The sequence below is a fragment of the Rhinopithecus roxellana genome, chromosome 10 (genome assembly GCF_007565055.1).
Source record: "Rhinopithecus roxellana isolate Shanxi Qingling chromosome 10, ASM756505v1, whole genome shotgun sequence".
Lineage (NCBI taxonomy): Eukaryota > Metazoa > Chordata > Mammalia > Primates > Cercopithecidae > Rhinopithecus > Rhinopithecus roxellana.
Window position 1 is genome coordinate 112,945,003 of NC_044558.1, and position 144,179 is coordinate 113,089,181.

Sequence of the window (144,179 nt, forward strand, 5' to 3'; positions counted from 1 at the left end):
AACATGAATATATATATATGTGTGTGTGTTTATACATATTTATATATATATATATATATATAATGTTGAATGAAAAGCAACCTGTGGGAGATGTGAAATATGAGACCATTGATTAATATTTCAAAATATATTGTACATGTGTATACGCATATGTACACACACAGGTAAAATATTAAAATCTGTTGGGAAATATTGCCCAAAACCCTGGGAGAGTAGGTACCTGTATGGAGAAAGTTGGGGGAATAGAATCAAGAAGACCACTAAGGGGGCTGAAAACTCTGTTGTTAAATAATTTTTCTTTAAAACAAAGGATTTGAGCTGGGTGTGGTGGCTCATGCCTGTAATCCCAGGACTTTGGAAAGCCAAAGTGGGCAGATCACTTGAGTTCAGGAGTTTGAGATAAGTCTAGCCAAGATTGTGAAACCCCATCTCTATTAAAAATACAAAAATTAGCTGAGCGTAGTAGCATGTGCTTGTAGTCACAGTTACTTAGCACGCTGAGGCAGAAGGAATCTCGTGAGCCCAGAAGGCAGAGATTGTAGTGAGTAGAGAGCGTGCCACTGCACTCCAGCCTGGGAGATGGGAGTGAAACCCTGTCTCAAAATAAAGTAACATAAAATAAAAATAAAAACAAAGGATGTGAGTTAACCCTATCAAGTTTGCTAAGTCTGAATGCCTATTTCATATATTTAAAATATGTCAAGATTTAAGAAATTAATCAGATAAATATCTGCAAAGCCTTCTCCAAAATGTGCAGGCAGTTATGCTTTAACCTCTGTAAAAACACTACACTATAATGTCCTTGTTTGCTGTTATAAAAACAGGTTAAGGTCTTAGAAGACCCAGGCCAGGTCTTATTCATCTTTGTACCATATCTAACTTAATTCTAGCACTAATTTGATAGCCAATGTAATTTGGATGATTGAATGATTAAATAAACAAATTTGAATACTTTAATGTACTAATGATAAAGTATCTTCACATTCAAGTGAATTAGAATTGTGATATATTGTCAATAATGTACTATGGTCTGACATACACATGCCAAACCCTATCTGCGTGTGTGGGGGGGCAATATATGCATTACATATAATATATATTACAGTACATAAATATTATATACATCACATGTACAAATACATACACATACACACATACATGCAAGGATTTATAATTAAATGTCTAAATAATCCAAAGAAGGAAGACAATTCTTATTTCTACTTTGGGGAACCATATTGAACAAGAAAGAACAACATTAATAAAAATAATTTTCTTATTTTCTATGTTTTGTAAGTTGAAGAAAACTATTATATGTCATTGTTCCCAGTCTTCTGATTATTAAGGAACTAGTACAAATTTTGACTGTATCATATGCCATGTATCTATATCAATTCCATCTGGCTCAATATTGTCTTTGGCTGAGGACAAATATTGTATTTTTATGATTATTTGTCTTTCCAGAAATAAGAAACTTTTGGAAAAAAATGACAAAGTAGTATGAAACTCAGCAATACGCATTCTTCTTTTTTTAAAAGGGTTAAGATCACTCAATAATAATTTCTTAGCATCTCCTAAAGATTTCCAATCTTGTTAAAAAATCAATTAACAAAGTTTAATGTTAATACAAATATGCAGAGGACAAATACCACTGATGGAAACAATAGTCATTTGTGTTTTGAATTCATAAGCATTTCTACTGAGAACTCTTAAACTTCATTTTTAATTGATATTGTATACTGATGGATCAGTTTACTATTTAATTAATGAAATGGTGTCTTTAGATACCATTGACTATTAATTGCCCAACTTGCGTATTCCACAATTCCTTTGTTTAGCTTTAAAAATTTCATGCTACATTAGTAAATCCAATTAGGCTATTAACTGCTTGAGGGCAGTATCTTACCTTTGGGAATGTCCACCACAGTGCCTGGTATGTGTGAATATTTTACAAAAGTTTTGTTACATGAATGTACGACTGCATAACAAATTGACTGTGTACCAATGTAGTTTAACACAAACTGCTTACAAAAATTAATAGAAATCCGTAATTTTTTTTAATCTTATAAAATTTTGCTTTGCATTTAATAAGGTAAAATTAACATTGTTAAATTACTCCAAAATAAGCCTTTAATATTAATTTTGAATATAAGATTATAAATAATAAATTAAGAAATACTGTAATAAATTATACAAAAATGAAAGTATTCTTACTCAATGTATTGATAAGTTTCTTTAATGTTTTCTATAATATTAAAAAGTTATATACCATAGTTTCTTTTTTGTATATATTCAGACATATGCAAATGTTTTGAATCCATATTTGAAGCTATCCCTAGACATGGGTCATTTGTTAAGTGGCTAAAAATTATTAAATTCAGTAGTTAATGGGAAATTTTTAACCCTAAGTTTTCAGTTTCTTTAGATAAAACTACCTGGATAAATTATTATTTCCTATTTACATAGCAGCACTCAATTTCAATATTGGATTATTGGTCCAATTTGGAAAATTATTTTAAATGTATATACTTTGCATTGATGGGTCTAGTTTTCATGAGGCGAACCCTCATTATATAATCATTGTTTACTGTATTTGGTCATTTAAGCTTATGTTACTATGTTTCATCTTAAATTAAGTGATTCTTATGTAGTTTATCTATTTCAGAATCCCATGAATCAAAATTCTTGTTTCACATGATATAGATAAAATTTACCAAACATAATCAACTTAAAAGACAAGTCGTTTGGTGAAATAGTACATTTCCAGTTTTATTCTAGAAAATATTTGGAATTATTATCTAAACCAATATTTATTTTAAAGAAAGAGAAAATAACATTTGTGCAAACATCATCACTGAAACATCTCCACAGATACAAAAATTGGAGTTTAATTAATAAACTTATGATAATATACAGTAGCATATATAAATAACTCTTAACTAGCATTTTATTAATAAATCTTTCAAAGTAATTGTATTTAACTACCTAATTTAATTCCCCAAATAATGTATGGGGATAGATGAGAAGAAAATTTTTAAAAGGAAAAGAAAAGCAAAGGTTCTGAATGGCCCTACAAGTGGCTTCTTCAGAAGTTGGAGCTAATGTTAAGTAAGGGTATTGGCAGGCTCCCGGCGTTACAAATGGCCTTCTAGAGACCATGAAGGATTTGTAATCGAGATAGCTGAAGTGTTGCTATTACTCTCCAGGATTCCATTCCTAACTGTGATGATTGTTGAATAATTTTTGCTTCTCACTGGGCCCACAGCAGTATGTGTTGGTCCATATCCAAGTCCTTAGGCTTAGGATACTAGAGAGAGGCATGAATTTATTCATACTTGGCATTTCACCATCTGTTCTCATGCTTCTTGGCTCTGTCTGTTCATAATGACAAACTTTTCAGTAAGTAATTATAGCATTTGCCAATGATTTCCTTGGTGGGCTTCTTAATCTTGGAATAATTTATAAGGACTAGATCCTGAACACAGTTCATGCTATTTCTACTGCAAAAGAGCATTACTGTTTTCATTTCCCCATTGCCTACAATATTCTTACTAAATATTTGTTCAATGAATTTTTTAAATAGTTGTATAAAGAACAACAGTTTTGTAGCAATCATTCTGAAGTTTACATACTGAAGAGGATCCAGATGAAACCTGAATATCAATCTGTTACCCAAATATTTTCAAAATTGTGTGGCTCTGCATCCAGAATATATAACTAAATCAAAATTTTAAACACTCGTTGATTTACCCTTTCGAATGCATTTATTCATTTATTCCACAGATATATGTTGAGTATCTCTATATACTAAGCTTGTGCTAGGACTAAAAAAAATTCTACATCAACATATTTCTAAATACAACTTACTATAATTGTACTATAAATATAAGCAAAACTCAGAGAGTTTGCAAAGGCTATTCAAGAATACAGTGCTTGCCACTACCATAAACTTTCTGACAGCTCCAAAATTCCTTGACTTTCTTTTTCAAATAATAGAGATTAAATGAACGCTCATTGATGCATTTTCTTAGAAGAAGTTTTCCCTTTAGGTAAAACAACATCTTGTAGCTTGGCCGCAGAAATCTTTCACTGTTTGTTCATGTTAGCATGTGCAAATAAGATCTCACCTTTAATTAAAGTTGCATTGATGTGCTTTTGTTCTGAATAAATTTAATCTTAGAAGCTGCTGCTCTTTTTGTTGACATTAAGTGATAAACAAGAATGGGTTTGGAAAATATAAGGTGAAAAGATTACATAAAACTGAATCCATTTTAGAAGTGGAATTTATTATTGATAGCATCTAATTCAAACTTCCTACCTGTTCTTCTTTTCCTTCTTTTCAAATATTAGGAAACTGAGATTTAGAAAATGAAGTAATATTCCAATCAGCAGTAGAATGCAGTGTAGGACTCAAGCATCCTCAAATTAAATATAGTGTTTAATTAGACAAACTTGCCTTCTATGTCTTATATCTGTCATATTTTTGCCTGGCCAAAACCCATCCCCTTCCCCCACTCCCAACTTCTCAGTTCCCAGATCTTTATTTATGGATGATTCTTCTTTGTGTGATCTTCTCAGTAGAACAATTTCAGCCACCTATTTTTCATTGCTTTCCATAATGAAAGCTTGAAAACTCGGGAGATCCCAGTGTACTTTTAACTACCCATGGATATTTTCAGAGAATAGAAGTATGATCAACTTTGTAAATCATATGTCAACTACAAGTGTTTGTAGTTTGAGTTCTGACACACAAAATAGAGGCAACTGTTGGTTATCAGATAAATGCACCATAATCAATTAAGATACTGCACAACACTAACAGTCAGCATTGAGCCAGATGGTTCCTCTGAAAGGACCCATGCATGTGAAAGATTAAAAGTATATAATTTATAATGCCAAACACTAGAACCTCTCTTGGTTTCTGTTCACATTCCAAGCATAGACAACCAGCCTCCTGTAGAATCTCTACACTCTCCTGCTGATTTCCTTCTATTCCTCTTTCTCTTTGAAGTGCCCTAGTAAAAAATGTGTTTTAAAATATATCTTCCATTAATGGTAAAATAAACACAAGCAAACAAGAAAAAAAAGAGTTTATGCTTAGCCAGAATCCCCTCAGCAGGAAGTCTCTGCACATTAGAAAAACAGGAATACTATTGACTCCAAGTAATATAACTAAATCCTTGCATTGAAATAATACATTCTTATTCTGATTTTATTGAACCTAAAGCATTATAAAAATAATCAGGCATCACAAACATTATATTATAAAAAAGACAACATTCTTTCATTATTTATGTTCAGTGTTTTTTAAATTTGTTCACAATATCGTCAGTGAACATTTGCTGAGTTCTGAGTGCATGTTGACATTGTTCTAGATCTGCAGAAGTAAACTCAGAAATTTCTAATGCAATTCCAAGTTTGCTTTGTTCCAATAATAAGTGTAATAAGAAAAATGACCTTGATGCCTAACAAGGATATTGTAATAAGATCCAATGTGACCCTTCTCAAGAAGAAAGATGTTCTTCAATGCCTAGAAACACATTAAATACAACTGCATTACTAGAATTTCAGCCTATCATCAAACAAAAACCTAAACCAAACCAAACCAAAACAACAACAACAAAAAACAAATGCATGATTAAAGGTAGCTCAATTGAATTGTATGGTATACATAGTGGATAAAACTCACTCTGTGAGGTCCCTGTCAATATATACAATTTAATTTTAAAAAGTATTTCAAAGTTCGTGGGGCTACATGCAGTATAGTAACTTATCAATGAGGATTTAGAATGATGGGAGAATAATTAGTAGGAAAGAGATAATTGCCCTTTTGCTTTTTTGCCTTATTAGTACACATGAAGGTCCTTTATGCTGTCTGGGCCCCATCTCTTCACCTTAATACCTAGGACAACCATCTCTTTATCTCTTTACCTACTTTACTGACAAGTGCACCATTTTTGTCTAATTTCATATCTTTGTTGTAAGAAAAAGGTAATAATGGTGCTAGTGTCCACAATGAAATGACTCTTTGGAATCTGTTTATACTGAAATAATATATTTTCTATATGTTAGTATTACCCTAATATGATTTATTTAGTGTCATTTTTTATGACTGCTTCATTTATTATGCTGCCAGTAAAAATGGATTTCAGTGACTCTCCAAGGTGGTAACTGTTCATTGATAGACAACTGATGATAACAAAAAATGCAAGTCTTATCCAGATTTTGCAGGAGAAAAAGTAAATTATAATTCATTTTAGTATTATGTTAAATTTGTTATTGGGGATTCTGTAGTGTAAACACAGTATAACACATCCTCCAACCATATCTTATTCTCTTGAACATTTTAGACTGCAATCCCTTCACCCCTGGAACGTAATCTCCAGTGGTGACTCCATCTTTTTACCACCATTAGCAGGTAGAATAAGAAAGAGGCCCAGAAGTTGAATCAAAAGAACAGCCCAATTTGCCAAAAGAATGTTTCTCACCCAGGAGAGCATGATGCTACCACATAGCAGAGAAGTAACAGATAAAATCTATTGGAAGCATCCACTGGCATTGTGAAGTGAATATCTTATAAACCATAGAGTCACAGCCACTCCAGAATAGTGCCTGGCACATGGTGTGGATCCTGTAAAGGAGATGGGAAGAAAATCCTGGTGTCAGTGTCTGGAGGCACACAGGTTGAAAAATTTCCACCTGTTGGTGCTATAGACCTAAGGTAACTTCAGAGGCACTAAGAGGCAAAAGACCAATTATTATTGGTTATCGGTGGCAACATATGGAAAGTAAGATTCATCTTTACTCATCCTGAGTCCAGTGAGAATGAGAGACCCTAAATCAAGTCATTGGCACCATTCTGAGAGTGAAAAAAAAAAAAAAAAAAAAAAAAAAAGGTTCCCTCTAGCTGGCATGATCCTCCCTAGGCTTGCTCCTGGAAAAGGGCTCAGCCTCAGGACCTGTGACATCTTTATGGGCACTAGACCTGGAGCTCCCCAGATGCCCTGAAGGGAAGAAATAGGTTCACACAGAACTCAGTGCAGTTCAAAGCATTCTATCCAGATGTCACAGATGAACCACAGAGTTTCCAAAAGTTAGCTGGGAAGTTAAATAATTTCTAGGTTAGCATTTTCATCAACCAGTAAGAATCCAGCACCCAGTAAGAATCAGGTTTGACCTTTAGGCACTCTTTTTAAGTGGTACTTGGGATCTGGTAGCCCGGATTAAAAATTTTTAAGAAGACATTCTGAATGAGGCAGAGAGGGCACAACTTTGCCTGGGCCTAAGATTAGTGCTGCTTGGTTTTTTTTTTTTTTTTTTTTTTTGAGACGGAGTCTCGCTCTGTCACCCAGGCTGGAGTGGAGTGCAGTGGCTAGACCTCAGCTCACTGCAAGCTCCGCCTCCCGGGTTTACGCTGTTCTCCTGCCTCAGCCTCCCGAGTGGCTGGGACTACAGGCGCCTGCCACCTCGCCCGGCTAGTTTTTTGCATTTCTTTAGTAGAGACGGGGTTTCACAGTGTTAGCCAGAATGGTCTCGATCTCCTGACCTCGTGATCCGCCCGTCTCGGCCTCCCAAAGTGCTGGAATTACAGGCTTGAGCCACCGTGCCTGGCCCAGTGCTGCTCTGTTAAATGCATTACAAATTTCCATTTTGGTATTTCAGAATACACATTTACACATTTTTGTTTTTTTTTTACCATACTTTTTTCTCATTTTGTTTCCCTTCCTTCCTTATTGTTTCCTTATTTTCTTATTTTTTTAATCTATATAGGACCTAAGATTCAACTAATCTAACTCCTATCAATATACAGATTAGGAGAATGAAAGATGGTGCCCACCTAAGCAAAACTCTAGGCAAACAGTTAGCCTAAGAGTTCTGAGAAAACAGATGCTATAGAAAAACTTAAATTGCATCTACAATGCCAAAATGAACAGGCAAAGCAAAAGACCAAGAAGCACTGACCCAGACAGGATAGAAGAAGGCAGATGCTAATTCATACCTAAAATAAGTAATTTGGCTCTGTAAGGATGCAGCAAAATGAACTATTTCACAGAGTTTTCACATGAAATATGTCACAGATGATTCCATGCTTCACTTAAAATTAGCACAAAAGAAGAAGAATGAATTGACAACCCAAAGGGGAGGGAAGAGCAGAAAGACAAAATAAGGCTGCCATTCAGAAATCAAAGTTGAACTGAATTACCTACCATTTGAGATTGATTATAGGTTGCAGGTTGTTTTAAAGATTAAATGTGTTTTCCTTTTTCAGAGAAATATATGAAAATGATTAGATGACAGTCGGTGACACTGTGAAACTAAAAAAGGAAGTGTTTTTCAGTGTCTATCTTCCAGGAAGAATAAATTTAAGATTACATGTATAAGGATATATATAACTTAAAAAAAGGTGGGAACTAATTATTTGAACATGGAAACTCTGCCCTCCAATTTCTATAAAAGGAAAATAAAACCAAATTTTATTAATACTTTTATCATTTCCTTATATTTGGGGAGGTTTCCACAGGCAGATAAGTGGGCTTTCAGCCAGTGTGTTCCAAGTAACTCTCAGTAATCAACACTCGAAAGAGAACACTCACCGCTTGATGCCACTGTAAGTGGGTTTTAATCTGCAAGCATTTAACTTCATACCATCTCAAAAGATTCAGGTCTGAACATAGAAATGTTTTGTTTTTCTAAGACCACCAGAGCGGGTACAAAAGAACCAGCGACTAGGCAAGGGTAGGAGCAAAACTGCAAGTTTATTTTGGTCACCTAGCTTCAAGGGAAGAAGGTGGGTAGGGAGAGGTCTGTTGGCCCCCCCCCCGACAAAAGGGGCCCCCAGAGTCACCCGTACAGCTCTCGGACGGAGTTCCAACAGTTCCGACCGCAGTGGGGAATCAACCGCAGTGGGGAAGCTGGGAAGTCCGCGCGTGGCGATCCTCCGGAGCGGCTTTTCTAGGAGTGGGAGGGCGGTAGGCGGGGCACGGGCGTGTCCGGGGGCGTTCCGCAGGTGCGACCAGGTAAATCTTGGTCTCTTCAGATTGACATCACCTGGCGCATGCCTAGTTGGTCTGCACCTTCCCGGGTCGCCGGCTGGATTTTCGCGCGCGCGGGAAAAGTTGGGGGGATGAAGAACCCGGAAGTGCGCCATCTTGCCTCCGTTCATCCAAACAGTCCAACCTTTTATTGTTAATAGTGATAAAGGGCGCCGTGGTCCGTGTGGCTACTTCCTGCTGTTAAGGGGCGCTGTTAAGGTCGGGGCCCATGGTTGGCATTTGGACGTACGGATGAAGAATAAAATAAAGCACAGTATTAGTATAGGAACGAGGTATGGAAGCATTTGAGGGTTTGAATGTTAGTGTCTGCTAGGCCTGACTTGCTAGCATAATAGCAGCACTCTAAGGAAGAGACAAGTGCCTCCTTTTTCAGCTGCAAACAAGCCTAGGGCTTGCCTGTTTTGGGCAGCTACTTAGGCTATTGAGGTAGTTCGGCGCTGCAGGGAGGCCAGGCTTTCAGCTGATTCCAATAACTAGAGGGAGGAAAAACAGCCCGTTTTGATGGGAGTGGCGTAGTGGCATGGAAAGTTGCTGGAAAAGCTCTGCTACTTCTGCCTGGCTGTATAGAGTTAGACTGGGGACCACGGACACAGGGACATAGAGGGATCAGTTAGTGGCTGTATGGTTAAGAGTTTTAGAGAGAGATCAGTTGCACGAGAAATAGCCTTCAATGGGGGCTGTTTTGGCCTCCATTGGGTGCCTGAGTATGATTACCTCAGGATGAATTTGGAGTTGAATAACAGAAAGGAAGGATTGGGCAGTTACACGAGAAATAGCCTTCAATGGGGGCCGTTTTGGCCTCCATTGGGTGCCTGAGTATGATTACCTCAGGATGAATTTGGAGTTGAATAACAGAAAGGAAGGATTGGGCAGTTGCACGAGAAATAGCCTTCAATGGGGGCCGTTTTGGCCTCCATTGGGTGCCTGAGTATAATTACCTCAGGATGAATTTGGAGTTGAATAACAGAAAGGAAGGATTGGGCAGTGGAGATGTTCGATGAAGGTTAGGAGACGGGAGAACCACTGCTCTGGACTATTGTCTGGAGGTAGATATGGGTCTGGGGTTATATATTGAAAGTCTGATAGGTTTATGTAGAGGAGGGTGAGAAAGCGAGCTAAGCGCCAGGGGTCAGGAAGCATGAACTAGTTAAGAAAGTTTTGTAAGTTTGAGGCGAGTGGGGGAAAGTTGAACTGATGTCCACTGATTGTTCCCAGTGGGGGCCCTTTTTAGCTGGGAAATATGAATCCAATGCGTGTGTCCTTGGAGTTTTGCTGCCGTATGTGTAGACAGGAGGACAATGTATGGGCCTTTCCACTTGGGCTGTAAGTCTTTGGCTTGGATATCTTTTATGTATACTTGGTCCCCAGGACTGAGGGAGAGATGTGGGTTGTAGGCATCTGTTGGAGGAGGGTGTGCTAACTCAGCGTGTTGTCTTAGGAGTTGTCTGAGAAGAGTGAGATATGGGAGGTAGTTCGCCAAAGGGGCTGGCAGGGAAGGTATTTGTTGGAGGGTTAGGGGCCGTCCGTAGACTAATTCGAACGGACTGAGGCCTGTTGGGCTTCGAGGTGCTGCCCGCAGCTGGGTCAGGGCTAAGGGAAGGAGAGTTACCCACGACTGCCGGGTTTCGATTGAGAGTTTGGTGAGCTGCTGTTTGATGAGTCCGTTAGCCTTTTCTACCTTACCAGAAGACTGAGGCCTATAAGGGATGTGGAGTTTCCAGGTGATGTGTAGGAGGGCTGCCACCTGTTGGACTACCTTAGAGATGAATGCTGGACCATTGTCAGATTGAAGAGTGACCGGGAGGCCAAACCTAGGAATAATATGTTCAGTGAGTATAGAGGCAACAATGTTAGCGGTTTCTCCTGTGGTAGGATAGGCCTCGATCCACCCGGAAAAGGTGTCCACAAGGGTTAAGAGGTATTTGAATTTTTTATGTCTTGGCATATGTGTGAAATCAATTTGCCAATCTTCACCTGGTTGGTGTCCTCTGAGTTGATGGCTGGGATGGGGATTACGCAATGCACCTTGAGGATTTGCCTTTAGACAGGTAGAGCACTGCTGGTTGATTGTAAGTAAGTGTTTTTGTAGTGTTGGACAGTGGAGGAGGGGATTTAGGAAATCATATAAGGCTTTGGGTCCTATATGTAAAGAATTATGTATGTCTGTTAGAATGGTATGGAGTTGTGTTTCAGGAATAACTAGTTTGTTATCAATATAGATCCAGTCACCTGTAGCTAGTTTGGCTGTTGGATTTTGTAATAGCTTAGCCTTTTCTTCCTGAGTGTAATTAGGGGCATACTGGGGGGAGAGAAAACAGGCAGAAGGAGGCTTAGGAGTGGAAAATCCGGCGGCTGACTTGGCAGTGACATCAGCGAAATTGTTGCCAGCTGCTACCAGGTTAGATGAAGTTTGGTGCCCTTTACAATGTATAATGGCTACCTTGGAAGGTGCCGACAGTGCATCTAGTAGTTTGAGTATTTGGTTTTTGTTAATAATAGGGGTACCGCTGGTGGTTAAAAACCCTCTCTCTTTCCAGATGACTGAATGAGTGTGTGCGATTAGAAAAGCATATTTAGAATCTGTGTATATGTTTACTGTTTTTCCTTTTGATAGTAGGAGTGCCTTGGTTAGCGCAGTGAGTTCTGCCTGCTGTGATGTGGTCCCTTGTGGTAGGGGTTTTGCCTCTAAAACTGTGGAAGAGGTAACTACTGCATATCCTGCCTGTCTGTTTCCTTGAGGGTTGATAAAGGAGCTGCCATCCACAAATAGGGTTAGTTGTGCATTCTGAAGGGGCTGGTCATGCAAGTGTAGGTGGCTGGGGGGCTGAGCCTCCAGAACCTCAGGACAAGAATGTTTAGTATGGGATGGTTTAAGAGAGCCTGGCAGTAAAGTGGCTGGATTTAGAGAGGAGCAAACTTCTAAAGTAACAGTGGGGTCTTCTATGAATAAGAGATGGAAAAGTTGGAGCCGGGATGGAGTTAAGTGGCTAATACTTTTATGAGAGATGAGATCCTGAAGACGGTGTGTGGAGAGGACTGTTAGATTACTACCTCTAATGAGCTTTTTTGCTTCCTGGGTCAGGCAGGCTGCTGCTGCTAGCGCACGCAGACAGGGTTGCCAGCCTTGTACAGTTGGGTCTAGCTGTTTGGATAGATAGGCCACAGGACGGTGGGTGTTACCGACAGGCTGGGCTAAGAGACCAACTGCCACTTTCTGCCTTTCATCTGTAAAGAGTTGGAAGGGACGCTGGAAATCAGGCAGTGAGAGAGTGGGTTGTGAGAGAAGGCAAGCTTTTAAGCGGGTGAAATGAGTCGAGATTAACTTGGGGTTGGACAAAGGCCCATGTGGGGTTTCTTTAACTGCGGCATATAAAGGTTTGGCTAGGATTCCAAAATTGGGGATCCAATGTCTGAAGAAACCTATTAGACCTAGGAAGGATTGAATTTCTTTTGCATCTTGAGGGGGAAGAAGGTTACGTATTAGGGCCATGCGGTCGGTAGTTAGTGACCGGGTTGTTGGGGTGATTTCAATTCCTAAGTATATGACGGTTTGGCACGAAATTTGGGCCTTGTGTTTAGATACTCTATAACCTAATGAGCCTAAATGGTTGAGGAGAGTTGCAGTGTCTAGAAGAGAGTCTTGTTTGGTAGGGCTACAGATTAAGAGATCATCTACATACTGCAGAACTTTGCTATTAGTGAGAGGGCAGGAGGCAAGGTCTTTTGCTAAGGCCTGACCAAAGAAATGGGGGCTGTCCCGGAACCCTTGTGGGAGGACTGTCCACGTCAGTTGAGTGGAGGTATGTGTGTCTGGGTCCTCCCATGTGAAAGCAAAAAGGAACTGGCAGTCTGTGTGTAGGGGTATGGTAAAGAAAGCATCCTTAAGGTCTAGCACAGTAAAATAAGTAGAATTGGTGGGGATATGGGACAGAAGGGTGTAAGGGTTGGGAACTACAGGGTGCGTGGGACGGGTGGCTTCATTGACTAGCCGAAGATCCTGTACTAACCTATACGTTCCATCTGCCTTTTTAACTGGAAGTATTGGAGTGTTACAGGGGGAATGTGTGCGGACAAGAATATGTTGGCTAAGTAGTCGCGTGATAATTGGCTTTAAACCTTGTAGATGTGTCGGAGAGAGAGAGAATTGGGGGCGGTTTGGGAAACGAGTGGGATCTTTGAGCTTGACGAGAACTGGTGGGTGGTGAGCAGCTATGACCGGGGTGGAAGTGTCCCACACTTGAGGGTGTACAGAAATAGGGAAGATGGGGGGTGGGGGCGACATAGGAGGAGCCTGTGCACTTGCACAAAGCATGAGCAACAGGTCATGAGGGGGTTGAAGGGGAGTGGATGAGTTGGTGGGAATGTATATGGAGGCCTTTAAGGTGCTCAGGATGTCTCGGCCTAGTAAGGGGGTAGGGCATGAGGGTATAATGAGGAACGAGTGCGCAAAGTAGTTGTTGGCCAGGCAGCAATTAAGGAGTGGAGTTTTTCGTGGGGTGGATGGCTTTCCGTCTACTCCTACTACAGAGATATCGGATGGAAGGCTAGGTCCAGAGAAGGATGGCAAAACAGAATAGGTAGGCCCGCTATCTATTAAAAAATTAATTGTCTTACCCGCTACCAGGAGAGTTACCCGCGGCTCGGCGAGGGTGATGGGGGTCCCCGAGTCTCGGCACCTTCTGTTGTCGTCATCGTCCAGATGTAGGAGCTGGAAGGAGCTCCCAGGATCCTGGGAAAGGGGGTCACGTGGAGACGCAGCACCTGTTCTCAGGGTGGGGCAATCAGACTTCCAGTGTCCTCCCTGCTGGCAAGCAGGGCAGGGGGTTGCTGGTGGACGAGGCTTAGGACATTCATTGGCCCAATGTCCTGACGCCTTGCACTTATAGCAAGGCTGCATTGGGACTCGGGGACCTTGCGGACACCTGCTGGCATAGTGTCCTGCCTTGCCGCACTTATAGCAGGCTCCTTTCGTAGCCTTGGAGTCTGCGGAGTATGTGCTCTCTGGTCTGGGGTTACAACTGGGCTGTAAAGCCGCTGCTAGGAGCTGGGCCTTCTGTTTGAGGCGTGCCTGTCGCACTGCCTCAGCCGTCTCCTCTCTGGAGTTATAGACCTTAAAGGCTAATTTAACCAGGTCTTGTATTGGTGCCTGAGGACCATCCTCTACCTTCTGAAGTTTCTTACGAATGTCAGGAGCTGATTGAGAAATGAAATAAGACGCCAAAATGGTGGCCCCTGTAGGGGAGGCCGGATCTAACCGGGTATATTGGGTTAGAACCTCAGTCAGCCTATTTAAGAATGCGGCTGGATTTTCTTCTGGATTTTGAATAATTTCTTTTAATTTGTTAAAATTTACAGTTTTGTTTGAGGCTGTTTGCATACCAACCAACAAACACTGAACCATTATGTCTCGCCTACGGCGCCCAGGCTGGTTTGCTTGATAGTTCCAGTCCGGGTCTGCCGAGGGGACTGCTTGCTCCCCTAGTGGGATGGTGGCGTCAGTTAAATGTAGTTGGTTGGCGTGCTGCCTGGCGGCCGCTAGGATGCGCTCTTGCTCCTCAGGGTTTAGGGTGGAGGTTAGGATAACCTGGAGGTCATGCCAAGTTAAGTCATAGGCCTGATAAAGGTATCTAAATTCCTTTATGTAGATGGTGGGATTAGCTGAGAAATCACCTAAACGCTTCTCAATTTTGGAAAGATCGGCCAATGAAAAAGGGACATGTACTCTGACTACCCCCTCCGCCCCAGCCACCTCTCGCAAAGGCGCTAACACTGTAGGAGGGTGTGGGGCAGCAGTGGAGACATCAGCAGGGCACTTAGAGCGGGTGTGTGCAGAGACAGGAGACTCAAGACAGCCAGTTGGGGGCCCCGAAGGAAGCATGGGACTGAGTGGATTACTAGTAGGTAAGGAGGAGGAAGGAGGAGTCTGGGCAGGAAGGGAGGGGGTGGAGAGAGCAGGGAGAGAAGGAGGAGTATAGGGACGAGAGCTTAAGGCCCAAAAGCCTTGTACGTAATTAATTTCAGACCACTTGCCTAGCGGCTGGCAGAAATTGCTGAGGTCGATCACGCCACAGTGGAAAGGAAAATTAACCGCTTCCTCCTAAGGTCTTGTTCAAGCTGTAAGGTTTTTAAATTGGCTAGGAGGCACCCTAAGGGGGTGCTCTTTGGAAATTTGGACTGGGGGTTTCCCATTTGTTTCCTCTTTACCGACACAATGGACCCAATGGACATGGGAATGGATCCCTGCCTGGCTTCAAAGCGTCCTTTGGAACCAGCAGAGACAGACGAGAGGCTCTTGAAGCCTAAGTGGAGATTACCTTCAGGCGGACGTCTCCGTCCTGAACGGGTCTCCCGAGCCACGTGGTGGCTCCCGAGCCACTTGGTGGCTCCAAATGGACCCCGGACCTGCGCAGGATTTCTGGCCGAGGGAGGTAAAGAGGAGACAAGGGCACTTACCCCAGAGAGGCCGTGGGAGTGAGGGAAGCGGGTCTCAGGTCCTGGTCCGTCTGCTGCGTGGGAGCAGGAGGAGGTTCCTCAACCCTTAGAGGCCTGAGGAGGGGTCTCCTCCCGGGTTTCGGCACCAACTGTTTTGTTTTTCTAAGACCACCAGAGCGGGTACAAAAGAACCAGCGACTAGGCAAGGGTAGGAGCAAAACTGCAAGTTTATTTTGGTCACCTAGCTTCAAGGGAAGAAGGTGGGTAGGGAGAGGTCTGTTGGCCCCCCCCCCCCGACAAAAGGGGCCCCCAGAGTCACCCGTACAGCTCTCGGACGGAGTTCCAACAGTTCCGACCACAGTGGGGAACTATGAAAACATCAAATTCCTTAGTGTGTATATGTGTATTGGAGTATTTACTAAAGAATAAAGAAGGTCATAACTAAAATTTTCTAAAGAACTTGAAAAACAGTTTTATATCAGTGTCATTAGATATTTCAAAAGAAAAGCAGGAGGGGAGTGGGGCAATACTGCTGAATAAAACAAACCAGCAATTGTGCCCTTCACAGTAACACCGAATGGAGCAACTATCCTTACAAAAAGTGCCTTTATGAGAAGAATAAGTCAGATGAGTGATCGCAGTGCCTAGTTTTAATATCATATTTAGAAAAGAGACACTGAAGTGGGTAGAAAAACAGTTTTGAATCACCTAACTACCTCTCTCCTCTTCTCCCTATCCCTGACAGCAGCCCTGTGGTTTGGAGAGAGAATCTGTATGCCTGGAGTTGGGATATTACAGTGATTGTGGGAATTTGCATACAAACTCAGTGCTGTCTTGTCACAGTAGAAAGGAATGTGGTAGCAGAACTCAGTCTCTGCCCATGGAGGCTACATTTAGACTAGCCCTAGCCAGAGGCAAATTGTTTGTTCCAGGGTTCAGAACCCAAATCCCAGCAAGCTCCACCACCACAAGCTAAAGGACTCTTGGGTCCTAAGTAAACTTGAAAGGCAGGCACAGGGACTGTAATTTCTGAGCAAGTCCTCATGTTGTGCTAGACTGAGAGCCACTGGACTTAGAGTGCATGTGGTCTAGTAACACACCATTCTCAGTGACTGAGGTAGTGCTTGTGTCACACCTCTTCCAACACTGGACAGCACAGCAACTTGGATACCAGCTCAGTCCCAGCAGAATAGGGCAGCAGGCACAGTTAGAGGCCCCCATTCCAGGTCCTAGCTCCCAGATGACATTTCTAGACACATCCTGGGCCAGAAGGGAACCCACTACCTTGAAGAGAAGGACCCAGTCCTGGCATGATTTATTGCCTCCTTACTTACTAAAGAGTTCTTGAGCCCTGACTAATGAACAGTCTTAGGCAGTACTCCCTGTAGGCCTTTATTGAGACTCAGAGTCTTGCTGGCTTCTGGTGTGACCCGGCATATTCCCACCTGTGGTAGCCACAGAGAGAGACTCCTACTTGAGGAAAGAAGAGGGAAGAAAAAAAAGGGGTATTTTTCTTACAGCTTGGGTACCAGCTCTGCCACAGTGGGGTAGAGCACCAAGCAGGCTCCTGAGGTCCCTGATTCCAAGCCTTGGACCCTGAGCCACAAGGAAGCCCACTGCCTTGAAGGGAGAAACCCAGGCCTGGCAACATTCATCAAAAGCTGACTGAAGAGCCTTTGGCCCTAGCTTTAATATTGGTGGTTGCCAGGCAGTAGTTCCCATGGGCCTGGGGCAGTATGACTATAGGGAGAGACTCCCTTGCTTCAGTAAAAGGGAGGGAAGAGTGGCAAGGACTTTTTTCTGTGGCTTGGGTACCAGCTCAGCCACATCTACCTGGTGCTCAGCATCTACCTGGTGCTCAGTAGAATAGAGCACCAGGTAGATTCCTAGGGTTCTCAACTCCAGGTCCTGGCTACTGGATAGCATCTGTAGACCAGCTGAGAGCTGGGGGCAATGTGCCGCCCTGTAGGGAAGGACATTCGCCTGGATGGATTTATCACCTGCTAATTATAGAGTCCTTGAGCTTTGAGTGAACATAGGCAGTAGCCAGACAGTGGTCACAATAGACCTTTGATGAGACCCAGTGCTGTGCTGGCTTTTGGTCTGACCCAGAATGGTCTCAGAGGTGATGGCCACAAAGGTTCTTATGTCAACTCGTCCTCAGTTCCATGCAGCTCAGTACAGAGGGAGAGAATCAATTTGTTTGAGGTATAATAAGAGAAGAGAACATGAGTTTCTGCCTGGGCATCCAAGGAATTTTTCTGGATCTTATGCAAGACTGTCAAGGTAGTAACTCTACAAGTCTGGAAAAGACACAGCATTAATGAATTTGGGGTTCTCCCTAATGCAGATATGGCTGCAGTGAGCAACAAATTAGATCACAACACTCAAGTCCCTTTCAATACTGGAAAGCCTTCCTGAGAAGAACAGGTGCAAACAAGCCCAGACTTCAAAGATTACAATAAATACCTAACTATTCAATTCCCAGACATCAATGAACAACAAGCAACAATACCATCTAGGAACATGTCCTCACCAAATTATTTAGTTTGTTTTTTTAACTTATTTAAGGCACCAGTGACCAAGCCACAAAACGACAGATGTATGTAAACTTTCAGGGAGATAACTCACAATCGCTGTCTTGAGGAAACTCATTAAAATTCAAGATAATACAGAGTAGAAATTCAGAATTCTATCAGATAAATTTAACCAATAACTTAAAATGATTAAAAAGAATCAAACAGATATCCTGGAGCTGAAAAATGCAATTGACATACTGAAGAATTCATCAGAGATGTAACAGCAGAATTGATCAAGCAGAAGAAAAAATAATGAGCTTGAAGATACGCTATTTGAAAATACACAGTCAGAGGAAACAAAAGAAAAAAGAATGAAGAACACATACAAGATCTAGAAAGTATCCTCAAAGGGACAAATCTAAGAGTTAGTGGCATTTATTAAAGAGGAGGTAGAGAGATATTGGGGCATAAAGCTTATTCAATGGGATAATAACAGCAAACCTAGAGTAAGATATCAATCAAACAAAGTAAGATTGTTCTAGAGCACCAAACAGATTTAACCCAGATAATACTACCTCAAGATGTATAATAATCAAATTCCCAACAATCAAAGATAACAAAAGGATCTTAACGTCAACAAGAGAAAAGAAACAAATAATATATAAAACAGCTCCAATGTGTCTGACAGCAGACTTCTCAGTGGAAAATTTACAGGCGAGGAGAGAATGACATGATATATTTAAAGTGCTGAAGAAAAAAATCCTTTAATCCTAGAATAGAATATCTAGCGAAAATATTCTTCAAACATGAATGAGAAATAGAGACTTTTCCATACAAACAAATGCTAAGGATTTCATCAACACCATGCCTGTCCTATGAAAAATGTTAAAGGGAGTTCTTCATTCTGAAAGAAAATGATGTTAATAGGCAATAAGAAATAATCTGAAGGTAGAAAACTCACTGGTAATAGTAAGTACACAGAAAAACACAAAATATTAAAGTGCTGTGGTTATGGTATGTAAACTACTCATCTTAAGTAGAAGAAATATATAATTAAACTATCAAAATAACAGCTTCAACAACTTTGTAAGACATAGTTCAATAAAACATAAATGAAAATGACAAAAAGTTAAAAAGTGGGGAGATGAAGTTAAAATGTAGAGTTTTTATTACTTTGTTGCTTCTTTGTTAGTTTGTTTATAAGTTTATGCAATCAGAGTTGTCATGTGTTTTAAGTAATGTATTATATTATTTGCAAGACCCATGGCAACCTCAAATCAAAAAACTACAACAGATGCGCAGAAAGGAATAAGTTAAAACATGCCACTAGAAAAGTCACTTTCACTAAAAGAGGGACAGGAAGTAAGCAAACACAGAAGAAATAACCAGAAAACAAATAACAAAATGACAAGAGTGAGTCCTTACTTTTCAATAATAGCATCACATGTAAACTCTCCAATCAAAAGACAGAATAGCTGAATAGAAAAGTAAATCACATCCAATGATCTTTTTCCTACAAGAAACACACTTCACCTACAAAGACAAATAGATTGAAAATAAAGGGATGGAAAAAGATATGCAATGCAACTATAAATAAAATAGAGGTAGCTATACTTTTTTCAGACACTATAAATTTCATAACAAAAACTATAAAAAGAGACAAAGATGGTCATCATATAATAATAAAGGTGTCAATTTAGCAAGAAGATGTAACAATTGTAAATATATATGCACCCAAGGTTGGACCACTTAGATATACAAAGCAAATATTATTGGAGATAAAGAGATATAGACAACAATTCAATTGTATATCAAGACTTTCAACCTCCTAGTTCCACCTCCGCGAGAGGTGACAGGTGACAACGTGCTAGTAGCCCTTGCTCACTCTCGGCACCTCCTTGGCCTCAGGGTCCACTCTGGCTATGCTTGAGGAGTCCTTCAGCCCGCTGCTGCACTGAGAGCGCCCCTCTCTGGGCTGGCCGAGGCTGGAGCTGGCTCCCCTCTGCTTGCAGGGAGGTGTGGAGAGAGAAGGGCCAGCGGAACCGGGGCTGAGCATGGCGCTCGTTGGCCGAGTTCCAGGTGGGCACCAGCTTGGCCGGCCCCACACTCAGAGCTGCTGGCCCGTGCTGCCGCCCCTGGCAGTGAGGGGCTTAGCACCCGGACTGGCAGCTGCGGAGGGTGCACTGGGTTCCCTGGCACTGCCAGTCCACCAGTGCCATGCTCAAATTCTCACCAGGCCTCAGCCCCCTCCCCATGAGGCAGGGCCCGGGACCTGCAGCCTGCCATACTCCCCATGGCACCCGGTCCCATCCACCACCCAAGGGTTGAGGAGTGCAGGCATGTGGCAGGGGACTGGCGGGCATCTCTGCCCATGGCCCCGGGATCCACTAGGCTAAGCCACCTGGGCTCCTGAGTCAGGTGGGGACTTTGAGAACTTTTATGTCTGGCTGGAGTATTATAAATGCACCAATCAGCACTTTGTATCTAGCTAAAGGATTGTAAATAGGCCAATCAGCACCCTGTGTCTAGCTCAAAGTTTGTAAATGCACCAATCAGTGCTCTGTGTCTAGCTAACCTAGTGGGGACTCGGAGAACTTTTGTGTCTAGTTAAAGGATTGTAAGTGCACCAATCAGTACTCTGTGTCTAGTTCAAGGTTTGTAAAAGCACCAAGCAGCACCCTGTCGAAATAGGCCTATCAACGCTCTGTAAAATGGGCCAATCAGTTCTCTGTAAAATGCACCAATCAGCAGGATGTGGGTGGGGTCAGATAAGGGACTAAAAGCAGGATGCTGAGCCGGCAGTGGCAGCTGCTAGGGTCCTCTTCCAGGCTGTGGAAGCTTACTTCTTTTGCTCCTAGCAATAAATCTTGCTGCTGCTCACTCTGGGTCCGCGCCCGCCTTTATGAGTTGTAACACTCACCGCAAAGGTCCGCAGCTTCACTCCTGAGGCCAGCAAGACCACACACCCACCTGGAGAGATGAACATCTCTGGATGGGAGGAACAAACGACCCCAGACACGCCGTCTTTAAGAGCTGTAACACTCACTGGGAAGGTCTGCAGCTTCACTCCTGAAGCCAGCGAGACCACAAACCCACCAGAAGGAAAAAACTCTGGATACATCTGAACATCTGAAGGAACAAACTCTGGACACACCATCTTTAAGAACTGTAAGACTCACCGCGAGGGTCTGTGGCTTCATTCTTGAAGTCAACGAGACCAAGAACCCACCAATTCTGGACACAGTTGGACAGATCATCAGACAGAAAGTCAACAAGGGAACATTGGACTTAATCTGCATTGTAGAACAGATGTATCTAACAGATATTTTAAAGAACATTTCATCCAATGTCTGTGGCATACGCATTCTTCTCAGCACATGGATGCTTTTCCAGGATAGACGGTAGGTTAGGTCACAAAATGCATCTTAAAAAATTTAAAAACCATTTAAATTATCTTCTCTGACTACAGTGGAATGAAACTAGAAATCAATAATGAGAGGAAATCTAAAAACTATGTAAACCCATGGAAATTAAACAATATCCTTCTGAATAACCAGTGGGTCAATGAAGCATTTAAAAAGGAAATTTTGGGCCGGGCGCGGTGGCTCAAGCCTGTAATCCCAGCACTTTGGGAGGCCGAGACGGGTGGATCACGAGGTCAGGAGATCGAGACCATCCCGGCTAACACCGTGAAACCCCGTCTTTACTAAAAAATACAAAAAACTAGCCAGGTGAGGTGGCGGGTGCCTGTAGTCCCAGCTACTCGGGAGGCTGAGGCAGGAGAATGGCGTAAACCCCGGAGGTGGAGCTTGCAGTGAGCTGAGATCCGGCCACTGCACTCCAGCCTGGGCGATAGAGTGAGACTCCATCTCAAAAAGAAAAAAAAAAAAAAAAAAAGGGAATTTTGAAATTTCTTAAAACAAATAAAAGTGGAAATACAACATGCATAAACCCATAGGATACAGCAAAAGCAATACTAAGAGGAAAGTTATACCAGTAGGCACCTACATCAAAAAATTAACAAAACTTCAAATATACAAGCTAAAATGTGTCTTAAAAACTACAAAAGCAGGAGCAAACCAAACCCATAATTAGTATAAGAAAAGAAATAATGAAGATAGGAGAAGAAATAAATAAAATTGAAATGAAAAGAATACTAAAGATCGATGAAATAAAAAGGTGGATTTTTGAAAAGATAAACAAAATTGTCAAGTTGTTAGCCAGACTAACTCTGAAAGAGAGAGAATAGACAAAAATAAAATCAGAGATAAAAAAATTAAACATTATAACAAATATCAAGTAAATGTAAAAGATTATTAGAGTCTACTATGAAGAGCTATATGCCAATAAATTGGAAAACCTAGAAGAAATGTACAAATTCCTATAAACATGCAACCTACCCAGATTGAACCATGAAGAAATTCAAAACATTAACAGATCAATAACAAATAGTGAGCTTGAAGCTGTAATGAACAAAAAACCTCCCAGAAAAGTCCATGACCTAATTTTTTCATTGCTGAATTTTAGCAAATATTAAAAGAAGAACTAATAGCAACCTACTCAAACTATTCCAATAAATAGAGGATTAGGAAATGCTTCTAAACTCATTTTATGAAGTCAGTATTACCCTGATACCAAAACAATACAAAGACACATCAAAAAAGAAAAACAAACAAACAAACAATAAAACTGCAAGCCAATGTCCCTGGTGAACACCAATGCAAAAACCCTCAAGAAAATACTAGCAAATCCAATTCAGCAATACATTAAAAAGATTATTCATCATGACCAAGTGAGATTTATCCCAGGGATGCAAGGATAGTTTAGCATACACAAATCAATCAATGTAATACATCATATCAGAATGAAAGCCAAAACCCTGTGATCATTTCAGTTGATGCTGAAAAGGCAGTTGATAAAATTCATTATTTCATTATGATTAAAAACCCAGAAAAACAGGATATAGAAGGAACATACTTCAACACAACAAAAGCTATACACAACAGACTCTCAGTTAATATATTGAACAGGAAAAAATAAATGAAAGCCTTTCCTCTAACATCTGGAACAAGACAAATATCCCCACTTCCACTACTCTTATTCAACATAGTACTGGAAGTCCTAGCTAGAACAGTCAGACAAGAGAATGAAATAAAGGGCATCCAAATTGGAAAGGAAAAAGTCAAATTATCCTTGTTTGCAAATGATATGATTCTTATATTTGGAAAAACCTAAAGACTTGACCAAAAATCTACTAGAACTGATAAACATATTCAGTAGATTTGACTGATACAAAATCAACATACAAATATTAGTAGCATTTTTGTATGTCAACAATGAACAATCTGGAAAAGAAATTAACAAAGTAATCCCAACTGCAATAGCTACAATTAAAATAAAATCCCAGAAATAAAGTTAATCAAAGAAGTGAAAGACCTTTACAATGAAAACTATAAAATGTTGATAAAATAAATTGAAGAGGACAGCAAAAAAGAAAATATATTTCATGTTCATGGATTAGAATAATCAATATTGTTTAAATGTCTGTACTACCAAAAGCAATCCACAAGTTCAATGCAAATCCCATGAAAATATCAATGATGCTATTCACATAATTAGAAAAAAAAAAATCCTAGAATTTATAAGGAACCACAAAAGACCCAGAATGTCCATAGCTATGCTGAGCAAAAAGAACACAAATGGAGGAATCATTTTACCAGACTTCAAATTATACTCCAAAGCTACAGTAATCCAAACAGTATAGTGCTTGTATAAAAATTGATATTTAGACCAATGGAATAGAATAGAGAACCCAGAAATAAATCCATATGTCTACAATGAACCCATTTTTGGCAGTGGTACCAAGAACATACATTGAAGAAAGGACAGTCTCTTCATTAAATGGTGCTGGGAAAACTACATATCCATATTCAGAAGAATAAAACTAGATCCCTATCTCTTGTCATATATAAAAATCATATAAAAATGAATTAAAGACTTAAATCTAAGACCTCAAATTATGAAATTATTACAAGAAAATATTAAGAAAACTCTCCAGGACATTAGGCTGGGCAAAGATTTCTTGAGTAATATCCCACATGTACAGGCAACCAAAGTAAACATGGACATATGGGATCACATCAAACTGAAAAGCTTCTGCACAGCAAAGGAAACAATCAACAAAGAGACAACCCACTGAATGGGAGAAAATATTTGAAAACTATCCTTCCAAAGGATTAATAATTGGAATACATAAAGTACTCAACAAACTCTACAGGAAAAAATAAAATAATTTGGTTGAAAAATGGACAAAACATCTGAATAGATGTTTCCTCAAAGAAGACAATGCAACTCACAAAAAGGTGTGTGAAAAGGTTCTCAACATCAATGACCATCAGAGAAATGCAAATCAAAACTATAATGAGATATCATCTCACCCCAGGCAAAATGGCTTTTATCCAAAAGACCAGCAATAACTAATGTTGACAAGGATGTGGAGAGGAGAGAACCCTCATGCATTGTTGGTGAGAATGTGAATTAGTACAGCCACTGTGGAGAACAGTTTGGAGGTTCCTAAAAGAACTAAAAATAGAACTATTATATAATACAGCAATCCCACTGAAATCCCAATGAAAGGCAACAAATATATCAGAGATATCTGCATTCTCATGTTTATTGAAGCACCATTCACAATAGTCAAGATTTGGAAGCAACCTACGTGTCCATCAACAGATGAATAGGTAAGGAAAATGTGGTACATATACACAATGGAGTACTATTTAGCCATAAAAATAAAATCCTATCATTTGCAACAGCATGATGGAACTGGAGAACATTATGTCAAGTGAAATAAGCTAGGCAAAGAAAGACAAACTTCACATGTTCTCACTTATTTCTGGAAGCTAAAAATTCAAACAATTGAACTTAGAGATAGAGTAGAATGACAGTTGTCAGAGACTGGGAAGGGTAGTGAGGATGCAGAAGTGAGCGAGGGAAAGTGGGGATGGTTAATGGGTATAAAAATATAGTTAGAATGAATAAGATCTACCATTTTAAAGCACAACAAGGTGACTACAGTCAACAATAATTTAGTATATACTTTAAAATAATCAAAAGTGTCTAATAGGATTGTTGTAACACAATGAAAGGATACATGCTTGAGGTGATGGATACCCCATTTATCCGGATATGATTATTGTGCCTTTTATGACTGTATCAAAATATCTCATATACTCCATAAATATATACACATACTATGTATCCACAAAATTAAAATTAAGAAAGAAAATCACTGAAGTTAATTTAATAAAGATTTTATTTTTCTCATCCAATTTATAGAAACAAACAATACTTTTCAAAGTCCAATATTTCAAAGGTAAAATTTTTGACATTAGGTCAATGTTCCAAATCCAATTGTATTGAAGATAGATTTATGCATTATTAACAAATATTTTGGTGGAGATTATTTTCATATAACTTTTTTCAACTAATTTAGATGAAAGTGGTTAAGAAATGTATTTGGAATTGCCCATGGGTTATATATAATCTATGACTGCAACAGTCGAACTTGGAATAGCCTATCAATCCAAATAGAAGCTAAAATTTTGAAAAATTTCTTTTTTTGTACATTTGACTTTTTTTCTTTATTTTTTTATTTATGTAAATGTAAAAGGCACAAGGTTAGTTTTGTTACCTGGATATGTTGCGTAGTTGTGAAACCTGGATTTTTTAAAAGTATAATTACAGAGTAATTAAACTAGAAAATTAAGTGTGAAAAATCTAACATTAAACTTTAAAAAAGAATGACATGACAAGTGCTTTCTTTATTTGCTACTTATCACTGAGAGGTTTTAGAAATGTTTCAGCCTTTGAAGAACTACTTTCTAAATCAGCAGTTCCATAACAATGGTACTAAATATTTAAAGAGTTCCCTAGGGTTGATTACATCTTATTTATAATCAGTTGGAAATGCTTAATCAAAGTAATCAATGAAAAGAAGCCTCAACACTTCAGATTTCAAATCTTTTATTAAATTGTAGTTATTTAAAACAAACTCTGCCAAGAAGTTACAGACATTTATTCTTTTTTTTTTTTTTTGAGACGGAGTCTTGCTCTGTCGCCCGGGCTGGAGTGCAGTGGCCGGATCTTAGCTCACTGTAAGCTCCGCCTCCCAGGTTTACGCCATTCTCCTGCCTCAGCCTCCCCAGTAGCTGGGACTACAGGGGCCCACCACCTCGCCCGGCTAGCTTTATTTTTTTTGTATTTTTTAGTAGAGACAGGGTTTCACCGTGTTAGCCAGGATGGTCTCGAGCTCCTGACCTCATGATCCGCCCGTCTCGGCCTCCCAAAGTGCTGGGATTACAGGCTTGAGCCACCGCGCCCGGCCGACATTTATTCTTTTAAAACAAGGATGAAACTGAACGAATTAATAATGAGAATGTATACAATGTATATGATTTAAATTCAAAGTCTGTAATTAAGTTTTAATATTTCAACCTACAGTAAGAAGGAACTCCTGTTTTTAATTGGATAAATTTGGAACAGGAACCTGATAGAAAAAAAAAAAAAAAAACTAATTTTACAGCATCTATATATTTTGTAGCATTTAAAAATCCTACTAATAGAAATAACATAAACCATTTTATTTGCAATAGATATTTTTTAAAACAATTATGCTGAAATATTGATCAAATTTAGTAACACATGATTAAAATATTTTCCATTTAGCTGAATTTCTTCAGCAACAGTAGAGAAAATGTTACCTCAAAATATTAGTCTTTCAAGAAAGATCAGTCGAAGGTGTTAGAAATTTCAAATTTTAAATCTATTAATCATAGAATAAACTTTTGAAAAGTGTTGCAGATATTTTTATCTGAAACAAAAATAATGTGCCCATATTTTTAAAAAATACCTTTTTTTTCAGAAAAATACCAGTGTTGTGGTGCTAGAGACAGATGTGACTAAGAAACTTATTAAGACTTGCATATGTCCCAGGTATAATTATTCTGCCTATGTTTAGGAAAACAATATAAAAACTTATTTTTTTATTTTGCCTTAATGTATACAGATAGGGGTTATTTTTATTTCTTTAGAAATAATTTAATTTTTCAAAGTGTTTTGAATGCTTTGAAAAGTAATGAATACTTCACATCTATAATTAATGACACTGTACTGTACACTTAAAAACGTGTTAAAAGAGTAGATATCATGTTTAGCGTTCTTACTACAATTTAAAAAATCAGTATAATGAAAGCAATATGCCAGTCTCTCACTCTTTCTCTCTTATACGTCTAGCATTTCAGTTTTTCTAACAAATAAATTCATATTCTAAACAAAATGCTTCACTCGAGTTACAAATAACTTTTCAGAGACTGAATATTTTTACTCCCAATCTTTAGTTTAAACCACTATTATAAAACAAACTGTAAGACTTCATGCCCTATAACAGGAACAAATACTTTAAGATCACGACATGGATCACTGGCCTGAGTACTCTACAACTTGGTAAGATGTATTGAGTCACAGAGAAGCTGAGTAAATTGATCCAAGATCATCACACAGCCAGTAAGCAGATAAGCCAGAAGGTGAACCAAGGCAATGAGCCTCCCTACTCCATCTGTATCCAGCTAACTACAGGATATTATCCTTCACATCAACTAGAGTCTCAGAGTTCTTCTCCTAATTGTTTCATAATTACTTCAAAATTTTATCTCAATTAACTTGATTTTAAGCTTCATAAATATATAATTCAGGCTTTGCAACTTTGATCATTTTCCATTTCCCATTCATTATGCAGTACCTGGTTATGTTTGTTTCCAATTATACTGTGGCAAAGCTCAAGTAAGCAGATAGTGAATATTTGCAGAATGATTGATTGATTTTCAAAACAGAAATATAAGTAGACTCATAAAAGTTACAATAGGAAGGTTTTTAGAAATTTAATTATTTTAAATTATCTTTTCTGGTCGGCATTCAAAGATCCAGTAGGAAATGGGGAAGAAATAATTTTTAAAAAATCTTTCAGCAATTCACAATTTAATGTTTATGGTAATTATTTCAACTATCTAAGCTGTTGAAATAATCAAATACTAGCTTTAGTTGAAACATTAGAGGTCACTGATCCTAATCTCATGCATGCAAGATTACTTATAAACTGGCTTTATTCATGTGCATATGTATTCATGGTATAATTTTTTAATGTTTTAAGTTTACAGAAGTACAAATTCTTCCTTGTTCATTAGTCTAATAACATTTCCTTTAAAAAATCTTCAGTGTCATATTGTTTTTTAAGGACTCTAAAGAAAGCTTATTATATAATTGTATTTTTTTTCTTTTTATCAGTCTTGTAGCATCAAAATTTATCCTTCTGTGTTTTTACAAAATTATTTTCCAGTTTCAGAATAGTAAGCTTAATAAAGCATTATCAAGCCTCTACTTCCTAATTTGTACACAAATTTTATTATCTTTCAATATATAAAGTGATTCTGGAATACTTCTAAGGTTGAGTGATTATATGTTAATGCAATGAAAGTTATTTGTAATATTATTTTTAAATACAGCTTTGGAATTAAGGCTGATTGTATCTGTTCTTTAAGCGCCTGAAACATCCTGTCAGTACACCTGCTTAGCTAAGTGAATAAGGGACAGTCTCAAATGCTGTTTCTGCATTAACTAAAAATGTATTGGTCGTAAACAAGAGACATCACATAATAAGAGGCATTAGAGTGAGCTCGGGCTCTGTCCAACTTATATTTGTTTCATCTATTAGAGAGAATAACCTGGCAATATGAAATACAGGTGTTGACTCCACACTGTCATTAAAATAATTGATTAGAGGTCATTTTACTGCCATTCAGGTAGATGTTTGCTGTGAGAAATATATTCAGAGTTTGGGGATTGTAGAGCAGAAAGCTTATTCATTAAATTACTGACAACATTAATTTGGGTGAGATTGGTGGCACCTTAGAGAATAGGATAAAATTTTAATAACCTGACAAGTTAAAGTGTAGGAGGATGTCAACAAGATAAGTTTTAGTGTTGAGGTCAAAGGAAACTAATTTACCTTAGAGGATAAACAAACTGCATAAATACCTGAATAAAAGATAATATTTGCAGAGATATGGCAAAAATATATATATATACATGTACAAATAATACTATGTAATGTTACTTAAAATGTTTTTACAAGTAAATAGAAACCTTTTAATAATTATTTTAATATCAATTATGGTTGATTTATTTCTATTTATTAGCCAGAAAATATTTAATGAGCCCTATTATTCTTCCTTTTGCAAGAGACCTGCAGTAAAAGAATAGGTAAACTCTAAACCATTCACTTTTCTAGCAGATATCCCACGTGACTTGGATTGTAAGAACAGATCAAACTGAAAATTCAGAATTCTTTTATTCATGTTGTGTCACTGAGTAAAACATCCCTTTGATTATGAACTAAATGTTTCTCACAAATTCATATGTTGAAGACCTACCCCTCAATGTGATGGTATTTGGAGGTGAGGTCTTTGGGAGATCATTAGGTTTAAATGTGGTCATGAGGGTAAGGCCTCTATGATGAGATTAACAACTGTGTAAGAGGAGAGACTAAAGCTGTATTTTTCTCCCCCTTCACCGTGTTGAGGATATAGTGAGAAGCCAGCTACCTCTGTGGTAGGAAGAAAGCCCTCACCAGAAGTCAGATTCACAGGTGCCTTGATCTTGGATTTCCCAGCCTCCAGAACTGTAAGAAATAAATATCTATTGCTTAAGCCACCTAGTCTGTGGTATTTTGTTATAGCAGCCCAAGCAAAGACATCTTCTACTAGTCTTTGTTTAAATGAATTAAACTCATCTATTATTTAGAACTCAATACCTTAACGCCTCAAAATATGCCAGGAGTTGAATTTTCTACTTTAAGAATAATGAAAGTCAGAAAGCTGACACTGAATTAAGGTAATATTATATAATAAACCATATCTTTACGATTTTACTTTCTTTTTAAGCATAAGTGAAATCTATCAGAAATATTTGTCTTTAAGAAACATAAGTGCTATTTTAGAATTTTAATATATGAATGAAATGATATTTATTGGTGATATACTAACAAAGCAAAAAGTATGTTAATTAAAATAAGATGCATGTTTTTATAATACCATACCATATTAAACAATAATTATCAGATCTTGAATTTATTAAGTGTTTTTTCCTCAATAATATGAAATTTTACATGTGAGACCTTAGCCTCATCATTAAATAAAATAAGAGATGGAAGAGACAGTAATAGATCTGCTGGAATGGGCACATAAATTTTTGAGTGCAGTGGTTGAAAACAGCTTTTGAAAGTGTTCATAAGAGGAGTAATAGTCTTAAACACATTCAAGTTTACAAACCATCAGGGAGGGGCCACACAACAGACATAACAACAGGACAGTAATCAGTTAAATAAGATCTTTCAAAATCTTCCACTTTGATTTCTTCCAGACAGTCCTAGTTCTCATCTCTAACTCCCTCCCACCCTCACTTAACTTAGTTTTGTCAGACACAAATTTTGCAACCTGGAAAAAAACGACTAGAAAAAATAGATGATGGAAAAAAAAAAAAAAAAAAAAAAAAAAGCCCATCATTCCCAGCTTCTGCCTAAGGCAAAACCAAGCTGAAGGGGAGGGATTTCAAAATGAAACCAAGACCTACCTCAAGACTGCTAAGAGAACTGGATATTTAGTAGTGCCTGGAGAAATGCTACCATGAATTGACCATACAGTAAGAGCATTTGCCTAAATATCAGCCAAAGTATGGTGAAGAACTAGTGTCAGAGAATAAACATCAAGGTGTAAGAGGAAGAAAACTGAAGTCCTTTTATGATTAAACAGTGCTGGTTAAGTAAGAATTAGAAGAACTCCTTTGTATCAAGTATCACCCAGATGTTTGAACCTGTGTGTATTTGCATGTTTACATGCACTCATCCTCATAACTTTTGTCTCATTTGATATTGATTGCCACTTTATTATAGATAAATCAGACTTAGAGATATTATGTAACTTGCCTAGGTCCAGGATTGCCAGATTTAGCAAATAAAAATATAAGATGTCTAGCTAAATTTGAATTTCAGATATTAATTTGTGTTTGTTTGTTTGAGACGGAGTCTCGCTCTGTTGCACAGCCTGGAGTGCAGTTACACGATCTCCGCTCACTGCAACCTCCGCCTCCCGGGTTCACACCATTCTCCTGCCTCAGCCTTCTGAGTAGCTGGGACTACAGGCGCCTGCCACCATGCCTGGCTAATTTTTTGTATTTTTAGTAGAGATAGGGTTTCACCGTGTTAGCCAGGATGGTCTCAATTTACTGACCTCGTGATCCGCCTGCCTTGGCCTCCCAAAGTGCTGGGATTACAGGCGTCAGCCACCGGGCCTGGCCCATTTTTTTTTAATATAAAAGTATTTGGGATATTCTTATATTAAATAAGCTTCCATTTGTTACTGGAAATTCAAACTGAACTGAGTGTCGTATGTTTTACCTACCACTCCTGTTTATATCACACAGCTGCTAAATGGTTGTCCCAGAATTTGAAATCAGTTCTGCAGGATCTGTACACACTTTTGTCCCTAAAGGTCTATGGTCTCTTTCAGAGGAGAAAAACTGGCAGCTTAGTTGTCTCTTAGTACTGTTGAATATCTGAATCTTCCCCTACAGCTTTTGGCCTGATTCATTTCCAGTGTCAAGTGCTGAAATCCACTGTTGCATCTCTCTATATGATTCTTATGGACCCAGCGGCATAACTCATCTCAAAGATACGAAGAACGTAGTCGTCTCAGTTTCTGTGGTTGTGTTTATTATTTCCCTGATGTTAAGGGCCTCCAAATAATTTTGACATTTGTCCTAAATCAACACTATGCTTCATTGTGCTTACCCAAATTGCATTTACAAGCCTCTTAGCTTCCCCTACCAATCAGATATTCTGGGCCAGTGGTTTTCTAAGCTGCTTTTGCAGACCAGAGCTTTTCTTGAAACATAAAATATTTTATTTGTAAAATTATAAAAATCTAGTCTGGATAAAACTGCATAAAATATATTTGATGCATTCTATTTAATCATATGCTTTAGAATTAAAAAACAGATGTGATACACTGTTTAGTTGTTCCGTTGGTATTAATCTTGTCTTTTGTGAGGTGTTGTTTTCTTACTGTTTATTATCAAGGTAAAATAAAAAATAAACAGGTATGAAAACAGAGTAAATTCAGAGTTTCAACAAACTAAAATAAGAAAATCAGATATTTTCTTTGGAAATGTTATAATTTTCCTAGGGAACTTAAATAAATATTATAACAGAGAACAAAATAAAGTCTAATGGGCTTATGAACAGGAAGTAGATTTATGAACAGCATAGGTTATTTAGCTTGCTAAAGAAAATGAAAAAATATACATTTAGAGAAAGTCAGAGAATTACTTAGAATCCTCTGGTGTACACAACATTAGACTATGTTTTTGGAAATGTTTTAGCTGAGAAACACTTGCCTCTAGGAGTTTTAATCAAAGGAGGAACCCAAAAACAGATTAAAATAATACATATACAAGTATAAAGGTATAAGCATATATCATAAAAGCATGTAACATACTTTCTATATACATGTGCCCCAAACAAAATTCTATTTTTATTACATGTTAATATAACAATGTGAAAAAGCTTTGAAAATAAACTAGTTGCACTGAGATTCAAAAGTGCTATGTATTTTAAAAGAATTTTTGAAAGGAGGAATGGAATTCCTGAAGTGACTTGGTAAGTGCAACAAACGTAGCTATTTGGAACAATTTCATGAAAGTAGTAAGCCTATAAATGAACTCTGAAAGTAGAGAAAGCCATGGATTAGAAAGGAATAATGGCAACTTGATATATCAGGAGAAAAGGCAAAGTGAAAACGGCACATATATTTACTTTGATTAGTGCAAAGGTATATGAGAGACAGTGTGTTATGTGAATTATGGAGGGAAACATTAGATATTTGGTAAAGAGAAAGTGCTGCAGATTACTAGAGTAGTGAGAAAAATATTTTTTTGCTCCTGAGAAATCAGTAAGGAGAATAAATTAATTTAAATGTAAATAGAAAAAATAGTTTGATTAGATAGTAGCAAGCAGTGCTGTGCTGAGCTGGCTTTTCAGTGCAAAAGAGTTAATCATTTAAATGTCAGGATTTTTAAATTTACGTGATGGAAATCAGTCAATGCTACAAGTCAAGGTTTCATTTGCTTTTGTAGGGAGTGAGTTTACCAGCATGCAATATAAATGATTGTTATAACTTGAAATCAGTTTCCAAATAACCTAATGGAAAATATGTTTGGGAATGTTTTGAGATAAAAATGCCATAACTATCTCCTTCTTAAATTATTTCTTATATTATCTAGTAGGTCAAAAGTCAGAACATAGTTTCCTCAGTAAAAATTATACTCATATACCTTTGCACTAACCAAAGTAAAAATTATACGTGTCCTAATTATTTCTGGAGGAAAATTTTTCTAATTTTTCTGGATTGACTTGTGACATATTCATAATGATATATTATGAATATAAATATATTAATCTATATGATAGGTCTTTTAAGATAACACTAAAAGATTTCAATGTTTCTTAAAGAATGAGAAATAAAGCTAATTTGTATTTAATAAAGAGAAAGCTTCATTAAATGAATAAAATAAAATGAATAAAAGTAAAAATGAATATATGTATAAGAGTAAGATGGAACAAATCTATGTCAAAAAATATATCTTCTAATTTTTAAAAAATGTATCACTTTCCTTTTGTTACATGTTTACATGTCAGTTTATGAAAAACTTAGAGGCTCAAAATTTATGTTTGTCTTGGTGCTTTGAATGTTAGTTATGTAATGATGTTTTATTAGATTAGGAAGAATTGGGCCACAAATAGTGCCAGGACTTTAAAATGTATTTGAAATTGTATCCCTCAAGGTTAGTAATAAATAAAAATATAGGGCATAAAATGGCTTGTCACAGATAAAGCATTTACACACTGCTGCTTCCTCAGCATTCACTTGCTTGAATAAATATCCCAAATAAATATACCATATAAAGCAAAATATTGCATTTGCTAAAATAAATACACATTCAAATGTGCACAGCTACAGATGGCTACAGCTCTTAGAGAAATAAATAGGGCTCAGTCTAGAATGAATGTAAGACATTGAAAGAGGCATAAAACAGTTTTACAGAACATGATAAAATGAATACTGCACCATTTAAAACTGATTGACAGCTAATGAACTATAAAATCTATATTGAAATGAAAATGACATAGAGAAAGAATAACACATGGTCTTATTCCTACAGTCTTAGGGTTGAAAAATGGGAAATTTTCTAAACCACCAGCTCGCAGAAATTAACCAAATTAAAAGCTGATGATAAATCTATGTGCTGTGATTGAATTAGCCAGTTCCTGAGAAAAAGAAGTGCAATGCAATTTATGAGGTATTAGAATTATATTCCTACTCATATCAGATTGAATTAGTAGTTGAAAATAAAATGTTTCCTGAATATACGTGTGTTTATGTATGCATCCTTATGTTTCTAAATAATTCTTCATTTACTAGAGGATTTAAACATATGTTAGAGAACTACAATTTGCATCTTAGCCTATCAGCATACCCATGCAGATCTTCTATTGCTAGTTTATAATTTGTTAGTCTAAATGTTGTATCCATAACTAGAAAACATTGAGTTTTCTTTCAAGTTTTGATATGATCATTCTACATTAAATTTTACCTGTAGTACTCACAAGAATGATGCCTTTATATCTACCTTTATTTCTTTTTTCCTTGCTTAAAGGATCTTACAGGAAAAAATTGTAGGGTTTTCATGGTTAGCAGAATGGAAGTCTGCACTAAAGTTTATATTGAAGCCTACCATTAAAAAATGAAACTAAAACTTATTTTATAAATGAAAAACAGTATGAAGTTACAATTATGTAAATATATTACAAGCCCATTTCAAGATACAAAAACACATGAATTAGCTATCATTTATTGATAACTTATTTGCCTGCATTATGGGCTGAATATTTGTGTCACCCCCAAATTTGTACGTTGAAATGCTACTTCTAGTGTGATGGTGTTAGGAGGTGGTGCCTTGGGAACTTATAGATTATAAGGGTGCATCTGTCATTAATGGGATTGGTGCGCTTATAATGGACTGAAGAGGTCAGAGTTCTACCCATTATGTGAAGACACAGCTAGAAGGCACCATTTTTGAACCAAAGAGCAAACCCTCATCAGGCATAAACTCTGCCTTAGTATTGGACTTTCCCCCAGGATGGTGAGAGATAAATTTCTGTTCATCGTAAGTCACCCCGTTCATGATATTTTGTTACAGCAGCCAAAATGGGTTAAGATAGCCCGGTTCTACTCTAGAAACTTTATGTAAGTTAAACTAATTTATTTTCATACTGGTCCCCTACATAATATGCAATGCTATCATTCCTGATTTACTAATGACAACCCTAGAGGTGTTAAGCAAATTTTCTAAATTTGCACAGGTAATAAGTGGACACAGCCAAGATTCAAACCTGGTAGCCTTACTCACAAATATGGGTTTTTGTAACCATAACACAATTAAATATTTTTTTGAACACCTATATATGCTAATGGTATATCTAAATACCTTAGATGGAAGTTTATTACTTGAGTTCTACTGAATATCTTTGACCCAAGGCCTAGATCAATAGATACATAATTAACACTGGATGCTATTTATTTAATATAAAGAAGGAATTAGTGCTAGAAACATTACTAAAGGGCATATTTCAAATAAACTTGTTGAAATAAGAGAATGTAATCTATAATGATTACACAGATTGGAGAATCATCTAATGTATCTTAATAAAGCTGAATTGATTTTTATCTTATTGCCACTTTACTTACAGTAGCTCATCAGTTTCTTTATTTATGTTCATTAAAGTGTAAACTTACTTCTGTTACCTATAGTCACTGGAAATGTTGAGGTCCACTTATAATGTAAAGACAAGACTAAAGTTTCTAAACACTTACCTTTAAATATATTGGTTTCAAGGGGGTCTATAAATCCTCTGAAAAATCTGCACATATATATGTGTATACGGGTTTCATCTACAGAGAAAACCTGTGGCTTTTTTTTAGACCACTGAGCCAATTTTTTGGAGTATATAACTCAATTTTTCTTCTAAATTCTTACAATTCTATAGTTGTCAAGAAGATGACAGATAGTGGAAAAAGAGAAAAAGAGAGAGGTTGCCAACCAAGATTGTGTAATGGTTGAAAGAACATGTTTCAGAGAGAGGCTATAGTTTTGAATCTTGACCATGGCAACTAACAATCTGTGTGAACTTGGACAATTATGTTAATTTCTCTGCTCCCTAGGTTTGTCATCAGAGAATTGGGGAAAAATAGTAGCACATTGGGGTGCTATATGAAATTAAACAATTTTACTATTCATAGATCTTATAAAGTTATAAAACCTCAGTTTGAGTCCTATGTCTTTACTTAGTTACTCTGTGACCTAGAAAAACTCAATTAATTTATGTTTGTAAAATTCAGGTCACTGGAGTTTAAATTGTTAAAATAATGACTCTTCTAAATATCTATGGCAATATAACAAACCACCTCAAACTTAGTAGCTTGAAACAATCAATATTAATTTTGCTATTTAGGCAGGGTTCAATGGAAACAGCTATTGTCTCTTTCACAGAGCATGAACTGCTGGCTGTGACTCACAGAGCATGAACTGCTGGCTGTGACTGAAAGCATGTGAAGGCTCCCTGCCTCTTGTATCTGGTAGTTGATGTTGACTGTCACATGGAATCTGAATTGGACTCTCAATAGAAATATCTACATGTAGCCTCTCCATGTGACTTCTCGACTGCCTCATGGCATGGTGGTTGGGATCCAAGAATGAGAATCCAAAGAAAACTAGGGAGACACTGTATTGTTTTTATGTCTAATCTCTGAAATCACATATCATATCTGCCATAATAATAAGCACATTCAAATTCAAGAGGAGGGAACATGGATCCCACTACATGAAAGAAATGTCAAAGTCACAGAGTAAGAAGAATATGTTGGGCGTACAATCAACCATGGCTATCTATCACATTGGGCTGTTGCCAGAATAAAATAAAATGATATATCTGAAAATGTGTTGTAATACTTTAATTTCAGTAATCAACTTAAGTCATAATTATACATGACTTACATTATATTTTTTTAACAAATAAAAAGCATTATAGCTATATGTTATTATTATCCAGAGTAAGGACAAAAATTATTATTTCAGCAACATTGATTAGTTTGAATACTTTGCTATAACTTTGAATTTCACTATAGCTTAGATATAAAACACAGCAAAATTGTAAAAGGAGGCACATGTGTGATGGATTTTAGAATATTAAAAACACTGCTGAGAATATGTAATTTATATATCCCCATACATATATCTGAGAATTAGGCTATTTTTAAAATTAGCTATTGTACACACTCTAGCTTGGTGCTTTTCATATTTTAAGAATCTTAGAAAAGTAGCACTGATAGAAGAATTTTCAACAATTGGTGGAAGCCCAGACGCAGAAGGAAAAATATTTCCTCATGCTGGGTGAAAATAACTTTATAATATATCAGCAAAATTTTCCCTTAAGAACAAAGACAAAATAAAGGCTAACAAAATTTGAGTCCTATCAAAAGGAATTTTTAAATGTATTAGGTTGTGTATATTTGAGATTTACAGCATAATGTTATGGTATACATATCAATCTTCTCACAGTTACCTTTTTGTGACAAAAGTAGCTAAAATTGAAAATCTACTTATCTATCAAAAATTTACAGTATAATAAAATTGCATTAACTGTAGTCTTTCTGTTGTTCATTAGATCTCTATACCCGTTCATCCTACATATCTGCAAACTCTTGTAAATGAAATTCTTATATCTGATACTTCATATCTTTAATATTTTTCTATGTCTGGCTTACTTTACTTACCATAATTCCCTCCAGGCCTATCTACATTGTAGCAAATGACAAATTTCCTTTTTTAAGGTTGAATATTATTCCATTCTAAATGTATAATACATTTTCTTTATCCATTCTTTCAGCAACAGACACTTATGTTATGTCCGTATCTTGGATATTATGAATAATGCTGAAATAAACATGGGAATGCAGGTATCTTTGTGTGGTGGTAGTTTTGCTTCCTTTGTGTATATACCCAGAAGAGGGATTGCTGGGTCACATGGTAGTTCTATTTTTAATTTCTTTAGGAACCTCTATACTGATTTCCATAATGACCATACCAATCTATATTTCCACCAGCAGTGTAGATAACTCATGTTCATGAACTCATGTTCATGAACCAAAATAATATTGTAATATATTATATATAATAGCAATATATATTATATATGTTATATATAATAGCAATATATATTTATATATAATACTACCCAAAGCAAAATACATATTTAATACAATCCTTATAAAAATTGCAATACTATTCATCATAGAAATAGAAAAAACAGTAATAAAATTTGCATAGAATCACAAATAAAAAAAATAAAATAGGCGAGGTGGGATGGCTTGTGCCTATAATTCTGGCATTTGTGATGCCGAAACAGGAGAGTTGCTTTAGGCCAGGACTGTTAGGATGGCTATTATCAAAAAGACAATAGATTAAAAATACTGGACAAAAGGAACTTTCTATAAGTTATACTTCAGGTAGAATGAAAAGTATCTAGAATGGAAAGCCTGGCCTGAAGCTTTAGAAGGAATGATAGCAAAGACAATAGAAAGCATGAGGGTATGTGTACATTTTTAAAAGCATAAACCAATAATACAACTATACATATTCTGTGGGTTAAAAACAAATACACGATTAAAATACTTGAATATAGTAATATAAAAGTTCTGAATTTGAAAAGGATAAGAAATTTTTATGTACTTTGAACAGGTATCAGCGCATTTTTTCCTTAAAGGCTTTGTAGTCTAAGAGGCAAAAGAAAGTATAGGTACCTATAAAAGAAAAGAAATAATGCACTTCTATAATTAATGTAGTTCAAAATATAATGATTGAAGACTTTTTCTGTGATACAGATCTAATGAGAAGAATGAACATTTGGGGACGAGGATGACAATTTAATTACAGTTCGAAGTTAGTATTCTCTGTCATCAAAATGGATTGCAAACATGCTTCTGTTAATGCTGATTTATAATGAGATTTTACATATTTTATGTTTGAAAATGTTCACACAAATATGTGGTGCCAAATAATGATATCAACAAGTGAGCCACTTGGAAACTTACTTTGTTTGCAGCCTCATTTTTTTATTCTGCCTTGATAAGACATTCGGTTTTAAATTTTTAGATATTTATGATTGTTGCTTTCTTGGGATTGATGATATTTTGATGGGTGCCTACTGTTACAATGTTGATGTATATATTACTGGTTTAGCACACCTATATTGTCATGTAATAATAAATACAATACACTGACTTCTGATATGATAAAAAAAATTCACTCTCTACTATGACTAAATGTTAAGACATTTGAACTTGACTTTTCCTGTTTAGACATGATGGTTATGTACTAGTATTAAAAAATAAAAGTAAAATGCCCCAGTACAGAAATACATGAGGTACTCAAAAACCTTTGGACTTATGACTTCATCAATAAAGTTTGAATTTTGTATTAGTTTCTCATGTCATGAACTTTATTTGACTTTGACTTTTTCTATTTACTTAGAAATGTAAAACTCATGAGTCTTAAGTAACAGTTTGTACATAAAAGACACGGCCAAAAAAGCAGAATAATAAAAAGCATAAAATCAGTGAGTAGAGGTAAATAAAACTACCTTGATAATCAAAATTAATGAAAATCAACTAACCCTCTAGTTAAAAAGCAAAGACATTTAGGTTGTATTTTAAAATATCTAATAAAATTTTATTTTTAGGAAAACCCCTAAAAATAATTAAAATATTTTGCAAACTATTTTAGAATAGAAAAGAGGGAACACTGTCCAAAATGTTTTATGAAATCTGTATAATTTGTACTCCAAAACCCCATGAGGACTATACAATGAATATCCCAAAACTTTAAATGCAAATTAAAACAAAAGTAAGATACCATAGCCTGACGTGGTGGCTCACGCCTGTAATCCCAGCACTTTGGGAGGCTGATGCCGGCAGATCACAAGATCAGGAGATGGAGACCATCCTGGCTAACACGGTGAAACCCTGTCTCTACTAAAAATACAAAAAATTAGCCGGGTGTGGTGGCGGGTGCCTGTAGTTCCAGCTACTCAGGAGACTGAGGCAGGAGAATGGCGTGAACTCGGGAGGCGGAGCTTGCAGTGAGCCGAGATCACGCTACTGCACTCCAGCCTGGGCGACAAAGCGAGACTCCAGCTAAATAAATAAATAAATACAAACAAACAAACAAACAAATAAATAAATAAAAAGAAACCACTACAGACTTAGTGCCTAACATCTAAAAACATATAATACCAAATACTGGCAAGGATATGTAATTACAGGAATACTTTCGTTCACTGATGGTAGAAATGAAAAATGGTATAGCCACTTTGGAAGGCAGTTTGGCAACTTCTTCCCAAACTAAACATACTCATACCAAGCTATCCAGGAATCACACTCTTTTGTATTTACCCAAATGAGCTGAAAACTGTGTCCACAAAACAAATCCTGTACATGAATGGTTATAGCAACATTATTAATAGTTGCCAAAACTTGGAAGCAACCAATATGCCCTATAGCGGATAAATAAACTGTTATTACATGTACCCTAAAATATTATTCATCACTAAAATTGAAAAATATTTACAGTCAAATATTATTCAACAGTATAAAAAAGAGCTATCAACTCATAAAAAGGCATGGAGAAACCTCAAATGCAAATTACAAAATGAAAGAAGTCAAACAGAAAAGACTACATAATGTGCGATTTCAACTACATGACATTCTGGAAATGGCAAAAATATGGAAACAATAAAATTATAGGTGGTTACCAGAGAATTCAGAGGAGGAGGAATGTCTAGGTAGAACACAGGAGATTTTTAGAGCAGTGAAACTATCCTATATGATGCTATAAATGTGAATACTTGTCACTATACATTTTTCAAAACTCCTAAAAGTACAAAACCAAGAATAAACCCTAATGTAAACCAAAAACTAGGGACTTTGGGTTCATCAGTTGTAACACATGTAGTACTCTGACGTGGGATGTTGATGGTAGGGGGGAGCTATTTGTGTAGGGAAGAAACATGTGGGAACTCTGTAATTTTGAGTCAAATTTTCTATGAACCTAAAACTGCTTTAAAAAATAAAATCTATAATTAAAAAAATAAAAATAAAGCTCAATAGTCATTGTGAGCACAATGAAAAATTTCTGAGCAAAACATAGTTACATTACATCAAGAAACAATAGTAATAATAAAGAAAATGTATTCTGATAAATAAAAATTTATCCCAGAAATATAACTGGTTTAACATTAGAAAATAAACAAATGTAATTTATAATGGTAAACAGATTGGTTACTGAGTTTTCCTCTTTTAATGAAAATCAATTCATTACCTAATAAATTCAGAGAATGGATGCTTGTAGAATTCAACGTTTAATTATGATAAAAGGGTGGATGGGCTGGGGGTTGAACATATGTTGGTTAAAGGATACAAAATTTCAGTTAGATACAGGAATAAGTTCAAGAGATCTGCTGTACAACATGATGACTATGGTTAATAATATTCTTGAGAAATGTTGGGAGAGCGGATGTAAACAATTCTCACCACAAAAATGATGACTATGTAAAGTGATTCTTATGTTGATTGCCAAGATTTGGTCACTTTCCAATAGTATATGTGCTTCAAAACGTCATGTTGTATGTGGTAAAAGCATACAATTTTGTCTGTCAACTAAAATAAACAAATGAAAATAAATAAAAATAAAAAACAAATACAATAATGATTATTATTATGGATAAAAGTGGAATAGATTATTTGAAGCAAAACTGTAATTAAGAATTTCTTTACCTCTTCCAAATAAGGAAGAGTTTCTAAAATTTCCTACTATTAGTTGTTGGCTGAATGCCAAACAATGGGACATTTTATAAACTCTTAGTAGGAAAATGCATTGGTTTATCACACTTTTCTTTTCTTCAAATTGGAGGCATTCATGTTTCTTATCTACTGTATCCAGTCCTAGACTCTTAGACATATATCTTGGAGGCATATAGGCCAGGAGAAATAGACAATAAAATCTTACAATATCTACTCTTTTTTTCTGCCTTTCTTTAATACTTACCTTGATAGTCTTTTATATTGTTGTATATACCAATAGTTTGTTCTTTGTAATTGCCAAATAGTATTTCATTTTATTATTATACCATGATTTGTAAAAAAAATTCTTTTAGGTGGCTCTTTTTCTTTTTGGCTATTATGAATTAAGCTGCTGCAAATATTTTAGAAGTGATTTTGTGGACATATGTTCTTATTTCTCTTAGGCATGTACTTAGGAGTGGAATTGCTGGGTTATAAGATGAGAATATGTTAAACTTTATGGACATTGGCAAACAGTTTCTCAAATTAATATATTATTTTAAATTCCCAGCAACAATATACGATGAGTATGTTTAGTTATGTTTAGTATTTTCATATGTGTCCCCTTCACTGGAACAAGTATCCTACTTCAGAAGTGGCCGAGGATGTTGTCAGGTCAGGCTCTTCCAGAGAACAAAGCAACCAATTGTTGAGAATAATGGAATGGGGAGTTATTCCAGAAAACTGGCTTAATCAGTCAACTCTCCCTCTCTCATGGTAGGTTGTAACATTTGCCCAGAGGAATTCCAGAATTGCTATGAACTAGTGACTTGTGGGTCTGGCATTGATAAGAGGCTTGCCCAAGGTTTTCTTTGGCTAATGGGAACTCTCTGTGCTTTTGGGTCATATCACACCATTAGCAGGTTCTTGTTGAATGTTCTTGTACAGTTTGGATTGCCTTTTACACTCTGGTAATACTCAAGAGAATAACGTAACCCAGATAGCCCCCTCTCTTTCAACCTTAATCGTCATACATATTTAAAAGAACTAAATCCAAAACACATCCAGAGCCTGGAGCACCAAATTAGTGCCTGCATTTACACTGCCCAGCTAAGATTGCCATAAACTAAAACACAACCAACCTACAACCCTGGGCAGGAGAATGAATGTTACTGAATTCTCCTGAGTTTAAGGATAGTTTTGTTTTTCGTTTGTTTTTAATGGAGTCTCATTCGGTAGCCAGGCTGGAGTGCAATGGCATGATCTTGCCTCACTGCAACAGCCATCTCCTGGGTTAAAGCAATTCTTCTGTTTCAACCTCCCAAGTAGCTGGGACTACAGGTGTGCACCACCACACCCAGTTAATTTTTGTATTTTTAGTAGAGATGGGGTTTCATCGTGTTGGCCAGGATTGTCTTGATCTCTTGACCTCGTGATCCACCCACCTCAGCCTCCCAAAGTCCTGGGATTACTGGCGTGAGCCACCACACCCGACTGGGGGATAGTTTTTTTGTTTTGTTTTGTTTTTCTTTTTTAAGTCTTACTGTGATAACAGCTAACCTTAAAGATCTGATAGTTAGATGAAGGGGAGACAGGAGTTAATGATATCAATAGCCCATCTATTCTATAATGGAGATATGTATGGAACACTGCAGGAATACAAAGAAGAGGAATTAAACAAAAATGGCACAACATAGGTATAAGAGCCAGAAAACGTGTTGTACAGGAGGTAAATCTTTATATCAGGCAGGAGATGTATCTAGTCTAATGTGTAGGAGTTGTTTTTGTTTGATTGATTGATTCTGCCAGAACAAGGGAACAGATCGAGTAAGTCATGAAGTAATAAAGGACATGTCACATTTGATGAGCTCTAAGCAGTTTAGTTCTGCAGGAATAAAAGGGTGTCTAAGGGAGAATGAGTGGAAATAAGATTAGACAGTAAAACAGTAAACAGATTATGAAGGGCATTACATGACATGAATACATTTTAACCTCAATCCATTTTAACAGTCTTGTTTTCCCTTTTGTGAGTTACCCATGAGAGGGCCAGCTCTAGAACTAAAAGTCTAATAGATCAGGTATGACACAGACAGATGATGAGTCACTCTTGATAAATAAGTGACTGGTATTTCAATAGCATCCTTGATAGAGTCAATGATGTATATTTTCAGATACAGATGATTCTTCAAGTTTTTCATCACTCTGGGAGGACCACAAGCTTTTTTCCTCCTTAAAATATAGCTTGCTTGGTTCTGGAGTAATAAATGTTGCTCTGGAAAGTTGCTTTTGGAAAGCAAGGACTTTAATTTTTCCACAATTGAACTATTATAATTTCAATTATAATTGTTGCTTAATATGTGTTTACTGACCTATTTAAAGTAACTTTCTAATTGGACAGCACTTCAGATAAATGTGAATTCAAATTCTTGCATTTCCACCTAAGTTTGCCTCTGCAACTAATTTCCCTTTTTGCCTTTGTTTCTTTACCTTTAAGAAAGAGGTATAATTCCTATTTCTAGGGGTGGTGAAAACATTTCATGAAATGATGCTATAAAATGCCTAGTACAGTAACTGGCATCTAGGAGGCATTTAATTAATGGTTGCCATTATTATCATTGTTGTACAAATTCTCCACTCCATTACTCTTGCTGATGCCCAAACTTGTGGAAATTGAAGTCTACACAACCACAAATGGAGGCACATTTGTCACCTCTTGTCAGGAAAGATTTCATAACATTCTAGCCAGAGACATAAGCTTCTGATGATTTTTGATATGGTTCAGCTGTGCCACCTCTAAGGAGCTCATTAGCAATACTGTCTCATCAGTTGCTACAGACATCACACTAAGAGAGATTAGTTTTCATTCTTGCCTTTACTTCATCCTCCCTTTTGCTCTTTCATGACCTGCATAAAAGACAGCATTTGCTTTACTCTTAAACAATTTGATGAGAGTCCTCTCCCTCTTTGTTCTCACAGGGAAGTGAATTGACGTTATCATATAGCAAGATAGTGCTACATTCCACATGCTTAAGTTTAATTCACTCATTAGTGAGAAATGTTATACCTGGAAAAAGATAATGGAGATCTAATGTGTATGCTATGAAGTTTCCCAGTAGAGCACTCCTTTTTAAAAAGAAATAATTAGATGAATAAATTAGATTTTAAGCACTGATCTACCTGTATACTCCAAAGAATATGTAATTAGAAATGTAAGGAGTGGGACAGATATCATTGTTGGTGGAGACTTTCTGTTAGAAGCCAATAAGTTTTTGAAAAATGTTAATAATCTAAAAATATTTTAAAATCTATAATTGTTACAAAGTATACATAAAGTTGATTGAGCAAGCCAATTTAGATAAATGCATCAGGTAAATAATGCTATACTTATGGAAAATATATGACATACTCTAGATTTTAAGTTAACTTGCTATTTTAAAACCATGGCCAGAACTTCCAACACTATGTTGAATAGGAGTGGTGAGAGAGGGCATCCCTGTCTTGTGCCAGTTTTCAAAGGGAATGCTTCCAGTTTTTGCCCATTCAGTATGATATTGGCTGTGGGTTTATCATAAATAGCTTGTATTATTTTGAGATACGTCCCATCAATCCTAATTTATTGTGAGTTTTTAGCATGAAGAACTGTTGAATTTTGTCAAAGGTCTTTTCTGCATCTATTGAGATAATTATGTGTTTTTTGTCTTTGGTTCTGTTTATGTGATGGATTACCTTTATTGATTTGCATATGTTAAACCAGCCTTGCAACCCAGGGATGAAACTGACTTGATCATGGTGGATAAGCTTTTTGATGTGCTGCTGGATTTGGTTTGCCAGTATTTTATTCAGGATTTTTGCATCAATGTTCATCAGGGATATTGGCCTACAATTCTCTTTTTTGTTGTGTCTCTGCCAGGCTTTGGTATGAGGATGATGCTGGCCTCATAAAATGAGCTAGGGAAGAGTCCATCAATGATAGACTGGATTTTAAAAAATGTGGCACATATACCCCATGGAATACTATGCAGCCATAAAAAAGATGAGTTCATGTCCTTTGTAGGTACATGGATGAAGCTGGAAACCAACATTCTCAGCAAACTATTGCAAGGACAAAAAACCAAACACGCATGTTCTCACTCATAGGTGGGAATTGAACAATGAGAACACTTGGTCACAGGAAGGGGAACATCACACACCAGGGCATGTCATGGGGTCGGGGAAGGTGGGAGGGATAGCATTAGGAGATGTACCCAATATATTAGGTATATCTAGAAGATATATTAGGAGGTATACCTAATATAAATGACGAGCTAATCGGTGCAGCACACCAACATGGCGCATGTATACATATGTAACAAAACTGCATGTTGTGCACATGTACCCTAGAACTTAAAGTATAATAATAAATACAATAAAAATAATAAATAAATAAATAAAACTATGGCAAAAGGATGGTGAAAATAATGTGGCAGTGAGTCATTTACATTCAAGAGTGCATTATTATTTTAAATATTAATAGGTAATCACCTAATCGTCATCATATGATTACTAATAGGTAATCATCATCATTAGGTGACTACCTATTAGTATTTAAAAGAAGAATATACTCTTGATACTATTATATTTCAATGTTGTACTAGGTGATACAGGGAAATAGGCTACATCTTTTGTCTAGGACATAATCGAAAACAGAGAGTAGTAGATGCTTGCCATGGTGTATTAGTCTGTCCAGACTCCCGTAACAGAATACCACAGACTTGGGTGGCTTAAACAACAATAACCTACTTTTGCACATTTCTGAATGCTAGAATCTCAAGGTCACATGCCAGTAGGGTTGGTTTCTGGTGAGGAGTCTTCTCCTCACTTCCAGACAGACTCTTCCTTGCTGTGTCCTCACATGATCTTTTCTCTGTGTGTGCATACTCCTGGAACCTCTTTATTTTCTTATAAAGACACTAGTCCTATTGAATTAGGACCCCACTCTGATGACCACATTTAATCGTAATTACTCCCTGTCTCCAAATACAGTCACATTGGGAGTTAGGGCTTCAACATATAAATTGGGGGGTGGGTACAATTTAGTCCACAAGACATGAATATTTAAAATAACCAAAAAAATATTGTCTTATTTTTATTGTCTCAAGAAATTGACATAAAAGAAAAGCTGACTGGAGAAGCATGCATGTGAATAAGATCTAAATACATAGAAAAACAAAAATTAGCCACTTTTGGAACGAGACATTTAACTTACAGATGATTAACATTTGCTGGCAAACTGTTTATTTTCACTTTTGCTTATAAAAAATGATATATATTTTTAGTTCTAATAGAGTAATAAATCCTAGATTAATTCTTAGCTGTGTGAACCTCTGGGATGTCAACCTGTCTAGACATGTTCACCGATTGGTGGGATGAGTTCACAGGAATCCTATTTACATAAGGATCTAAGGAGTCTCTTGGGAGAAAACACATTCTAAGAGAAGTCATGGACCATAAGCTTAATCAGTGAAAAGAAAAACTCTGATCTTTTTAGAGGAAGCATATTTCAATCAGAATTATCTATCCTACTAGCCATTTATGAACATATGTTTGCAGTATATGGCATATTTCACCAAAAAAAAAAAAAACTGTAGGTACTGAAACAAAAGCAGCACTTATTTACTCTATCCAAGTGTTACAAATAATTGGAAAATAGGCACTTCCTTCCCATTTCTTAACACTCGACTATATAGCTTTAGCTTCAAGAGGACTCCAGAATATCTGTAATGGGATGGCAATGCCCAGTATATGGTAGGAATCAGTGGTCATCCAGAGAAAATACAGAAAGCCATGATAACTCTGGAAAAGGTGAGTATCTGGTGTAATTCCTAATAATATCCGGTGGCAATGGAAATTGTTCTTAGCACAAGGGCCAGCATATCTTAGCAAATTCTGATATCAGCAGTTGTGATCTCAGAGAAGGAGTAATAAAATCACAGATGCCAGTGGTAAATAATTTCAGACATCTGTAGTTGGCATAACCAAATGTCACACTTTGTCAGAGACAGTTCTCATTATACTTAATTGACAGGGTACTTATTAATATACCCCATTGCAGTTTTCAGTCTCTCCCATTCTGCTTAAAATTATTTTTAACTAATCCTGTGAATAGAAAAATTTGGAATCTGGAGCAGTGCCTTGAAAGGTAAGGATAGAGTGGGTTAAATTAAATTGTACTTTATTAAATTACTGCATGAAATATTGTATTGTACTGTAGTTTACATACTAAAATATGTAAGGCACTCTCAGCCATGTAACTGGATGGTTAGTAACTTCTGCTAAAAATGGCAATGGTAAAACAGAAATTTCTGTAGTTGCATGATTACTTTATGTACATATTTGAGCTAATATGCTTTCCTACAGAAACTTCAGTTCTAGTGTGTTTCTGTATTTGGATCTGTTGAGGAAGTCACCACATTTATCTGCAGGAGGGGGAGTGTGAAAATAATTGGAGTCAGTATTGTTCACTGGACAAAAATCAGTGTTGCTCACTGCTCATTTCCATCAGTTAGCTCTGGGAACATCAGTTAGAAATTGGACTCCAGAAAAAAGATGGAGAGGACATAAGACACTCCAGATAAAATGAGAATTAAAAGATTCCTTTATTACTTTAGATTCATGGCAGGAATGTAGGGTCCAGATTGATTTTATTTCTGAGAATATCTTCTTAGTAGATTAGCTTAAAGAATTAAAGGTAGACGTTATATCATATCTGGAAATTCTCCTGATTGCAAATGAAGTTTCACTAGAATCACATTTATACCTGGCACCTACCACTATTATCTGGCACTAGACTTTTTCTGTAAATGCCAAAGAAATTGAGTGTGTATGCAATATTAAGCCTTAGATTATTCTTTTAAGCTCAGCAATACTGACATTTAGAACTGATCATTATTTTTGTAAGGAGTTATCCTATAGATTTTGGGATTTTTAGCAGCATCCTCAACCTGTATGCACAAGATACAATAGTACAACCTTCTATCCCTACAATATTTCTGGATAGTGTCACATCTACCTAAGGCAGGGGCGGATGAAAAGGAGAAAATTATCCCATGTTGAGAAATACTGGCTTAGAATAACATCATGAATTTCTTGAAATGAGACTCCATGTACATGTTATCATGGAAGCAAAATTTCAAAGTCACATATAACCTCACTTGTATAGACACAGCCTCACTGTCTGGGCTTAAAGCCAGAATTAGAATTAAGTATCTCCCAATTCCCTAAGACAATCAGGAAACCCATTTTTCTACCTCCCTTCACTCTAGCCTGACACCGTTTCTTTTGGACAATTAAACTACAGTACTTTAGGCTCCTTAGAGGAAAGCTGCTGCGTAAATGCAAAGTAATAATGGATAGTGGCTGGCCAACCAAATGAAAGAAACTATACTAAAAAGCTATCTAAATTAAGAAGTCCACGCTCATGAATGAATATTCATGGACATATTTTCATTCTAATATACTGAAGTAATATCAGACTCCTGCTAGCAGATTAATTTGAAACCAAGAGAGACATCTATTTTTTTTTTTTTTTTTTTTTTTTTTTTTGAGACGGAGTCTCACTCTGTCGCCAGGGCTGGAGTGCAGTGGCCGGATCTCAGCTCACTGCAAGCTCCACCTCCCGGGTTCACGCCATTCTCCTGCCTCAGCCTCCCGAGTAGCTGGGACTACAGGCGCCCGCCACCTCGCCTGGCTAGTTTTTTGTATTTTTTAGTAAAGACGGGGTTTCACAGTGTTAGCCAGGATGGTCTCGATCTCCTGACCTTGTGATCCGCCCGTCTCGGCCTCCCAAAGTGCTGGGATTACATGCTTGAGCCACCGCGCCCGGCGAGACATCTAGTTTTGAAACTAGAAACATTGATCTTGTGATGATGATCTGTAACAATAACTGCATTTCTCCCATAGAAGGTGAATGATATAATAATGTGAAAATGATGAATGCTGATCATGTGGAGATATGCATGCTTATTAATTTGACTTGTTTTAATGGAATTTTCCCCTAAGGGTCCCGGTAGTAGGCAACAAACTTATCATATATAAGAAATAGTTGTTCTTACTGTTACTTTTATCACAGAAAATGCAATCACTGACTATACTTCAGCACCATCATAAATATTCAAATACTAATATCTTGCTGCCCAGTGGGAATTTGAGAGATTGGTGATGAAATACACATTGTTGAATGGAAAGTTTCATTAATTCCAAGGAGAAAGAATAATAGTTACGTCTCCCCTGAAAAGAACAACCCTGTTTAATTAATTGTTGAATTGTAGGCTTGATTTCACTAAGAAAGGTAAATGGGATAAGTAGTTAATTGTACTATAAATTTATCTAGTTAATTTATTTGATAATCTACCTGAGTTGAATAGCTGACTTAAGGCTAATATCTTAATTCTGATGAAATTTAATAATAAATAACATTAATTTGGAACAAAGGGCTAAGTGAGATCGTAAGTATTTCTTCTATGTCTGCCAGCCCTCTATCTCCTCATCACTCATATGTTCTTTTTTCCAGTCATTGAGCCTGTCTGACGTGATCACATACCAGACTCTTCACCTTATTTACTCATTTACTCCTACTAATCATTTAGCTTGGAAGATCACAATCCATTTTTAATAATCTTTTATTCATCCTTTAAAATTCAGTGGCCTAGATTTTATTTCCTCTCTGAAATCTTACCTCTACTCTCTTAAGTAAATTGAGTCTCTCCTCCAGTGGCTTGCTACTACCTTTGTTCTCTCAGCCACCTCATTGTAAAGCAGTTTATCAGGTCATACACTAGCCCTCTGAGAATTTGAGCTCTTTAAGGGAAGGACACCTTCTTTTGCTGACATTTGCTTACTCAACACAGCAAATTCACAGAGCAGATGCCATACAGATATTTGTTGAATAAATGAGTGAATTAATTTAAAATACTATATAGTTTAAATTTGCTTTTGCAGAATATATTATTTGAAAGTAACATATACATTTATTTACTTGTTTCTTATCTGTATTCTTTGTCATTTAGCTGCAACACTATCCCTTCTGTGTTTCTGGAGGGGCAAGAACCTTGTATTTTACTTAATCGATATTCTCATTCTCTACACCAAGTAGTTGCACGATACATATTTATTGAGGGGAAAAATCACATAGTTTGATCTTGATAATACTGTGGAATGGCTCATTTACAAATAAACTAAACCTTTCCTCACAGAGGACACTGATAATACTTTCAATGCCTGTTACAATACTGGGACTCTGCAAACGTTTTATAAATAAACTAACAGTGATTTGGACTGAAGTCTACTCATGGATTTTTTTGATGTAATTATTACAAAAATACCGTGCAGCAAAAGGTATGTTATTATTTGAAGGCATTAGACAATGTAGGGCAAAAGAATATGTGTAGGTTGAAGAAAAACAATTATTTGGTCCAGGTGCGACTGGAGGCATTTAGGAGAAAAAAGTACTGATAGACAAGAAGGGTTGAAGGTAAGAGTGAAGGAAAAGATGATAGATGATAAGCTGTTGGATGGAGGGGGGAAGGAATTAGGACAAAATCACAGGTAAAGTTTTGAATCTGAAAAAGAAGAGAGTGAAGCCATCTAAAACGAAGTATACCCTCTTTCTGGGTGTTCTATTTGTCTTATGTTAAAGGTCAGAGTCTTTAAACAAACCCTGCAGTGCCCTCCATTATCTAGTTCCAGCCTGGCTATACACTTCAGTCCATCATGTCTTCAACTTCATCTGTGTGATCTTTCTTGAGTTCTTAAAAGTCCTCAGGGTCTTCACTCATGCTGTTCTCTTTGCTGGTAACCATCATCCTCATCTTTTTTCCTCTTCTATCCAATTCTTGCCTTACATGACACAACAAGAAAAAACTTTTCTAACTTTTTATAGTAGGTTAGAAGTTAGCAAATTATAGATACCTTAAAAGTTTTGTATATTAATATCTGCCTTTCCTGCTGGACTATAATTCCATGCTTTCAGACAAAGAATCTGTATGTTTTGCCATTATATCCCCAACTCCCAGCACAGTATTTGATGTAAATTTTTTGTTGAATTGATGTATAAACATTGTAGTTGGATGAGAAAAATGAAATATAATCTAATATAGAGATATTTATTGGGAGAAAGAAAAGCAGATGCATTACATTTTAGATATGTTCTTTTTCTTCATGATGAAATACCAGGGCAGAGTTAAAATTTTCAGGTAAATAAAATAATTTCAAAACAGGCAAGGGAGAATATTGAATAGGGAATATAAAAGACTCAATTTAGGTTTTTTCTTTCAAGGAGGCTGACTAGGGACAAGGCATGCCAATTCCCCTGGGAAAAAAAATAAAGATTACTGATAAATAGTCATCTGAATGGCTGAGGGAGGAGACCCAGGGCCTGTTGGAGTGCCCACAGGAAGAAGCTAGAGCACAGAAAAGGGAGGCAGTTGGTCTGGCACAGATGGAACTGCAAGGAACTTGGAACCTTGCAGAAAGGGTAGATGGAAGTGCTTTCCTGCTCCTTCTATTGCTATGACAGTCTGCTGACTGCCAAACTGCTGACTCCCTCTGCTCTCCTGATCCAGGACAAGGATGTTGGTAGAGATTTGGGAAAATCATGGGGACAGAGAATTAGGTGGCCAGCTCATGCAAGTCAACCCACACTCCCCTCAGGCCTGAACTGATACAGCAGGTGCCATACTGGTCATGCACTTATGGTGGGCCACTGTCCTGCCAGGGGAACCTTAGTCCTTGAGTCACAGCACCACCAAATCCTCCACAAACGTACACTACAAACCATTCTGACTTTGACAAGCACAGGGGACTGGCAGGTCCCTGGGGAACTGCAGGAGCCCTCTATATATAACCCTTGGTGTGGGCTGTCCCTAATTGGGGGTGCAACATAACTCAACAGAGTCCCCTTAAGTGAAAGGAAATGTGGGTGTAGTGGATTGAAATTATATACAGCTTCATGTCAGATCTCAGGGGAATAAAATTAGAAATCAAGACCAAGAGGAACAAACCCAAAGCTTTCATAAGAAAAGAAATAACAAAGATCAAAGCAGAACTAAATGAGATTGAGACCAAAAACATTGTAGAAAGGATCGAAGGAATGAAAAGCTGGTTATTTGAGAGTATTAACAAGACTGATAGACTATGAAAAAAGAGGTAAGACTCACAAACAGTCAGAAATGACAAAGATGATATAACAATTGATATCACAGAAATACAAAATATCCTTAGAGATATTTTGACTATGAACATCTATAGCATACAAACTAGAACTAGAACATCTGTAACAGTCATATTCGTGAGTATGAATATCTATATATGTACAAACCAGAAAACATAGAAGAAATTGATATGTTCCTGAAAACACACAAAATCCCAAGATTGAATGAAGAAGAAATTGAAATCCTAAACTGCTCAATACCGAGTTATGAAATTGAATAAGTAATACAAAACCTACAAATCAAAAAAGCCCTAGATGAGACAGATTCCCGGCTGTCTTATACCAGACATACGAATAAGAACTGGTTCCAACCTTACTGAAACTATTTTAAGAACTCAAGGAGGCAAGACTACTCCCTAACTCATTCTACAAAACGAGTATTATCTTGATACCAAATTTTGGCAAGGAAACAACAAAAAAAGAAAACTCCAGACCAATAATCCTAATGATGGAAATGAAGATCTTAAAAAAAAAAAAAAAAAAAAAAAAAAAAAAAAAAAAGGATTAGCAAAGATTAGCACAGAGTAGCAAACCAAATGCAGCAGAACATCAAAAAGATAATTTATCACAATCAAGTGGGTTTTATCCCTGGGATGCAATGATGGTTCAACATATGCAAATCAATAAATGTGAAAGAAAATTAAAAACAAAAACTTTATGATTTTTTTGTATTTAAATCATCTTTATTTGCACAATACTATACTAAGAACTATAATTGCATTAAACTTCAATTTGAGAAAAGCATAATCAGTTAAGTAACAGCCGTTACTTAAACTGAAAATGAGATCAGTCTAAATTACTTTTGAAGAGAGCAAAAATATTGTCAGGTTTCTTGCTGTGGGTCTGGATGTTCAGCAGCAGGCTCCTTTGAAGGCGGAGTCAACCCTGAAGGGAACTCGCTTCTACCTTCAGAATGTGGGGTTGGGGTAAAATCCAGGTCTTGGGTGAAGGTAAGGAGGAAAACCCCTCGGTGGATAGACGTTTCTCACTGCAAATGGAGCATGTCGTGGACCTGGGAAATTCCTTGGTGGATAGTAATAACCTCGAGAAGCTCCAAACATGGTTCCTGGAGGAGGTGGGGGGAAAGGAGATCCTCTTCTTATGAACGGTCCCCTTGTATTCACTGGAAACAATGGACCTCTGATTGGAGCTAGAGGTGGAGGAACAAAGTGGGTGCCAGTTGCTTCATTTGTAGCAGGAAGAGATGAATCAGGCACATTTAAATTTCCAGGATCATCTTTGGCATCATTTCTACTGGACTCCATTTCTGAAGGCATTGACCCATCCATTTTATCCAAAGAAGGCGTATTAAAACTTCTGAGTTCTCCTGGCCCAGACAGTCTATCAGAATTAGAATAAAATCTGTCTTCCCTTTGTGGAGGAGGAGCTGAATCAGGATATGATTGTCCTGGTAGAGGAAACATCATCCTACTGCCCTGTTCCCACGGAGATGACAGGGACCCAGTGTCAGAAGGAGCCCTGTGAGGATCGGTTAACATATCACAGCCTGGTTCTCCTCTTTCATTGGTAATCTGATGGTCCAGAGGATTCCCAGGACCTCTTGGGCCTCTTCCTCCTCCCCTCGGAAACACAGGTGAGAGTCTGAGTGGACCCTCCAACAAAGTTTGAGGAGAGAGAAAAGCTCTTGTTCCAGATGAAGGCCGACCCAATGGTGGGGGACCATATGGGGAATGCTCTCTGCCAAATGTTGTATTTGAAACATCAGGTGCACAAGGATCTTTTTCTAAGAGTTCAAATTTAAGCTCTGTTTCAGTTAATCTTTGTCTGTTGTGAGCATTTTCTTTCCTTAAATCATTGAGGTTTCTTTCAGCAGTCTGAGCTGCCAACCAATTATCATGTCCTTTTTTCTCGTAGGAAATAACCTGCCTTTGATAAAAACTAATAGTTCTCTCCAATTTTTCTTCAAGATCTTTGGCTAGCTTTCTATAGGCCTCTAGCCCTTCAGTCATATGGCTGATCTTTTTTTCCACTTTAGAAAGTTTCTCTTCTTCCTCTATCCGGTAATTTTCCTCTACTGTCAATTTCCTGTGGAGTTTCATTTCATTTTCTTGATATAATTCAGTCATTATTTTAAGTTTCTGTTGAAGCTTCTGATTCTCACTTTCAAAATACATGTTTTCTGACTGCAAAGATGCTTGTTCAGTCTGAAGATTTTTAATATGCTCTGTATGCTCTTCCTTTGTTTTATCAGCTTCAGATAACTGAATAATAATGTGGTTTCTTTCTCCTTCTAAGGTTTTTAAAGAAACATCTAACTCAGCAGCATGAATCAGTTCCTTCAAAGCTCCTTTTGGAGGATCATCTAAGTAAGCACCATTTTCCGATTCACCATTCACTTCTAATTCCAAGTTATCATCATCCATTATGTCCTCTCCAAGCACAGCAGCCCGATCTTTCATCTTTAGCAAGCATCCAGTCAGAGTGTTGATGTGATTTTCTTTATCACTTAGAACTTGTTCTGCCTGTACTTTGGAGTCTTCAAATGTTATTTTCTGTTTATTAAGTTCACTCACTTGTTCTTTCCATACTTCAGCTTCTTGCAAAAGCCGCTTCTGGCTTTCCTGAAGTTGAGAATTTTCGTTCAAAGCATCTTTTATTGCTATCTCCCGTCGTTCTTCATTCATGTTAAATATCTTGCAGATAGTTTTGGCTTCAGCTATTTGTGATTTGAGGGATTTTGACTCATCTTCTAGAGACCGTATCCTTTTTGAAATATCCTCCATCAATTCATCTTGTTGAGAATGTTTAGATTTCTCTTCTTTGAACTCTTTTACTAGACAGAGGATTTCATCCTCAAGTTCAGAATTGGACCTGTTCAGCTTTTCACAGGTTGCCTCCAAACTTCGTGCTTCTGCTGCCGCCTTCTCAAAGCTGGCATTCTCTAAAGATGACTCTGCTTCATAGGCTTCGTACTCTTTTTGAAAAAGGCTAAATTTTTCAAGTAGTTTACATTTTTCTTCAATTAGTCCAGAAAGCGTTGCAGCAAGTTTTTTTTCTCTTTCCACATAAAGCCGACTCCTAACCGATCTAAAACTTCTCCACAAGAAAAGGAGAACAGCAAAAAATCCAACAACAGCTGCACATACCACCAGTTCCCAAGGGAAACCATAAGGAATCGAATCTGGTCTCCTACTTTCAGGCAGTGCTGCCACAACCCTGCGTAGCTCCTCCAGGACCAGCCCCAAATAGGGCTGAAGGGTAGCGCCGGGCTCCTCCATAGCGCCCAGACTGCTCTGGGGTCACCGCAGTAACACTGGCCACAACAAGCGGTGGAGAACACGCAGCCTGGGGTCTGGAACCCGAATCCTCACGGGGCAACAAAGAGGAGCGGACCACTGCGGAGCCGGCTGCGGGGGGGAGCTGGGGAACGCGGGCACCTCACAGGCCTCACAGCCCCATGCTGCTGTCCCCCAATCCCCCCGGCCCCCTTGCTACACTTTACATCCTGAGGCAGCACAGTTCCGAGTCCGACCCGCCCTAGTTCTGGCAGTTTTCACATCACACATTTTGAAGCTCTGTTGTTTGATGAATACACTTTAAAAATTGCTGTCCTCTTCATGGATTAAACCTTTGATCATTATATAATCTGTTTCTGATAATTTTCTTTGCTTTACCTGATATACATACAGGCACTCTTGCTTTCCTTGCATTAATGCTTGTGCAATATACCTTTTTTCATCCTTTTAAATTGTCCATTTTAACAGATGTAGAAAAGCATTTGATAAAATCCCAAATCTTTCATAATAAAACCCCTTAACACACAATGCATTAAAGGAGCTAATATGGTTTGGCTCTATTTCCCCACCCAATTCCACCTCAAATTGTAATCATCACATGTCAGTGGAGGATCCTGGTGGGAGGTTATTGGAGCATAGGGGCTGATTTCCCCCTTGCTGTTATCTTGTTACTGAGTGAGTTCTCATGAGATCTGATTGTTTAAAAGTGTGTGACACCTCCCCCTTCTCTCTCTCTCTCTTTCCTGATCTGTAGTAAGACGTAATTGCTTCCCCTTCATTTTTTGCCATGATTGTAGGTTTCCTGAGGCCTTCCAGTCATACTTTCTGTTAAGCCTGCAGAACTGTGAGTCAATTAAACTTGTTTCCTTTTTAAATTACCCAGTCTCAGGCAGTTCTTTATAGCAATGTGAGAATGGACTAACACAAATCCCTAAGAAAAGCAATATGGAGATTTTTCAAGAACTAACTATAGAACTACCATTCAACCCAGCAATCTCACTACTGGGTATATATTCAAAGGAAAAAGCAATCATTATATGAAAAAGACACCTGCCCTTGTATCTTTATTTCAGCAATATTTGTAGTATCAAAGTCATGAAATCAACCTAGGTCTCCATCAAGGTGGACTGGATTAAGAAAATGCATTATCTACACACCATGGAATACTCACTGCAGCGAAAAAGAATGAAATAGTGTCCTTCATAGCAACATGGATGCAGCTAGAGGTCATTGTTCTTAGTTAATTAACATATAAACAGAAAACCAAATACAGCATGTTCTCACTTATAAGTGGGAGTTAATCAATGGGTACATGATAAAGATAGAAATGATAGACACTGGGGACTGCTAGAGTGGGGAGGGATAATGGGGGTGGGGGCAGTGAGGATTTAAAAACTACTTGTTGGGTACTGTATTTACTATTTGGGTAATGAGTTCACTAGAAGCCTAAATCACAACATTACATAATATATCCATGTAACAAACCTGCATATGCATCCCGTGAATCTTTAAGAAAAAAATTTATGGTAAAAAAAAAAGACTCAATTAAAACTCTTGGATTATCAAACAAAACATTAAGAAATCTGAGAATGCCAGTGAAGCTCTTCAAGTTCTTCCTTGCCACATTAGGACACACTCTGGTCTAAATTTTACAGATGGACTCTCTAAGCAATATAAAGAGAAAATGAATCACTTCCACAGTAGTTATTATATTGTTATAATTAAAAAGCTGATGCTACATTTTTCAGTGGATCATGTGCCACTTAAAGTTCTAATTCGTTAACTATCAGCAGTCCTGACTGAAAATATGTATTCTACTAAAAGTATTCCGTAGATCAGGACTCCCATTTTTCTTTCTATTGGTCAATTCTATATAATAGTTTAAATGGCCTGTTAATAATGAGGTTGATACTTTTCCAACTGTTTTACTTCTTTAATTAATTATCTGGTGGCCCCTGTTTAGGAAGGATGGATCACAAAACAACTGCTATTATTTTTTTATTACTCATCCCAAGTTTATTTAAATCAATCGACAATCATGAGAAATCATGCACAAAATTTTAATGTGGTAAAGTGCTAACGTCCAATTTATAAAGACATCTGAAACAAAACAATGTATCTACGTTTACACTACCTAACCTTTTAGGACCTGAAATAAATCAAGTTTTAACTAAACCTAAATTGTAGGGGGTAGAAAATACATATAAACAAGATATTCACATCCTATTATAATCTTTCAATGTGTTTGCTTTATTTCCCGCTGATAAGAAATAATTAAAATGTAAAGTTGTATGGTTTATATTAGGTGATTAGTATATTTCTATTTAATTGCATACAACACATACAGAACTTCTAGAAATTACCATTATAATTTTATTCAAATATTATAAATCCAGTTGTTGCTAAATTTCTAGTTGTTGCTAATTTAGATTCTAAAGGTGCCACCAGTGACTTCTAGGATACATTTCTGCAACTTCATATTTCACCCTGATTTTGAGACAGAATTATGATGCAGGCAGGCCAGAGCCCTAAGTGCTATTTTTTTAATAAATTTTTTTATATAATATAAGTGGACAACAGTTTTGTGCCTTGTTAATCAATAGGAACATTTTATTACTAACATATATTTTCTTTCATAAGTATACATTTGTAAATGTTCAGAATATTATCTGATGAACAGAATCACCTGCATAGCCTCCATATCTCAAACATGATTTTTCCATTAGTATCTTTTTCACTTTTGTCTTCTTTCCTTCTTCTCTTTCTCTCTCAAGTCCTGTTGTCCTACTACAGTCTTCAAAAAACGAAGTTTCAGTCTCTTATGCATATACTTTTTTGGAAACACATAAGAACAAGCAGAGTATACCCTTGTGGAAGATGAGAAAGCCAACTCCAACACATATCTACATGTCTTTATAAGAAGACTAAACTAATTTTAACTAACACTTTCTTCCTATCAGAATGTTACTCAAAACATGCCCCACAGACCACATGGAGAATTAGAATCACATGGAGTAATTACTAAAATTGTTATTTTTTGGTCTCACCCCGAATTAGAATTACTTGGAAGACAGGCATTTGAATCTGATATTCCAGGTGAATTTTTGGCAACTAAGTTGGAAAAATCACCAAAGATATGTTTTTTAATAAAAGCATTTCTTCTAAATGCAAATGTATTTCCGAGATGTAAAATATAAGTCCAAGGACATATTTTAAAAATATTCTTTTTCTAGAGTAGTGCATCTTTTTGCATTACAGATAGTAGATCTGTGACAGTACAAAGAAAATAAAAAAGCACTACTAGTTTAGGGTAATAAAGGGGATCACACTATGCCAATCCAAAACATGTTACTTTTGTATACAATCACTCTGAACTGAACACCTTTGAGAAACACCAGATACAGCAAAATCTCTCTACCTGCCCCTATTCTACCTAAAGGAAAGGTATTACTTTCCCTTTGTGAAGATTTCCACCCCAATCCAGCTTTGCCCAGGAAGATCAGGAAGATAACAACTATTCATCGTTAAAGATCCTCTTATCATTCTGGTGACTACATGAGACTGAGTCTGCATAACAAACTTTACTAAAATAACTTATTTTTCATTTGTTTCCCCCATATATTTACCTTCCCATAATTTACCATCCCCAGAAGACCAGTCCCTTTTGTCTTGTGACTCTTCCACAATTTATTGCTCTTTGTTAAATGATACTTAAGTCCCAATGTCTAACTTATTTCTTGGATGTTCACTTCTTTTTTCATGAAGTTTTCCATACAGATAGATAACAAAGCTTTTCTCCAGTTCATCAGTTTAATATGCAGGGTTTTGTTTACATAATTTAAGAGCATAAATGAAAAATTTTTTTCTTTTCTAAAGTGGAATGTCAGAATTGGGAAAACATTGGCAGAGTTACATGTGGCTTCCTGTCAACAACTATAGCAATTTTATAACTTGTTGAAGTTTTTACAAGTGCACACATTTTGATGTTTTCTTAAATAGACAAATAAGATTGTATATATTTATGGTGTATAACTTGGTGTTTTAATATATGTATACATTGTTGAATGACTAAATCAAGCTATTCATTCATTTTTATTGTTATAAACTGTAGTTACCACAATATGGTTTTATTTCTTGATTCAAAAAGTTCAAATACAATTTTAGGAGCTAGGCAATGTAAACATGTTTATCACTACTTTGTAGATAAGCCAATGATAATTTTTAAAGTTTAATTATATCCCCATCCCTCATCCTATATCCCCATATATCATACACACTCAATTTTATAATCATGATTGTTTGCTCCTGCAAGCTTCTGTGACATTTAGGTAGAGAGCTGGATAAGAAACATTTTTTTCCCACAAAATGTAGGTACTTTCTTCTATACCCCAATGAGACTTCCACTTTCACAAAATTATTGCAGGAGTACAATCAAGAAATGACAATAAACATTTCTATATTTAAAGATCTTTAGAATTGTAAGGTGGAAAGATAAAAGACAAGGAATTAAAACCAAAAAGAAATTAGAAATCTTTTTCTTAAATGATGGACAAAATTTAGGAAAAAAGTTTCTCTATTCCTAAAACTACAATTCCTTTCACAGTTGCATTTAATTTTAAACTTACCTTTGTCATTTTAAATGTAGAAACCCATTCAACTATGAAAATAATGCATGATTTTTATGTCTGGTTTGGTTTACATTTTTTTTTTCTTGTGGCCCTTAAAATTTTTTTCTAGCATCTCACCACTATAGATACATATTTAAAATTATATTTGTTGCATTTTATTCAAATATTTTAGGTGGTTTATAGTAACAATGGTTAATTAAAATACACAGGAAACTAATCTGTAAAAGATAGGTGATATAATAGTTCCTTCATTTATGAGGCGGCAGGCGCCTGTAGTCCCAGCCACTCGGGAGGCTGAGGCAGGAGAATGGCATGAACCTGGGAGGCAGAGCTTGCAGTGAGCTGAGATCCGGCCACTGCATTCCAGCCTGGGCAACAGAGTGAGACTCCGTCTCAAAAAAAAAAAAAAAAAAAAAAAAAAAAAAAAAAAAAAAAAAAAGAATATATAATAAATTGGTTGCTTCAAAACATTTTACGTTAACGTATTAATATCATTTTAATCCTAGTCTGATCATTACTTATGGTCCATTCTTGAGAAGGTTGGTGTAGAAGCAGAGTAGTCAGTCATTCCAGAACCCTAGAAACTGAAAGACTTTCCAATCAGTAACTGCCTCTGAGGACCACCTGAAATTGTATGGTAGGCTTCGTCTAACAGGGGAGGCTAATATTTAGCTCCAGTGTCAGTGAATACTGGCTATCTTAGGGCAGAAGGAAGTCACTCATTGCTTATTTCTCAGGGGCTAGGTGCTGATGATTATATTGGACTCTATCTTTTAGGGGATGAGAGCAGTGAAAAAACTGCTTGTATTTCTGGTAGCCATACAAAGAAATATCACCCTCAGGGACTGAGGGATACTTTAGCAATGGACGGATTGTTTGGAGAAAGAGGATAAGTAAGGAAGACAATGGGAAGTGTTCAGTAAACATTTATTAACCTCGGCTACGTAATGAACAAGCAAGGGGCTAACTTTATATTAAAAGGAGATAAACACGGAGAGGTAAACTGGTGTCAAACTAATGGTATATAAGCGTCACAGTATCTCATTTTCTGTAAGATCCTTTTGGGAAAGGCTCTATTAATATTTAATGTATGTTCTTTTGTGAAATTTGCAAAAGTATTTTGTTTCTTCTTTTGTAATGATATCTCCTTCCCCTGTAGTGTATAGACTTTAGTCATCCTCAAATTATATCTTCCTGTGGACACACCCTATAAAATTTTTAGTTAAAGCAGCTACTTTTAATTGTTCCAGAAGAAGATATATGAACTTCATAACTCTATAAGATTTGAGCTCTTATCTTTATGGAGCTTTTGCAAGGCATCCTTTCCAACTATGGACTTTTTGGCAACATAAAAATAACTAAAAGAAGTAGGTGTTGTGCTTGTCATCAATGTGTACTTTGGACATAAATTGTCAAAAGCTTTTGCCATTTTCCTTCACTGTCTGGTAGGGTTCATTCTGTAAGAAGGAATCACGTTAGTAACATCTGCAGAACAGCTCAAACATATTTTGTTACAAAAGTGATGGTGGGTAAACATAATTTTCAGACAGTACAAACTCATGGATGTTTTTTCCAAGTTATGCCAGTGAAGGCAGTTTTATTCATACAAATCTGCTACAGACTCCTACATGTCAATAATAATTAAGGGGACTAAATATATAGATCCAGATACATGCTGTGAGGGAAACTGAATCAGAACACTGAATAAGTCAATGATCACATGGACACCAATGACTTTTGTGTCCCCTCTGTGATATCTTTGGCTTACAGCATTGAGTAGAGTCATAACTACACTTTCAAATGTATGTTTTTACACCTATACACAGATTCACTGTTTTGTGATGATGTTTTGTATCTTACTTCCAGATTAGCTATTATGGCCCCAAACATATACAAAGTCAATAACAAAAAGAATGATAGAACAAGACTATCTAGGTTACTGGCCACTCCCCAGGGATTAGAAGCCAAAATGTAGTTAAATTAGAGAAGTTAAGATGGACAGTCATTCTAAAGTTAGTTTTGCAAAACCTGAGCCTAGAAGCTATTTGGTCACTAAGTCTTTGAATAGATATCTAACATGGCATAATGAGATCCCAAAGATGCCCATATTCAAATCCCCAGAACTTGTGAATATTACCTTACATGGTAAAAAGGGCTTTGTACATGTATTTTAGTTAAGGGTATTGAGATGAAAAGATTGTACTGGATTATCCAGGTGGACCCAATGTAATCACAAGGGTTCTTATAAGAAGAAGACAAGAGGGTCAGAGTAAGAGAAAGAGATGTGCTATAGGAGCAGAGATTGGAATCATGTAATTCTGGAATGGGGCTAAGAGCCAAGAAAGGCAGGTAATCTCTAAAAACTGGAAAAGTTAAAAAACTGACTTTCCTATGCAGTCTTCAGAAGAAACAGACTTCCAATATCTTGATATTAGCCTAATATGACTCATTCAGGAATTCTGAACTCCAGAGCTTTAAGACAAATTAGTGTTGTTTTCAGCTGCTAAATTTGTAGTAATTTGTTACAACAACAATGGAACACTAATGCAACGGCCACACAACCTGCAATTACTATTGGTTTAAGTGTTAAATGTTCAATCTCGTATTTAATAGGTGCTATTTCTCATTCATTTAAATATTTTGTTCATCTCAAATTTTTGTATTATCATGAATAATCAACATTTATTTATTTACCCATTTAATAGACTCTGTTTAAAGACCTACAGTTTGTCAATCTTTGTGTTGGTGCTAAGAGAAAGAGCCATGAAGAAAATTATCTAGATTCTGTTTTTCTTCATAAAACCTAACGTTAAATGTACTATACAAAATTGCAGTATTCACTAAGCTTTCTATGTAAATTTGTTGTTCTCCACACTTGGCGAAAGTTTGGTAAAGAATACCTCCAAAATACCTACATTTATTTTCAAACTCATTTTTGGTTTTAGTTATGAAGGCTAGAATAATTGGAGGCAACTTTAAAACCGAGTTAAGAGGCTATAGAAAATCTCATGTTTCTTGCTTACAAAAATGTACTAAAACAGTGCTTGAGATGAGAAGCCCATCCTTTCCAGTTTGCTGACATGTACACCTGAATGTAAGAGGAACTCTGGAATACTCATTTGCTACATCTTTTTCATTTTATTTATAGAACAAGGTTCTTCACATCCCTCCACTGGGAGCATGGTCAACTAATGAAGTTAAATCATCTGTGTATTGTTTCTTCTAGGCTGACATAACAATTACATAAAATTGGAGAACAACACATTGCCATGTCTTTCCCCAAATGAATTTCTTCAATCCATAATTTTCTCTTACCAAATTAGTGTGAATTAATAAATTCTCTAATACTTTAAAATAAATTAAGAAAGTAAAATAAGAAGGAGTATAATTAATCACCATGAGAATATGTAGAGACTAGGAAAATTATTATAAATGTGTTCATGATTACTTTTTAATAATTACAATAGTTGAAAGTGATTGAATATAATACACAAAATAAAGTGACTAATGGCAATCTGGTATGCTTTAACACTGCAAGAATTCTTTTTTTCTATTTTAAAGGTTTATAATAAAATTGAACTTATGTAATTTACACAGTGTGAAATTTAATATTGTATAAAACATAACAGTGTGATCCCACAATATATTAACATTTATATTAAAACAGAGAATGCTATATAATTATAAAATTGACCCATTTTTCTGCCTAATAAAAATGATCTAATTTTAAAAGTAAAAATGAAAGACTAAGTTAAATAAAAAAGATTCTTCAAGAGAAATGCTTTTAAATATCAGAGCCATTTTTACACACACACACACACACACAAACTCACATATGCATGTATGTTTAGATCTAATCCAATAAACAAAAGGGAAAAAAGCATTAATAAAACTACAGAAATCACTCGACTTGGGAAAATTCCCATTTCTATTAAAACAATAGTGTATTATAGTGGAATTTGAACGTAAGTTCTTAATTTGTTGCACTTTAAACCCTATAACCTTTAGAATCAGGGGAAATAAATGTATGTTTGGGAGTGTCAGGAGAAAAAGGGTTGTTTTCAGATGAAAAACATGAGTGAAATAGTTTACACTGACTTATTGTAGGCACAAAGAAATGATAGTTTTCTGAAGAAGTAGCAACATCAGTGAGCTGAGTAAAACTTGCAGAATAGAGAACAGAAGTGATTCAAATAATCTCTTCTCGAAAACCCTTCACAGATGTGCTGTTTAAAATGGTGCATATTTTTATAGGCAGCCAGTTTTAAAGCCAGGCATGATGTAAGAATTAACTGCCTTAATCTGACATGAGTTTTAGTCAATGTAGAACACCAACTTAATTAGTCCCTTCTTTATTGATATCTCCAAGATTTACTGCCTCTTCTAGATCCTCAAATATTCAGACTAAATTTTGCTAATCTTACTCATTGACATCTTGTAACTATTTCCTCCTCGGAAAAATTATTTTTTTTCTGCTATTAATTCAAACTATTGGACCAAAAATCATTAACTTTGTTGGACGTTTCTATTATCTAAATTGTTAACTAAATTTCAGCCTTGTTCATAATACTCAATAGTTCATGGTAGTCTTTCCCTGCTGAGCATGAGTTTCAAGATGCCCTGGATAGCCCATCTATAATAACATATATATTTTCTAAATTTTAATCTCAGGATTAGGCCAGATGTGGTGACTCACACCTGTAACCCCAGCACTTTGGGAGACCGCGGTCGGCAGATCACTTGAGACCAACCTGGCAAAGCTGGGGAACCCCATCTCCACCAAAATAATTAGCCAAGCATGGTGGTGCAGGCCTGTAATCCCAGCAATTTGGGAGACTGATGCACGAGCATCACTTGAGGCAAAGGTTGCAGTCAGTCGGATTGCAGCCACTACACTCAAGCCTGGGTGACAAAGACAGACTCTGTCTCAAATAAATAAAATAAATAACGAAAAAAATTACAGAATTGACTGCCCGCTACATTAGTTCTAATTAGACACATCCTCTTTTAGAAAAATCGTTTTATATTTCTTGAAACTGTGATAAAACATTGGAAAATCCCCAATATGTAATCTGATAATTCTGATCATTACACTTAATAAATTTTCCTCTCATGGGCAACAGATGGGATGAACTGACTGTGATGATAATGTATTGTTCTCAAGTGAAGTATGCCAAGATATGTGCCAGTTCTTGAATCCGTCATACATCTAAAGCACTACTTATAAATTCCTTCCTTAAATCCTCTTGTCAAAAAATCATACTGTCTTTTTGTTTGTTTCTATTTTATTATTATAGGAAATGACTTATTCATCAACATAACAAGGGTAATAGAAGTTCACTACTGGGCCACTAAATCTACCATGAGAAAAGTTATAAAAAGAGTCTGAACAGCACTTCTTTACTCCCACCCAACCACCACACTCCACACACACACACACACACACACACACTCACACAAACATGTTTTCAGGAAGATTTCATCCTGTCTGCAGATGTTCTGTGAGAAAGAACATCTATTTTCTGTTTATCTTAGTATTTCTCAGACTGCATATTACAGGACTTTGCATATACTTGGTACTCAATAAATAGTGTGTAATACCATTCAGGAGCAAACATTAAGTATGACAATGAAATAATAAGAATGACTTTTAGATTTTCTTAAGTTTGCATTTGAATTACAGAAATAACTCACACCTGTTATCAACAAAAACATAAAAAGTATAAAATACAATAAAAATAACTCCTTTTTTAGGCAACAAAATATTTTACAAGAAATTTCCCAGTCAGAAAATCCTTCAAAAGATTTTTCAAAATCATCATGGCAAAATTTAAATAGTATAAATCATGCCTAAGAATATGACAATTAAATTTAATCAGCATCGGCAAGGTGCAGTGGCTCATGTCTGTAATCCTAGCACTTAGGGAGGCCAAGGTTTGAGGATCACGAGGTAAGGAGTTCAAGACCAGCTTGGCCAACATGGTGAAACCCCACCTTTACTCAAAAAAAAAAAAAAAAAAAAAAAAAAATTGCTGGGCGTGGTGGTGCACACCTTTAATTCAAGCTACTCTGGAGTCTGAGGAAGGAGAATCTCTTAAACCCGGGAGGTGATGGTTGCAGTGACCCGAGGTTGTACCACTGCCCTCCAGCCTGAGTGACAGAACAAGACTCCTTCTCGGGAAAAAAAGAAAAAATTAATCAGCATGAGCAAATGTTAATGTAATGACTACTATGCATCAGACACTCTTCTTTTTAATAGGGATACAAAGAAGATTATGTTTGTTTGTAAATGTGAATTTCACGAGGTGATGAGAGTCAGACTCCATGATAAATGGTGTTATAGGCAGATATACAAACTGCTATGATAAGCTAAGTAAACCAATAAACACAGGTGTTTCACTGTTGTGTTTAGTGTGACATTTTTTATCATTAATGGTTCTTTTTCAGAAACAGTCTCACATTCTACTTTGTGTTTCTCTAAATATTTATCTAAAATTGAAACTATAGCCCAAGGATAACAACTTTCTAATCTACCCTGCTTCATGGTCCAACCTTTGTCCTCAACCAGCACTTGTGAAAAAATAAATACTCTAACATGAAACACAATCGCTTTGCTAAGAACTTAACGGATCCACAAGAAAAATACAATGACTGGGCTGTCAGAAGGACATCTTAACATGGCAATACCACTATCTTAGTAACAGATTTAATAACGTAAGGGATTTATGAGATAGCTAGCACAGAAGGGAATAAATTGTGCTACAGCAGAGTAAAAATATGCAAAAATAACAAAAATAATTAGCAAGTATAGAAATTACTACAGATTACAAATATAAAGGAATATGTCACACAACAGCAATATTACCCCTTGAGGTTATTAGGTATCATTTAGCAATAACTAATTATAAATACTCATTGGTAATGTATTTCATTAAAGTAATAGAATATCCTCAAAGTTTATCTTGTTTCAATGGATGCCATTTGTATTATCCAGAGTTGACCAAATTGAAAAGCTAATCAAAATGACTAAGAAAGTAATGACTACTTATTGATAATTAAACTTGGTTCAGTTATTCATTTGATAAATAGTTACTGAAAACCAACTATGTGCCAGGCACTATTGGTTAGGTGATTTTTGTGAAATGAACAAAATTAAGTACCTGCCATTATGGAGCATACATCCTAGTGGCAAGAAGATAATAGAAAATATGTTATAGAGAAAATATACAGCACAAAAAGGTATGGAAAGTAGCTGGCAGGGATGTGAAATGGGGCCATCATCTTGGAAGGAAATGATGATAGTTTAGACCATTGGGGAGCAGTGGAGATAAGGAAAAGTGATATAAATCTGCAACAATATTTAAGGTAGATCTAATAGGATGTTATAACTATGTAGTAAAAACAGAGAGAGAAAAGCCAAAGATGATGCCCACATACTACACCAAGCTACCAAAATAGTGGAATTGCCCTTTACAAAGAAAATAAAGACTAGGAAGAGGATGAACGAGGTCAGAAGTTTGGGATTAGTCTTATTTTAGTTTTGAGATGCCTATTAGACATTCAGTTAAAAAATTGATTTCTCATGTGTATATATGAGCTTAACACTGAGAGTGGATATAAATGTTAGGAGTTCTCAGCATATAGCTGTGACACTGCATGAAATCACCTAGTAAGTACTTATGAACTGAGTTCTGAGCCATAGTGATACTTTGAGATCTGAGAGAAGAAAGGAACTGGAAAAAAGAGACTAGTGAATTGCATTCCAAAATAGGTTCTAGACCACATTGTAGCACATATACAGGTTTTAGAAAGCCAGCTATGCTATTCTTAACCACTCAGCAACATCAAGATTATTAAAGAGCAAAGAGTTGACTCAGGGGAGGATCAGGGGGCCATACCTATCACTCTCTTCAATCCTAAGGACAATGTTTAATTTAATGAGATCCTTAGAGAGTTTATGTGTATCCTCTGGACTGACATAAAAAACTGAGGTTTTACTTCCACATGGTAGGACTAGTTAATAAAAAGCAGTTGGACTAGCTGTTCTTACCATGGATCAAAAGAACAGTAGCTCTTTTGGGGGCCTTGAACTTGAAAATATTTTGCACGAGGGCTTATGAATGTTTCCCATGGACTTGAAGTGACCATTTGTATTAGAGACAAGTATGTTTCTCAAGCCTTGTCAAAGGAGATTTTATGGGGAGGCATAAGACTTAATAGAAAAAGGCGGAGTTATCACCAAAATACTAGGACAACAGAGGCAATAACAAATAAAATAGAAACTCAATCCTTATTTAATGAATAGTGGATGAGACATCCTCCTTGATTGGGTAGTTGCAGGGGAGTCCTTCAAAACTCTCTGTAAGGAAAATCATTCTTAGGATAATGAATTAATGTCAAACTCCTGTCAAGACAACGCTGGATCACTCTGTACTTGTCAAGTATTTGTCTTCTTTATTCTCTCCTTTCTCTTTTTTCTTTCCAAGTTTCCAGACAAGAAGGGGTCACAAAGAGAAGTTACGAAGGTTGAGGTGTGAGAGTGCAGAAGGACCTTAAATGAGGGAAAAAAATAGAAGGTGATCAGCTCTCTTCATTGAACTGCTGCTTCTTACCTACAGCAGGCTGAAGCCATGGGTTGCAAAAGACTCAGCTTTAAGTCAATTTTAGAATTTTGATTATGATGTAAGACTGAACATTTCAGTTTACTAGGTGAGATTAATGTTGTGGCTTGAAAGAATTATATATTTGTTTTCTAAGAGAGAGAGAACAGAATTCATAGCATCAGCTTGAGGTTTCATCTGGCAATGAAAAAACTAGCTCCACTGTATGAATTAAAGGCAGAGTGAAAGGCCATCATAGATTTCTTAAAAAAAAAAAAAAAAAAAGAAAAGAAAATCTTTATTCAATGAGGAAGCTTTTGGCCTTCATTCAACAAGTAAATATTTGAATTTGGATTTTTTTACTTAGCATATCTATGATTTCTGTTTCAGTATTATAAAAATTTAATAAGCTTTTACTTATCTTTAACATAGTCCTTAATAAACATTTTAAATAGGAAGAGACCAAAGATAAAACTTTGTAAGATGTCTGAATTGGCAATAAGTCATCAAGCTAAGTACAAGCCCTTTAAATTTTACAACTTAACCTATTTTTCTAAATCTTCTCAACTGGGCTGAGATGGACTAAGTGACTTTAGGAAAATCTTTTATTAAAGAAAGACAAACTACTTATCCCAAATCCCCTTACCTAATTTAGCAAAAACATCAAATAAACATTTGTGTGTCTATTATGAAATAAAAGTGTATGTATTTAATAATTATTATATATAACATAAACGTAAACACTTAATTATGATCGAGCTTAGTGTTAGGGTTCTCCAGAGAAACAGAAGCAATAGGATATATAGAAACATATAAAAAGAGATTTATTATGAGAGATTGGTTCATGCAGTTATTGAGAATGAAAAGTCCCACGATTTGCCATCTGCAAGCTGGAGGTATAGTTTCACTGCAAACATGAAAATCTGAGAATAAGCGGATACAAATGGTCTAAGTCCCAGTCAGAGTCCAAAGGTATGCAACTGGAGCACTGATGTCCAGGGACAAGAAAAGATGGATGTCCCAGCTAAAGCAGACAGCAACTTCATCCTTTCTCCTCCTCTTTGTTTTATTCAGGCCCTCAGTGGGTTAGATGATGCCCATCCACTTTGGTGAGGGCAACTTTCTTTACTCAGCTTCCTGATTCAAATGATAATCTCTTTTGGAAACACCTTCACCCAGAAATTATGTCTTACCAGCTATCTGAGTATCTCTTAGCCCAGACAAGAAAACACATGAAATTAACCATCACAAGACTGTTTTTAGTAAACTCACTACATCCTTTTCTAAAAATTGTTCACCTATCAGTTACATTGCTATTTTTTATGTTCAAAAATCTATATTTAATATAATGTCATTTGTACAGCAATGCCTTAAAGCCATTGATTATATATTAATCTCTGCACGTTCCAATATTAAAAAGTTAACTGGTTCTGAAGCAGCCTCATTGTCTGAAATGTTACCCAGAGTTGTCTCATGACCAAGAAAATGAAGAAGTATGACACCAAGGGTGATATTGGACTGTAGGCAAAATAAGAAAAAGAGGGAACCTCTCAACGACTTGAGAGGGGGCCTGAAAGAAGGTTGCCAGCTTTGAGGCTGAGTCCAGGGTTTTTATAGACTGGAGGAGGAAGAATGTGCTGACTGGTCTGTAGACCATTTTGGAGAAAGCACCAGCTAAAGGTATGATAGTGTAAGGGATCAACTGGAGGTAGAGGTGAAGTTGGCTTGGGACCAATCAAGAACTGAAGCGATGGCCCACCCTATGTAAATGAAGACTTAGCCCAGGGCCAATTACAGAAAGTCAGGCATATGTAAAATAAGTGAAAAGTGAGAGACCAATAGGTGAAACATAAGAGACTAAGGTGTGCCAAAAAGAGAGAAATGTGTCCAAAAAGGGATGGAATTTGCTCATTTGGGTACACAGAGTAGCGTTTCCATTCCACGACGTGTGCTCTTTCTTATCTGCGGCCTGCGGTTTGATTTTCAGGCTGTTCTTTGTTTGAAGGAGTTTTACTGAGGACCTACAGTAACTGCCTACCTGAACTGTTTCTTCCTTTCTCCTCTCTCGGTTCAAATACTTTAATTTAGAATTTCGTTAGACAAATATTCCAGTGTCTTAATTTTCTAAGACTATTGCTCTCAAAACCAACTCCATATTAAAATCATCTGAAGAGTTATAAAAATACCTACCGCAGACAATTGAATTCATATATTTCAGGTCCGGGTGTGTCAGCACTGTAGTTTGTCTAACAAACCATTTTAAAACTTGGGGGCTTAAAAATACAACAATTTATTTGCTAATTATCCTTTAATTTTGCCTGAACTCAGCTCAGTGGATATTCTGCTGAAAAGTTTGGTATTACTAAGCCATAGCATTGGTGAAAAAGACATTATTTCAATAAGAGCCAAAACCAGACAGATAATCTAAGACTAGGAGAAGAATTATAGGAACGTGTGAACCAGGGGTTGGAACAGAGAAGACTCAAGGTATTCAGAATAACTGCCAAATTAGCAACTGGAATTTACATTTAGGGTGTAACAGATAATTTAAATTCCTTATAGAACCATAAAGAAATATAAAAACTTATATTCTAATCATCTCAAATCATCTAATAGTTCATTTCTAATAATTCATTTCCACACAACAGAAGAAATACACACAAAATGAGTAAAATACAAAATTAAAAATGTTTTAAACATCACCATGGTTGTCTTTCCCAAGACCATGGAGAATGAAATTATTATAATTGTGAAATATTAATTCCAAAGTGTTGCAGCATGCTAGCCATTCTAGAAAAGTTCATATAATTGTATATGTTTATAAACTATTGTATTTGATTTTAGATATTTTTCCATTTATATATCTACATGTTTTTCTCAATTGAATATCACAACGAAATAGCTTGCTTCTGGAATCAATTACATCAGGAAAATATTTTGCAGTTCAGTTAATTAGGTTTTCAAGAGACAAAAATAAGTTATGTAACTGGAATCTCAGTGTAGAATGTCAATAGTACTTAGTAGGTAATCTTTGCTCTATGAGAGATAAACTGTACTTGTTATGAAATATATCATATTTTTAGGAAATATCAAATTTCTTATATTAAAAATTTCATAATGCCACTTGAACATTATCTTCTATCAGATACATTTTTGTGATACAGCTTAGATGACTAGAGCATTAGCAATGAGTCAGTAATTTTAACTCAGTTTTTTGTTTTTTGGAACTGATGGCTTCGTTAGAGAAGAATTCACAGATAGTATAGTCATTCTCTTATGAGAATCTCTTAATAAAAACAAGTTCATGTATATTCTGTTTATCCATTAACTATACTTAAGGATCACTGATACACACAAAAAATGGATGTTTATGTGGGGTATGTGTATGTGTAAGTGTTTTATGAATTTTCAAAACTATAAAATGTCTTAGTGAATTATTTACTCTAAAACAAAATCTCTTGAGAAAATTATTAATATTTAATATTGAAGAAAATAATGATACTGTTCTAATGTGACAGTGCCTGTTAGAGCTGGAAGGAAACTAAGGATAATGCATATATTTTCCTCTGTATTTGCTTCGGGAAAGTGACACAATTACATTTCATCAAGACAATTTTTAAAATGCCATGTCAGTGTATTCACAACTCTTTCTACATGGAAATTGCTGGTTCATGATGTTCCCTTGATTTCAAAATGCACTAAGCAAGATTCTTCCATTGATCAAGGAGATAGTAACATTCCAGTTTCAATGGACAATTCGTGTGATTTTGTGCTCATTTCTAATTTTCTGTATAATAAAAAGGAATATTATTTTAGAATTCTTCGTCTATATACATAAGAGACTTTGTCTCTCTGAGGCTACATCAGCATCTATAAAATAAGAAACAAATGAGAAATCTATGTTTAAAGCAAAAAGATGCTTTGAGAAAAAAATAAGTAGAAGTTTTCTGAGAAAGTGATAATACAGCAACAGATTACATTATGAATAAATATTGTACTGGACCATCTTATTTAGTAGAGTTTTAATATTGAACATATTTCAAGTTCCTTAAGTACTATTTTAATTTTCAAATGAGAGGTATTAAATAGTATGAAATTATGGAGAAAAATGATGCTGAAGAACAGTGTTGTGAATACAGCTAGGTAGTGAATAAAACACTGTTTCGATTATTAAAAGGATGCAAATCAATACATGACTCTCCTGAATATTCTTATTATTTGCAATCAAGGGAATATGGTAGGTTTCAATGAAATGCTTATTGCATTATAATAATCATTTTAATTTTGAAATACAAATTATCTCTCTAGCAAGTTTTGTTAGATGAGTGTGTCTGGTATGTTTGCAGCAGGCTTACCTATAAAGGAAGTAATAATACATTCTAAGAAGAAGCAGACAAAAATCTAAGTATAATTCTGTCTTTATCAAACGTAAACAAGTGTAAGGGAATTTAGAAGGCTTCATGAAAATATATCTTGGAAAAGAATGTAAAGGAAATGAATATTATAAAGGGAGTTTATCATGTGATTATTATAAGTACTATGTAGACACACCAGAGTATAAAACACATTTTAGGGCTGGGCACGGTGGCTCCCACCTGTAATCCTAGCACTTTGGAAGGCCAAGGCAGGTGGATCACGTGAGGTCAGGAGTTCGAGACCAGCCTGGTCAACATGGTGAACCCTCATCTCTACTAAAAGTACAAAAATTAGCCCCGTGTGGTGGCAGGCATAGGTAGTTGGCATATGTCGTTGACTAAATAAAAATGAGAGGGCTTAATTAAGTGGAAATATACTTTATATTTATATTGAGTCATTGGTTGATTGTACTGGTATATCCAAATAATGTGTTTACCATATCTACCAGCCTTTACTCTCTAAGGCTCTCCCTTTCAGCCCTCTCCTTCATTGGTTCTGGGCTGGCTTTATGGCTTGGTTTAGCCAGCAGAATATGCTAGTGTGCTAGTGTGAAAGTAATGTCATACTACTTTTGAGCTTGCACCCTTCCATTTAGTTTCTCTCTCTCTTTTTTTTTTTGAAATGGAGCCTCACTCTGTCACCCAGGTTGGAGTACAGTGGTGCAATCTCAGCTCACTGCAAGCTCTGCCTCCTGGGTTCATGCCATTTTCCTGCCTCAGCCTCGAGTAGCTGGGACTACAGGCACCCGCCACCACGCCCGGCTATTTTTTTTTTTTTTTTTTTTTTTGTATTTTTAGTCGAGATGGGGTTTCACCATGTTAGCCAGGATGGTCTTAATCTCCTGACCTCATGATCTGCCCACCTCGACCTCCCAAAGTGTTGGGATTACAGGGGTGAGCCATCGCACCGGCCCATTTAGTCTCTTAAAACTCTGAATCTACCATGAGAACAAGCCTGGGGCTGGACTGCTGGAAGAAGAAAGACCAAGTGGAACAGAGACAAGTCATCTCATCTGAAGATATTCTATTAGGTTGGCTGCAAAAGTAATTGCAATTTCAGACCATGAATATTAAATCATTATAACTAGATGCAAACAAACCTTTATCAAAACAGGAACCATTACAACTGAAACATTTTTGCCAGCAGGAAATAAGTTTGTTTATTCCTGTAGTGTAAAAATTAATGCTTCAGGGTTCTAGGAACACTTGGAAAGCATTTTCTGTATCTTAGTGGCTGTGGAAGTGTTTTCCCTGCAAAAAGTTGTTGAGAAGCTTGAATAAGTGCTAGTTGGTTGGTGAGAGGTCAGGTGAATATGGCGGATGAGGCCAAATTTCATAGCCTAATTAATTCAACTGTGGAAGCACTGGTTGTGTGACATGTGGTCAGGCACTGTCTTAGAGAAGACTTGGGCCCTTTCTGATGACTAATGCCGGCAGCAGATGTTGCAGTTTTTGGTACGTCTCATCAGTTTGCTGAACATACTTCTCAGATGTAATGGTTTTGCTGGGATTCAGAATGCTGCAGTGGATCAGACCTGCAGCAGACAACCCAACAGTGACCATGACCTTTTTTTTGATGCATGTTTGGCTTTGGAAATTACTTTGGAGCTTCTTTCAGTCTAACCACTGAGCTGAACGTCTCTGGTTGCCATATAAAATCCACTTTTCATCACGTGTCACAATCGGATCAAGAAATGGTTCATTGTTGTGTAGAATAAGAGAAAATGACACCTCAAAACTACGATTTTAAAATTTTTGCTCAGCTCATGAGGTACCCATTTATTGAGCTTTTTCACCTTTCCAGTTTGCTTCAAATGACCAATGACTGTAGAAGGGTCAACACTGAGTTCCAGGGCAACTTCTTGTGTAGGTGTAAGAGATCAACTTCGATGATGGCTCTTAATTGGTTGTTGTCAACTTCCAATGGCCAGACCCTATGCTCCTCATTCGCAAAGCTCTCATCTCCTTTGCAAAACTTGAAACACCACTGTACGTGTGTTCATTAGCAGTTCCTGGGCCAAATGCATTGTTGACATTGCAAGTTTTCTCCACTGCTTTATGACCCATTTTAAACTCGAATAAGAAAATCACTTGAATTTCCTTTTTGTCTAACATCATTTCATTGTCTAAAATAAACATAAATGGCAGATAATCAATCATTAGCAAAAATAAGTGAAAATGCCCATTAAAATGATGCATAACATAACCACATTTGTTTAAGAATGGATTTCAATAAATGGTAAATTCCAACAATGCAAAAACTGCAATTACTTTTGAACTCACCTAATAGATCAGCCAGCTACAGACAACCAGCTAATTGAACACAGAAGCATAAGAAAGTCTACCCAAGATCATTAAAATAGGTTCAATCAACAGATCAATTCAACTGATATCATATTCATAAAAGGTAACAAATTGTTATTGTAAGTCATTAAGTTTGGAGATAGTTTGTTTAAATAAATGGTTTGAGAATGAAATGCACCACTGTCAATAATTATGCTGGGAAAATAGGCATGAATTAGAATTGCCCAAGTAAACTCAGGCATATATTCATCTTATCTAAAGTAATTGTCTTTTTTCTTTATGACATTTATGTTTTCTTTAGGAGGGGTACGGAATATGAAGAATTTAGAAAAATTAAAGGCAAAAATATCACCACTTTTAATGATACATGCATTCAACTTTTAGCTGCAACTAGTAGAAACATACCTCAAAAGGATTTACACAGTAAAGATACTTATAATGTTACACAAATAATATCGGTCTGTTTAGTGGATCAACATAGCACCCACCTCCTCCCTCCAAAAAAGCTGCATTCCAATCCAAGTTTATTCTTTGGATCCAGATTGAAGTTGTTCTTTTCCTTTTGAAATAAGATGCAAAATGTTTTAACACCATGACAATGCATGAGATTATTGCAAGTATAATTGAGAAGTCATAATCACTATTAGAACAGAGGTCTGCTTTCTTTCTATGCTAAAATGGAAACATAGATGTATGCTTTCTCAAAGAAAGAAATGGAAATTATTTCAGTGAGCCCAAATTTAGAATTCAAATATAAAACTAGAAAAATAAATTTTCTTTCATCTTTAAATTTGATCTAATTTCTCATTCTTTGTGAGGCAGTTCTGTGTAAATATTGTATTATATCTTACCCATTTCTGAAGAAGCAAGGCCAACACAAAGACTCTTTTGTGTATTGTGTGGGGACTGGGGGACACATAAGACTAGTTTCTTCTTAATGCTCACTGCTTTAAAATGTGATTTCAAGACATTCTAGATTTGTAGGTGGGATATATTTCAAGGTTTTTAACTTGAATGCATTATGATTATTTTCATTTCCTTAATAAAATTCCAAGGATATTCTGCCTCTTAAAAAAACACTGCTATAGAACTGGAGTAGATTGGCTACAACTTTAAATACAGTTTGGCTTTCCCTGTGGGAGGTGAATAATAATTGTTTTGTTTCCAGAGCATCACAGAGTAATATGAAATTTGCAGAGAATATTAAATAGAACCTAGGCTTAGCTCCTGCCTCTGAATCATCATCCAGAGGAAATGAGCTCTGAATGTCATAGAAAGCAAATGTAACATTAAGTCTCTGCAGTTGGAATGAAAATATTTCACCTACTAGCGATCTTCCAAAAAGATGTCTTGCATTAGTTGATGATACGTTATTCACTATGAATTACAGGAATTGTTCTTTATTGACAGGATTTTTTGGTTGGTATTTTCTCTAAGGTTCAATCTTTGGCTAAAAGATCGTGTTTAAATTTATATCTTACTGAGTTTCTATTGAAGCTTAAGTGGTTCATAGAATCTTAAAAGTATATGTTATTGCTGACAGAGAAGTGCTTCAAAATTCCCACTTTGTGATATGAATATGTGTAATTTGTAAATTGCTGAATATATTTCATGTTTAGGGTTGCATTTCCATTCAAAGTTCTGGCTCTGAAATACTTAGGTTTGATATTAGGTTCAAGTTTTTATTCTTTCTGTGATCTTGTAAAATTACTACCTATTGATATGAAGATAACAATTGACCCTTTCTCTGTTGTAGAATTAAATTAGATAGCCCAAGTAAAACTCCTGACATAGTGCCAAATATATAGTGAATCATTAATAAACAACAGATGTTTTTATTAATGAAGGTAAGTTTATAATATAGTGAAAACAAGCCTGGCCAAGAAATGTTGAGCTCTAGTAAAAATACTGTGATTTAATAGCTCTGCAACCTTGAAAAAAACCACATAAACTTTCTCTGAATCCATTTTAATATCCATAAAATGAAGGCTTTCATATATGCCCTATATGTATATATACATGTTTATGGAATACAGTCAGATAGTATTTTGTTTAAAGCTCTATTTTTTTCCCTTTTTCCCTTCACACACAAATTTCCTGTAAGAATGTGAAATTAGATGATGTTTTCTATATAAGTCCATATTTAAAATAAATGGAAACTCAGGTCAAATTGCTGGCAAATACGTGTCGTATTTGCATGTATTTAAATATTTTCCATGATTTGGCTTTCCTAGATATGTGCTTTTAAATATTATATGCCTTCATTTCTAATAGCTAACTATCAGCCATTTATAATAGTTCAGTATTCAAACCACTTACTACCTAAGACATATTTATTTTATCCCTTTGGAATACCCTGGTTATAAAATTTAGCACTGAAAAAGAGTGAAATTGGTTATATGCCTCAGGTAAGCTATTTTGGTCACCATTTCTCCCAGGAAAAACTTACTATAGATTTATAATCCATATTCAAAATTGATGAACCTTAAAGATGGAATGAAAATGAAATATTCAGGCACTCAACCTTCAACACGATTTAAATATTGAAGTAGAATTTAGGGGGGTAGCTTGGAGGAAATAAAGGAAAAAGGTAGAGAAATAAGAAGAAATAAAGAATTGTCTTTCTGTCTGATTCATATTGGTGCAAAGAAACTTAAACTTTTACATGCAGGATTAAAATATATATTAACAGTATGTCTATTTCCACTCAGTATTGCAGGGCCATTCAGTTGAATGAATCTTTTTGAATACTACCAAATGCTCCAAATTCTTTCACAAAGCCTACTGATTGTGTGTGTGTGTGTGCGTGTGTGAATTTAAAAGGTGATTGGTAGTTTAGCTATCGCCATGGAGATTAATGGTATGTGATTTGCACAATGCTTTTAAAGCAGGATAAGGTGCCAGATTCAATGACACCTAATTATGAGCCAGTTTAGTTCTAAACCACAAATATTTGGGAATGAAATCTAGAGAAAACAAAAATTGTATTCTAAGAACATACTGCAATGGACTGAATGTTTGTGTCCCCTCAAAATTCAGATGTTGAAATCCTAACCTCCATGTAATGACATCAGGAGGTGGAATCCTTTCCTAAGAGCTCTATCCCTTCTTGAGGGCTCCATCGTCATGATTGAATGTGAAGCCCTCATGAAGGGATAGTGCCCTTATGAAAGGATTCCAGAGACCACTCTCACCCTCTTTCACATATGTGAAGATACCACGAGAAGTTAACAGTTTGTAACCCAGGAAACGGCCCACACAAGAACCCAACAATGCCGGTACCTTGATCTCAGATTTCCAGGCTTCAGAAATGTGAGAAACAAATGTGAGAAATGTTGTTTATAAGCCACCTCATCAGTGGTACTTTGTTACAGCCGCCTGAACTAAAACACATACCTATACTTTAAATATAAAAAATTCAAAATGGCATTCTGTTGAGTTTAGGAAATAGCTACTATTTTCCATTAGATCATTCTGTTGGGGGACAGTCCTCTATGGTGACAGTTCTATCCTGGACTATCATTTAAAGGATGTTTGTATAGTAAGCAGTCTGGGACGATGAAGATAGTATCTCCCTGCAAGTCAGTAGGCAGATTTCTTTCCTGACCAGCATTGTATAGATAGTATCTTCCTGGGGCAAAAGTGGAACAGGTTTGTTATAGCCTCCACAATAATATTGGAGAAAACCTCAATTCAGAATTGCACACCTGTGATTCAGACCACTACATCTACCTTGGTCATTCCAAATGACCCCCATGACTTTCGGGTAGCAAAAGCAATTGACACAAACAAGAAGCTCATGCCACCTTCTATGTCATGAGCGGTAAGAGCCTTTGTCTCTGTCTCAGAGGCCTTGGGCCTCCTGCTTGAATCTATGAAACTGTGGTAGAGTAACTTCTTAGCATAGAAGTAGGGTAAAGTCTTGGACGCAAGTCTCTGTGACAAATGGTACATGGAGAGAAATACAAAGAGGTAATATGAACTGTACCCTAAAGATCTTGACAAAAGAACATATAGTCAATATTTTCAAATGCAAAATATTAATTTCCCATGTAAAAATTAAAACAAACATGGTAATGAGTAAGCATAAAGATATGCTGATTATTCTGTATATTTGTATAAGCAAAATCATATTTTTTCTAGAAAAAACTTCCAACTATTTTTCTTAGGCAGTGGACTATGAAGATATAGAAAAGTATGGAAACAATTTGACATATTAGGAGAGAAAGCACTAAGGAAAAGTCTTCAGAAATTCTTAGATAGCATAGAATCCTGAAACACTTGACTTCAGTGAACCTACAATGCTGAACTCAGTATTCTCAGAAAATGAGCATTTCCCCCACTTTCTAGACCAGAAATTAATCATCCCTCATTTTATTATTTTGAGACTGAGCCTAATTTTGGAAATAAACAATCTCTATATCATTGAATCTATCTTTCCACAATCATATCTTTCCTCAAGAAACTTACTACTAGTTATATGAAAAATATACTTTCCATTTAATTCAGCACGTGAACTAGTAGTAATTCAAGTGCCGAATTAAATGGAAAGTATATTTTTCATATAACTAGTAGTAAGTTTATTTTAGATACAACTAGTGGTAATTTGCATTAGTGTAAGAGTCCTGGAAATTACAATACCTGATCTTACTTAATAGTAAGAAAGACCCAGGGAAGGTGGTCTTATTATCTAGCCTGATTCAGGATGGTCACCCAGTCTGGACCATTCCCGTTCAGAACCAAAGTTGTATAGGACCATTTCACTGTTCTAAAGACAAAGTTTGGCTTAACACCAAATCATAAGGGAAATCTCCCAAAATGTAAAAAAGCATAAAAATGTCAAAAACCTTCAAAAGTTGTTTCTTATTTCATAGTCTATTTTTAAATGATAGAGACTTCTTTTTGTGCCACACACAAAAAAAATTGAGTGTGAAGACAGTATCACAAGTTTTACTGCATTTAATTCAGCTTTCCCTAAGCTTAAAATGGAGAAAGCATTAATAAATACTAAATTCCCTGTCTCAGACTTGCCTGGAAAAGATTTTAATAAATTACATTTTATGCTGCAATTCAAGCATTGAGCTGCCACAGTTATGATTAATAGAGCAGCATTCTTATATAAGAACAGCAGTTCTAAAAGAAAAGAATTTTGTTATACATTGATATCACATCAATTTTGAAAAGAAATGCAGATATTGTTGTAGAAAAATAACTGAATAGAAAATGAATAAATTTCCTTGAATTATGCTTTAACTCACTTCTGTATCAGATTGCATAGTATAACAGCAATAATTGCCACAATTTAAAAAATAATTTGTGAAAAATTGAATTCCATCTTTTGATTTTATATAAGACTTTGAGAGAATATTTATAAAATTTATTTGAACAACATGGTTCTGGATTAAAAATCATACTCTTTATTTGAAGTTCACAACAAATGTACATGAAAAACCAGCAAAGATATCAACAATTTAAAAATTCTTAATCAATGTTGTTGGCAATATTTAAGTACCAATTCAAAAATTTAAATTATTTTTAACAATCCAATTATTTGACAATCCATTTTTTATAAAAAAATTATAAAATAATTATTTTATAGTTTTAAATCTTTTCAAATCAAAATTTATTTCTCTATATACAATGTATTATCTTAATAGCTGATACCAGAATTTTTCATTGAGCATGAACTGCATTTATTTAGAAAATTATATTGAAGGGATGCAAGTTAGATATTTAGTTTTTAGTTCATGGGACTGGATGAGTCAAGCAGCAGGAAAATTATTCTGCATTACATTTGAACAGAAAGTGGAAGTAAGGAGAGCAAAGAGGTGAGGATGAAAAGAAAAGAAAAGAAAGAAAAGGGGAAAAAAAGGTCTAGAGAGAAGAGTCAAGTAATGCAGTGATGCACCAGTGCTTTAGTGGCAGAAATGGCTGAGGAACTTTTAGTTAGCTATCCAGTATTTATTTTGAAGTTGTTTAGTCACAAAGAGAAAATGTCTTCCTCTTTAATTTGATGGAAAGCTTGGTATACTCCTCCTCCTTTAAAAACAAAGAAACAAACAGGCAATTCTAGGAGTCAGTCATTTTGAATTATTTTCTAATGCCAACCTCATGGCTTGTCAACACTTTGTCTAAGCAATGGCTTTCCAATTTTATCATTCATCAGAATTCACTGGGACACTTTTAAAAGCATGCTAGGATACATCCCCAGCATTTTTAATACAATAATCTAGAGTATGACCCAAAGCTGCTGGTTTGGGGATCATGTTTTGAGAATGGCTTCCCTAAAGAATAATCTAAATTGGTGGGTCTCATTATTTTCCTTGCCACCATCCTAGCCCAGGCCACCATCTCTCACCTAGGCAATCGCCTTCTAACTGATCTCTCTACTATTCCTTTGCCCCACCCCCATATAAAACATTCTCTACTCAGCAGCCTGAATAATCTTTCAAAAAATATGAGTCAAATTGTGTAAAGATAATTTCCTTGAAAAGGCCTCCTTTGACAACTTTACATAAAGTAAAATGGATTCCTTTTCCTCATCTCATACCCGCCAATGCACACCATTTTATTTTTAAGTCTATGTACCATTATATTTTTTAAAAAGTCTGTTGTTTGTGATGCATTAGATTTATGACATAAGAGATCTTGTCTCTCTTGTTTGTATCCCTGCTCCAAGATAGTACAGGGCCCATATTATAGCTTTCATTAATATTTGTTGAAAGAATAAATGAAATGCCCTGTGTGTGTTAGGCAGAGAAGTTGAATTACATTTTGTAGAATTTAAAGGGAAGAGTTCTATATCTACCTGGCTGGAAGAAACTAAAACAATTCCTGATATAATTTCTTGGAATAGGAACTGAGACACATACAAATGTTGTCTATCGTCTCTTACTCCTGGAAATTTTTGTTTTTTAACTTTTAAGTATAGAGGTACAAGTACACGTTTGCTACATAGGTAAATTTGCATCATGGGAGTCTGTTGAACAGATTATTTCATCACCCAGGTATTAAGCCTAGCATGCATTAGTTATTTCTCCTGCTCCTTTCCTTTCTCCCACCCTCCACCCTCTGAAAGGCACTCCCAATAATTTTAATACCTTTGGAAGACTGAACTTTCCATTCATGATATAATGAGTATTAAACCAATCTTTGCTAGAGCTAAAGGGAAAAGTGATCCCAGCTTTGGAAACAGATCAGATACAAGCAAATCCACCTCTTCTTTGACATCATTATTCAGGTATAATGGTACTAGTAAGTAATTAATGACCATAACCAGAGGTATGTTTGCACTATACTATGTGTTTTAGAACTTGATATGCTCAAATAATCCTTAATGATTTGTTTTTTAAATCCACAAAATGTCTGTCTGATTTCTATAATTTTAAAAGTATTTATTTCTAAACACACAGACATGTGCATACAGGTGCATACACATACACACACACACGCACACACACATACACACACCAGGATTTGACTTAACTATATTGGATGTTTACAAACAAGTTGAGGCATCTGTACATGAGGCAAGACAAAGGGGATGGTAATATAAGCTGAATTTTAATTTTCCCACTGTAGTGATTCCTTTTGATTAAGATTATATCGTAAGTGCTTTATATGTGATTCTGGCTTTTAAGAATATTTTATTTAGCCAGGTGTGGTAGCTCATGCCTGTAATCCCAGAACTTTGGGAGGTGGAGGTGGGCTGATCTCGATGTCAGGAGTTTGAGATCAGCCTAGTCAACATGGTGAAACCCCATCTCTACCAAAAAATGTAAAAAATTATCCGGGTGTGGTGGTGTGCAACTGTAATCCCAAATACTCAGGAGGCTAAGGCAGGAGAATCGCTTAAACCCAGAAGGTGGAGGCTGCAGTGAGCTGAGATTGCACCATTGAACTCCAGCTTGGGCAACAGAGCGAGACTCCATCTCAAAAAAAAAAAAAAAAAAAAAAAAAAAAAAAAATTAAAGTATCTATTTTTTAACTTTCCACAGAAATTCCCAAGGATTTTATTTACATTCTTACTCATTATTACTTATAATTATTTAAAATTATTATCATCACTACTAATCAGGATACTTCCCTATTAGATTGTTTATCCCCAACCAGAAGCCATTCTTGGGAAAAAAGATTAGGCAGATGGAAAGTAGACAAAAGTGTAGTGATAGTTAACTGGCTGGAACATAAGTGTTAACGAATATTGCCCAGCTGGCTCAGGTAGCAAGTGGTTTTGGAAAATGAAGTTATCTGGTTTCAAATCCTTGATTGTGAAGCCTGTGAAATAGAATAAAGCTACAATTTATTCAGCACCTGTTACATGCAACGTAATTTCATTTATGTTGTCTTATTTCTATTTCTTATTATGCTGTCAGTATTTCTATTTTTACAGATTATAAAAGAAGAGAGACAGAAACAATAAGTAACTTACAAGATATCACACAATTTTCAGCCAGAGTCAGAATTCAATCCTAGCTGTCTCTAAATCCAAAAGCTAAACCCTCTTCTCCCATATGCTTTCTTTATTGCTACAATAAGCAATGAATTTTCGAGTCCCTGACATATAAATTAAATCTATCTGAATGTGGAGACTATCTTCCTTTTATATCCAAACCAAAACCCTCCTCTTGGGAATGTAGCTTCCTAGAGGCAGGCATAACAAAATGGGAGGTAGGTGGCTAGGATCTTCAGGAGATGGAGTAAAGAAGGAAACATACTGGGGGCAAAGGAAAGCAATCCTTTGATTTAAAAAATGATACTGAAGACCTGACATCATCCCTATAGAGAAATGGGTTTGGTCCCTCTCTAAACTAAATATCTTTATGCTTAGCTAAGCTTTGGAAGGCAAATTCATACTGCAACCCTGATCAACTGAACTGTAAAAAAATGGGTCTGCTACAACCTAAAGTCACTTGAAGGGGCATCTATTCAGATCTACAAGGTTTCTTACAGATAATCTAGTCTACCTGAGGACATGTTGACTAAAATACCCATTACTGTTCAGCTCCTACCACCAGAACCTCTCCTTCATTAAGTCTCAGGTGATAATAGGGAATATGCATTTCTAACGAGTTCTGAGGTAATCAGTGAGCTGATCTAAGCCATGCTCTGGGAATCATTACTGCAAGTCTAAACCACTCATATCATAAGAGAACAAACGAAGGCCTAGACAGGGGATTGTCCCACGTTGAATAGCAAATGATATTGGAAGGGAGGACCACTGAGATTAGTTTGAAGAAGTTATATAAAGTCAGTCTTGCTTTAATAGCATAGCTGTGGCCTAGTTCAGTGTTACAGCTAAAATGGTATCCAGCCATTTTTGGACAAAGTAAACCATCAGAAAAAGAAATCAACATATCATATTTGATGCCATTTTCTCATAATTCTTACTAACTTTTTACTTTATTACACAAAATACTAGTTCTTTTTAAAGTTGTAATGAAAATAGGTGAAACAAATTTTGTCTAGTCTTCAATCACTGAAATGCATTACCAAAGTTGAGCTGTTTAAATCATGGAGTAAATGTTATCTTCTCAATGAAAAATTGATTTTATTTCTCAGGCTAAATCAGATGGATTGGAAATGGTTTCACAGAATGATGTTTTGAAAATTATTTTGATTCTAAACAGGGATTTAGAGGAAAAGATAATCTGCCAGCAGTAATAAAAATAAAGGACACCAAGTAGTATACATTGCTAATTCTGGGTTGTTATTGACATTTGTGATGGTTTTTCACATCATCCACATGAAAAAATGATTATGTGGCTTGAAATTGTCTGGAAGTTTGTGCTACTGATTATGACCATGAAAACATTCTTCATGACATATGGTTTAATTGAATATTGATTGATCCACTCCATAAATTTTTCCATTTATCTATGATAGTTGATAACCTGTTAATTCCAAGAGTCTACTATTCCAGTTAATTTTCTGTGTGGTTGTCTCTGTACCACAAACTTAAATTCAGTGACTCTCATTTGACAAATACCTGATGCCACATTATCAGGTTGAAAGGTTGTAAGAATGGATGTGCACAATAATTCTAATCAACTGTATCAACAATGGTGGCATGATTTTGAATTATGTACTATTACTTGTAATAATTATGTATTATTACTATTTTATAATTAAATATCTATAAAATCTGGGAAATGAAAAAGTGAAAGGAAATTGGCTTTAAAGGGCTATTAAGTTCATATTAACAAATGCATAACTGCCTAACAAATTACCACAAATTTAGCATCTTAAAATAAAATGCATTTATTATCTCACAGTTTCTGTGGGCCAGGAGTCAGTACAATTCAGCTGGCTAAAATCCAGACATCATCCAGTGCTGCAATCTCGTTTGCAACGTGGGGACACCGGTTGTTAGTAGAATCCCATTTCTCACAGGTGTAGGACTAATGTCCTCATTTTCTTGTTCCGTGTGACAGGTGTATCACTCTGCTCCTAAGGATGGCCTCAGGTTCTAGTCACATGGATCTCTTACATAATGGCCTCTTACTTGTTCAAATCAGCAGGGGAATCTCTCTCATGTGTTGTATCACTTCCTCCAGATAGGGTTCAATCCCTTTTGAGGGCTAATCTAACTTGCTCAGACTTCACCAGAATAATTGCCCTTTTTATTGTAGATGGAATCTTACTCTCTCGCCCAGACTGGAGTGCAGTGATGCAATCTAGGCTCACTGCAACCTCTGCCTCCTGAGTTCAAGCGATTCTCATGCCTCAGCTTCCCAAGTAGCTGGGATTACAGGCACTTGCCACCAGCTAATTTTTGTATTTTTAGTAGAGACGTGGTTTCACCATGTTGGCCAGGCTGGTCTCAAACTCCTGATCTCAAGTGATCCACCCACCTCAGACTCCCAAAGCTCTGGGAGGCACGAGCCAAGACGCCCAGCTTATCCCTTTTGATTAACTCAAAGTCAACTAATTTGGGATCTTAATTACTAATTCAAAATCCCTCAAATTTTGAATGTAACAGTCTAATCACGATAATAACATCTGTAATATTCACAGTCTTTCCTATACTCAAGAGGAAGTGATTATACAGGTTATATCTACCAAGGACAGGGAATCTTGGAAGCCATATTAGGATCCTTCCTACTACAGGCTACTAGTTATACAATGTTTCTTTTATATTATTTTCAGATTATAGAAAAATCGCATATTGATTGTGAAATTTAGGAAATACAGTGTATTAGTTCTCACACTGCTATAAGATACTACCGGAGACTAGATAATTTATAAACAAAAGAGGTTAAGTTGACTCACAGTTCCACACAGTGGGGAGGCCTCAGGAAACTTACAATCATTGTGGAAGAAGAATGGTGAAGAAAGACACATCTTACTATGGCGAAGCAAGAGAGGCAGAGAATGTGAGGAAGTGCCACACTTTAAAGCTATCAGCTTTCAGGAGAACCCCTCACTATCATGAGAATGGCATGGGGAAAATGAGCCCCGTGATCTAATCACCTCCCACTAGGTCCTTTCCTCAAGAAGTGGAGATTACAATTTGAGATGAGATTTGGGTGAGGACACAAAGCCAACCCATATCAACAGAAAAGAACAAAATAAACATTTTTTGTATTTCACTATCTAAAGGGAAGTATTACTAACATTTTGGCAAGGCTATTCTATAAATTTTATATTTTCATATGTATATATGTGTTTTAACTATTAAATCTTACTATATATACAATTTTATATCTTAATTTTTCACTTAGAATATTAGAAATATTTGCCTGTATTTATATTATTTTAAAACAATTTCCAGTGACTGCATAATATTAATCAGATGAACCATCTTCATTTATCTAACTAATTTATTGGGTTTGTTTCTGTTATTTCCATATTTTAACAATACTTGCAGCTGAAGCTGGTCCAGATAAGCAGAATCACTTAGCTACCCCACAGACTCATGAGAAAAGTAATTGGCTGTTGCTTTAAACAAGTAAATGTTGGGGATGGTTTGTTAACCAACAAAAACTAATTTATACAAAGTTCTAGAAATGAACTATAAAGGATGAATTCAGAAATATTAAAAAATTACTAGCCAAATAATTATTTCAAAAAAGTGTCATTTAAAGACCAGCTGGACAAAGTGAAATGAAATTTGCTTTCACAGAAAAAACAAGGCGCACCCTCCTTTATAAAAACATGAAGAATGTTGTTGAGAAAAAAGGCAATCCAAAACATTGGCTTGAGACATGTAAACAACACAATGATATGAAATCGTATATTCGTTGTGAGTTTTGAAATTTTTTCTTGGACCTAACAAGACCCACGACTGCATTTCTTCAAGATACTATTTGGGCAACATCCAACAAATATAACATCTTGTTTAAAACTTCTGAGGAATGAGATCTTTTGATGCTTGGTGGCATGAGTAACACCCCAGACAAATAAGCCTCACACTGACACAAACATTCCCCTCTCTTCATTCCATTTAATTCAGTGAAGCAAAAACTTGACTGCATTTTAATAGCAGTTAGCAGAGATCATTAACCACAAACACTCCTGTTTTCCTTTCTTTACATCTTTACATTCTTCAGAAACAAAGTCCTCCAGAGTCTCTGAGGGAAACAGCCAATAGAATTGAAATGTGCACAAGTTAGGGGTCAAGTGATGGAATCTCATCCTTGGTAAAACTGTGTATTCCCATCATGCTGCTGACCAGTCAATCAAACACACTTATGCCAGGGATAAGCTATTATCCCTGCATAGGGGATTGAACAGCCTGGTTCAGAAGGGAGACCCATTCCCTAAGGCAAACCATCAAAGTCTATGGGAATTTATATATTAAAACCTACCGAGATTTAAGACTGATGTAAAATATGGTAAACTAATCAAGTCCTCATATTACCCTAGGTTTTAGTGTTAGAAATAGTTAACAGTCATGAATTAAAAACAAACTAGGAAATTTCATTTTTTATCATTGTTAGGAGACTTCATTCAGTTAAAAGAATACCATATTTTTCCCTTGAAGAATAGTTAGCCATTTTGGTTAATTAAAAAAACAAAAGTACAAAGCTAATAATATTTTTGGAAGAAGAGGCAATGTTAAGCTTGTAAAGGGGAAAAAATAAAAACAGATTATGCACTATCTTTTCCATGTATTATTGCATGTAAATATAAAACAAAGGCACTAAAGCATTTGACTTAGATATATTGGAATTGACAACAATCAGTGTAAGATTGTAATGGATTTTAATTACAATAATGCAAATGACTTCCTAACTCTTTTATCTAGCACATTAATCTTTGTATTTTCTACCTCATCCCCATACACTGATTTCTTCCTTCAGGAACATATATTTAATATAAAACAATAATTCAAGATGCATCAAATTATCAAAAAGGTTGATGCATATTGTGAACATAGGATTTCTTTTAAAAACATGCTTGTTAGAATAATATTTTAAAATAAATAAAACATGAAAGAAAAATACTTTAATAGATTAAAGGCAGCTACACATTATTTGCCCTTAATCCCATTAAAAAGCAATTGATAATTGTACTTTCATTGCTTGGATACAATTTTGGTTTAAGGGAATTGGTCCTTAGAACTTCAATTCATATTTTCAAGTTATGGTTACAAATTTTGGATGGTTATTTGAAAAGAATGATAATGGGAAACAGTTAATGCACATGAAATTACAAAAATGGAGAATCGCTCAGGATTTGCTAGTGTATTCCTTCACATATCAGCAGAAGGCAAGGAGCAACAGAATCAGAAAATTTACTTTACTAGGATAAACCAAAAACTAATACGGATTCTCAGAAGACTTTGTACATTTTTCCTTCTTAAATCCTTCTGTGTATTTAAAATGTTGTTTAATCTCCCATTTTGATGTATTACTCAAAGCCATATATTTTAATATTCAGAGTCAACATATATATTAGTCATCTCAAATATTATAATAATTATTATTCAGTTTATTTCTTCCCAGGATGATTTTCAGAAAATACCAATCTTTTAAGATATACACATATGCCAAAAGAAAGGATTTTTCTGTGGGGACAGGTAAGTGTGAGAAAATCTTTAAAATATAATCTTCCTCTTGAGGTATAATATATATTAACATAGTACAGAATCCAAGAAGTCCATTAATAGATAAAAACAAACTTAGCTGACTATGAAACCTATTGTCACTTTACAGAACTAGTGATATGTGAGCATAGTAAAAGAAAGTGTACATGTAAACATAGCTTCAGAAACTACAAATGAAATGAAAATGAGGAAAAAAACAATTAAAACTTTGAGGATCCAGTAGTAGGCCAAATACACGTACACATACACGTCTACTTCTAAAGCTTCCCATGTTTTCAAAATGTGGAAAAAGAAATGTGATCTTCTCTTGATCCTGGCAAAAGTTTCTGCCAACTGCTTTTGTAGAATTCCTTATGGCTTTAGAAGTCAGTTTAGGAACTGGGAGATTTAAAAACAAGTGATATTTTACAGTTTTACCACTTACATCTTTTTGTGTAACCCTGAGCAAATTAATCTCTCTGTCTCAGTTTTCTCCTCTGTAAAACAGTAACGGTGTCAAATGCATAGGACTGTAAGGATTAACTGAATTAATATATCTAATGGCTTTACAGCAGTGATTCAAAAATTAGTGAGCTCTTGTTACCCTTGCTATTACTTTTGTTATTTACTATCTCTTTGGCAATTCATTGGCATTCTTTGGAAATTGTTTGACTTTGAAGTACCACTGTAGTACAAATGTCTTAAGTGAGGGATATTTAAATTTGGATTGAAATAGAAGAAAGAGACACCTTAAACTTCCACTTTTGGGCACAGAGTAAGGGATTAAGGACCTCTTAAATGCAGCAACAGTGTTTTGATTTTTGGAACAATTTCTGTTTTTTTTTGTTTTTTGTTTTTTTTTTTTTTTTTGAGACGGAGTCTCACTCTGTCACCAGGCTGGAGTGCAGTGGCGCAATCTTGGCTCACTGGAACCTCTGCCTCCTGGGTTCAAGTGATTCTCCTGCCTCAGCTTCCCAAGTAGCTGGGACTACAGGCTCCCGCCACTACGCCTGGCTAATATTTATTTTATTTTTTCTGTATTTTTAGTAGAGATGGGGTTTCACCATGTTGGCCAGGATGGTCTCGATCGCTTGACCTTGTGATCCACACACCTTGGCCTCCCAAAGTGCTGGGATTACAGGCATGAGTCACTGCGCCCGGCTGGAACAATTTCTTAATAATAAAAGAATGCATTTAAACCACTTACAATGATAAAACATATGCCAAGTCTTCAGTTTAACTGAGTTACATGTGATTCTAAACTTCTCCAGCCTCCAAATAGCTGCTCTCAGTTGGAATAAGAGGGAAGATTTCACATGAAATGAAATTAACACAATTAAATGGAACATTTCACATTATTTTTCAAAATAGGCTACCTATGTGTGTCAAGTTCTCACAAATTGACAATTTGACCTGAAATATTTACCACACATTGCCTAACATTTTCTGTTAAGATCCCAAGATTTTATACATATCCAAAAATATATACATGAATTTACTTGAGAGGACAAATTAATCAACAACTAATCTATCAGCACTGTTGGCTATAAAGCTATTATTTTGGAAAGAAGAGAATGAAGTCAAGGAAACTAACTACTAGGCCAGGTGAATGTCGAAGTGCATTGTGATGCCAAGTTTAAAAGAAGTGATCCAGGTAGTCTTTTGGAGTGGTGCGCAATAAAAATGGATATAAGGGAAAAGATAAGGGTGCCACAGGTTAAGTATCCTTTTCCTAATAGGAAAGCTTTTACATTGTATGTAAATATCAGTGACTGTGTACAAATGGAGGTATGCCTAGGCAAAATTTTAGTTTAAAGAAGGTACAGAGTAATGGAGTTTATCACATTGGAATTGATGGAATAATGATGTATAATGTCAAATTCATGCCAAGTTGTGACCTTGCTGATCTTATACTCTATTATCTCCTATAAAGTTTTGTCAATTTATAGCTCATATCGCTTCTACCATGAGATATAAGATAAAAAGCAGCTGATTTGCATATAGATGAGGTTAAGTTTTCTAGACTGAATATTTTTGTTTGGTCTGGAGGGTAAGGGTATAGCAAGACCACTAGGGGGCCGGATTGAAAATAGAAGTGATGATGGCTGCAATACCTTCCTAGGGAGAGAGGATCCACTGAATGTTGAACTTTCAGTGGGTGAAGTGGAAATAAATACTAATGACCAAAAATGAAATCTCAGGAACAATAAGGGACCTGAGCAGCTATGCAGTACAAAAGATATGATTTGGTAGCTGCCAAGAGAAGAAACTTTCCAAAAATAAAAAGAAACTGTATGTATAAAGGGAATTATTCCAATTTGGCATGTAATATGTGATGCATCCTTTCCCCTGCCTCACCTAGTAAAATATTTAAACATTTATGCCTTATTAATGTTTGTACGAGTAGTTACTTTGAGGAGAGATAATTCCTGTAATTCCATGGGAAGGAGCACTCTTTCAAGACGTTTTACTGTCATAAGTGGCATTTATAAGACATTTAATTCAACTACCTTAGAGGTGGATATTATTGTCCTTGAGTTCCAAATTTATAGATAAGAAAAACAAGCCTCAGAAAAGTGAAATGACTTAATTGGATGATATAAAGATTAAAAATTTGAATTCAATTATTCTAATCCCATATTTAATATTCTTTTTCTGACCAAGAAGCCGTATGTTATGCATATATATTATATAAATATAATATATATGACATTATTTTTGGACATATGTTATTGAACGTCTTTGTTGGGCTGAAAAGAAAACTTATAAATTTGAAACTTATCTAACATAAATGTTCTAGTGGGAGAGGAAAAAGAAAAATAATTTCAAGAAGAAATCATTTTTAAAACTCCACACAGGGATATATCAGCTGAAAAGCACTGAATATTTTAGAAAATAATCAGGCTGTCTATTTGACATTTGAAGGAGACAAAAGGACTCAGCCAGAGATAATACCTATATAGTGCCTGACCTGTATAAAATATCCATAGCACCAAGGGACAAGCTCAAAGAAACAACAAAAGAATGGAGAAGTCAGGGAAGCCAGACTAACAGTGGGAGTAAAAATAAATCTTTCTTTAAACCCAGTAAGAGAGAAGGATCTTAGTGGAAAAAAGATATTGCTTATGAAATGAATGCGGCCATAGCCACAGAACACTTGAGAGAACAAAAATCACAGGTTAACAAGTAAGAGTCACACATTTCAAGATTTTAGACATTAACTCTGACTATAGACATATTTCAGTTACTGCAGAAAAGTATTACACCTCACAGAATTTTTTTCATAAACAGACCCCAGGAAATATTTTCTAAAGGTAGTGCCAGGGTATTTATTGAAAGGAGGCTACAACTTTATGATAAAAGGGTCACTCTGGCTTTTGTGCGAGTTTAAGACTTGGGGGCAAGGCTGGAAAGGGTCAGATTTAAGCATAGAAAAATTTCCAAATTGGGGTAACAGTGACTGAAAGCCTGGGACATGCCTTGAGCAACAAAGAACTGTAAACTAGATTCACTGAGTCTCAGTAATTTCCCACATGAAAATGATGAGAGATGGGAGAGAGAAAAAGATGATCTCTTAGCTTATGAAGTGTAGTCAAAGACTCTAAGAAATTCAGCATACAATTGCCAAGACGACTGGACGGAAAAGGTCTGGTTGAGATTATGATAATGATATTGACTAAGCCAAATAAATAAGTGCATACATAGCAGTCAGGGAGAAATTCATTTAAGTTTCGGTATGCCATATAGCATGCACTTTGTAAGCTGACTGACCTGTGCTATGCCTATACCTTCCAGTCGTGGAAGAGAATGTAACTAATTGCTCCCCACTGGTAGGAGACTTGGAGCCAGTACAAATCTCACTCTCCATGAAGCCTTTCTTTAATTTCCTAAATATCTCATCTCAATCTTCTTTTGAGGTTTATCATTGTAGGCTTTTTGGCATAGCATAAAAAGAGATAAGACACTTAAAGACTGATAGGATGCCATAATATATACCAGAGAGCAACAAACTGGGGCTTGTTGGTCATATCTAGCTGACTATCTTGCTTTCATTTTAGCCTGTGAGCTAAGAATGGTTTGTAATGTTTTTCTAATGGTTGAGAAAAATTTAAAAATCATATTTTGTGTCACGACTATATAAAATTTGATTTCATATCATAAATAAGGTTTTATTAGAACACATCCACATACATTTGTTTATGTATTATCTGGCAGCTTTCATGCCAGGATGAGAATCATCACAACAGAAACTCTGTGGCTTACAGAGCCTAAAATATTTTCTGTCTGACCCTTTACAGAAAAGTTTGCTGTGTGCACGAAACAAATGTGTGTATTTTGAATGTCATTAATTTATTGGGCAGCACTCATTTCACAAGCAATGCCCCTTTTCTGTTGGATTCCTCTTTCTCTTTGTGATTTATGTTTTTCACTAAACTGCAAGTTTACCAGAAAGAAGGTCTGTGTCTACCACAGTTCTTTGCAGATGAGAATGACTTAATAAATCTTTATTAAATTAATAACTATTTCAAATAATTTGATGTGATTTTCAGTAAGTTACAATTATATGTCTAATTCTTGATAAAGTACAGCATTGGATAGGGTGAGGTGGCATAAAATAAATGATGACATTGTCACTCCCTTTGAGTGATTCATACTTTAATTTAAAAAAACAATGCAAATTCAAGGGTATCATCCACATAATAATACAGGACAGTATGTTATTTAAGTGTCAAAATACCTGTTAGTGACAAAGATTGCATTATAACAATAGTAAACATTAATCACTATCATAATAATATAATTCCTAAATGTTTATTACATGCCAGCCACTTGGATAAATCCTAGATATGAATTATTTGATCTTTACAATAAACCCTTGTGATAAATACTATTTCATTCTGATTTTTTAAATGGCAAAACTATATTTTAAGTCACATGGACTGAGCTAGATGTTGAACCCAAATAACACATTCTTATTTTTAAAACCTACTTGACAAATATTAACTATTTGATAAATATTAGTCAATTTGGAACCTGAATATGTGCTAACGGCACTAAAAGGTGAAGTATTAAATAAATGTGGACTTCAGAAATCAAGAGGAGTTCCTTGATTAAGAATGAAAATAATTTGCATATGTGAAAAGAAGGGAGAAAGCCACTTAGGGATAGGGAGAAAGGAGGTAGAGTTATTCACCGCATGACGACATCACAGTCAATGACGAACCACATCTATGACTTTGATCCCATGGATTATGGATTATAATAATGTGTTTTTATTGTGCCTTTTTCATATTTAGAGATGTTTACATACACAAATACCATTATGTTGCAATTGCCTACAATATTCAGAACAATAAAATGTTATACCACTTTGTAGCCTAGGAGCAATGGGATACACCACATAGCCTAGGTGTGGAGTGGATTACAACATTTAGGTTTGTGTAAGTATATTCTATTATTTTCACACAATGATGAAATCACCTAACAACACATTTCTTAGGTATCACCGTTGTTATATGATGCATAACTATAATTAAACGAGCAAAAGAAGGCTTGTTATAAGGAGTGTGACTTGACTTTGTAATAACGACTCATATCATGATAGGATTTTACTTTAATTAACTGAGGAATTAAGGAATAAATTTGTATATATAATTTCCAAACTGAATATTGTCTTTTTGAGTTAACAAAGCTTCATTTACCAAATTTCTGTTTCAACGATTTTCTTTCAGAGGGAAGAATATCCTACAAATTTTTCTCCTCCAGAAATTATACCAACCATGGAAAAAAAAAAAAAGAAATAGCTTTTTCTTATACTCTACTGTATTTCAAATAAAGGATGTAAAAGTAGATAGTAAGTGGCATATTGACATCATTAAAATTAGCAGCAGGAGCTGCAAAATGAATTAGTGCAGTCGTGGGACTGCTCAAGTGTTACAGTACCGGAGCATCCTTGGGGAAAAAAAAAATACAGCATCCACCCCTCAACTCTAGATGAAGCCAGTGTGTTCAACTTACCTTACTCTTCCTTCATATTAAAAACAAAACCTACAGAGCTACTTTCTACTTCAAGTCTTTATCTCATTAAGATTTACATTTCAAGGGTAAAGGTGAAGAGAAAAGCAGTTATGATAATTACATCTTCTCACCCATGGTGTATTACTTATTTTTTATTTCAGTGGGCAATCTAATTCCACAATCTAAAAAGAATTCATTTCTTACTTAGTGAGAGACAAGATAATATTCCTACATGTAAGGTGTTCACAATGGCGTGATGTAGAACCTATTGACAACAGAAGCAATAAAAGTGACTGCCTTGCTGGTATGATTTTAGATAATCAGAAACACTGAAACTATCACATGCCAATAAGACAAGTATCCATAACTATATGAGAAATCAAGTCCACCCACTGCATGCCATAGTAATGTACAATACCACTGCATTATTTCTGATTTCTCTAGAGCTGCTCTTATTTCTGTCTCACTAGCTTGATTGTGCCCACGTTGAGAGTAGCGAGTATATAACACAATATACAATGTTTTCCATAGGTTATATCACTTAATACTCAAACAATTTAAGAGGCAAATATTAGTAACCCAATTTTAAGGCATAAGACAACAAAGGCTCTGGGAGATTAAGGTACTTTCCATTATAAAACAGAAAATAAAAGTTTGAACCAGAACTGCTACCCAGATCTCACACTATAGATCTCAAGTGCTTTATGTATTTGATGTTATAGATACACGTCTCCCACACACATCTATTTAAATCCAGCATAGTACTTTTGCACGTTGTAAATGTTTTTTATTAAGGAGTTGAAATAAACAATACATTAGAAATTGATTTTCATCACTCATACTTAAGATAAATCAATATCCAAAACTCACTTCTACATGAACTAAGATCTTGAGAACACCAAAAAGAGAGGAGAGTAATTCTACAAGCTTCAGCTACTTTATAATAGTTTACAAAGGCTACAAGAATATGGCAATTCTTGCAAATATTATGCTAATTGACGATATATTGTGCCCTATTAAAATCTTGCCTTCTATAAGATTTTAGAGGTTCTGAGGTAGTCCAAAATTATTCTTTAAACTTTTATTTTTAAGCAAACTTCTGTTCAGTTTAGCTCATGTAGCCATATTTGAGTGGTCATATATAAGAAAAAATGCATGCAGATAGTTTCCTTGATAGCACAACAACTTTTTGCAGTGTAATATTACAAATGTTATTTTAATCTTGTTCTCTGGCTGCTGATTTTTAACTAAGACATTTCATTAACCTTTTTTTTTTTTTTTTTTTTTTTTGCTTACTAAAATAATAATTTATTTTTTTCCTACGGGGGAAACACACCAGAGAATAAGTATGCAATGGTGTTCTTTGTCATGATTTTATGCATCAGTAATATTTTTACATAATAGCATGTGTAATGTAGGATGCCCCCACCCATGCAATTTGCATTGTTTTTGCAATAAACTATGCCAGTTTGATCATTCCCACTTTCCCTGAACTTTTAGTAAGTATAGTTGGTCTGCAACAATTAGAGGTAAAGGATTGTTTTAGGTTACTCCGCAACTCCCACACTCATTACCAGGTGTTATGTTCTAACTGAAAATCACTGTCAGATCCAGTTCTGCCATGTCAAACATAAATTAGCAAACAGACACAAAAAATTATCTCTCTGGTAAATCTTGAACTCTGTCCTTTTAGGCAGTCTGAAAATTTTCGTGTGTCAAAAGTTTATTCTGAGACTGTTGAATACATGAAATATCCTTGTAAAAAAAATTAATAAACAAAATTAAACTAATTAGCAACCAGTTAAGGAAGTGAAACCACCACCTTGGGAGTGTCTTAGAAGGAACTTAGAAGAAGGAAATTGGAAGTAAGGGGCTTATAGGGGCTTGTGGTCTGGTTTCAAGTTTTTTTGAGGCAGCTCTCTCAAGGTATGGAACTGATTGCAACTGGGCAAACTTTGGTTTGTGACATAATAGTTGAGGACTGGTGGATACTGAGAAGTGAGGATCTTAGAGCAAAATTTGATAAGTAACTTGTTTGTTAAGTGATACTTTTGCCAAATGATCTGATTGTCAGTAATAAATTGATTTGTAGGAATGTTTTGAAGCAACTATTAACGTTATTTATTGATTTATAGTCTTATGTTACCAGGGAAAGATTTCTGAGATTTTTGGTAACAAAAAGGGCAGGGGGTAAGCCATGTTGCCATAGCTGCTGTCATAGATGTTGGCTAAGATAATCTTAATTCTCAAGATAAGTTAACACTGTTCTCCTGGATAGATCAACTAATCTTTTCATCAGAGCAATCTATGCAAACCTCCCCTAAGTGAAATGACACATCACTGAATGGAGATGTAAATTCAGGGTCCCTCACAAAAGTTTACAGACTGCTGGACTATTTAAATCCATTTTTTTCTATGCATGGTTCAAACAGAAACAACAATCCTTCGTCCTTATTTCTAGTCAACTATATAATTTGAATGCCACTCAATTCAAGAAATATTATTTCTGCTGTCTCTTAAACTAGTTTCTGTTTATCTGGTAATATGTTGAAAGACTTGCTGTAGCCACCTTGGGAATGTGTATTCCTAATAAATACTTAAGTTCTTTCAAAAGATGAGTGAATGACTAATGTCAATTACTCATTTGTACAATCACTTCTAGAGTGTACCTAAAGTTCGTTGATTCCCACATGTATTGATATCACTGAGAATTTAAAATTATTTACAATAACTATAAGATTTGCAACTGCATACAAGTGGTGAAGCAAGGTGGTTGACATTAATAAAATTAGAACTATATTAGTATTACTAATGAAATTAGTAATTAGTATTAGTATTAATAAGATTAATAAGTCCTGTAAGTGGGTGTCTTGCTGATGATGAGTAAATAGAATAGTCCCTCAGCTGTCTTACTATGCTATTTTTGCAAGGATACTTAAGAAAATAAACACCCTCAAACCGCAAAAATTTACACATGACAATCATGTAATTTATTTCTGATTTATGATTTTAAAAATTGCCAACATTTTTATTACTAAAATTTTCAAATATACAAGCTAGGAATTGTATGCTCAAAACTTAGATTTAACAATTAACATTTTATCATGGTTTCCACATCTATTTTTCTATTATCTATCTAATGATTTGCTGAACACTTTCAAAGTAAGTTTCAGAAATCATAACTCTTCATTCTTAAGATGTTAACTGTGTATCTGAAAAGAATTAGGACCCTCTCTATTTAATCACAGTTATTATCCCATCTAGAAAAATTGCCAATTTAGTTGTATCTAATACCCAAGTCACTTTCAAATTTCAAATTAATTTTAATATTTTTAGTAATTTAAATCCATAATTTAAGCCTATTCAAACTTAATTGTTCTACAGCAACATCTCAAATTGATACATATGCATCTGAAATTGATACCTGTAATAATGCAGGTTGAATATTTTTAATCAAAAATCAAAAATCTGAAATACTCGAAAATCCAAAACTTGTTTATACTAACATGATGTCCAAATAAACTGCTCATTGGAGCATTCTGAATTTGGGATATTCAGATTTGGAATGTTCAACTGGTATGCAAATATTCTAAAATCTGAAGGAATTCAAAATCCAAAACACTTCTAGTCCCAAGCATTTCAGATAAGAGATACTTAGCCTACAGATGGTTCTGTATAGGAGTTGTAAAGAAAGAATTTTTGAAATATTAAATCTTTAAGAAAATGTACTTGAAAAGTTAAATCAATGGAACACTTGCATGATAATAAGTTATAATTTGTACTATAATTTGCATCATACTTCATGGATAATGGAATTTTTTGATGTTTTAATGTGCACTCCATTAGAGTGTGTTCTAGATTCTCATTTCAAAATATTTGTATGCCCTCCCATATTCTAATCAATATCATTTCTTTTTTTAAGTGAATTAAAAGGAAATATCTCATTTTAGTCTATATAATTTTGTTAATTTAAATTCAAGCTAACAGTCAGATGTCTTAGGTGTCATATTCTTTAGTAATTGACTTTTAGTCTTCTTAACTCTATCTGAAGGGTTCATGAAGAGTATTTAAGTCTTTCAATTAATTTTTCAAGATTACCTTATGTAATGTTGTAGCAAATCCATATAAACAGGATAGACCCCACCCAAAATTTGCTTGTATTGTTGAGACCGATGGCTCCCGCCCTACCATCACACATACACCGAGAGTATGAAAAGGTTTCTTACTCAAATAATGGGGTTTTTTGGCAAGTGCAGGGCATGTTTCAAAACTGGTCTGAATATGCATTGCCAGGAGATTGCCTGTCTTACTTGAGCTGTTATAACAAAATACTATAGACTGGTTGGTTATCAACAATAGATATTTATTTCACACAATTCTAGAGGCTGGGAAGTACAAGATTAAAGAACCTGCAGATTTATTCACTGTCTGCTGAAGGTCCAATCTCTCTTAGATGGAGCCTTCTCACTGTGTTGCTATTTGGTGAAAGGAGCAACATTTCTATGACCTCTTTTATCAGGGCACAGATACCATACATGAAGACTCTGTTCTCACAATCTAATCACCTCCCAAAGGTCTCAGTTCTTAACACCATTATCTTGGGGGTTAGGTTTCAATACATGCATTTTGAGTGGACAAAAACATTTAGACCACAGCACAGGTTAAGGTTTTTATGTTGTTTAGGAGGGAGATCAGGACTGAGCATTTGCACACATGGGCAGGGCCTTGTGTGGTTCAGACCTCCTGCCAGTGCCTTTGGAGTGGCATCCAGGCCTTCTTATTAGCCTACTCAGAAGGGAGATAGAAGGGAAAGAGGGAGAAGTAAGCCTTAAAAGCTATCAGCAGTCAAACATCAAAAGACAGAGTCAGACACTGTATTACACGTAAGTGAATTGCTTAAAGGAAGCTGATTTTTGTTATTTTCCTCTGCTCTTTGCATTGTTACACAGGGTTTCACAGCTCCTAGGGAGAGGGAACACTACTGGCTTAACATTTCCAAACTGATTTTTTAAATTTGCATCTTATATTAAAGAAAAAAGGCAAGGGGTTCTTTCAAGCATGCACATTCTTTATTTTCACAAGGGACACATGGTAAAGAAAAAAAAAAAAAAAAAAACTATCACTCTATTAGTATTACTTGTTTGTTTTAAAGTCCAGTAACTTTAACCTTAGTGATTTAACTAGTATGCTTTAATTCATATGAACCCTCCAAACTTGTAGAAAATGTATGTGTAAACCCAACCATTAATCTCAATTATCCTCCTTGTTATTATCATAAACATATGATATTTTCAAAGAAAAAAAGTGTTAATCTGTGGTGCGACTTGTGTTTGTAAGTTTCATTAGGCAATATGTCAAGGAGACAATGTTAAATTAAAGGGAAAAACAGATCACCGTCAATTAAGTTGATTGAGAAATAGTAGAATGTCATCAAACTGAAATTGACATTATCTAACCCTGTTTGTTTACATCTAAGAGGCAATTCTAAGCAAATGCAATTCCTTTTCAAAGTGCACTGACATTTTTCAGACTCTCAGGAAGAAGTCAAACACTGTGCTGCAGTAAGGGAGTGAGAGCATGCCGTACAAATGTGAACCAAGATGCCATGCTCTTCGGAAGCTCATTGAAAAGTGAAAACAATATCTGAAAATGTCCATTAGGCAGAAGCCTGGCTTGGAAGAGCTGAGCTGAAAAAACAAGAGTAGTTTGGTTGACAGCTGGGGCAGAGGAGCAGATAGCCGAGTTCTTAGGCAAAGAACTCTTTGACTTTCCAGATAATTACACAGAAATAACTTTTCGTCAGGTATGTGCTCCACTTCCTCTCCATTTCATACCCTTATCCTCAGCATTTTATTGAAGTATTTCATTGGAAACTGGTTCCTGGCTAAAGAAACTAGCATGGTTTTACATAGCTACCTCATACTTTTTCAAGTAGGTTTTGCAGGTATATACACATGGAAATAATAGGAAACTGAGATTGCACCAAGAATGAATTTGGATTGTCCCTTTTTCGTTGTTGTGTTTTTTAAAACTATTCTTTAAAGAATACACATGGCTTCTAGTTTTCCATATTTGGTGCCAACAGGAAATTATTCTGATTTTATTAGCTGTGATAGTTGAAAAATTAGATAAAGCAAAAATATATCCATTATTTTAAAATGCTATACTATAGAAGGAAATTATCTATAGTCTAGTGGTTATGAGCATAACAATAAAGTTAGAATACTTGGATTCAAATCAATATCTATCATTTTACAGTATAATTTGAATAACAGTTTCTGTCTCAGTTTCTTTGACTAAATACTGAGTTCGTTAGAAACTATCTCATGAATTATTGAGAGCTAAGTTGTGTAAAAGCCATAACAATATTAGAAAATGGCATGATGCCTGTCATTATTTTTATTATACTTGTTATTAATTTAGCATATTAGTGTAACAAGAAACACTGTTTGCAGTAACATTCCTATAAATTGTCAATAAACGTTACCTTTACCTTTATTGTCACCTATAATGCAGGACCCAAAGTTGTGTATAATTATGTTTTTTAGGTTGTCATTACCTCTCAAGTGTCTGAATTTAGAACATTCTTGATTCCAGTAAAATGGTATTACCCTTTCTTTCAGAGATGATACTTTCTGATCATCAATTCTGCTTTCTCTCTTTTTCTGCACCCATAGCAGGGCTACACTTTTTGGCATCCTAAGCAGGTAGGTATCACAATGTGACTGACATAGCTTATGGGGCAGAAATAATGCACTCTACATTCAGACAAGACCCTAAAGCCCTCCGACAGGTCAGCCTCTTGGCTTTTCCCACTCTGTTGGCTTCATGCAGAAGAGTAAGACAACATTGGAATTCACATTTTCAATATGAAAATAACACAAGATGGAAGGAGTTAGCATCTTTAAATCTCATCTCCAAAGAAGACTGCCTACCTATCACAACCACTGTTTGGACTAAAATGATTGAAAGATGAACTTCACTTTTGTTTAGTAACTGTTATAGTAGCTATTATTACCTGAATTAAAATATCTCTCAAGGTAGAAAAATCTATCATATGTGTACAACATTTTAAAGCCAGGAAAAATACACAAAGTATCTATAAATTGACAACGCTTATTTTAAAAAGCTTTTATGAACTGTTATCAGTAACATAATACAAATTGCTACCCCTTTTTCATACATTCAAACTTTATTTTTATCTAGTTAGTGACTGGAATTTTTCCATTACTTCTTAAGAGTTACCAGAAGCTGACATGTAAGTGACATCTAAAGCAGAAACCATATTCTGTGAAGCATGAGTCTTTCATTAAGTTTTATCTGTGTAGGCAAAATGGATATATGAAAATTATATGGGGCTTAGAACTAGCTAGATCTAGGTTTAAATCCTAGTGCTAATATGTTTTTCTATGCACTAAGTTACTTACTGAAACTCAAGTATATAGTTTATCAAATGATATATTACATAATAATAGTAACTATGCTAAAATAATCAGAGAATTTAATATATGCTTATATAATATATACTTCTATACTCATAAAATATAGTATAGGAAAAAAGGAAGGAATCAATATTCACTGAGTGTACATCTCCCAGTTTACCCTACTTTCTTTTTATGTTCTGACTGAGAAACCCAGAGTCACCTTGACTGCTCTGTGGCCTGGTCAGCTGCCTTGTTTTCCCCAGCAGGCTTGAGCTCTAGTTGGGACCTTGGACATTCCCAGGCACTGATGAAGCTGCTTATGTTGCTTCTAGAAAACACGGAGAGATTAACCCTGTTGCTAAACATGTAGAAACTAGCCCCAGTCCTGAGCCAAATTCCTTAACCTCCCATATAAACTGCATAACCCAACCCCTTTATTGAGGACCTACCTGAGTAGAACAACTCTTTCTTCCCCTATCTGTCGTGAGAACTGCTACAGCATTCTGGATGTAAATTCCCCTTATAGATGCTTTGGAGTGCTTCTTTCTTTGGAATTCCAACCATCTCCCTCTCTGGACATTTGGGGTTTACTTTTTTTGCAGGGATTCCCTTGCCCCCAATTTTAGGGGCAATGGATTTTACTAGTCAAAACACTGAGCCTGTCCTACATGTCAGGCACTCTGCTAAGTGTCTTCAGTATCCTTATCTCATTTGGCATCTTTTGAGACAGAGTCTCTGTCTGTCACCCAGACTAGAGTGCAGCAGCGTGATCTTGGCTCAATGCAACTTCTACCGCCTAGGTTCAAGCAATTCCCCTGCCTTGGCCTCCTGAGTAGCTGGAACTACAGGTGCCCACCACCATGCTAGGCTAATTTTTGTATTTTTTGTACAGACAGGGCTTCACCATGTTGGCCAGGCTGGTCTCGAACTCTCGGCCTCAAGTGATCTGCCCACCTCGGCCTCCCAAAGTGCTGGGATTACAGGCATGAGCCACCACGCCCAGCCCTTGGTACTCGTCATAAATGTATAGTAGTTTATTTTGATTTTCTTTATGAAAGCAGATTTTTCCATATATTACCGAAAAAGCAAGTTTAATATAATAACTAAGACATAATGATTTTGGAAAAAGCTAAAGCTGAAGCGTAAAGATCAGGATGTCTATGGCTAAAAAACAGGACGAACAATAACTAACCTCTTCAGCCTCCAGGGCAGGCACAGATGGAAAATCCAAATTTCAGAAGTGGGACCACAAAGTGAAAGCTCAAGGAAAGATCTGAAAAGCTGTCATGGTTGTCCAACCCACCCCATTGAATAAAGCCCTTCTGTCTGGCCTGTATCTACTTATCTCAAATGAGTTTTCATCGGCAAACACTAACTTAGAAACACAGAGCAAAGAGAATTCTAGAAAAGCAGTTCCAACCAGTCAGCACTGGCCATGCTGAGGCCGAAATGACAGCAGACGATCCAGCATGCACAGTTACTATTTTCTCCAGAATACAGACAAATAGGAGGAGGAGAAGCTACAGTAAAAGCAACAAATGTGTGTCTGGCATTAACTATGTTCCAGACACACTTGATAAAGCGGTTTACATTTACTATCTCAATTAATTTTCACAAGTTTCTTTCTGTTTTACATTTGAGGATTTAAAAAAGGTGAATGTGTTAGAGCAACAACTTACTACTAAATGGAAGGGCCAAGAGTCTAGTACCCTTCAGATTTCAGAGCTTGTATTTCAAAACGATGAAACCAGTAATGAAATTCTTTTGTGTTTGTTTGTGTATGTGTGTGTGTGTGTATGCGCGCACGCGCGTGCATGAGTCTTTTGTTTTATATTGTTTTGGACCCAAGCGGTACATATACAGATTTGTTATGTGGATACATTGAGTAATGATAAAGTGTGGGCTTCTAATGAAATAATCACCCAAATAGTACACACTGTACCCAACCTTCAATCCTACCCCTTCCCACCCTCCCTTGCTTTAGGAGGAACCAGTGTCTATTATATCCTTCTTTATGCTCACTTGTACCCATTGTTCAGCTCTTACTTGTAAGTGAGAACATGTGGTATTTGATTTTCTGTTTCTGAGTTACAGAAATAACATTATTATCTTTTTAATTGCAAAGTCCTGCATCTATGGTACAAAAGTTGGAGCTTTGTAAAAAAGAAGATATTTGTCAACATAAAGATAGGTGATACAACAATATATATTGCTATAATAATGTAAAATTACTTTATATGTTTAAATATATAGTGTATGTGAGAGTTGGAAAAATAAGTTTTTAACAAATGCAACTAAGACATATAACTAGAACTTAATAAAATTATTAAAGACTGAATTGTCCTCCTCTTCTCACTTATATGTTGAATCTCTGACCCCTAATGTGACTGTATTTGGAGATAAGGCCTCAAGAAGGTAAATAAGGTTAAATGAGGTAATAAAGGCAGGGCTTTAATTCACTATTACTGATGTCTTTAAAAGGAAGAGACAGCAGAGGTATAAACACACAGAGAGTCATGTGAAGACACAGTAAGAAGATGCTCACCTGCAAGTGAAGGAGAGAGACTAGGAGAAACCGAGCTAGCCAACACCTTAATCTTCGACTTCTGGCATCCAGAACTGTGAGAAATACGTTCTGTTGTTTAAGTCACCCATTCTGTGATGTTTTCTTATGGCAGCCCTAGCTGACTAATACAAAACCTTTACCTAATGGAGTAGAAAAGAGGATGAATATGTGTATGCATTGATGTGATGTGAAGCACTTTTGATGTCATGTGAAAATGAACTTGTTTAAGATAGTATCTGTATTAGTCAATATTCCACTGTAGTTATTAGAAATCACTCTATGTAATTTAAGCAAAAAATGATTTAACAGGGAAATCAGTTCCCTACAATATGTTAGCAGAGGCAGAAGAAGAAGACTCAAGTCTAGGCATCAATGAATGGTTTAAAAAAAATGCAAGTGAATTCTGTTTCAAACCTAGTTAGAGTAATAGGCACTAAATTTATATTTCAGCCTGAAGCACTAATATGAAGAACATTCTACAAAAGAATGATTTTCAAGATACTGGACAGAAGGTGAAAGACAGTGATTCCTGAAAGATAAGAACAAACCAAATGAGCCCTATGATTGTCCCAACTTACTGCCTAGAGAGAGTTTTCAAGCCACTCTCTGGGGCAGGGAGAGATGAATCCCACATTGGAAGAGACAGAGCTGAGAATGCAGGGAAATCAAGACAGCCATAGTTCATGAGAAAGACTAACACAGCAAAAATTGCTGCACAGAGAGAACACTGTGCAGATCTGTGAAATGTCACCACAGGTATTTCTCATAGCACTTGTCAGCCCCTTCATGTGAGAAAACTACCCAAAGTTAAGCTAGAAAAAAATAATATGAAAAGGTTAGAGAAAAATGTTTACTCAAAATTAAGAATACTAACAGTTCCCATCAGCCAGAGTGGAAAAACAATATAATGTATTGGGTATTGGGTAAAGCATTCAGAGGCTCTTACTGAAGTAGTGGGGAAAGATTGCACTAGGCCAAAAATGACTGATTCTAAATAACAAATACTAAAGGAATGATTCAAATGAAGAAAATATAAATACATACACAAATATCTAGCAACCAGTAAGGTAAAGGTAAATTTCACAATGTAAATGCATCTGAATCAAAATTACCAGTATGCAAAGAATCAGGAAAATATGGCCCATCATATTTTCATCATGAGGAGAAATATCAATCCATCAAAACGATAAAGGCACAGATGTTAGAATTATCAAAAAATTGCATTAAAAACTGCTGTAACTGTATTCCATATGCTCTTACAGAAAGAAGACACACAGAATATACAGAAAGAAACCTAATAGAAATTAACCAATGACAATTACACTGTGAGATTGAAAAAATGGACTTGATTAACAGCTATGTAAACATAGCAGAAAAGAAGATTAATAAACTTGAAGATGTCACAGTGGAAATGAAGCAAAATGAGGCATACAGAGGAAATAAATTTAAAAATTAACATATCATTGAGTTGCAGGACAACTTCAAGCAGTCTACTATAGATGTAATAAGAGTTTCTGAAAAGAGCTGGAGAGGGTCAGTAAAATTAGTAGAAGAAACAATGGCTAAAATTCTTGAAGTTTATGAAAACTAAAAAGATCCAAAAAGTTCAACAGACCTTAAGTGAATAAACATAAGGAAAATTATAGCAAGATATACCATATTTAATTATTAAAACAAAGGATAAATGGAAAATCTTCAAAATTTCAAAAGAAAATCTCAGAAAAAAAGACATAATATATACAGAGAAACAATGCCAATGACAACAGATTTCTCATCAAAAACAATGTGAGAAAACAGTGAAGCAACATTATTTAAGTACTGAAAGAAAAAAATCAATTTAGAATGCTATACCTAGTGAAAATATTTTCCAGAAAATAAGGAAAAATAAATGCTTTTTAGTAGTTGAAAGAATCTATCATCAGCAACTCCATAGTATAAAAAATGTAAAAGAAAATTGCTTGATCAAAGAAAAATAGTATTAGATGGAAATATGAATGAACATAGAAAATTATAAGCATGAAAAATGGAAACTATGAGGTTAAATATGGAAAATATTTTTTATTTAAATCTTTTCAAATGATAATTGAGTAAAAAACAATAAGCATGCATTGGAAGTTTTATTATAAATTTATAAATAAAGAGAAAACAACAGCGAAAGTGTTGTAGAAAGAAATGGAAATACACCATTTTTAGGTTCTTAAATGATATGTATAATCATTTAATATAACAGTATAATGTAATAAGTCAATGATATATACCATGAAGTGTAAAGCAACCACTAAAGTAACGAAAGTTATATATAAGCCAAAAAATGAGATTAAATATATTCATAAGAAAATACTTAGGTAATCCAGAAGAAGTCAAAAATAGTGGAAAAAGAAACAAATGCACAGTTGAGAGAAATAGAAAAGAAATAGGGAGACAATAGGATTAAATTGAACCGTATCAATATTTACACAAAATGTATATGGTCCAAATACACCATGTAAGAGATAGAGATTGTCAGATTGAATAAAAAGTGAAACATATCTATATTCTGCCCACAAGAAATGCATTTGAAATGTAGAAACAAAAACTAGTTAGTTGTATGTAAAATGATATAAAAATATAACTTGCTGGCAAACATAATCAAAGGAAAGCTGGATTGGCTATATTGTTATCAGAGAAATTAGATATCAGAGTAATTGTACATAATATTACTAGGAATAAAGAGGTAATTTTATAATGATAAAGAAATCACTTCTAAAGAAAGACTTAATAATCCTAAACATATGTGCACCTATTAACAGAATTTCAAAACTTTTTTCTTAAATGGCAAACTGATTTTTAAACTCATGTGGAAATATAAAGGAACTAGAATAATCAAAGTAAGAAGACCCACATTCTTTTTTTTTTTTTATTTTTTATTTTTGAGACAAGTTCTTGCCCTGTTGCACAGACTGGAATGCAGAAGCATGATTCAGGCTCACTGAAACTTTCACCTCCCATTTTCAAGCAATTCTCTTGACCCAGCTGCCTGAGTAGTTGGGACTAGCGCTCACCATCACACCCAACTAATTTTAGTATTTTTAATAAAGACAGGGTTTCGCCATGTTGGTCAGGCTGGTCTCAAACTCCTGAGCTCAAGCATTGCACATGCCTGAGCCTACCAAAGTGCTGGGATTACAGGTGTCAGCCACCGCACCCGGCCACCATTCATTCTTGATAAGAACATTTAGAAATGTAGAAATGAAAGGTAATTCACCTAACCTGATAAAGAGTATCTGTGAAATCCCTGCAGCTAAAATCATATTTAATGGTGAAAGATTGAATGTCGATCTTGTTGCCAAGATCAGCAACAAGACAAAAAGATATCTGCTCTTATTATTTCTATTCAACATATTTCTGGATGCTATAATTAATGCAAACAGGCAAGAAAGAGAAATAAAAAGCATTCAGGTTAGACCGAAATAAGAAAAGGGCAAATTTTATTTGTCCTTACTCACAAATCAAATGATCTGCCTTGTAGATGTCTCATGGAATCAACCAAAAACCTACAAAAATCATTAAGTGAGTTTAGCAGGTTTTTATTATACACTATCAATACATAAAGATTGGTTTTATTTTGATATACTAGCGATGGAACAATTATTGCTAACAATTATGAAATTAACAAATAATGCAATTCATAGTAGCATCAAAATTATGAAATATTTAAGGATAAAGCAGAGTGATCTGTAAGACTTGTATATAAAAACTACAAAATATGGCTAAGAGAAGTTTAAGAAATACTAAATAAATTGAGAGATACTTCATGAACATGGTGGAAGGACAACATTTTTAAAATGTCAGTTCTCCTGAAAGTGATGTATAGGTGAAATCCAATCTTTATCAAAACTTATTATAGCATGCTTCTTTATTTTTGGCAGAAAATGACAAACATATTATTAAATTCACATGGATATGTAAAAGACCTAGAATAGCCAAAATAATGTAGAAAAAGAAAAAAAAAATCAGGGGCACAAACTACTCAATTTCAAAACTTACTATAAAGCTATAATAATCAAGACAATGTTCCTTGGGCAAAAGTTCCTAATTCTGGGTTGTACAAAGATTTCACAGATAAGACACCAAGTGCAAAATTAATTTTAAAAAAAGAAATTGATAAATTTACCTTTATTAAACATTTCTACTTTTTGAAAGTTTTGTCAAAAAAGAAATACAATCCACAAAGTGCTGTCAAACAGATCTAATAAAGTACATTATTCAGAATATGTAAGAACTCACTAAACTGAGTAAGAGTTAAACTGAGCAAAAACTTGGCATCAAGTAAAACATGTGGATTGCATGTAACTACATAAAAAGATGTGCAATATCATCAGTCATTGGAGAAATTAGAACAGATAATATATTGAGATCTCACTACAACTATTAGAATGGTTAAACAATAATAGTTTAGCCAATAAAATAATAAAATGGTTGTAAGGATATGGAGTCACTGGAAGTCTCACAAATTGTTGGTATGAATGTAAAATTGTACAATCACTTGGAAAACAGTTTAGAAGTTTCTTTAAAAATTAAACATACAACTATCTTATGATTCAGCCATTCAATTCCTAAGTATTTACTCAAGACAAATGATAGCAAAATAGTTATGCAAAGACTGGTACATAAATGCTCATAACAGCTTAGTAATTACCACAAGTTGAAAACGATCCAACTGTTCATCAACAAGTGATTGGATAAGCAATCCATGGTATATCTGCAGTATGGTGTACAACATGGTGATAAAAAGGGGTGAACTAATATCATGCAGTAACATAAAAGAATCTCAGAATAATTGTTTTAAAAGCCAGACAAAACACCACAAATTGTGTATTAATAATGTATTCCATTAGTATACATTTTAAGATAATGAAAATTTATCTATTATGGAAAGCAGATAAATAGTTGCCTGGGGATGGGAGGTGGACAATAGTGGACAGTAGCAGAAGGGTGGGATTACAAAGCAGCAATGATAAACTTTATAGGGTTTATCATTAATGAGATAATAGATGTGCTCATTATCTTGGTTGTGATTATGGCTTCATGGAGATATACATATGGATACATATATATGTATCACATACATACACTTTATTGTATGTATGTCAGTTACACTTTGGTAATTCTATTAAATACAATAGAACCAATCCTGCCAACGAAGCATTATATCTACAACTATTAGTAAAATTCGGTATCAGAAAGTCACAGTCCATGTAACAGTTTCTAGGAAAGTACTATTCATACCTGGCTTCAGAAATCAGAAAGTCTCTGACAAAGTGGATGGCTCTAGGAACACACCTAGTACAAACACAATCAACAATGAACTATCTTCTCCACTACCTCACTGATCTCTTAACTCGGTTCTAATGGCCGTGAACAAATGTATCTAACTGGCAGAGCTAATTCATATTCACAGTCCTAGCTGCAAACCACCATAAGGGATGTGATTTTTAACTTTCCACTTGCAGTATACAATAAACACATACACAAGAGTTTGAAGTGCATATTGAAGAAGCCAATCTAGTATGTGATATAGCATCCAGCAGGGTTATTTGAATGTCTTTGTTTCTCTTTTTCTTCTTTTGGTCTCAGCCTTATAGTATGAAACTTTAAGTTGTCTCACAGATACTTCATTTTTTGTTTTTTTTCCCCATTGTTTTTTTTGTTTGTTTGTTTTTGTTTTGGATAGATGGCATTTTTGTGTCTTCAGATTAGCTATTTTTTTCTCTGCAGTATCTAATCTACATTTAATCCCACCCCCCAGTATACTTTTTTTCACCTCAAACATGTACTTTTCCTCTGTAGAAGTTTGATTTGGGTCTTTTATGAAATCTTTCATGTTCAGTATAAACTCTAACTTTTTTTAACATAAGGAATATGACAAAAACTGCTTAAATGTCCTTGTCTATTAATCCCATCATCTATGCCATTTGGGGCCTGTTTTAATTGATTATTGCCCTTATTATGAGACATATCTTCCTGTTTCTTTGTATACCTGGTAAATGTTTTACCTTGTTGGGTGCTGAATATATTTTTATTTTTATATATAATTGTGCTTTATTCTATGATATGGTTTGATCCTTTATCCCCACCCAAATCTCATCTCAAATTGTAATCCCCACATATCGAGGGAGGGACCTGGTGGGAGGTGATTGGATCATTAGGTGGCTTCCCTCTTATTGTTCTCATGATAGTAAGGGAGTTCTCATGCAATCTGTTGGTTTTAAAAGTGGCAGTTTTCCCTGTGTGTTCTCTTCCCCGCCACCTTGTGAAGAAGGTGTTTGCTTTTCCTACACCTTTTGCCATAAAAGTCAGTTTCCTGAGGTCTCCCCAGACATGTGGAACTCTGAGTCAATTAAACCTCTTTTATTTATAAATTACCCAGTCTCAGGTAGTATTTTTATAGCAGCATGAAAACTAATATAATACATTCTGAAAAATTGTTAATTATGAACAATTTTATCCTTTCGGCCCCAAATATTAACCTTTCTTATGTGGAACCAGGCAGAATTTAGTCTAGGTCTAATTATTCCTTCATCCCTCTCACTCCCATTGAGGCAAAACCTTTCTCAGAATTCTAACCAATACTCCACACATTATAAAGTCTTCCATTCTGACTCGTGGAAAAATGAAATATTTCTATCCCTATATAAATTTAGGGATTATTTCTTCTCTCCTATTGGTTCTTTCTCATCCTATAGTAGCCTCCTCATATGCATGCACTGATCAATGTTTGGTTGGAGACTGGAGGAGACCCACTGAAGATCTTCAGTGTACCCTGTAAACTCTAATCACCTTGACCTTCCAGACTCCTTGTTCCGTCTCCTTGATTCAGGCTGACAGTTAAACTCTGTCTGGGTTTCCTGTCTTTGGGCAGCAGTATGGAAATTCTCTCAAGACAGTGAGCTGGGGAAATTAAATAACTCATATTATCAGTTTTCTATCTCTCAGGATTAACTACCCTTTGTAGCTTGATCTCTTAAAGATTATTTTTATATATATTTGGTCCAGTTTTTAAGTTGTTTCAAGCAGGAGGTTAAATTGTTCTAGTTATACTGTCTTGGCTAGAAATAAAAAATGTCAAAGGCATTTTTTCGTCTTATATATAATTTAAATAATTTATTCAACAAGATATATATAGTCAAGAGGGACAGAGTAAGACAAAATGAATCTGAACATATGGACTTACTCTATTTTTACCAATTAGAGGCTGTGGTCAAAGGTAAGTCATTTCATCTTTCTAAGTTTCAACATTATCTATGGAATTAAGGTGTTAATACCTGCCTTCTCTGCTTGTGACGTTATTGTGAGGCTTTAGCATGATTGACATATCTCAAAGAACATATTTAAATATTTCACCAATGAGAAGCATTTCTGTAGCCAATTGGACAAATATTAAAATGCATATTGAAAAGGAAATGAGCTTTGGCTTCAGGGTTATGGGCTCAAAAACTGTTTCTGCTATTTGTTAAGTATACGTTGAGTTTATGAAGCTTTCTGAATCTCAATTTACTCTTCTTTAAAATGAAAGTAACTGTACTTGTATTGAAGGCCTGTTTTAGGCAATGTGAAAGAAAAATATATATAAGATTTCTAGGAAAGTAAACATAGTAGAATATCAATGTGTGCTAACTCCTAGATTACGTAATGAGAAGCAAAAGACAATAAAAGAAGCAGGCTGTGGGTAAAGACAGCTCTTCACACACCTGTTACATATTTGTATGGTCTGGACTGTTTCCAGAAAAGTGGGTATCAGAGCCACTAGCAATCTACATAGCAATTTTGTATGAGTTATAAACGGAAGTCTCCTGTATGTGAACAAATGAGAAAAAGATGCCCCTTGCTTAAGGTGATACAGCCTTGTAGTAGTGAACACGGATTAATGAGCAAAGAGTAAGCTGGATTTTAGCCTCTCACTCCCAGGGATAGGCTTCTCTTTACAATGCACATATTGGAGCCTCATATGGAGGTGCTGGTAGGAACAGTACCCAGTGCATATTCTCAGTACGCTCTCAGTTGCATGGCTTCTTGCTCAGAACCTGGGGCATCTGACAAAAAGAAAGAATCTAAGAATAAGCTGGAGTTGAGAACATGGTCCTGAGATATTTAGAAATGTACTTGCCCTGAATCCCAAGAAGTTACGTTGGAGAGTGTAGTATCTGGGAGAAATTAGCAATAGAAAATATTACTATGTGATCTATCCTACTATGAGTCAAATAACGCAGGAATTCTTGTAAATATTGAGAATATAAAATAGGCATCTTGTTTTTCTAAAAATACATATAGAAAAGTACCAAAACCTCTTTTAGACTGTATTTTCCTTTTTACTCAAAGAGATTTTTTTTTTAAAGATTGTGTGATTCATTTGAAATAAATTTCTTACTTTCAGGTTGTACCAAAATATAATGCTAAATATTGTATTCGGATTAAAATGTCAAGTATTTAAAACTCATGTTGGAGCCTATCTGTGAAAGACCTGTTTATTTGAAAGGAATAATTGAGAAGAAAGCAGTGGCATTCCACCAAGACAGGTTTCTTAAGGCTGCCAGTATTCCAATCAAGAAAAATATTATTTATGAAAAAGTAACAATAGCCAACAAAGTCAAAGTCATAAATATTTCAGTGAGGTAAGGATGCAACACTATGAATGAATGTTCTGTAGCGATTTCAAAAATATTCAAAATATTTACATTATATTTGTACCTTCCTTTATTCATTTACTTATATATCTGTATACTTACTGAAAATTAACCAAGCCACCCTTCAACTTACTGAATCATTTCCTTACTCCACTTTATAGCAAAAATACTCAAAAGTGTTGTATATATTGACAATAGGCAAAATAGGCAAATCCCTTTTTTTTTTCCTCATCCACATCATTTGATATTCTCAGTCACTCATTGGAACCAGTTTTGTTAATTTTAAAGATAACCTAGATCCTTCTAGTTTCAATAGTCTCTTTTCTACATTTCATCCAAATTCTCAACAGCATTTAAAGCAGTTTACTACATACTCCTTTATGAAACTTTTAAGGAAAAAAAGCACTCTTCTAGGTTTATTTTTCATTATTTTGAAACAAGACTTTCTACTCTCCTGATTTCCTGTATTGGTTTCTTGTGGCAAAGGACCCCAGAATTTCTGATCTTCCTTTCAAAACATAGTTTTTGCATATAGTTAGTTGCCTGCCACTGGAGATGGAGACTACACTTCCTGCTTCACCTCCAGGTATGGCTATGCCATTAGTTCTCACCCATGGGATGTGAGAGAAGCTGATTTGCCTCACTTTCAGGTAATATGTATGTATGCTATGATCCATGCCTTCCTTTCTGTTCTGATGACACAACCCCAGAGAAGCTGAATCTATAAGCTAGAAGGAACTTTAGTGTTTGAATCATTAAATGAAGGAAAGCCTTTTATATGTAAATATAAGCCTTTTATATATAATCAGGAACTCTGGTCTTAAACTATTATGTGAAAGACTTTTGAACTCTTATTATGTGATTGTCTTTTGTATTTTGGCATCTATTTTGCCAACAGCTGTTACTACTCTAAGAAAAATAGTGCTATAATAATATAAGCTTATTTGAGATGCATAGCACAAATGGAAAGATTGGTCTTACCCGGGACAAGGACACTTCTATTACACAAGAAGAGAGGATTATGATACACGAAAATGTGGAATAAGATTGCTGGCTTTGATTATCAGAGGTGTAGATGAATCTCAGCTGACTCTCCATTTTTGCTAGGAACTACGAAGCAAAGCAACCAGAGAGTGGGAGGCCAGGAGAGTCAGACATATTCATATAAGCAAATGATGTGACACAGTCATCTCAGAGAATGAGAAAGCACAGGAGAATTGTCTGGCAGTATTGAAACACAATTTGAAATTCATAGATTCTACTAAATTTCTTAAAATCTATTCAGTTATCCAGTTGGATTTGTCCAGAGATAAAGTTTAACAGGTGAATCGGACTAAGGGACAGAGGAGCAAAGGACTATTGAAGATTATTTGCACGCAAAGAACTACAGCATCTAAACTGAGTTGTAAAGGTAGTGAGGACATGGAAAGAGCTCTGAATAGCTACAGAGACATACGGTCAGAGGAATGAGGTTTTTTTTTTTTTTTTAATGGAGGCCAAAAGAATGGTAGTTAAGTATTTGGATAAGTAGATGGAATGATAGAAGTTAGTGGTCAAAACCTGCGAGAAAAATGGATACTGTAATCTAGAAACATGTATTTAGAAATTTTAGTTGGAAAGTTTTAGTGAAAGAGGAAAAATAATTTTCAGCTATTATCTTGAAAGTATGACAATATTCTGTCCATGTAGGACTCCTTTCATCAGCTGGTCTTTGCCTTGCCTCCAAAGAGCTTTCTCCAAACAGCACAATAGACCTGCACAACACAGTACTGTGTAATTCTTCATAAAAAATGAGCGTTAAAGTTTGGAAACTTTACTTGGTTTGCTCACTTTCTAGTTGAGTGAAGGTTGCTAAAATTTTCCAGGTTACAATTTCCTCAGCTCTACTGTTGAAATAATGGCAAATATCTCAAAGGATAAGTATACAGATGAAGGTATGTTTAAGAGTACTCAGAAGTGGCTAAAACATATGATCTCAAAAAAAAGTGTTAGAAGATGCGTCATTATAAAATTATTATTTTATTAATTATTATAATTCAAGAAACATAATTAAAGAGCAAGGATTAAAGTCTACAAGAAGGTAAATATCAACTCAGTCTATGGAAGAGTTCTTAAACAACTAGAACTATCCTCACTGAAAAATTAGGCCAATGTAATCTTTCTCTAGGCTATGGATGCATCAGGAAAGAAAAAGAAAAGAAGTGGAATTTTATTTTACCTTCTCAAGGGGACAACAAGAACTCGGTTTCCTAGATAACTCAGTTTCCTTTTTCTCAAGCTCTTGTTAAAAGAGTTATTCCTTTTAATTCTGAAATTGATGAGAAGTTAAGGTGCTAAATTTTATCTTTGAGGTGGTAAATTTCTGATGGAGGTGGTCATGTGAATGCCAGAGGATTAAATAATTAGAGGTGCTATAGCAGCCTAAATTTAGCCCAGAAGGAGTTGACATTAAAAGTAGCATGTGGGGATTCAGACAACGAGCATTTTGGTGATTAAAAAAAAAATTGTACTATCAAGGGTCACTCCTTGAGTTACTTAGACTGTGTTAGCCATAGGGTTCTTGTGTTATGTCAAGAGAAGAAAAAAAAATTTTGAAATTGGATGTCTCAATAGCTATGATATGAAGGAGACGGGCTACATTAAACATTCATTATAACATTAATAATATATTATCTGATTCATGATATAAAACAATGAGTATTCTTTCAAGCTAATTAAATTTTCATCACTGAGCGTGGGATACTATCTTGTTTTCTAGAGGCTTGGCAGCATTTGTCTGGCATGCCACAGAGAGAGGGAGGAGATATCTGTCTTGTAATCATGCTTGGGGTAAAAATTCTCCAAATTCCTTTCTAAAATGAAGCTTCCATTATTCTAAAATCATAAACCTTTCTACATTATAAACTCATCTTTAAAACATCATATTTACAGTAGTATGAAACAGACCAAGAATTAAATATACCCCAACTACTAGGATGGGAATGCTGTATTATTATTTGTTTGCCATTACAGTCTATGAGACCAAAAATAATTTTGGTAACCAAAGGGAGAATTATTTATGTGTATCTAGGCAGGGTAATCTGTCAGTTTTCTGAGAGACTTTATCAAAAATAGGAAGAGTTTGAATGTCCATGCTATGTCATTAATAAAGGAAATAATGCCTCAATCAGAATTATAGAGCATGAGATAAATAACCACTTCATCCTCCAAACACAAAGAACTAGAAGCAATGCTAATATTGGGATTCCCAAGCATTAACTTCATCCACAGAGGTGAATTATTGTTTAGTTTTAATGTAAATACAGTGTCTCCGTGTATTGCTTCTAGATGGTAATAAGCTAGACAATTAATTCTATGTGTGCCATATCTACACGGGAAAGAGTGTACCAGCATCTTTGTGTATTATCAACACTGTAGAGAGGAGAGAACACATTGCAAACACATTTATTAAGTACCTGTAGTTTATTAGGTACCATATTAGGTTCTGAGAATATAGTTAATAATTATGTTAACTATAATTATTCCAGAATTCTACAAGCCAACAGGGATGTGAATAAAATTTATCATTGAAATCTTACATCACAATAATGACTGCAGGCCTATGTGTTTCTAAAACAGGAAGAATTAAATATCATACAATAGAGCAGAGAGTGAGTTGGATAACCATTCATAGCAAAAGGTAGTACTTGACACGAATCTTTAAATAAGATACAGCAGGTAGAGAAAGAAATGTAGAAAGGACATTCTAGAGAGGGAAAACCATGAACAAAGGCATGAACATGAGACTTGGCAGGGAAATGATACTAAGGAATTATTTCTTCTTTTGTTCTAACAGCTGTATATAAAGGAGACATTCTTTTTTTTTCTTGTTTATTATACTTTAAGTTCTAGGGCACATATGCAAAATGTGCAGGTTACATATGTATACATATGCCATGTTGGTGTGCTGCACCCATTAACTCGTCATTTACATTAGGTATATCTCCTAATGCTATCCCTCCCCACTTCCCCCACCCCACAACAGGCCGCAGTGTGTGATGTTCCCCTTCCTGTGTCCAAATGTCCTCATTGTTCTGTTCCCACCTATAAGTGAGAACATGTGGTGTTTGGTTTTCTGTTCTTGAGATAGTTTGCTGAGAATGATGGTTTCCAGCTTCATCCGTGTCCCTATAAAGGACATGAACTCATTCCTTTTTATGGCTGCATAGTATTCCATGGTGTATATGTGCCACATTTTCTTAATCCAGTCTATCATTGATGGACATTTGGGTTGGTTCCAAGTCTTTGCTATTGTGAATAGTGCCGCAATAAACATATGTGGGCATGTGTCTTTATAGCAGCATGCTTTATAATCCTTTGGGTATATACCAACTAATGGGATGGCTGGGTCAAATGGTATTTCTAGTTCTAGATCCTTGAGGAATCACCACACTGTCTTCCACAATGGTTGAACTAGTTTACACTCCCACCAACAGTGTAAAAATGTTCCTATTTCTCCACATCCTCTCCAGCACCTGTTGTTTCCTGACTTTTTAATGATTGCCATTCTAACTGGTGTGAGATGGTATTGATTTGCATTTATCTGATGGCTAGTGATGATGAGCATTTTTACATGTGTCTGTTGACTGCTTAAATGTCTTATTTTGAGAAGTGTCTGTTCATATCTTTTGTCCCCTTTTGATGGGGTTGTTTGTTTTTTTCTTGTAAATTTGTTTGAGTTCTTTGTAGGTTCTAGATATTAGCCCTTTATCAGATGAGTAGATTGCAACAATTTTCTCCCATTCTGTAGGTTGCCTGTTCACTCTGATGGTAGTTGCTTTTGCTGTGGAGAAGCTCTGTAGTTTAATTAGATCCCATTTGTCAATTTTTGCTTTTGTTGCCGTTGTTTTTGGTGTTTTAGACATGAAGTTCTTGCCCATGCCTGTGTCCTGAATGGTATTGCCTAGGTTTTCTTATATACAGTCTCATCTGCCTAACTAGAATCTGGCCCAGTGACTAGATTAAAATTATGCTATTATAATATAGCAGATTGATCATTACCTATACTACTAGGAGGTATTCCCTGCTAGGAATCTATTCCTAATAACTCAGCAGGATACACTTCTCACACCTGAATAGTATACCTGTCTGAAAAACCATCTCTATGTAACCTGACAGAACATTCCCCTCATGTGAGTATATTCTGGATTGAAAATGACAGCTTGCTTTCTACAGTCCCCTCTTTGCTATGTTTCTACAATTCACAGAAGACTCATTTATTTATTATTTCATTTGTTTTACATGCTATTGTTTTTCATACCTACATTCATTGGCTTTTATTCTAGTTCTATCCCACATCAACTCCATCGGGGACATCGAGTGATAAAATGTTGATGCTAATGGATTTGGGAGGAAAAAAATCCTTCAGTTTGTATTTGTAGTGCTGAAGAAGATGGAGTCACTTTTGTTCTCCTTATTACTTTCCAGAAGATGACAAAGACGTGCATATCAGCTGAGTCTTCCAAACTGCAAATCAATTCTCCAAAAAAATGAACATTTTTGTTAAACAACATAAGTGCCTTCCTAGGTTTGAAACAATCAACTTGGTGGAATATGTTGGTTGTAACAATAAAAACAGAAAGGTCAAATAAACAAGAAACACATATTCGAGTATGCTCTCAGCAAAATTAAGTACAAATTTCTACGTGTTTCATAGTTTCTATTTCATGACCACACTTTCTATGCATTCCTTTATTTCCTCTTTCACTATGGCAAGTTTTTCTACTTTGCAATGCATCCTGTAATTCCCTACAGATCAATCTTTCTAAAACATTGCTACTTGCAGAAACAAAAACAAGACACTTGACACAGCTGCTTACAAGATAAATTCCAAGCTCCTTAACTGCCCAATCTAACTAGCCCCACCCTGACTGAGCTAAGCTTATTCTTCTGCTACATCAAATCTCTACTCAAGTTCAGTAGATCTCTTCCTTGTTTCACTTTGCCACATGTATGTCTTTGCTAAAGAGTTGTTCTCCCTGCTATCTGCCTGCCTATCCCATTTCCCATCAAGACCATGCCAAATCTCACTCCAGCCCCTTTCCTAAATTGCAGTTATTTTACTGGGATAAACCTCTGTGAAAATCATAAATGATTCCAAGTTATAAGATAGCACGAAAAGCATAATAGTAACATAGCTTCTTAAGAGACCTAAATATCACAAGTAAAAGGCAAGTTTACTTGCTTTTTACATACTTCTCTTTCTATTCAAGAAAGAGACTTGATCAAAGGTTTTTTACATTGTTTGTTGGTTGGCTGGTTTTGTCCCACAAGGAAAGTTAAGATCAACAGTTCCATGAGGACAGAGAATGGGCATTTTATGTATTTTCTATGTACTCTACTAGAGTACCTGGCACATAGTACATATCAAATGTGCATCTGCTGAATCAATAAATGTTCACTTCCATAGAATTTTATAGGGATCACTGTATAAGGATCACATTTATTTATAAACTTCCTTTGAAAGCTAGTTGTTAGTGTATGATCTTAGAAAAATAAAGTTATGTTGTGTCAGACACACAACATAAAATATGCTATGAATTCCTACCAAAAAAATTAAGAAAAATACAAGAGACATAAACTCTCCCTATGGCCTAAGTGTAGGCATTTGATGAGGTTTGATAGATTTGAATAAATAAATTGTGTTATCTCCCTATTTTACATTAAACAAACATTTATTGATTCTTGTCACTGTGTTGGATTTAGGAAATATGAAGACTTAAAAAATTCCATTTCATCAAAAACTCTAAATAGAAGAAAATGACAAATCAATGTACAATTGTTTACAATGTGATCTGAATTGCGATGCAGATTTTATGTACACATGCTGTGAGAGTGTGTATCTCACACTGGATTACACAGAAAATTTCTCAAAGCCAGTCATATAGAAATTGGGTTTTAAAAGACTGATAAATACTAACTTTATTTAAATGAAACAAATGAACAGCAGTTGTGTTAGTGAGAAGTTGAAACAAGGAAATGTGTGCCAGTGAAAACATTCCCTGTAAAAGCACGGCAGCCTAGACATGCTCAAGTAATTACAAATATCTTAGTATGATTACATATGCCTATATAGGGTTATGGAGTGAGAGTAGGAGAGTGGGCAGAAGACAGGTCATCTACACTTCTTAGATTTTATCCTGTAATCAAAGGAGATGCCATTCAGTGTTTCTAGGCACTAAAGTGAAACAATCCAATTTATGCTTAAGACCACTGCCAACAAAGTTTTGAACAGATTGCAGAAAACAAGACTGGAGGAAAGCAGGAGAAAATGTTTTGAGGTTTTGGCAGTAATCTTGGTGATAAATCAAATAAACCTGAACTAAGGTAGTGACAGTAAGGATTTTTTTCAAAAAAAAAAAAGATAAGTTATATATTTTGTGATAGACATAGCATTGGGCTAAGAGATAGAAAGGAATTAAAGATGATGTTTGACTTTCTGACTTGGCAGACCTTCTAAGTTGTTGAAATATCCATTTAGAGAGAAATGCAGAGAGGCAGATCTGAGGGATTATAAATTCCTGTATTTTGAATAAACAGAATACCTTTTGTTACAGCAATCATAAAAACAGAAAGTGCAGTTTTCCATTTGATGATTCTTATATAAGTGTATAATCCCCTGGAAGGATAGGCATTAATTAGTATTGTTTAACATCATTTAAGGCTGCATGCAAACTAATATTTTACAGAATTTTAAAATAGAAATAAAAATATTTATTTAATTGCACCAAACATCAACAGTTATCTTTTTCTTTTCTCTTTCTTCTTTCATTGATAGAAACCTTTATTACCTCTGTTTTTTTCAGTAACAACTCAGGAAAGTCTTCTTTCAGGGGATTACTATTTATTAATTCAATACCTGCCTATTCAAGTAAGGAGATGGAAGGAGGGAGGGGAAGGAATTTAAAGGAAAAGAGATCCCTTCATTTAACCTATTTTATTTATTTATTCACATTACTGCTATTCTTTATAGATTGTCTTATACTGACTTGAATATCTGCAGTTTCATGGCCTTTAAAGATTTTCCTTTCTTCCTATTTATCTTAAGGTCACCTGGAGAGAAAATGGCAATGTATACCTTGAGTATATAACTTTGCCAGTGACCATTTTTTGTGCCATGTGCAAAATAGAGCATTACTATCAGTTCACCCCTCTACTACACATTAAGTTTCTGCTTCAAATTTATTTAAAACATTACATTAAGTTATATGAACAGTTTAGTAGCTTCCTTGTAACTATTATAGAATTTTCACTTTAAAAAATTAAATTTTAGTTGGCTAGCAAAAGTTACATATTTATGGTGTGCAGCATGATGTTTTGATGTATGTATACATTGTGGAATGGCCAAATCAAGTTATTGAATATATGCATTACCTCACATATGTATAATTTTTTTATGGTGAGAACACTTATAATTTACTCTCTTAGCAATTTTCAAGTATAGAATATATTGTTACTAACTGTAGTTAACATGATATAACTCTCTTGACCTTACTTCTCCTAGGTGAAATTTTGTGCCCTTGGACAAGAATGAACTTTTATACGAAGTGTTTTAAAACAGAAAAATTACTTTATGTGCCATTATAATAATTATATATGCTTACTTTAACTCTAGCAATAAAAAATAAAGAAATTAAAAACCACATAAAATCCTATCTCTCTTAGATAATCTATGGTAAAATATTTGTTGAATGACCTTCCAGAATTTTATGTATATGGGAGGGAGAAATACTGATATATAATGTTATATTCATGAAGTTAGAATGTACTTCCAATTGCATAATGATTTTTTATTAAACAAAGCATTTTATCTATTTTTCCATGGGTATACAATACTTTCTTGTTTGAATATTCCATAATTTTATTTTACCACTACCTGTTAGTAAATTCGAAGGAACTTCCTTTTTATGTGAATATAAAAAGTGCTTCAGTATGAATCGTTGTTACTTCTTTATCTCCTTAATGAGAAAATAAATTTTATACATATAGACCAAAACACAAAGCAGAAAAACAACATTAATCTACACTTTCACCATCAACACATTGAACTACCTCTTTCCCTATATCCTTATGCTAATGTCTCTTTTTCTTATCTTTGCCAATCTCTTAGACAACACTCATTAGTTTGCATCAATGTTAATTGGGAGAATAAATTCTTTGGTTACCCTCTATCAAATAACAACCCCACTCTGCAGTCACACTTTGCCTCCCTTATCCTTGTTTCATATTATTGAAACAATGTTAGCATACCTAACATGCCATATATTTATTTGTTACTTATTGTCTCTCCTCCCCTACCAGAATTTAAGCTCTATAAGAGTTTGGATCTTGTTTTTTTTTATTTTTCTGTCTCTAGCAAATCGAGTAGGTTTTGGCATGTAGTAGATATTTGAGAAATAAAATGTGAAATGAATATAGAGTGAATCAAAAATTTTTTCTTCCTTTAAGAAAACGTATTTTATGTGTGATTCCCCTTTTCCAAACTTTACTACATACTAACTTTTATATTCATTTATATTTATTCACTGATTCTTTACTGTGGTCCATAAGTTAATGTGACTTTAAGTTTTACTTATTCATTTAATGTGTGTATGTATGTACGTATGTATGAATGTATGTATGTATGTATGAATGTATGTATGTATGTATTTGAGATAGGGGCTCACTCTGTCACTCAGGTTGGAGTGCAGTGACATGATCATGGCTCACTGCAGCCTCAAATTTCTATGCTGAAGCCATCCTCACACCTCACAGCCTCCTGAGTAGCTGGGGACTACAGGCATGTGCCACCATGCCTGGCTAATTTTTGTATTTTTTGTAGAGATGGGGTCTCACTTTGTTGCCCAGTCTGATCTCAAATTCCTGGGCTCAAGCAATCCACCAGCTTAGGCCTCCCAATGTGCTTCAATTATGAGCATGAGCCACATACTATACACATAACTATACACAGCCATGTGTATAGTCATACACAGCCTAATGTGTCCATTTTTTTCATCAGTTTTATACACTTATTTTTTACTATAGTTTCTGAATACATGTGAAATTCTGAAAGAACATGTTCCAGCCCAACTTTGTTAAGATATTGCTTACAACCTCTTGATTATATATTCTTGTGGCTGATTTTTTGAACCACTTAATCGAGTTTCAAATAATCCTATTAGAGTTGTATTTGGAATTGCATTGTTGCATTGGGTGTAGAGATATATTTAGAGAAATTCGGCATATTACTTTGTCTTCCTCTTTAAAACATATGTCTATATTGTCAAAACTTCTTTTGTGTTTTATAGAGAAAGTTATAGTTTTCTTTAGCTATGGTTTGAATATTTCCTGTAAGTCTGTATATAGATATAATATGCTTTTGTTGCCATTGTGAATGGGCTATTTTTCCATTATATGTCTAGCTTGTTTTTGGATTGCCTTTTGAAAGACTGCTTTACAAGCTCTCAAAAACACTTCATTATAATGCCATAAAGCACAGTGAGAATAAACTAAAGCTCTAGCTATAAAATAGTTTTGATAAAATATGGATTAATAGTCTAAGAAATAGCAAAGTCAACTTGCATTTACCTTGAGGGTAAAAATTGATCTAATTTTTCTTAAAAAATACACATACTCATAATTTTAGAGATGAATTCCATAGACCTTTGCATTTAAGAAATATTTTACAAGTGTAATTGAGTCATCTTTTCAAGTTTTTAAATAATGATTATTCCTATGTAAAATAAATGTTCTATTTTCTCTACATGTTTAAATAATTTTGAACTAAAATCCCAGGAGTAGATAACAAATGCACTTGGTAAATCAACACATTTACTTTCTAAAATGCTACTGAAAATCAGATATGTCTGGATGAGAGGAAAATTAGATACACTCATAGAGGGATCTGTAAGGTTTGTTTTGTTTGTTTGTTTGTTGTTTGTTCATTTTACATAAATGTGATGCTAGGCTTTATATAGTCATTAAAAGTTGCATAAGCCTAGCCATTATGGGAAAATGAGAAAACTTAAAATGAGTAAAATTTCCCAAAGGTGTTTCCCAAAGTCATACTATTTCCCAAAGTCATACTATTGTTGCTGGGATAATATGATTACTAATAAATGTGTTCAAAGCCAGTTGAGGGAACAGTCTGAGTAAAAAGAAAGCTAAATTGTATCCTTCTGAGTATTTCTGAAATGACCATAGGTTTAATATGTTATAGGACTTCTGGGTACTGATTCTTGAATCGATTACAGTTTTTTTGATAGGCCAATTTGCATGCCCTATTTCAGCTCACAAATATAAGCCAATATTCTTATACTGTTACACTGTCATAATCTGAATGAATCTTCCTGTGTAATTTCCACTAATCATTTATATGCCCCCATCTGTGCAAAAAAGCTCCTTGATATTATCAACTAACCATCTGCACATTTATGGAAAGGCTGCACAGTGCCTGCATATGTGAAGTCAGCCATATCCCTTCCCATCACATGTGGAGTTCACCAAAAGAGAGAGTATAAAAATATTTTTAAACGTTCCTTCTTATATTAAATAAAGATGCATGAGTTGACTAATGTAATATAATCAAGCTGCATAATATAAGAATCGGCCACAATATTTCAAAGTGGCAGTTTTATTCTTTGTGGGTGAAAAAAGTTTTAAAAATTAATGCACAAAATAAGGAAATGGTTTTAAAGCAAAGCTGTGCTAAATTGACAGTTTTGCCTCACAACATTTTCTTGGAAGATAAAAAGGCAATTTCTGCCAATTTTACAAAAATGCCTCTCTTTCTCTGCCTTAGTTGCAATGCCCTAGGCTCTTTATATCTTCTCCAGTAGACGAAGATGCCATTTCTCCAGGGAATGAAGAACTAATCTCACCATTTGACATTCAGCATACCACGTTCTGGTTTTCTGAAATTTTTGAAAGATCTGCGATATAGGAGACCAGATCTTTTATTTCCACTCCCGCTTCCCATGCTCATCACACTAGAACCCACTCCCACAGACCTGTTGCAGGATTTTTCACCATCAGTTTGAATGTTTTGTCTTTTCTGAAAACAACTTCTTGTATCTTTTGAAATATTTGAATATACTTGACAACTGAAATAAAATATTTTACTAATTTTTAAGAATATTTTAGTCTCTGAAGTTCGCTTTAATGGGATTTACTCAACAGGCTGCATATTTTAACAATCAGCTGTGTGCTTCTTTGATTGTGCTGCATATTTGAATACTTAAGAGTTTATATATTTTTTGATTGAGACTTATACTTTAATGAGCCACACAAATTGTGTCTGTGCAGAGAAAGTCTCAGAAACTTCGTATTGAAGTGTTTTGAGGACATTCTTTTTGTATTCTTGTGTATGTGCATACGTATGTGTATGTGTATTGGAAGAGAGTTTTGGCTGGTGTCTGGTTACATGCAGTTAGGAATAAGCCTTTGGAGAATACATTTGCTTTAAAAGAAAGATGAGGACCAATCTCTAATTCTAACTTGTGATTTCCACTGAATAAAATTGTGCTTTCATTTTTAAAATGACTGAAATCGGGGCGGAGCAAGATGGCCGAATAGGAATAGCTCCAGTCTCCAACTCCCAGCGCGAGCGACACAGAAGACCAGTGATTTCTGCATTTTCAACTGAGGTACTGGGGTCATCTCACTAGGGAGTGCCAGACAATCAGTGCTGGTCTGCTGCTGCAGCCTGACCAGCGAGAGCTGAAGCAGGGCGAGGCATCGTCTCACCTGGGAAGCACAAGGGGGAAGGGAATCCCTTTTCCTAGCCAGGGGAACTGAGACACACAACACCTGGAAAATCGGGTAACTCCCACCCCAATACTGCACTTTAAGCAAACGGGCACACAGGAGAATATATACCACATCTAGCTGGGAGGGTCCCACGCCCACGGAGCCTCCCTCATTGCTAACACAGCAGTCTGCAATCTAACTGCAAGGCAGCAGGGAGGATGGGGGAGGGGTGCCCGCCATTGCTGAGGCTTAAGTAGGTAAACAAAGCTGCTGGCAAGCTTGAAATGGGTGGAGCTCACAGCAGCTCAAGGAAACCTGCCTGTCTCTGTAGACTCCACCTCTGGGGACAGGGCACAGATAAATAACAACAACAAAAAAGCAGCAGAACCTCTGCAGACACAAATGACTCTGTCTGACAGCTTTGCAGAGAGCAGTGGATCTCCCAACATGGAGTTTGAGATCTGAGGAGGGACAGACTGCCTGCTCAAGTGGGTCCCTGACCCCTGAGTAGCCTAACTGGGAGACATCCCCCACTAGGCACAGTCTGACACCCCACACCTCACAGGGTAGAGTACACCCCTGAGAGGAAGCTTCCAAAGTAAGAATCAGACAGGTACACTCACTGTTCAGCAATATTCTATCTTCTGCAGCCTCTGCTGCTGATACCCAGGCAAACAGGGTCTGGAGTGGACCTCAAGCAATCTCCAAAAGACCTACAGCTGAGGGTCCTGACTGTCAGAAGGAAAACTATCAAACAGGAAGGACACCTATACCAAAACCCCATCAGTATGTCACCATCATCAAAGACTAGAGACAGATAAAACCACAAAGATGGGGAAGAAGCAGGGTAGAAAAGCTGGAAATTCAAAAAATAAGAGCGCATCTCCCCTGCAAAGGAGTGCAGCCCATCGCCAGCAACGGATCAAAGCTGGTCAGAGAATGACTTTGACGAGATGAGAGAAGAAGGCTTCAGTCCATCAAACTTCTCAGAGCTAAAGGAGGAATTACGTACCCAGCGCAAAGAAACAAAAACTCTTGAAAAAAGAGTGGAAGAATTGACAGCTGGACTAATTAATGTAGAGAAGGTCATAAACGAAATGACAGAGATGAAAACCATGACACGAGAAATACGTGACAAATGCACAAGCTTCAGTAACTGACTCGATCAACTGGAAGAAAGAGTATCAGCGATTGAGGATCAAATGAATGAATGAAGCGAGAAGAGAAACCAAAAGAAAAAAGAAGAAAAAGAAATGAACAAAGCCTGCAAGAAGTATGGGATTATGTAAAAAGACCAAATCTACGTCTGATTGGGGTGCCTGAAAGTGAGGGGGAAAATGGAACCAACCTGGAAAACACTCTTCAGGATATCACCCAGGAGAACTTCCCCAACCTAGTAGGGCAGGCCAACATTCAAATTCAGGAAATACAGAGAACGCCACAAAGATACTCCTCCAGAAGAGCAACTCCAAGACACATAATTGCCAGATTGACCAAAGTTGAAATGAAGGAAAAAATCTTAAGGGCAGCCAGAGAGAAAGGTCGGGTTACCCACAAAGGGAAGCCCATCAGACTAACTGCAGATCTCTCGGCAGAAACTCTACAAGCCGGGGGGGGGGGGGGGGGGGGGTCAATATTCAACGTTCTTAAAGAAAAGAATTTTAAACCCAGAATTTCATATCCAGCCAAACTAAGTTTCCTAAGTGAAGGAGAAATAAAATCCTTTACAGATAAGCAAATGCTTAGAGATTTTGTCACCACCAGGCCTGCCTTACAAGAGACCATGAAGGAAGCCCTAAACATGGAAAGGAACAACTGGTACCAGCCATAGCAAAAACATGCCAAAATGTAAAGACCATCAAGGCTAGGAAGAAACTGCATCAACTAACGAGCAAATTAACCAGTTATTATCATAATGGCAGGATCAAGTTCACACATAACCATATTAACCTTAAATGTAAATGGACTAAATGCTGCAATGAAAAGACACAGACTGGCAAACTGGATAAAGAGTCAAGACCCATCAGTCTGCTGTATTCAGGAGACCCATCTCACATGCAGAGACATACATAGGCTCAAAATAAAGGGATGGAGGAAGATCTACCAAGCAAATGGAGAACAAAAAGAAGCAGGGGTTGCAATCCTAATCTCTGATAAAACAGACTTTAAACCATCAAAGATCAAAAGAGACAAAGAAGGCCATTACATAATGGTAAAGGGATCAATTCAACAGGAAGAGCTAACTATCCTAAATATATATGGACCCAATACAGGAGCACCCAGATTCATAAAGCAAGTCCTTAGAGACTTACAAAGAGACTTAGACTCCCATACAATAATAATGGGAGACTTCAACACTCCACTGTCAACATTAGACAGATCAACGAGACAGAAAGTTAACAAGGATATCCAGGAATTGAACTCATCTCTGCACCCAGTGGACCTAATAGACATCTATAGAACTCTCCACCCCAAATCAACAGAATATACCTTCTTCTCAGCACCACATTGCACTTATTCCAAAATTGACCACATAATTGGAAGTAAAGCACTCCTCAGCAAATATAAAAGAACAGAAATTATAACAAACTGTCTCTCAGACCACAGTGCAATCAAACTAGAACTCAGAACTAAGAAACTCAATCAAAACCGCTCAACTACATGGAAACTGAACAACCTGCTCCTGAATGACTACTGGGTACATAACAAAAAGAAAGCAGAAATAAAGATGTTCTTGGAAACCAATGAGAACAAAGATACAACATACCAGAATCTCTGGGACACATTTAAAGCAGTGTGTAGAGGGAAATTTATAGCACTAAATGCCCACAAGAGAAAGCTGGAAAGATCTAAAATTGACACTCTAACATCACAATTAAAAGAACTAGAGAGGCAAGAGCAAACACATTCAAAAGCTAGCAGAAGGCAAGAAATAACTAAGATCAGAGCAGAACTGAAGGAGATAGAGACATAAAAAACCCTCCAAAAAATCAATGAATCCAGGAGTTGGTTTTTTGAAAAGATCAACAAAATTGACAGACCGCTAGCAAGACTAATAAAGAAGAAAAGAGAGAGGAATCAAATAGACGCAATAAAAAATGATAAAGGGGATATCACCACCGACCCCACAGAAATACAAACTACCGTCAGAGAATACCATAAACACCTCTACGAAAATCAACTAGAAAATCTAGAAGAAATGGATAATTTCCTGGACACTTACACTCTCCGAAGACTAAACCAGGAAGAAGTTGAATCCCTGAATAGATCAATAGCAGGCTCTGAAATTGAGGCAACAATTAATAGCCTACCCACCAAAAAAAGTCCAGGACCAGATGGATTCACAGCTGAATTCTACCAGAGGTACAAGGAGGAGCTGGTACCATTTCTTCTGAAACTATTCCAATCCATAGAAAAAGAGGGAATCCTCCCTAACTCATTTCATGAGGCCAACATCATCCTGATACCAAAGCCTGGCAGAGACACAACAAAAAAAGAAAATTTTAGACCAGTATCCCTGATGAACATCGATGCAAAAATCCTCAATAAAATACTGGCAAACTGGATTCAGCAGCACATCAAAAAGCTTATCCACAGTGATCAAGTGGGCTTCATCCCTGGGATGCAAGGCTGGTTCAACATTCGCAAATCGATAAACGTAATCCAGCATATAAACAGAACCAAAGACAAGAACCACATGATGATCTCATTAGATGGAGAAAAGGCTTTTGACAAAATTCAACGGCCCTTCATGCTAAAAATGCTCAATAAATTCGGTATTGATGGAACGTACCTCAAAATCATAAGAGCTATTTATGACAAACCCACAGCCAATATCATACTGAATGGGCAAAAACTGGAAAAATTCCCTTTGAAAACTGACACAAGACAGGGATGCCCTCTCTCACCACTCCTATTCAACATAGTGTTGGAAGATTTGGCTAGGGCAATCAGGCAAGAGAAAGAAATCAAGGGTATTCAGTTAGGAAAAGAAGAAGTCAAATTGTCCCCGTTTGCAGATGACATGATTGTATATTTAGAAAACCCCATCGTCTCAGCCCAAAATCTGCTTAAGCTGATAAGCAACTTCAGCAAAGTCTCAGGATACAAAATTAATGTGCAAAAATCACAAGCATTCTTATACACCAGTAACAGACAAGCAGAGAGCCAAATCAGGAATGAACTTCCATTCATAATTGCTTCAAAGAGAATAAAATACCTAGGAATCCAACTTACAAGGGATGTAAAGGACCTCTTCAAGGAGAACTACAAACCACTGCTCAGTGAAATCAAAGAGGACACAAACAAATGGAAGAACATACCATGCTCATGGATAGGAAGAATCAATATCGTGAAAATGGCCATACTGCCCAAGGTTATTTATAGATTCAATGCCATCCCCATCAAGCTACCAATGAGTTTCTTCCCAGAATTGGAAAAAAACGGCTTTAAAGTTCATATGGAACCAAGAAAGAGCCCGCTTTGCCAAGACAATCCTAAGTCAAAAGGACAAAGCTGGAGGAGTCACGCTACCTGACTTCAAACTATACTACAAGGCTACAGTAACCAAAACAGCATGGTACTGGTACCAAAACAGAGATATAGACCAATGGAACAGAACAGAGTCCTCAGAAATAATCCCACACATCTACAGCCATCTGATCTTTGACAAACCTGAGAGAAACAAGAAATGGGGAAAGGATTCCCTATTTAATAAATGGTGCTGGGAAAATTGGCTAGCCATAAGTAGAAAGCTGAAACTGGATCTTTTCCTTACTCCTTATACGAAGATTAATTCAAGATGGATTAGAGACTTAAATGTTAGACCTAATACCATAAAAACCCTAGAAGAAAACCTAGGTAGTACCATTCAGGACATAGGCATGGGCAAGGACTTCATGTCTAAAACACCAAAAGCAATGGCAGCAAAAGCCAAAATTAACCAATGGGATTTAATTAAACTAAAGAGCTTCTGCACAGCAAAAGAAACTACCATCAGAGTGAACAGGCAACCTACAGAATGGGAGAAAATTGTTGCAATCTACTCATCTGACAAAGGGCTAATATCCAGAATCTACAAAGAACTCAAACAAATATACAAGAAAAAAACAAACAACCCCATCAAAAAGTGGGCAAAGTGTATGAACAGACATTTCTCAAAAGAAGACATTCATACAGCCAACAGACACATGAAAAAATGCTCATCATCACTCGCCATCAGAGAAATGCAAATCAAAACCACAATGAGATACCATCTCACACCAGTTAGAATGGCAATCATTAAAAAGTCAGGAAACAACAGGAGCTGGAGAGGATGTGGAGAAATAGGAACACTTTTACACTGTTGGTGGGATTGTAAACTAGTTCAGCCATTATGGAAAACAGTATGGCAATTCCTCAAGGATCTAGAACTAGATGTACCATATGACCCAGCCATCCCACTACTGGGTATATACCCAAAGGATTATAAATTATTCTACTACAAAGACACATGCACACGTATGTTTATTGCGGCACTATTCACAATAGCAAAGACTTGGAATCAACCCAAATGTCCATCTGTGACAGACTGGATTAAGAAAATGTGGCACATATACACCATGGAATACTATGCAGCCATAAAAAAGGATGAGTTTGCGTCCTTTGTAGGGACATGGATGCAGCTGGAAACCATCATTCTTAGCAAACTATCACAAGAAGAGAAAACCAAACACCGCATGTTCTCACTCATAGGTGGGAATTGAACAATGAGATCACTTGGACTCGGGAAGGGGAACATCACACACTGGGGCCTATCATGGTGGGGGGAGGGATTGCATTGTGGAGTTATACATGATATAAATGATGAATTGATGGGTGCTGACGAGTTGATGGGTGCAGCACACCAATATGGCACAAGTATACATATGTAACAAACCTGCACGTTATGCACATGTACCCTAGAACTTCAAGTATAATAAAAAAATAAAAAATAAAAAATATAAAAAAGAAAAGTGAAAAAAATAAAATAAAATAAAATGCCTGAAATCCCATTCCTTTGAGATAACATTAATATTTTAGTGACCAATCTTTTATTTATCTCTTTGTGTAGGTATGTGAAGGGATGTATAAATTTCCAAACAGCCTGGTTTTATAACGATGTGCTGAACTCAGTAGCGTAAAAATCAGGAAGCAGTTTTATTTTCCACTCATGAAGGAACTTTTAAAACACTCTGAAGGTTCTCAGTTCTCTGCCTCTTAGCAACAATGTGGTCAGATCTCAGAGCTTAAGAGTCACTTTCAGGCAATGAAAATGTCTAGTCTAAGCTAAGTAAAAATTTTAATCTTCCATTCAATGTAAGAGTTCTCTTTTTCTCCCCAGCCCAGGTGTGTGATTTTTTTTTCTTTCTTCTCTCCCATAACTGATTAGAATGAATAAATTAATGTATAAAAAATAAATAAATAGTATCTCAATTGGCTAGTGCTATCTGTGAATCTTTATAGGCTGCCAATAACTTCTCCCAGCTAAGTGTTTACATGTTCAAATACGGTTTTTCTCTGCCTCTCTTTTCTCTCTCATAGAAAGCCAGTCTACAGATTCTCCACCTGCATTTAATGCTCCACTGTAGCATTTGGCTGGCATAGACAGTAGGCTTTGATGACTTCTTACAATGGGCCCTCAGGCCTGCCCTCTGGCAATAAAACTCCTCACAGATTCCTTGAACTAAGATTTCTTTCCAACAAAGTCCTTTCAAAACCTGCTATGCAGGAAAGTCAGGTTATTCCCACCATCAAGTAGAAGAGAAGTTTTCGCCCAAGAGTATTCCTCTTGCCACATCTGTTAGAGGAAGTTCCCACTTTCAGATTTCTTTGAAAGTGAGACCTGAGTCACTGCACTCCAAAACCCAGGGTCCTGTGTCATGTTCTACCAATAAATCTCTCAAGCTCCTGCTCCACAATCAGTCAGAGGAGAACATTTCAGAACCTTCCATTTTTCTGAGGAATATCCTTGGGGTCTGATTTCTTTAATTGTGATCTAGAGAAGGAAAAGAATGACCCTAGTGCTTTCTGTTCTTACAAATTTTCCCCTCAAATCCTCATTCCCAATAAATGGACTTCGGATTTCTCTTTTGTAGGATATTGGGTGACAATCCTCGGGCTAGTTCAGACAAACTTAATCCTATGTAAGCGTGTGTAGATACTCTTTATAAGACGTTTTTATAATCCATTATTTTTAGCTTTCAGGCAGAAGCCCAGAATCCTGAGACTACAAGGAAGACCCTACCCTTCATCCTATTATACATACATAGAAATTTAAATAATGTTAATATATGACAATTTATCAGAGGCATCATTTCTATTATGACCCATGTTCCCCATTTCCACACTCTTCACTCTTCCACACTCAATTATAGTAACCTGGTAGGTGTCTTTCAATATGTTTTCCTGTAATTATATGCATTATACATATCTATTATTTGTCATTGCTCATTAAAAATTATAAGGTCATATTATCTACACATACTTGCATCTTGGCTTCTTCAGTTCAGAATGCACTGTGGAATTCTCTTCCTATCAGCTGGGTAGGGAATGAATTCTTTCTTTAGTGGCTACATGATGCTATATTCAACCAGGTATCAGGTGAAGGATGTAACCCTTTTTCTTTTACTAAATGCTTTAGCAAGCATTTACTGATGTGATATTTTTATTGATTGATTATCAAACATGTCTAGGTCAATTTTCAATTTATGTCTTCAATTTATACATAAAAATACATGAAGCCACATGAAATGTATGAAAATATTTTTTCAAGACTCACTACCACTGGATATATTTAACCTTTTAAAAACATTTTTGTGCTATTTGTCTTCATATTAATTTCCATTTTGGGGGCTACTTGTGATATTGACATTTATTGTTAATTTAGATATGATATTACAAATTTTCTGTTTATATCCTTTGCCATTTCTACTTCAGATAGCTCCCTTGTTAATTTCTAAAAAAAAAAAATGTCTCTTCTATTACAGATATGTAGCCTTCTTGGACATTCTCTGTTCGACTGTTTTTTAAATTTTTTATTATTAAAATTTAAAAATAAAAATTTAGAATAGTATAATGGATATCTATAATTTTAAAAATTATTACCATTTACCTATATTTGTTTCAGATGGTAGATTGCATTATTTGTTGCATTTATTTATCCCTTCCTGTAGAAGAAGTCATGTAACTTTCGAGTTTCTTCACCAAGACAAAATATATTTCTGTGCCACCTAATTTGGCACAGAAGTGACTTTGCTAGCATGAGACAGAAAGAGATGGAGCACCAGTTCTGTGGTCCATAAGCTAGCCTGCAGGTGTCAAGAGAAGGATGAGGAGTATAAAGAGCAAAGCTGCCCCAACCAATCCACAAAAGTGTAGTGAGAAGCAGAGATTTTTTCCCCATGACCAGGCATGCCTTGCTTTGATCAGCCAAACATAACTGTTTCACAGACTCTTAGACTGTAATAAATGATAGCTGTTTTAAACTCCCCACTTTGGGGGACGTGTTATTAAATAATTGCCAAATGGCTCAATTGGTCTGTTATTTTTTATGTATATCATGTACAACATTTCACTGTTTCAATCTACTGCATAACTACAATACAATTGATTCCACAATGTCATCTAAAAGAGATAAAAAAATGATTTTCTCACTAGAGAAAAAGCATTTGATAAAAGTCAACACAGGCATACCTTATTTTATTACACTATGCTTTATTGACCTTTGCCAATATTTTTATTACAAATTGAAGGTTTGTGGCAATCCTAATTGAGCAAGCCTATCAGCACCATTTTTTCCAGTAGCATGTGCTCAATATCTATCTCTGTGTCACATTTTGGTAATTCTTATGATATTTCAAATTTTATTATTATTATTATATCTATTATGGTGATCTGTGGACAGTGATCTTTGATGTCATTATTGCAATTGTTTTGGGGCACCACAAACTACATCCAGAGAAGATGGTGAACTTAATAATGTTTTGTGTGTTCTGACTGCCTTACCAACAAGTCATTTCCACATTTCCTGATTTCCCTATTTCCTAGTAGAGAACAATACTGAAATTAAGGCAAGCAATAACCTTACAATGACCTGTAAGTCTTCAAGTGAAAGGAAGAGTCACATATCTCTCACTGTGAATCAAAAGATAGAAATGATTAAGTTTAGTAAAAAAGTATGTCAAAAGCTGAGATAGGTCAAAAGCTAGGCCGCTTGGATCAAACAGCCAAGTTGTTAATGCAAAGGAAATGCTGTTGAAGAAATCTAAAAGTGCTACTCTAGTAAACACAGAAATGATAAGGAAGCAAAACCATCGTATTGCTGACATGGAGAAAGCTGTAACGGTCTGGATAAAAGATCAAACCAGTCACAACATTACCTTAACCCAAAGCCTAATCTAGAGCAACAGCCTAACTCTCTTCAATTCTATGAAGGCTGAGAGAGATGAGGAAGTTACAGAAGAAAAGTTTGAAGCTAGCAGAAGTTGGTTCTTAAGGTTTAAAGAAAAAAGCTATCTCTATAACACAAAAGTATAAAGTGAAGCAGCAAGTGCTAATATAGAAGCTGCAGCAAGTCATCCAGAAGATCTAGCTAAGATAACTGATGAAAGGAGCTATACTAAACAACAGATTTTCAGTGAAGATGAAACAGTCTCATATCAGAAGAAGATACCCTCTAGGACTTTCATAGCTGAGAGAAGTGAAAGTTTGGTTTCAGTGGTTTAAACAGGCTACTCTAGCAAGAGCTAGGTGATAATGCAGCTGGTGACTTTTAAGTTGAAGTCAATGCTCATTTACCATTATGAAAATCCTAGAGTCCTTAAGAGTTATTCTAAATCTACTTCGACTGTGCTCTACAAATGGAACAACAAAGCCTGGATGACAGCCTATGAGATTATAACATGATTTATGGAATATTTTAGGTCCATTGTTGAGATCTACTACTCAGGAAAAGAAAAAAAAAAAAGGATTCCTTTCAAAATCTTACTGCTCATTGACAATGCACCTGGTCACACAAGTGATCTGATGAAGATGCAAAAAGAGATTAATGTTTTCATGCCTGGTTATACAACATCCGTTCTGTAGCCCATGGATCAAGGAGTAATTTTGACTTAAAATCTTATTGTTTAAGAAAGACATTTCATAAGGCTATGGCAGCCATAGATAGTGATGCCTCTAATAGAACTGAAGAAAGTAAATTGAAAACTTCTGGAAAGTATTCACCATTCTGAATGCCATTAGAAAAATTCATGATTCATTTGAGGATGTCAAAATACGTATTTTAACAGGAGATTGGAAGGAAGAAGTTTATGTTAACCCTTATAGATTACTTTGAGGAGCTTAAGACTTCAGTGGAGGAAGTAACTGCAGATGTGGTAGAAAAAAACAAGAGAAATAGAATTAGAAGTGTGTTCTGAAGATATGACTGAATGACTGCAATCTCATAATAAAACTTGAATGAATGAGGATTTACTTGTTATGATCAAAGAAAGTGGTTTCTTGAGATGGAATCTGTTTCTGAAGAAGATAATGTGAACATTGTTGAAATGTCAATGAAAAATTTAGAATCTTACAGAAACCCGTAGATAAAGAAGCAGTAAGGTTTGAAAGGATTGACCTCAATTTTGAAAAAAGTTCTACTGGGTAAAATGCTAAATAGCATTGCATGTTACAGAGGAATATTTTGGGAAAGGAAGAGTCAATTGATGCAGAAAGCTCCATTGTTGTCTTATTTTCAGAAATTTGCACAACTATAACCTTCAGCAACCCCCACCCTGTTCAATTAGTAGCCATCAACATTACGGTAAGACTCCCCTCAACCAAACACACACACACCACACACACACACACACACACACACACAACATTCACTGAAGGCTCAGATGATTGCCATCATATTTTAGCAATTAGGTATTTCTTAGTTAAGGCTGATGCTATCATGTTTTATCAATGAAGTATTTTTTAATTTTAGTTTTCAGAACTAAAACTTATCTTGTAAGAACTGTGACAATACGTACATTGTTTTTTATACATAATACTATTGCACACTTAGCAGACTACAGTATAGTGCAACCATGACTTACAAGCAGCAGAAAATCAAAAAGTTCATCTAACTTTCTTTATGGGGGTATTCCCTTTATTGCAACAGTCTGGAGCAGAATCCACAATATCTCTGAGGCTTGTCTGTAGTTTTTTATGACAAACTCTCAGCAAACTGGAAATGGAAGGGAACTTCCTTAAACTCATTAAAGTCATGTTTGATAAACCTACAGCTAGCATCATAGCTAATGATAAAACATTGCCTTTTGTCTAAAGGTGGGGATAAGACAAGAGCATGCACTGTCAGAACATTTTCTCATTGTGGCATCATGCATGGCAACAGCATATCATCTAAGTTATCATAATAAAAATGTTCTCTAGAGCTCATAAATTATCTAGCAACACTGAAACAGACATTTAGGTACAATCTTTGGTTATTTTACTTAGAACCTCTTGGAAGGGAACCTAACTATAAATATTTATAATGACCTTTCTTAGCTCAGTACAGAATGAGAAATAAAGTATTGTTGTTTGTATTATAATATCCATATATTCATATGAATATATTCATTTATTAAGGGAAACAAGTTCCAATATCTTCTAAAGCCAGATGCTTCTTGGCTTCAGAAATATAATTTTGGGAAAAAAACCATAATCTTTGGTATTAATAGATTGTTATATTTGTAGTGGACAGTTTGTTTCTTGTTCCCCAGAATTCAGTCCCTTTCTGCTGCGTGTGTGCAGAGGGTAGGGGGTGGGGGTTAGTAAAAAAATGGGAATGGATGTGTAGCACATAGAAAGTTACTACAATAATTCAGATATGAATTGATAAATGCCTGTACTAGACCTCATGGGATGGACTCATGATATTTTACAGACATAAGAGACAGGACTGGTGAGTAATTGGATATGGGAGTTGGAGCAAAGTATAGAGTCAACAGAGATGATGTTTCAGATTTCAGTGTGAATATATGTGTGACTCACTCAATTAAAAACTTTTGCATCAACTTCTGGTAATTGCCAACAGAGTTCCTAATGATTATTTAAGGAAATGGGAGTTTAAAACAAGAGCTAGATTTAATCCTAGACTCAGTCAGCGCACCAGTTTACATAAGAGTAAGGCAGCTACCTCCCACAAGAAAGAAACAGAAAGAAACTAGTGTTTTGTTTTAAAAGGTATGTACTTGTTCCACATATTTAGCTGATTACACTTACTATCCTTCTAGTTAAAGACAGTGGTGTTTTTAAACCCTAAAGATTAATAAAGAATCAAACCAAAGTCTACAGAAACTAAATTGAGGGAAAAAAATTCCTTTAAGAAACAACTTTCAGTAAAAGATTAAGAACTCCTTTCTTTATAAAGCTTGAAATACTTCACAATAAAAATATAGATGGCAATATATTTATTTATAACTGAGTACTAAAATAATTCTTCTTTCGAAGGAAACCACAATGTTTCAGACCAATGAATCACATTGATAATGTAAACTTTATCCTCAACTGGTAACAGAAGTAATACAGAGAACCAGAGAAGTTTTAGAAGGGTCATGTTTTGTGTGGATCTACACTGGAAGAAGCTTTACAAGAGCAAAATAGAAAGGGCTTTGAAAATAAGTTCTAAAGGCTAAAGTTATTTGATGTTAGATATTCAGGTACAGGTCCTGAGGAGTCAATAGAGTTGCATGTAAAGAAAGTCATGGTTCCTTCAGAGCTTCAGGAAAATCTGAAGAATAAACAGCAGATTCTCTTTCTGGACAAAGGAAATAATCACGTTTGGTCACTCGCTTTGTGTTTCAAAGGTTTTGCCAGCTAAGCGAAAAGAAGCATTCATGTGTTAGTGGGTGCTGAGCACCAGTTTATTGCTTTTTTAACATTTCGTTGGCTTGTCCTGTTTAGGTACTTCTATTTAGATGCTACAAGAAATAGGGTGTGAAAAGAATGACATATTTTGTCTTCCTTTCGGTAGAAAAGAACTTTACTGAAAACTCCGAAACACCTTTCTATAATTACTACTGAAACAGAGACCTGAATAGCTGGCTCAGAATGAGGGCATGAATAAGGCCTGGAGTGAAGTGGAGAAGGGGGTACAGAACATGTGTACAAGGACAACTTTTCATGTGGCAATCTTGAGCTTCAGTTCTCTGCTGCTTTTTGCAAAGTGACTCTTTTAGTGTGCTGAAATAGAAAAGGACGGAGAGTTCCATTTGTGTGTGTGTGTGTGTGTGTGTGTGTGTGTGTGTTTTGAGATGGAATCTCGCTCTGTCACCCAGGCTGAAGTGCAGCGGCACCATCTCGGCTCACTGCAACCTCCGCCTCCTGGGTTCAAGCAATTCTCCTGCCTCAGCCTCCCAAGTAGCTGGGATTACAGGCATGTGCCACCATGCCCAGCTAATTTTTGTAGTTTTAGTAGAGATGGGGTTTCGCTATGTTGGCCAGGCTGTTCTCGGCCTCCAGACCTCAGGTGATCCACCTGCCTCGGCCTGCCAAAGTGCTAGGATTATTATAACAAGCACAAGAAAGCCTAAGCGCTGCCGGCCATGGAGCATGAAAGCATCCATAAATGGTTGTCCTTCACTAAGTGGTATTTTCTGATATTTAAAGAGATGCTCTACCTCCCTCAAACTTAATTGAATTTAATCACAGATATGAATTATTAAACTCCATGATAATCTTGGGCCCTTAGAATGGACAAATAAGGGAAATTAAACAACTGAACACCAGAAGCTATTCTCAGGAAAGGTAGCCATTTCTCCTCATTTTTAATTTTCAAAATAGTCATTTCAGTATATCATCAGGTTATCAGAACATGGCAGCGAAGAATCTTGGCTAGCATAGGACAATAATTGTTTTGTCTATATTTTTGGAGGATGGAAAAGGATGAAAGGAGGAAGTGCTGTGATTCATTTTAAGACTGAATAGATATGTGCTTAATAATGTCATTGTGACTTTGCCTCTTTTTCTCAGTTGTTGTTGTTACTATTACTATTATTCCTATTATTACTATTTTCTGTGCTTTTCTTCTGTTGGCTTTCAAGCAAGAGCCCTAATAGGTTTAGGCTTACATTGTACCTTTAATTTATAATTTCAGAAGGGAAATAATATCTTAAGGTGGTTAAGAGAAAGCAACTTAAACCAGTATTGTTTAGAACACTAGCCCTGCAACTTTCTAGTCATATAACCTTGGGCAAACAACTTGATACATTATGAACCTCAGGTTTTATCTATAAAATGAAGATGATAAGAATATCAACGATTATAAAATCATGAAAATTAGAGCATTTCTTTCCCAGAAACCACTTGGAATAGGTTTTGGCATATAAAAAACATTCCATTAATGTTACATAAAATATTTTAATTTGAGAGTAACCAATTTCTCTCACAGTGCCAATATTATAAAGGCTCTGACCAGCTCTTTTTGAACCATGTACTCAGCTGTGAACCAGTCTCTGTTTGCAGAGTGGCCAGTGTACAGGGTGGGAAATGCACGGCCTCATCTCTGACAAAGTCACTGGAATCACATGGGGGCGTGGGGGATAATGCCCAGAATCAGAAAGAGAGAGAGAAAAAAAAAAGTAGATGTACTCTAGCTGTTGATTGTTTGTATTAATACTGTCTCAGAAATGAAGGTGAATTTCAGTTTTCAAATGTAGGTAATCAGGCACTAATGAAGGCAAAGAGAAGGGAAGCAAAATAGGAGTTGATATCTTTCCAGCTAGATCTTTCTATTCCTCTACTTCCAATACTCTTCCATTTAACTCCACTGTATTTTTCTCCCAATAACCTGTCTACTTGCAAGCATCCCAGGACCACGCTGTGGCTTTAATATGTGGGCGCTGACATGCGTGTGTCTTTAAAAAATATGGCTGTGTGCTTTCATAACAGGCAGTCATATTCTAAAAGTCATAATAACTTAGCATAAATCATAATAAATTAACAGTATTAAAGCCACTAGCCATTTTGGTGGGATCATTTGTGAATTCAGTAAAAAGAAAATCATACTATCAGTTTTACTTTTTTCAGAAAAAACATTGTTTGAATAAATGAATGATTTAATTTTAAAGTGGTATAGTCAAAACTGGATGGACCACCACAGATACAGAAAACAATATCCTTATATTTTTTATCTTTCATAGGAAGCAGGTTTATTCATTTCTGAGTAGCAAGTCAAAAAGTATGTCATTACTTTAGTCCAATTATTCTGTCCATTATGGCCTAACCATAAACTATTTAAAGATATATTGGCACATGAGATCATGGTACAGTAAAACGAGGAAATCTTCACTATAAAAGAAATGGCATGCAAACCTAGCTAAGCAGACCTAGCAGTATTTTTGCCCTTTAGGGATGTGTTCAGCTCATCTTCCTTGTTTTTAATGCACTCAAAGGCTCAGCTTGATTCATGCTCAGAACAAATTGCATAACACTTCAAGACTGGCACTTCCAAAGTTCATCCATTCTGTAGTTGCTTGACATTAGAAAAGGGCAAGTTTTGAAAAAGGAATAAAATAGATTTTCTCACTCTGTTGGTCATGTCTCAAAACAGCTGAATGGATTTTTGAAACAACTTTTAAAATAATTCATCATTCAACATTCACCATTTCAACATTGACACTATTAAGATTAACAAGCATCAAATTATTTTTTTCTGAAAGAGCTAAATATTTCAAGATTTTAAATAATATTAAAAATAAGTTATATGAGGATAATTTTATCTCTTTAATTCAAAAAACATAACATTCAAAACCTGTATCTTTTACTAATAAATATTTTCTGAATAAGTTATCAATTTAATGAGTAAAAAGAATTCTATTATATGTGAACATTCCATGCTAGTGAAATGCCTAGGCAGATAATCCTCAAATTATTAATTCATGACAAATCTTACTTCTGGCATTGAGTCAATTATACTCAATTTATTAATGTATTACATCAACAATAGGCAAGAAACATTCAAGTGAATTTATAACACTCCATCTTCTTGCAGATATATCCCGTAGGTTTATCTCTGACGTGTTTGTCAGCACTACTTCAGTTTGAAGCGTACACTAACCTACTTCAAACCAGCTTTGTGAGAGAGTAGGATTTATTTTAAAATGTAGATGTGACTTCTGGGAATCTACATTGCTTCTAACACCAGGACGTCT

At 35.7% G+C, this 144,179-nt stretch overlaps 1 pseudogene; it reads right to left on the reverse strand.

The window, feature by feature from the left end:
- Positions 1-54,082: 54,082 nt before the first annotated feature.
- On the reverse strand, positions 54,083-56,547 carry LOC104677078 (annotated as a pseudogene).
- Between the last annotated feature and the right edge of the window lie 87,632 nt (positions 56,548-144,179).